Raw genomic sequence first — 111,671 nt, 5'->3', positions numbered from 1 at the left:
CCCCCCCCAAAAAAAAAAAAAAAAAATCACCAGGCCTGCAAAGAATCATGTGGTCAATCCCTAATACATCTAAGATAATAACTCTGTAAAGCAGAATGAGAACACTGGTTACGTAAATCAGTAAGGACACAAAAGCAATGAGTCTGCAGCCCCCGAGGCAAATTCTGCCACCTTGATTATTCCACCAAGGGCCTACACTAGTCATCATGCCACGTTGTCAAGTTCATCTGTCCATCAATCCCCTACTGAGCCCCTCCCATGAGATGGGCACTAAGTATTGGGTCAGTTTGCTGCAGGGGGCTATGCTCCTGGAAAACATTCACGGCAGCAGCCACTTAGAAGATAGGCAGAATTTTAAAATTCCCACTGACTCTTCCTCCTCACATTTAATTTGTTTGGAGTTTTCTTGGGCATTGCCTCGAGTCTAGAAAAGCTGAGGCATTCAGGACCTTGTGTGAAAAACCCGAGCTTTCCACACAGTTTTGCTTGCATGGCCGAGCGTTTGCTTGCTTTGGACTGATGAATCCAGCTTGCCTTTAGAGAAGGTAGAGGGTGGCTAAGGCCACACAGTGGCTCTGAATAGCGTAACTAGCCTGTGCTTCACGAAAACCTACCCTGCAGAACTTGATCAATCAAAGACCGAGGCATCTGAAGCCCTAACTGTTTCCCCCTGGAGTAGAGCACAAAAGCTGATGTCACTGCACGTGCCTGCTCTCTCTTAAAGCAAGTAGTTATTTCACTTCTGCTAAGTGGAGAGAGGTAGAGGGAGGGAGAGAGGGGGAGAAAGGAAGCAGCAGAGGGGAGAGAGAGAAGCTAATGAATGTATGACAGGTACGAGGAGTCAGACTCAGCCTTGAAAAGAATAATGGGGTACCTCTCAGAAAAAGAGACCACGTAGCTTTTTTGAATTCAGATATTAATGAGACTAACTGAAATGGAGAATGAGGGAGAAAGCAAGATGGAGAAAAGATTCCTCAGAACCTAGAAGGATACTATTGTTGAGAGGAAGTTTCATTCTATGAATCATACATGTTAAGTAAATAAATCAATAAACCTTTCTCCCTTTTACTTTTCAGGGATATTTCTTCCACTAAACTGCAGGCCCTGCCCAGCTATGGGCTGGAGTCCATTCAGACGCTAATTGCCACATCATCCTATTCTCTGAAAAGACTGCCCTCAAGAGAAACACTTACCAACCTCCTGGACGCCACGCTGACCTACCCCAGCCACTGCTGTGCTTTTAGAAACATGCCAACAAAAGAGTGAGTAAAAAACAAATGGTAAAGCCTGCCAAGCTGTGGCAGAAACTCAGATTCGAAAATAGTCAGCGGGTCGATGGCCCCCTGCCCCTTCACTCCCTGCCTTCTAGACCAGCTCCATAGTCATGGGGTCACTTTCAGACAGACCAGAAGAAAATGAACTGTCCTATTTCCTCCTGAAAACTGACTCCAAATAGTCGATTCAGCCTGCAGCTAGAAGACCCTCATAGCTTATTCTTAGCTAATTCAAAACTCTAGCCTTAAATCAGACGATAACTGCAGTTGCAAAATGGAGTACAAAACTGGTATCTCAAAGATCAACTAGCCCTAATCCTTATCAGAGAGCATCATTTCTAAAGAAGTGGAGGAAGTAGGCTCAGTAGGGTGAATTTTACCTAATGACTTAATCCTTAGTTAAAAAAAAAAGAAAAGAAAACACTATAGAAGGTTTCCAGTGTTTGGTTTTTTTCTTGTTTTCTCAAGCTATTTCTCTCCCAACAGAAGACTATCTTCCATTACAGAACAGATTCCTAGCCCCCTAAGGATTAGCTTAGTGTGGGGACAGAAAAGGCACAAGCTCCTGGCTGGTTTGCGATCAGTGGGGGACATCTTACTGATTCAACTAATTCATTTCAATCCAGAATGGAATGGCAGGGTGTGAAGGATTTCATTCTTTCCTTAAAGCACTGTTCTCCGGACTTTTTTTCTTTCTCACTGAAATGCATACTAAGAAATACTGTTTTTACATTGCAACCCAGTAAACACGACACATGTAACTGAAATAAAACAAAGCACTACTTAACTGTTTTACATGTGATCCACTGATATTCTCTTGTCTATTTTATTTCATGTTTTCTGCTTTTGATGCTAGTCTTGATTTACTTATTGTTTTCATGACCCACTAATGGGTCACAACTCACAGTTGGAAAAACGTCACCCTAAAAGGATATTATACAGCCTAAGCAGATATTCTCAATCAATTAATTAGATGAGGCACTAAGAGAGGGACACTAGAATGTCACTGTCTTAGAATCAACCTATTTATAATTAATCAACCAGCACGTGTTATCATCATACACCTACTTTGTGCCTTGCATAGGTAGGTGCAGTTCTACCTGAAGCTTTTGAGGTAACCAAGAAGACAGATCACTCACTGTGCTCAGAGAGCTATGCGCTATTAACTGCGCTTCAAAGAATATTAACTGAGTACTCGCCGTGTTCCAAACGCTATGCAAAAGTCTGAAGATACAAAGATGAGTAAGAGCTCATCCCAACCATCAGAGTCATAGGCAGCTGTCTGGGGACAACACACATGACAGCCAATATTTAATCCAAGAAAACAAATGTTATGATAGAGCTGAGAACAGAACAGAGTACTCTGGGAGAACAGAGGGAGAATTTCTAAATGGCAGCAGGGCTTATGGAAGGCTTCCTGAGGAAGTGACTTCTGCTGAGCCCTGAAGAACAGACAGGAGTTAGCTAGACACGTGTGGGGAAAAGCATACCAAGAAGATGGAATAGCTTGTGTGAAGGCACAAAGGCAAGAGACAGTGGGATGAAAGTCATTCAGAAAAACTGAAACAAGAAGACTTATGGTTACATGGAGGAGGATGAGTGAGGAGAGGAGACCAGGGAGAAGCGGGCTATGATGGGCTCTGAGTACCAGGCCAAGTTGTTTAGAGGACGGGGAACCACTGAAGAATTCAAAACAGAATTACTCAGATTTGCTTTTGTAAAGTATCACTCTGGTAGCAAGGTGGAGGATGGGCTGGAAGTGAGCAAGGCTGGTGAGAGAACAACTAAAACAAAGGATACAGATGCCGGTTTATGATAAAGCTGATTCTGGTCACCTCCACTTTTGTGGCAAAGAGGTCACATCACTTCTGAAATTACTGACATGTTAAAACTTTAGTTCAGGGTTTTTTTATTTCAGTAGATGAAAGAGACTACAACCTCCGGGTTAAGAAAACAAACAAACAGCATTATGCAATTGTGGGCCAGTATCAAAGTGAGATGGGAATGCAGTCACACAGAGGTTCTCTTGATTGGAATTACAAGCTTCAACTGACTCCCTCTCTATCTCTAAAGCTAGAAACCTTGGATGTTAGTGAGGATGGAGAGCCTGAAGCTGGGTCAGTGGACTGTTTGTGCAAACTCTGGGTCACCCCTCTGCCCTGCAGCTGCTGTGTGGATAACGCACACAGCTGCCTAGGCAGATGGCCCCCAAACTCTCCTTGGTATCTATGATAAATATTTCAAAAAAGATACAGTAGACAGAACCCAGTGCTATTATCTGAAGGCCAAGAACAACCACATTTCCTGTTAACTGTAGATTGGTTCACACAGTGTCTCTAAGTATCAGATACAGAGCCAGCATCGAACACACACACAATCTCTCTCTCTCACTCCCTCTATCTCTCATGCAAAGTAACAAGCTGATTAATTTTTGAAAGTGAGTCCAGAAGCTCAGATAGTTCTTATATATTCTCCACCTTCCTGCTTTTACACAAAGGAACTGTCTTGTTCATCCTGGAGAAGAATAATACACAGAAATATGCATTCTGGATTGCCTCATTTCTCCTTCCTCCTCAGGAAAGGCTGAGGTTCGCACAGCCTGCTCTCCTTCCCGCTATTTCTTCACCCAGTTTTCCTTTGTTCCTCCCTTTGGTTTCATCTTAGGAATAATAGAAGTACAGCCTTCTTTTAATTTCTTGACATTTGCCCCTTTCCATAGGCTAAATTTCTTAGAGGGAAACATGAATGAATAGGGAGCACCCACATTATATTTCTGCACATAATCCAAAAAAGCAGAAAATTCACATCATAATGTCAGGTCCAGAATCTTCAAATCTTTACAAAAGAGATTCCCAGTTGTAATTCAAAGCCATGAATTTTGAATGGTTATTTGTTCGTCGAGGCCGGTGCGGTGAGGAGAGCAGTGAGGAGCAAACCTTAATACACCACGAAGATAGCTTTAAATGAGCATTGAAAAATCCATGATTCAATGTGATACATTTAAGTTTTTTTCATCTCCAGAGCCCACACAAAAAACTTAGCATTCAAAAGCACCTTATCTAAGCTGGAAGCACGATAATGATAATTCAGAAGCCTTTACTCTCTCCCAGGAAGCGTTTCAGATAGGACAATGGTGCAGAACACGAGGCTGATGTAATAAGTAGAGAATTTGGATGAACAAAGCATAAATAGACATGATCAGGTTTAGTTTAAAAACCAAAAGCTCAACTGTGGTTGTTTGTTTTTACCTCTTTCAGGCAGAATTTTTCATTTTCCATTTTTAAAAACTTTTCCAAACAATGTGAAAGCACAGCAAGGAGACCAAATAATGAAACACTGTAAGTATTTGCATGCAAAGAAACTCGGGGAGCCATGTCTCATTCTGCGTGCATCTTATTATTATCAGTGCCAAAGATTTCTTTTTTATATATAACATCTTTATTGGGGTATAATTGCTTTACAATGGAGTGTTAGTTTCTGCTGTATAACAAAGTGAATCAGCTATACGTATACATATATCTCCATATCCTCGCCCTCTTACATCTCCCTCCCACCCTCCCTATCCCACCCCTCTAGGTGGTCACAAAACACCGAGCTGATCTCTCTGTGCTATGTGACTGCTTCCCACTAGCTATCTATTTTACATTTGGTAGTGTATATAGGTCCATGCCACTCTCTCACTTCGACCCAGCTTACCCTTCCCCCTCCCCGTGTCCTCAAGTCCATTCTCTACCTCTGTGTCTCTATTCCTGTCCTGCCCCTATGTTCTTCAAAACATTTTTTTTTTAGATTCCATATATATATGTTAGCATACGGTATTCGTTTTTCTCTTTCCAACTTACTTCACTCCGTATGACAGTCTCTAGGTCCATCCACCTCAATACAAATAACTCAGTTTCGTTTCCCTTTATGGCGGAGTAATATTCCAGTGTACATAAGTGCCACATCTTCTTTATCCATTCATCTGTCGATGGACACTTAGGGTGTTTCCATGTCCTGGCTATTGTAAATAGAGCTACAATGAACATTGTGGTACATGACTCTTTTTGAACTATGATTTTCTCAGGGTATATTCCCAGTAGTGGGATGGCGGGGTCATATGATAGTCCTATTTTTAGTTTTTAAAGGAACCTCCATACTGTTCTGCATAGTGGCTGTATCAATTTACATTCCCACCAACAGTGCAAGAGGGTTCCCTTTTCTCCACACCCTCTCCAGTATTTATCGTTTGTAGACTTTTTGATAATGGCCACTCTGACTGGTATGAGGTGATACCTCATTGTAGTTTTGACTTTCATTTCTCTAATGATTAGTGATGTTGAGCATCCTTTCATGTGTTTGTTGGCAATCTGTATGTCTTTGTTGGAGAAATGTCGATTTAGGTCTCCGGCTCATTTTTGGATTGGGTAGTTTGTTTTTTTGATATTGAGCTGCATGAGCTGCTTGTATATCTTGGAGATTAATCCTTTGTCAGTTGCTTTGTTTGCAAATATTTTCTCCCATTCTGAGGGTTGCCTTTTTGTCTTGTTTATGGTTTCCCTTGCTGTACAAAAGCTTTTAAGTTTCATTAGGTCCCATTTGTTTATTTTTGTTTTTATTTCCATTTCTCTAGGAGGTGGGTCAAAAGGATCTTGCTGTGATTTATGACATAGAGTGCTGTACCTATGTTTTCCTCTAAGAGTTTTATAGTGTCTGTCCATACATTTAGGTCTTTAATCAACTTTGAGTTTATTTTTGTGTATGGTGTTAGGAAGTATTCTAATTTCATTCTTTTACATGTACCTGTCCAGTTTTCCCAGCACCACTTATCGAAGAGGCTGTCTTTTCTCCATTGTATATTCTTGCCTCCTTTATCAAAGATAAGGTGACCATATGTGCATGATTTTATCTCTGGGCTTTCTATCCTGTTCCATTGATCTCTATTTCTGTTTTTGTGCCAGTACCATATGGTCTTGATTACTATAGCTTTGTAGTATAGTCTGAAATCAGGGAGCCTGATTCCTCCAGCTCCATTTCTCTTTCTCAAGATTGCTTTGGCTATTCGTGGTCTTTTGTGTTTCCATACAAATTGTAAAATTTTTTGTTCTACTTCTGTGAAAAATGTCATTCATAGTTTGATAGGTTTATTGCTAGGTATTTTATTCTTTTTGTTGCAGTGGTAATTGGCAGTGGAATGCAAGAGATTTCTGTGCATTAATTTTGTATCATGATACGTTACCAAATTCATTGATTAGCTCTAGTAGTTTTCTGGTAGCATCTTCAGGATTCTCTATGTATAGTATCATGTCATCTGCAATGACAGTTTTACTTCTTTTCCTATTTGGAAAAGTTTTATTTCTTCTTTTCCTATTTGTCTTGTATATTATTTGTTGTTTTTCCCTTGCTGCTTTTAATATTGTTTCTTTGTATTTAACTTTTGATAGTTTGATTAATATGTGTCTTGGTGTGTTTCTCCTTGGATTTACCCTGCCTGTGACTCTCTTGCTTCCTGGACTTGACTGTTTCCTTTCCCATATTAGAGAAGTTTTCAATTATAATCTCTTCAAATATTTTCTCTGTCTCTTTCTTTTTGTCTTCTTCTTCTGGGACCCCTATAATATGAATGTTGGTGTATTTAATGTTGTCCCAGAGGTCTCTAAGACTGTCCTCAATTCTTTTCTTTCTTTTTTCTTTATTCTGCTCTGTGGTAGTTATTTCCACTATTTTATCTTCCCAGTCACTTATCCATTTTTCTGCCTCAGTTATTCTGCAATTGACTCATTCTAGAGAATTTTAAATTTCATTTATTGTATTGTTCATCATTGTTTGTTTGCTCTTTAGTTCTTCTAGGTCCTTGTTAAACATTTCTTGTATTTTCTCTATTCTATTTCCAAGATTTTCCCATCATCTTTACTATCATTACTCTGAATTCTTTTTCAGGTGGACTGCCTATTTCCTCTTCGTTTGGTCTGATGGGTTTTTACCTTGCTTCTTCATCTGCTGTATATTTCTCTGTCTTCCTATTTTGCTTAACTTACTGTGTTTGGGGTCTCCTTTTCGCAGGCTGCAGGTTTGCAGTTCCCGTTGTTTTTGGTGTCTGCCCCCAGTGGGTTAGTTTGGTTCTGTAGGTTGTGTAGGCTTTCTGGTGGAGGAGACTGGTGCCTGTGTTCTGGTGGATAAGGCTGGATCTTGTCTTTCTGGTGGGCAAGACAGTGTCCGGTGGTGTGTTTTGGGGCTTCTGTGAACTTAGTATGATTGTAGGCAGCCTCTCTGCTAATGGGTGGGGTTGTGTCCCTGTCTTGCTAGTTGTTTGGCATAGGATGTCCAGCACTAGAGCTTGCTGGTCGTTAAGTGGGGCTGGGTCTTAGCATTGATACAGAGATCTCTGGGAGTGCTCTCCCGGATTGATATTACGTGGGGCCGGGAGGTCTCTGGTGGACCAATGTCCCGAACTCGGCTCTCCCACCTCAGAGGCTCAGGCCTGACAACCAGCCGGAGCCCCAAGATCCTGTCAGCCACACGCCTCAGATAAAAGGGAGAAAAAAAAGAAAGAAAGAAAGAAAAAGAAAAAATAAAGTTATTAAAATTAAAAAATATTATTAAAATAAAAAAGTAATAAAAAGAAAGAAAAGAAAGAAGAGAGAAACCTTGATTGTAGGCAGCCTCTCTGCTAATGGGTGGGGTTGTGTCCCTGTCTTGCTAGTTGTTTGGCATAGGATGTCCAGCACTAGAGCTTGCTGGTCGTTAAGTGGGGCTGGGTCTTAGCATTGATACAGAGATCTCTGGGAGTGCTCTCCCGGATTGATATTACGTGGGGCCGGGAGGTCTCTGGTGGACCAATGTCCCGAACTCGGCTCTCCCACCTCAGAGGCTCAGGCCTGACAACCAGCCGGAGCCCCAAGATCCTGTCAGCCACACGCCTCAGATAAAAGGGAGAAAAAAAAGAAAGAAAGAAAGAAAAAGTAGGATCCCACATGCCATGGAGCGGCTAGGCCCATGAGCCATGGCTGCTAAGCCTGAGCGTCCGGAGCCTGTGCTCCGCAGCAGGAGAGGCCACAACAGTGACAGACCCACATACCACAAAAAAAAAAAACAAAAAACAAAGATGGAACACTAGGACAAATGGTAAAAGCAAACCTACACAGACAAAATCACACAAAGAAGCATACATATAAACACTCACAAAAAGAGAAAAAGGAGGAAAAAATATATATATATACATATAAAAAAGTAAAGGAAGAGAGCAACCAAATCCATAAACAAATCTTCAATGATAATAAGCTCTAAATACCAGACTGAGATAAACATAAAACCAGAAACAAATTAGATGCAGAAAGCAAACCCCAAGTCTTCAGTTGATCCCAAAGTCCACTGGCTCAATTTTGGGATGATTCATTGCCTATTCAGGTATTCCAGAGATGCAGGGTACATCAAGTTGATTGTGGAGATTTAATCCGCTGCTCCTGAGGCTGCTGGGAGAGATTTCCCTTTCTCTTCTTTGTTCGCACAGCTCTTGGGGTTCAGCTTTGGATTTTGCCCCGCCTCTGCATGTAGGTCACCCTCTGGTGTCTGTTCTTCGTCCAGACAGGAGGGGGTTAAAGGAACACTGACTAGGAGGCTCTGGCTCACTCAGGCCAGGGGGAGGGAGGGGTATGGAATGCGGGGTGAGCCTGTGGTGGCAGAGGCCGACGTGATGTTGCAACAGCCTGAGGTGCGCTGTGTGTTCTCCCGGGGAAGTCATTTCTGGATCACGGGACCCTGGCTGTGGTGGGCTGCACAGGCTCCCAGAAGCGGTGGTGTGGATAGTGACCTGTGTTTGCACACAGGCTTCTTGGTGGCTGCAGAAGCAGCCTTAGCGTCTCATGCCTGTCTCTGATGTCCACGCTGATAGCCGCGGCTCGTGCCCGTCTCTGGAGCTCCTTTAGGTGGTACTCCGAATCCGCTCTCCTTGCGCACCCCGAAACAATGGTCTCTTGTCTCTTAGGCAGTTCCAGGCTTTTTCCTGGACTCCCTCCCGGCTAGCTGTGGCATGCTAGTCCCCTTCAGGCTGTGTTCACACAGCCAACCCCAGTCCTCTCCCTGGGATCTGACCTCGGAAGCCCGAGCCTCAGCTCCCAGCCCACACCCACCCCAGCAGGTGAGCAGACAAGTCTCTCAGGCTGGTGAGTGCTGGTCGGCACCGATCCTCTGTGTGGGAATCTCTCTGCTTTGCCCTCTGCACCCCTGTTGCTATGCATTCCTCCGTGGCTCTGAAGCTTCCCCCCTCCGCCACCACCCCGTCTCCGCCCACGAAGGGGCTTCCTAGTGTGTGGAAACTTTTCCTCCTTCACAGCTCCCTCCCAGAGGTGCAGGTCCCATCCCTATTCTTTGTCTCTGTTTTTTCTTTTTTCTTTTGCCCTACCCAGGTACGTGGGGGAGTTTCTTGCCTTTTGGGAAGCCTGAGGTCTTCTGCCAGCATTCAATAGGTGTTCTGTAGGAGTTTTTCCACATGTAGATGTATTTCTGACGTATTTGTGGGGAGGAAGGTGATCTCCATGTCTTACCCCTCTGCCATCTTGAAGGTCTCCCCCCAAGGATTTTCTTTTGATAAAAGTCTTGGTTGGGGGCATGTTTGCAAAGCATTTTTTATAGTTTTAAAATGGGGATTCTTTTGTGTGTTTTTTTGCAAGTGGCATCCAGTTGATCAATTATCTCTTTCAACTGGTTAAAAATAAATACTTTAAAAAAATATACCTAGGGCTTCCCTGGTGGCGCAGTGGTTGAGAGTCTGCCTGCCGGTGCAGGGGACACGGGTTCGTGCCCTGGTCCGGGAGGATCCCACAGGCCGCGGAGCGGCTGGGCCTGTGAGCCATGGCCGCTGAGCCTGCACGTCTGGAGCCTGTGCTCCCCAACGGGAGAGGCCACAACAGTGAGAGGCCCGCGTACAGCAAAAAAAACAAAAAAACCAAAACATATTCATGCTACAGTTACATTAAATTTTCTTCAGGAATTAAAATTTTATTTGCAGGTATTTTGATGTCACTAAGAGCTTTTTTAATGATAGCCTCATTTGTAAGGATTTTCACTAGTCATGTGGTCAGCATTCCACAAAGATTAACTGATTGCAGGCACAGCTTCTACAAGTAGCCGCTTCCCTTCAAGGAGACTTGGGCCACCTTGATCATTATGCTCTGGAGCTTAGAATTATTCAGACTTAATGCTATCACTGACACACACTAGACAGGAGTTCCACTTCTATTCTACTAACTGATTTTTTTCAACATTTTTCAGCTGCTTTGGCACTTCACATACCTTAAAATGTAAAAGAGCATGCCTCAAAAGATAATCCCAGTGTCCCTATGCCACATTTACTGCAATTTAGAAGTTTTATTATTTCCCTTCCATTCCCATCCCCTCCCCCATGTCCTTCAGGCTACAAAACCAGATGCCCTTCTAAGATACCTTGCCAATCTCCATTCCCTCCTCTACATCTTTTTCTTTTCTTTTCTCTTTTTTCCTATCAATCTGCAAGATATATAGAGTCAGCAGGGTAATATGATAGGAGGATCCTGGGCTTCAGAGCTCCTCAGAGTTGGATATGAATTCTTTTTTTTTTAAGATTTTTTTTTTTTGATGTGGACCATTTTTAAAGTCTTTATTGAATTTGTTTCAATATTGCTTCTGTTTTATGTTTTGATTTTTGGCCACGAGGCATGTGGGATCTTAGCTCCTCGACCAGGGATCAACCCCATACCCCCTGCATTGGAAGGCAAAGTCTTAACCATTGGACCACCAGGGAAGTCCCATGGATATGAATTGTTGGCATTAATGTTCCTATAACACTAGGTATCCCTGGGCAGTACTTATCTTTTTTGAGACTTTTTTCCTTAACTGTAAGGGACAGCAGAAATATCATTTGGCTTTCAGAACCATGAGAGCGAAGGGAGTTTTTAAAGATTGTGACAGCATCGAGGGTACCTTATATTATAGCCTGTATTCTTCTTTTCTTTTTTCCTTCATTTAGGTCTGACACCAACTATCCTCGAGCGTTCCTTTTCCTCACCATTCCTACTTTTCTCTCAATACACTCTCCATCATCACCTTCCACATAACTCTTTTGCAACCATATGGCTTTTTTTTTTTTTCTCATTAATAGGAAACCACTTCTGGGTAGAGTCAATGGTACCATCAAGGGGTGTTATGGGGGAAGGGGAGACTTACTTCAGTCTCAGTAACCATCAGCCCCTACCACTCCATGCCATTCAAACTGAGCATCCAACCTTGAGTTTACTATGCTAACACTGTTTTAAAACAAGTCCTCTAATCTTCAGCATCCCCAAAACTACCTGAAATTAACACATAATCTAAGTAAAAAGAGCGTGTTCCCTGTGAAAGCATCTTGTGTGATAAGTCCCCTTCCTTCCCTTCCCACCAGATTGCTATTCCCGAGTCCCTGGAGTTTAGAAATTCTAGAGCCAGCCTCTAAATCTTATCTGCTCTCCCCAAGGTATTACGGTGCCCTTACTGCTATGGTTGGCCCCACTGTCCTCCTAAAATCCCTGTCTTTTCTCCTGCCTGTTGATTGTAACTGGAGCAATGGTGCTACTGCTTCTCCTTCCTCTGATTCAATATTGCTAAGCCCATCCAAGTCCATTCACACTCCCTGCACAGCCTTCAGTACTAAAGACAGCTCCATGCTGGGTTTTGTCAACAGTCATGTTGTTGCCCTCAGGAGCCATCCCAGGACACATGTTAAGTAGCAGCAGGTAGGTTTTTGGTCTGAAGACAAATCACCAAGGAGAAGAATTGCTAGACGTGTGCCCAGTAGGGCAAAACAAGAAAGAGCAAGGGACCAGGGGAATGGGAAAGGGAACTTTTTTTTTTTAATTTATTTATCTATTTTTGGCTGTGTTGGGTCTTCGTTGCTGCGCACAGGCTTTCTCTAGTTGCAGCGAGCGGGGGCTACTCTTCATCGCGGTGCGCGGGCTTCTCATTGTGGTGGCTTCTCTTGTCGCGGAGCGCGGGCTCTAGGCGCGCAGGTGTCAGTAGTTGTGGCATGCGGGCTCAGTAGTTGTGGCTCACAGGCTCTAGAGTGCAGGCTCGGTAGTTGTGGCCCACAGGCTTAGTTGCTCTGCAGCATGTGGGATCTTCCCAGACCGGGGCTCAAAGCCGCGTCCCCTGCATTGGCAGGCGGATTCTTAACCACTGCGCCACCAGGGAAATCCAAGGGAACATGTTTGACCTCTCAGTGATACAAGTTTATTCAGAAATCATGGCAGAATTTTTAGTGGCTTTGAATTAGTGCTTCTAATAGCAGCTGAAGTAGTTCTAACAAGGGGAAAGTAGTAAGGGAAACTAAAGCGGCAATAGTTGGGAAGTTTTCATCTGATTAAATATAAAGGCTATTATTTTGTAGGAATCATCTGGGGAACTTGCTTAAAATGCAGATTCCTGGGCTCTGTCCCTGGAGAGTTAGATTCAGGGTCTGAAGTAAAGCCAGGAATCTTCATTGTAACAAAGACTCTGGTGATTCTGATGCAGGTGGTCCAAGGACCACACCTTGAAAAATACTGACTGAGAGATAGTGAAGTAGAAGAAAGGCCCCTGGACTATGCATAGGAAGACCTAGCATTGCCACTAGTGCCTAGTGCTGAGGGACCTGAGGCAAGTCACTTACCTCCTTTAATCTTGGTCTCCTTACCAATAAAATGAAGGGTTCAATGAGCTGGTCTTTAAGGACCTTGCCAATGGTAAGAAAAAACCTATTTTCTCCCATCATTCTTATAACCACCATATCTCTTTAAAGATTTAAAAATTAGGTAATTATGCTGATGTGAATGAGGACAAACTGTGCTACTTACATTTAATAATAAAACAAGTGAGGTTCCTATGCGGTCTCCTGTGTGTGGCAGCAGTACTTCTCCAGTTCCAGTGTGGTTTCTATGATATGCTAGCACGTTTTTGGAGTCCCCAGTCATAGATTTCTTTTCCATTTTTTTTTAATGTGTTTCTTCCCTTAGGTAATTGTATTGCTCAAATATATCATTTTATCCACTCACTGTATTAGGTACACACTTCCTTCTACAGAAAATGAGAAGCTAAGTTTTAAGACTAGAGAAAAATGCTCTTTTAATGTGTGAGGAACTCTAAGGTGAAATACATATTTGTAATGGCCCTGACAGAAAAATTATGCCCCTTTCTCCACCTCCCAAGATTGTATTAGCCGACTGTGGGCAAAGAGAAAATTTGTTAAGCCTACATGCATCATACTGTATCATTCATTGTCTCTGTATCCTCTCAATTCCTTTCCAAGCCAGCATCACCCTGGTTTATTCATTCCACAAACATTTATTGAATGGATAGCTCAACATTTATTGAGCTAAAACTATGTGAGGCACTGAGATTTTAGACATAAATAAGACCTAATCCCCTGACTTCAAGGCTATTAAAGAATAGCCTCACAGACTATGAAAGAAGACATGCATCATCACATAATGGCAATCTAGTTTGAGAATTACAATAGTACTTAAGTGCAGTCATGGCTGAGAGAAGGGGTGATAAACTCCTTAGAGGTGTAGAGGAAAGGCTTCATAGAGATGCTTATCTTTAAAGATCAGGAGGAATTCTCCAGAGAAATGAGGAAAGAAAGGGAAGAAGAAACAGCACACTCAAATACAAAGGGATGAAACAGTAGAACTTATTCTGAGAGCCACATGTCGTTTCATGTGGTTGCACAGGGGATTTGCAAGAGATAATTATGAGAATCTCTAACAGTCACTGAGCACTTGATAGGTGTCAGGCATTATCCTGAACAATCTACATGTGTTAATACATTTAATCCTTAGCACAACCCTAATGAGGGAGGTATGATTATTATCCCTACTTGGCAAATGAAGAATCTGAGGTACAGAGATGTTAAAATAACTCTCCCAGGTTTACACAGCCAGTAAAAGCTGGAACCCAGGCAGTCTTGCTTTAGAGCCCATGTCCTGCACTGTGCAGCACGACTGCTTCTTAGAGATGAGACTGGAGAAGGAGAAAGGACGAAGATCAAGGAGAGACTTAGAGGTCATCACAAGGAGTCTGGAGTTTATCCCCTAGCCAATGAGAATCTAGGAAATGTTTGAATTAATATATTTGTGCGTAAGAAAGGCCATACAGAAGGAATATACAGATGCACTAGAAGAGGGCTAAAACTAGAGGAAGGATGCCAGGAAGAAAACTAATGTAATTGTCCCTTAAGAGAAAATGAAAATCTGAACTCAAGCAGTAGCCAGTGTGGTTGGGAGTAAGGGAGTGGCGGAGGTGGGACTATTCCTTCTCTAGGGACAGAGCCCCTCTTCAATCCACTCTCTGAATTTGACTCATACTGTAAGAAATATCTATTTAAAACTATTTCTTCCTATTGTTCATGACTCTATTCTTCCTCTGCTCCTAAATTTCTATCGAGCAACCTACCCTTGGTTTCTATTTCTCAACTGGCCTATCTGACTAGCCAGGGACTTAAGTGCAAGCGTGTCCTTCAGTAGCTGGTGATCTTTAATGATGTGAGCCTTCCAATCCCATTTGTGTTCTACTACAGACAGACAGCTTGGTAACAGTTTGGTTGACAACTAAAGGAGATAAATAGTTAATAAAATGTCAAGAAAGGGTTCTTTTACATTGAGCAAGCAAGATTATGTCTCTAGATTTGTTTTCCAAAGAAAATCATCCTCTGCAAACAGCTTCATTAAGTCTTTGCATCATTGTGTAAAATCTACATATTAAAAAAAAAGTCTAAATGGCTTTTCATTCCCTTCTTAAGGAAATCCTACATCAATTCCGAGTTCTCAGATAAATAAATGTAAGACTAAGGCTGTTGTGACTTTGTTTGCTTTTTGTTTATTTCCCTTAAAAAAACACTACGGATGATTGCTGAATATTTTCAATACCCAGAATCATAAAAAGTCTAAGTTTACATTGAGCCAAACTATTCTTCTTACAGTTATTCTGCCATCTTTGCTGAGAGCGAACTGAGTGGCTGGGATTATGACTATGGTTTCTGCTTACCCAAGACACTCCAATGTGCTCCTGAACCAGATGCTTTTAATCCCTGTGAAGATATTATGGGCTATGACTTCCTTAGAGTACTGATTTGGCTGATTAATATTTTAGCCATCACGGGAAATGTGACTGTCCTCTTTGTTCTCCTGACCAGTCGTTATAAACTGACAGTGCCCCGCTTTCTCATGTGCAACCTCTCCTTTGCAGACTTCTGCATGGGGCTCTACCTGCTACTCATTGCCTCAGTTGATGCCCAAACCAAAGGCCAGTATTATAACCATGCCATAGATTGGCAGACAGGGAGTGGATGTAGCGCTGCTGGCTTCTTCACTGTATTTGCGAGTGAACTTTCCGTCTACACCCTCACAGTCATCACACTAGAAAGATGGCACACCATCACCTATGCTATTCAGCTGGACCAAAAGCTGCGATTAAAACATGCTATTCCGATTATGCTTGGAGGATGGCTCTTTTCTACTCTAATCGCCATGTTGCCTCTTGTGGGTGTCAGCAGTTACATGAAGGTCAGCATTTGCCTCCCCATGGATGTGGAAACCACTCTCTCACAGGTCTACATATTAACCATGCTGATGTTCAATGTGGTGGCCTTCATCATCATCTGTGCTTGCTACATTAAAATTTATTTTGCAGTTCAAAATCCGGACCTGATGGCTACTAACAAAGATACAAAGATTGCTAAGAAAATGGCAGTCCTCATCTTCACCGATTTCACCTGCATGGCACCAATCTCTTTCTTTGCCATCTCAGCTGCCTTCAAAGTGCCCCTTATTACAGTAACCAACTCTAAGGTTTTACTGGTTCTTTTTTATCCTGTCAATTCGTGTGCCAATCCGTTTCTGTACGCAATTTTCACAAAGGCATTCCGAAGGGATTTCTTTCTGTTGCTGAGCAAATTTGGCTGCTGTAAATATCGAGCTGAACTTTATAGGAGGAAGGATTTTTCAGCTTATACCTCCAACTGCAAAAATGGCTTCACTGGATCAAATAAGCCTTCCCAGTCTACCCTGAAAGTGACCACATTACAATGTCAATATTCAGCGGTCCTGGACAAGACTTGCTGTAAGGAGTGTTAACTGTTATATCAGTAACCACATTACTGAATTATACTTAAATATGTTAAAAAATTATCTGTACCAGTAATTTTAACAAAGAGCTGATTTCAGGAAATTATGTTAGGCACCTTAGGCAAAAAAAGACCTCTTCCTAGCTCAAAGTGTGGTCTATGACCATTGCCAGTCTAAAAACTATGCGTCACTGGCACATAACCATACAGAAGTTGAGAGTGTTTAGAAACTTTTACAGCAATTTTGGCAGAGTAATTTTATGTCGGTTGAATCTAATATTTTTAAAATGAGGTGATATTTTGCATGTCTTTAATTTTTTCTCATTTTGTCATTGCAATAATTTTTATTGCATTTTATAAAAATGTTAGTCCATAACATTTGAAGTTTAAAATAACTTGTTCTTTTCATCAGATAGCTTGAGAAATACACTCTAGAGATGCACTGTTCAATCTGGTACCCACCAGACACATGTAGCTAAATTAAAATGAAATTAAAAATGTAGTTTCTCAGTTGCACTAGCCCCATTTCAAATGCTCAATAGCCACACATGATCAGTGGTTACCCTATTAGACAGCACATACACAGAACAGTTTCATCATCACAGAAAGTTCTATTGGATAGTGCTGTCCTAAAGATGTTTATCTATCCCATCTAGGTTCTACTATTTAAAGTAAAGTGAGCATCTGAAGGCACATTTCAGCCTGTTGGTTTGGTGTTTAGTCTCTAAAGAGCAATGAAGCATTAAACAGTATACTGTAAACTCCTTGTGGGTAGGAACCCTGTTCTCAATTTTGTTTCCGTCTCCTAGCTCAGGATCTCGGCAATAGTATCCAACAAATGTGCTGAATTACACTGAAGTTATAAAATCAATAAGGGAAAAAAATTTTTTTTTTCTTTCTAGGGCCCTATCTTTTATGGAAGTAAAAGAAAATATTTAAATATTTTTAAATGCTTAACTTTCCTCATTTCTATCTTTGAGGGTATAGAAAAATACATCCAATATTTGCTAGAGGTATTTTTATTTATCAGAATTGACTCTTATAGTACAATGAAATTATGGTTTTAATTGCAGTGTTTTTTTGTAAGTTCTTCTGACACTTTAAAGTAACTTACTGAAAGTTTATTATATGCCAAACATGTTGATAAGTATTTTATATAATTTAACCCATTTAATCTTCATAAAACTCTATGATGAAGATATTATTCACATTTTATAATAGAGGAAAACCTATTACAATTTTCCCAAGTTCTCAAAACTAATAAAAGATTCAACTAATGGGATTCAAACTCAAAGTTCTGATTCAGGACCCCAGCCTCTTAACCACTGTGTTCTACTGCCTCCCATACTGGTAAATCATAGTCATCTAAAGGTTTAATATGTGTTCAAAGTTCTTTCAATTTCCCCCAACATCTTCCAACACAAGAAAAGCTGAAATAATTGTGTGTGCACAGCTGAACACTTAGATTCAACATTTTACTATGTTGGTTTCATAACATACCTATATAACTATCTACCAGTATTTATCCATCCATTTCTGATGCATTTTAAGTTGCAGACCTCAGTAATTGTCAGCCTTTAAACGCTTCAGCATGCTTATCATTAACCAAAGTTTAGTATGTGTCTACATTTTTAAGGTAAAATTTACATACGGTGAAATGGACAAATCGTAAGCATACCATCTAATGCATTTTGAGAAATGTAGACACCCAAAACCTCCATGAAGATATAGAACACTCACCCCAGAAAGTTTCCTCATGCCCCTTCTTAATTAACCCCTCACCCCTACCCTACAGGGGTAATAATGGTTATGATTTTTTCCCCCATAGATTAATTCTTGTCTGCTCTAGAACTTCATATAAATAGAATCATACAGTTTATACTCTTCTGTGTAAGGCTCTTTGACTCAATACGTTTTTGCTATTCATCACTGCTGCTGCTTGAATTAGTAGTTCATTCCTTTTTCATTGATGAATAGTATCCCACTGTATGAATATAACACTGTTCTCCATTTTCTTATCAGTGGATATCCGGTCTATTTCCAGTTTTTAGCTCTGCTTTGGCATTTATTAAATAAATGTGTAGGCATAACTAGACTCTCCAAACATTGAGTCTGCTTTCAATCATTATGCCATTTTGTAAAATAATTCAAAATAGATAAAAAAGTATAAACTTTATAAAATCTCTTCTCTGTAATGTGTTTTTTATATTTCTGACTTTTCTACTCCACAACTAGTTACTTGTCTTTACTCAAATGCAGTCCTCTCTCTTGTAAGCCAGCGTTCTAGAATTTGTCTCAATGATATGAGAGAACGCTAATTAGTCATGTTGCTGTATACACACACAATAAACTTTTTGATTCACAATCAATCACAGAACCAAAACAACTAAGCAAGGAAAACAGAACGTAAAACAAAAGAAAAAATAAAATATAACCTTGTGGAGAAACTTTAAATTATGAACTCTTAATTATTGTTTGAGCCTAAGGTACTTGTACCCATACTCTGAAAACAACTTTTACAGCCTTTTCCACAAATACTGATCTTTATTTTCTACATTATAATTTAAGTTTTAACATATAGAGTCATAGTGTACTGTCTTCCTCATTCTCACATCCTTTCATTCACTAATTATTCCTTTCAATTGTCTTCCACATCAGTTCTTTATTTTGCTTCCCTACCACCATGCCCACATCTCAGGCCATTTCCCCTTACCTCTGGAGTATTACTACACCTCCCTCATTTTTATTCATATCCAACCTTTCCCATGTCCATGCTCGCATCCCCACCGCCACTGATTAATCATCCTAAAGTGCTATCTCATCTTATTACACACCTGCCAAAAATTCTGAGCAGCTCACCGTTACCTATAAATTTTAGCTCCTAGCCTAACATTCAAAGAGCTCCAGAATCCACCCTCAAGTTTGCTCACTTTATCTCCTGTTTTTTTACATGAAACAAGTTGTTCCAATTACTTTTCCCTAGCTATGCATCTCCATGCTGGTGCCTGTGCCACTCTTACCATCTGGCACACCTTCTTCCTTACCTGTCCTCCTCCTGCATTCTTTAAGACCTTAGCTACAGGTTTATCTTATCAAATTCTTCTTAATCCACTCCCTCCCTAATCCACTATAGTCAAGACACTGCCTTTACTTCAAATAAAGCAGGGCATAAATAATAAATATGTAACCCACAATGGTTTATCTCTTTAGACTTCTTTAGTACCTGTCATCTGTATCACATATTTTTTGTTCTACACTGCTGGTATTATCTTTACATGTATATCTCTTATTTCACCTACCTTATAAATTCCTTTAGTGATATACTCATCTCCTACTTCTTCATTTCTCCTACTATATCTATCCTAGTCTTGCACATGAGGTGATTAATATTTTTAGCTGATTCACTTTTATAACTGAAATATAAAACAATCCTTGTTAAGAAGCATTTTCCTTATGAGATGGTCTCACAGAAAGTGTGTATGTTCCTAATCTGTATAATCTCTCATACATAAATCATAAAAACATCAAATGCTCAAGAAATTCATATTTCTATCATGTATTTTTTTTTTTTTACCACGTTTGACGTTATCACTTGTAGGTTGCAAAATGACTAAAAAGAGTTAATTTGGAGTAGCTCATCTAAACTTACAAAATATTTTTAAAAGGCATTTTGTCCAAATGTTGTAACATTTGCTATAAAGGGCCTGGTTTCAGTTTCCTCAAAAATGTATTAATAAGCCCACGTGTAAATTAAGAATCTTTATGTCACTAAGATTTCAATAAATGTGTTCACAATTGGAAAGAATCTTTTCTTCAAAATGTGCAATATTTTTATTAATATCAAGTCACTTCCTAAGAGTTATCACCACGAGCTACCAATTTATAATTTAGCTTTCTAGTTACAAATAGTAAAATTTCCACCTAGCTCAGAGTATATTTACGTGAAAAACAGCACGGCATTAACCTACTAACAAGAGTCAAAAGAAATTCCCCCACTGAATTCCCCTGCTCGCCACCCAATTAACCTTTGCTATTCATTCTAAGTTATTAGTTTGGCTACACAACTTAAATGACTTCAACTGAGTGCCTCAGCCAGAACTGGAATCTCATTGCCCTCTGAAGTCTGAGCTGTAACAGATAATCTTTTACACATATTATAGCACACTGAATAAAATAGGTAAAGAAGGTAATCCAGGCAAGGTCAGTTGGTCAGTCCCTAAGAGGCTGTGCAAACTCAAGACCTTCTTAGCCTACAGGGAGAGGTGGAAAGTATGTTAAAAAAGCACTGCAGGATGCATGCATGAGAAAAAGTTTGCGTTAGGAAATTACTATACATGATACTTACATAAATTTCATTTAACACAACAAACTAACTTCTTTCACAGAGACATTCACCACCTATAACATGATGTAGGATGACCTTTGCCAAGTTATTGTATTTATAAGAACATATAACTTACTTTACGATATTTTGTTAAAATATGCAACAAGAAATGTTAAGCTTGGACATGATAAAGAGGTTCCTGAAAGTAAAAGTAGTATCACATTAAAGCCAAGTCTCAGGTAAACTCCACCAACCTGCAGGACTTAAAGTACAATCTACTCTTTCAAAATGGATTAAGATTTGTCTCACTTTATCTTTGGCACATGGGCTAAAATATTTTTAACTGTGAGTCATGACCCATCAGTAGGTAGTGAAATCAACTTAGTGGGCCAATACCATCAAAAAGTTTTCTGTAATGTAACAGAATAGAATCAAATATAGGAGGGACACACAAATAGGACAGTGACTTTTTTTCTCTGATAAAATGTACCACATAAATAAAGATGGCAATATAGTAGTATTTGTGATATAATTTTTTTTTAATCACTAAAGCAAAGTGAGAATTTAAAATTCACAGTGGAGAGGAGGAAAGGAATTTTAGAAACTATTATTGCCTCTCCCAAACACTTAAACCAGCACATTAAACCCCAATTTCCAAGTGAATGCATCTTGTCAACAAATTCAGCAGTTAACACAAGGTGACCCGGTGAGCCTGGGAAAAAAAAAGCAGGAAGAAGAATAGAAAGTGTACCCCCTCCTCAACACTGGAGGGGGTACATTTCAGCAATGACACAAAGAATAAGTGCCCTCATTTGCCTCCCATGTAGAAAAGATGAACATTTCATGGTAGGCAACATCCATGAGGGAACCCATAGTTCCTGGGAGTTCTCAAGAGACGGAAAAGGATTTGGAATAGCAGTGGTGGTGGTGGACAGTCACTCTGAGGATGAAGAAGGCATAGCTGGAGAATCTGGAGAGGGGACCAGCTCACTCACTAGTACTAACTGAATCCTCATGCAGTTGCCAACTTTAGGCCAAAGACAGTGTCCCACTCATGTTGTCCATGACCCAGATAAGATTTATCCAGATTTTGAGAAGACCTAACAGTAGCTGAGTCCCTTGGGTAGAACAGAACAAGTGTTGGAATAAATTAAACCCTCCAAGTGGGGTTGCCTCTGAAAAAGAAATGGGGAATTCACCCTGTGACCAGCCAGATCCAGGTACCTAACCCTCAAGGAGCTTTCACAGACCATAACCCACTCAATCCCAGAACTGCTTTTTGTGAGAGAATTACTACTCTGGCGAACACCATTCAGGGCCAAAACAGGGATCCTAGACTTGGATACCATGTGTACTCCACCCACTAAAAGAAGCAGAATGATGGAGAAAACGTTCCTTTGAGGAATTTGAGTCTACCAAGGAAAAGAGTATTACAGAATAGGTTACTAATATGCTTTATTTTCATTGGTGTAGGAAAACGGTGCTATTTGCATTTTACATTTTGTTTTCTCTCCCTGGTTTTAAGAGTTATCCAGGTCTTCTCTTTTCAAATGAGATTGTCTTGCCTAAGCAGAAGGTTCCTAAACAGAACGTCTCTTCTTGACTTTTGTTTTAGAAAACCTAAACTCAATGAGGGAATTCCCTGTTAGGAAAAAAGAAGAGAGACAGTATCTTTGAGGGGTAAAGACTCTGCAAAGGGGTCTTCAATGGTAAGAAAAATAGAAAAAAAAAATAGGGAAAGAGGGAAGAGGACAGAAGTATGAAGTAACAAGAATTAGAATGGGAACCCAACCCACTCCCTACAGTTCCCCAGGGAAATAGCAGGTACAAAGAAGAATGCCTGGCCACATGATAGACCCAGAAAGGCTCATCCTTGGCTCTAGGGATCCTGGCCTCGGCAACTATTTTCATGTTTAGTATGAGCTCAACTGAGGCATCTGCCTCCAAGGAACCACCTGGGCTTGCACAATCAGCATACTGCTGGTGATAAGCGTAGACCGAAGATCCAGAGAAGCCTTCTTAAAATCCTGCTACTTATAAGACTCTCCGGGATCCTTTTTTTTTTTTCAAATATGGTTATTTTTTAATTGGAGTATAGCTGCTTTACAATATTGTGTTAGTCTCCAGGGTCTTTTGTAACACGGTTTGGTGAGAGGTGGGAAGAACACCAGCCCCAATCTAATAATTGATACTGACTTCACCATGAAGGGGAACTGGAGTCTGATTTAAATTTTACTTCAAAATTAAAGAAATATGACATTTTTTCATGCTACATCACACCCGATACATCTATGCTTTGTAATGGTATAGACAATGGGGGTTAAAAAATAAAAACCTGTTAAAACAGTTTGAAATGTAAAATGAAAGAAATGTAAAACTGTATATTTGTATTTGCATCTGAATTATAATTTTATTAAATTCCATGCAGTGAACAACATGTGATATAGTCCCACTGATCTTAATGATGTACTGAGCTCATCAGTTTTACCACTCTGCATCACCAACGGCTTTTGCAAATACATAGTCTCTCCCTCCAAAACACATAATACCATCTTTCAAATAGAATTTCCATTTGTTCTTGCTTCGATGAATCTGGAGGGAGAAAAACAGCCTAAATTAATTAAATTTAGAAGTTAAAGGATCATTTACATTTCTTTGCATATCCCATGGGATTATTCTGACCCTAAATGGGAGTTCTTTATAAATAAGACCCTCCTCAAGATAGTTTATTCATTCATTCAGTTCCTATGTGTCAGGTATCGTTTTAGGCACTGGAGATCTATATTAGCTTTTTAAAAAGGAAAATATAGATATAATTTTTTAGAACAGGAAAAAAATTCCTGTCTTTGAAGAGGTTACATTTTAGTAAGGATGAGAGAAACAAACTTAATAAACACGTGAACTATACAGAATATTAAAAGGTGGTTAAGTGTTATGAAAAATAGATCTGGAAAAGGAATATCACAAACACAGAGGTGGGGTTAGAATTTTAAATAGAAGAGTCAGGGTGGGCCTGACTTGTGAAGTAACATTTGAGCAAAGACTTAAAAAGAAGATATTGACTAGAGAGCATTCCAGACAAAGGGAACAGAAGTCCTAAGGAGGGGCATGCCTGGATTGCTCAAGAAAAGCAAAAAGTTCACTATGTCTGCAAAGGAATAAACAAGAGAGGATGTAGTTAATATTATCCGGAATGGAAAAATAGTGGTGTTTCATTTCTAAGAAGAAAGTCACAATAACGCACTGAGCAAGGTCTGAAAATACAACTTATAATCTATCAGATTCTATTAGCTATTCTTTGGATTCAGTAAATCAGCCTGATACAAAATTAAAACCAGAAAATCCTACTACCTTAAGAGGTAAGAAATCATACAATCATTGTTACTTCTGGGTAGACCACAAGTGACTATTTTAAAAATGTAGAAATATATGATCTGAAATCAAGGGTAAAAATTAAACCTAGGTGTTGACTGCAAATAGTCAAATCAAGGAAGAAAAGCCTGTGACTAGTATTTGGATGCATTTTGTGAAGCATAAGAAAATACAAAGGATAAACCCTCTATTTGTGTGTGGGGGAAATGGCCTGGCGACAGAAAATTTCTTTTCTGAGTTTGACTTCCAAATTTCCACTTGCACTTATCTTAAGTCTCGGGGAACACAACAGTGACAACAGAATCCTTAACAAAGATGATAAAATCTGGCCCGAATTAGGAAAAGAACAATGGTAGAAGCAGCGGCAACAACTCATCCCAGTAGCTTTATCTAGTGACTACATTATTCTAGAAATGCAACAATGGTTCAAAATTAGGAATTTACTAGTACAAACACTATATTACTAGACCTAAGGAGACAAATAATATAATCATCTTCAGTGATGTTGAAAAGCTTTTGATAAAACTCATGCATTATAGATTTTTTCTTTTAAACTAAAATAAGAAAGACTATGCCCTACAAACATACACACACACACATACCCCTACCTCAACCCAAAAGCCGTGACTTACTGCTTAGTGCGGAAACCCTAAAAGTACTCCCGCTCAAGTCAGGACATAGACAAGAATACCCACTCTTAACCAACTTTTCACTCTAGAGGTACTAGCCAATACAATTAGACGAGAAGAAAGAACTACAGAGATAAATATTGGAAGAGATGAAATAAATTTGCAGATGCAATGACTGGATGTCTGAAAAACCTAAGATAATCAATTTAAAATGACTAAATAAGAATTCAGTATTGATACAAAACTAATAAACTGAAATTCATTGCCTTCAAATACTGATATATAAGCAACAGAAGATATAAAGAGCCCATTTACCACAGCAACAAAAGAGATAACATAATAAGGAAAAAATTTTTTAAATACTTGATCTACTGGCACCATTCAATATATCCTCTTTGAAATATTTTCCTTACTTGGCTTCTAGAACATTCCTGGCTTTCCGCATGACCCTTTGGCCACTCCTTTGATTCCTCCTTCTCTCTCTTACCTCTCAATTTTAGAGTGTACCAGGACTCTTCTTTCTGTTGATATTCACTCTCTTGGTGATCTTATCTAATCTCATGGCTTTAAACATCATCTATATGCTGATGACTCTCCAAAATTATATCTCTAGCTCACACCTCTCCCTTAAACTCCAGATTCTCATTCAACTGCTTCAGCACCTCTTCATAAATGTCCAATAAACATCTCAAGCAAGTTTAAAACAAGGACACTATTATACTCTCCCCCAAACCTCACAGTCTTCCGCATCTCAGTGAGGAATGGCCACTCATTCTTCTCATTCAGGCCAGAAATCTTGGACACAATCCTTACACCTCCTACTCATACCTCATATCCAGATCCATCAGTAAATGTTAGTTCTACCTACAAAGCATATTCCAACCACTTCTACCACCTCCACTACTATTACTCTTGTCTAAGCCACCATCCTCTCTCACCTGGATTAGTATGTCTCATGACTAGTTTCCCTATTTTCACCCTTGTCTTCCTCTTAGTCTACTCTAAACATGGTAGCCAGTCTACTTTTACTATGGCCCTACTAAAAACATAAACCAGATATCATTTCTATGCTCAAAACTCTCCAATGACTTTTCATCCAAAAAATAAAGTCCTTAAAATGGACTGTAAGATCCTGCTCTTCCCCTCACTTACTGCTCTGCTCTCCTCATTGTTCCCTGAACACACAGGTATTCATCTACCTCAGGACTTATGTATTATTTACTGTTCCCTCTGTCTGAAATGATTACATCCAAATATCCTCATGGTTCATTCTCTTACCTCCATTTTTTTTTTTTTTTTTTTTTTTTTTTTTTTTTTGTGGTACGCGGGCCTCTCACTGTTGTGGCCTCTCCCGTTGCGGAGCAACAGGCTCCGGACGCGCAGGCTCAGTGGCCATGGCTCACGGGCCCAGCCGCTCCGCGGCATGTGGGATCCTCCCACACCAGGGCACGAACCCGTGTCCCCTGCATCGGCAGGCGGACTCTCAACCACTGCGCCACCAGGGAAGCCCTTACCTCCATTTTTTAAAAAAATTTTTTTAATTTATTTGGTTGCACCAGGTCTTAGTTGTGGCAGGCGGGCTCATTAGTTGCACCTTGCCAGCTCCTTAGTTGTGGCATGTGAACTCTTAGTTGCGGCATGCATGTGGGATCTAGTTCCCTGACCAGGGATCAAACCCAGGCCCCTGCACTGGGAGCACGGAGTCTTAACCACTGCGCCACCAAGGAAGTCCCCTCTCTTACCTCCTTTTGATCTTTACCCAATCACATTCTCAGTAAGGCCTCCCCTGGACATCACATCCAAAACTGCAACCTACCTCTCCTTAACATCACTAAAATACTAAATTCTATTAATTCAATGTTAATTAATTACAAGCTATTGCCCACAATGCAGTACCACAAAGAATACTATATCCATAATAGTCTAGAAAATTATTTGTGACTCTAAGAAATGCATATATAATCTAGTGTCTATACAGCAAAATACACTGTTTATAGAACACAATACACTGTTTATAAGAATCTAAAAGAACTTTCAAACCAAGACCAGTCCCTTTTCTATTACCTATTCCTTCTTATGCTTATGTTTACCAGCATCTAAATTGCCATTTTCTATCTATAAAAAATGTTATAGGAGAGAAAATTATCTTATTTTTAGAGAAAAGGATTCATTTTTTACAGCAATTCAAAGTACCATCCTCCATCTCCCCTGAGTATATTGAAATTGTTACTGAAAACAAGTCAAAGATGTAAATATGCATTAGTCATCAGGGAAATGCGAATCAAAACCACGAGATACCACTTCACACCCATCAGGATGGCTAGAATCAAAAAGTCAGATAACAAGTGTTAGTGAGAATGTAAAGCAATCTAAACCATCATACACTGCTGATGGGAATGAAAAATGGTACAGCCACCTTGGAAAACAGTCTGGTAGTGCCTCAAATTATTACCATATGACCCAGGAATTCCACTCCTAGGTATTTACCAAGAGAAATGAAAATATATATTCACAAAAAACTTGTACATGAATATTTATAGCAGAATTCTTCATAATAGCCAAAAGGTGGAAACAACTCAAATATCACTCAACAGATGAATGGATAAACAAAATGCGGTATATCCATTCAATGGACTAGTATTCATCAATAAAAAGGAATGAAGAACTGTTACAAGCTATAATATGGATGAATCTTGAAACACGGTGTGAAATAAATGAAACCAGTCATAAAAGACCACATATTATATGATTCCTTTCATATGAAACTCCAGAATAGGGAAATCTACAATGATGGAAAGTACATTAGTAGTTCCTTACTACTGGGGATGGGAGAAAGGGGGCAATATGGGAGTAAGAACTAAAGGGTATGGGCTTTCTTTCTGAGGTGATAAAAATTTTCTAAAATTGACTGTGTTAATGGTTACACATATCCATAAATATACTAAAACCACTGAATTGTACACTTTAAATAGGTGAAGTGTATAGTATGTGAATTATATCTCAAAGCTGCTAAAAAATGTAAATATGAATAAGTTAAGAACACAAAACTGACTACATAATCACAGTTATAGTGTTTAAAAACAAATTTAAGCTGTATTATATTTTAGTTGCTAAAGTTCAATTGCTACTAACCTAATTTTTAGGCTTGAAACCTGATAGACACCTTTAACTCTCCCTTGTCAATCATTCTCTCATGACCAACTAATCACCAAGTACCAATGATACTTTTTTAATTTTATTGAAGTACAGTTGATTTACAATGTTGTGTTCATTTCTTCTGTACAGCAAAGTGACTCAGTTATACACACACACACACACACACACACACACATTCTTTTTCATATTCTTTTCCATTATGGTTTGTCACAGGATATTGAATATGGTTCCCTGTGCTATACAATAGGATCCTGTTGTATAATATTATATTATTATAATATATATATTATATTATATATATAACTGCAAACTCCCAATCCTTCCCTCCCCTACTCTCCCTCCCCCTTGTCAACCACAAGTCTGCTCTCTGTAACTATGAGTCTATTTTCGTTTCATAGATATAGTGATTTGTGTCATATTTTAGATTCCATATATAAGTGATATCATATGGTATTTCTTTCTCTTTCTGACTTACTTCACTTAGTATGATAGTCTCTAGGTCCATCCATGTTGCTGCAAACGGCATTATTTCATTCTTTTTTTATGGCTCAGTAATATTCCACTGTATATATATACCACATCTCCATTCATCTGTCGATGGACATTTAGGTTGTTTCCATGTCTTGGCAATGGTAAATAGTGCTGCTATGAACATGGGGAGGGGGTGCATGTATCTTTTTGAATTAGTTTTGTTTGGGTATATGCCCAGGAGCGGGATTACTGGATCATATGGCAACTTTATTTGTAGTTTTTTGAGGAACTTCCATACTGTTTTCCATAGTGGCTGCACCAATTTACATTCCCACCAACAGTGTAGGAGGGTTCCCTTTTCTCCACACCTTCTCCAGCATTTGTTATTTGTAGACTTTTTAATGATGGCTATTCTGATTGGTGTGAGGTGGTACCTCACTGTAGTTTTAATTTGCATTTCTCTAATAATTAGCAATGTTGAGCATCTTTTCACATGTCTATTGGCCATCTGCATATCTTCTTTGGAGAAGTGTCTATTTAGGTCTTCTGCCCACTTTTGGATTGGCTTGTTTTTTTGTTGTTGAGTTGTATGAACTGTTTGTATATTTTGGAAATTAAGCCCTCGTCAGTCACATCATTTGCAAGTATCTTCTCCCAGTCTGTAGGTTGTCTTTTCGTTTATTTTTTTTACTTAATTTTATTTTTTTTTATTGAAGTATAGTTGACTTACAATGTTGTGCCAATCTCTGCTGTACAGCAAAGTGACTCAGTTATACACATATAGACATTCTTTTTTTTAAAAATTCTTTTCCATTATGGTTTATCACAGGATATTGAATATAGTTCGCTGTGCTATACAGTAGGACCTTTTTGTTTATCTTTTCATTTTATTTATGGTTTCCTTTGCTGTGCAAAAGCTCGTAAGTTTGATTAGGTCCCACCTGTTTATTTTTGCTTTTATGTCTATTGCCTTGGGAGACTGGCCTAAGAAAACATTGGTACAATTTATGTCAGAGAATGTTTTGCCTATGTTCTCTTCTAGGAGTTTTATGGTGTCTTGTCTTATATTTAGGCCTTTGAGCCATTTTGAGTTTATTTTTTGTGTATGGTGTGAGGGTGTGTTCTAACTTCATTGACTTACATGTGGCTGTCCAACTTTCCCAACGCCACCTGCTGAAGAGACTGTCTTTTCCTCAGTGTATATTCTACCAAACATACAAAGAAGAACTTATACCAATCCTTCTCAAACTCTTCCAAAAGATTAAAGAGGAAGGAACTCTCCCAAAAATATTTCATGAAGCCACCATCACCCTGATACCAAAACCAGACAAAGACAACTACCAAAAAAGAAAATTACAGTCCAATATCTTTGATGAATATAGATGCAAAAATTCTCAACAAAATATTAGCAAACTGAATCCAACAACACATAAAAAAGGTCACATACCATGACCAAGCTGGATTCATGCCAGGGTCACAAGGATGGTTCAACATTCACAAATCAATCAATGTGATACACCCCATCAACAACAAAAAAGGACAAAAACCACATGATCACCTCAACAGATGCAGAAAAAGCATCTGGTAAAATTCAACACCCATTCATGATAAAAAACCCTTAGGAAAGTGGTATAGAGGGAACATATCTCAACATACTAAAAGCAATTTATGACAAACCCACAGCCAATATAATACTCAAAGGTGAAAAGCTAAAAGCCTTCCCACTAAAATCTGGAACAAGACAAGAATGCCCACTCTCACCACTTCTCTTCAACACAGTATTGGAAGTCCAATGATTCTTCCACCATAATCTCTAACTCTTCCATGTTCTATGCTGCCATCCTTAGTCTGGGCTCTGTTACTTTATGTACTATCCCTGTTCTTCTTACTATTTGCCTCTTCCAAATTAGCAAACAATGCCAGTTTTTAAACCCAATTACAATTTTCTCAATATCACCCTCATAAGGTTAATGTCCATCAAATCAAGTTTGAACTTCCCCTACCAGGATTCTGGATTTTCCAATCTGCTCCCACCTCTATCCACCACCCAGCCTCATTTCCTAACACATTCAAAAGGAAAACACCTCATTCAAGGCAGAGCTGTCTCTTCACTGTCCCTTATAAATTCTACATGCATTCATTTCTCCGCCTTTTATCAGGCTACTCTACTCTGAATGCCTACTCTCCACACTTATCTGTATCCTACAAATCATTCAAGATCTATTTCAAAGCCCCACATCACCCATGAAGGATTTGTGGAGAACTCCAACTACAAACGATTTCTTGCATTTCCTAGCCCCTTTTAGGACTAACTGTCTGTGCCACTTATCATAGCATTTGATTTACATGCCACTCATCTAACATTTGATTTATATGCCATGTATTTTAGTATTTGATCTACCTGTCACATATTTTAGCTTTTGATTTACCTACTATCTTATTGTATGCCATTCTATTATTCCATACAGAAACACCTTTCTTCAATAAGACTATCACCTCCATAAGACAAGGCCTATCACTTTTTTGGTATCACCAAGACCACACAGCACAGTGTTAGACCCAAAATACCCTCCCAAATTTATAGAATTACTTAGCTATTTTGAGATTAATTTAACTAAACAGTAACTGATCATCACATTTCCCATTATTTTGCTTATTTTCTACTATAAATGCAATTAATAAACCTAAAGTCTAAAAGGTGAATACAGTACCTTTTCATACTGACAGACAATTACATTATCTGTGTCAAACAGGTCCGGCACATCCTGCTCACTAACATCATCCCCAGAATTTAAAGGGTCCTAAAGATGAAAGATACTCACATTAATGAATGTCATGACGCTTTGAATTTTTTAAAGACAGAGGGACATATTCTCTCCCTCCAAGGACACAGAATAGTACTGTATTTAAAAGTCAAACAGCCTGAGTTTGAATCCCAACTTAGTCACTCAATAACCACAAGACTGACCTTTGGCAAGCTACTAAAACTCCTTGTATCTCAGTTTTCTCATCTGCAAAATGAGGACAGTAATAAGACTCATAAAACCCATAAGGCAGTGGTAATATTAAATAACAAAAGGCAGTAAGATTTAGTATGGTACCTGGCACATATGTACGGCACCATAAATGATAGTTAATACATACCACTTACATGCTTCTTAATTATCACATTCCACAAACATTTCACGGCATTCATTAGGATTAGAGCAGATATGATATGCTTTTACCCTAGCTGCCCTCTTTACCTCCACTCCCATCCCTTAAACCTCTCACTACCTCTAGTTAAGACCAACAAATATAGTAGCTGATTCCTAAATACTTAATACTGAGTTAAATTACAGTTTAAGAAAGTTTAAATACTAGATACAAATAAGTCTCATTTTAAAGACAAAAGACAGGATTAACCTTAATTGTTATTCCTCTTGGTTCCAAAGTATATTAAAGTACAAATGCTATAAATTTTTAAAAGTTTCAGCTCAAAAATAATCCTTACCTCTTCCACAAGGTCTACTTGAGGGTCTTCATTATCACTACTGTTGGCCATTGAATCTTCATTTGATATACTGCTGGCTTCTTCAAGTACCTTCAGGTCTCCTGCATCAGTAATCCCTAGAAATTTGTTCTCATCTACATCTCTTGTACTTCCTATTTCATCATTGGAAGCTGTATCTCCAGTTCCATCTATTTGAATTATCTCATTAATATCATCATCAGTTACCTGAAGGCTTAAATCCATCTGAGAATTAGAATCCTAAAAAGAGAAATAAATGCAATAAAGTTTTTTCCTGTCAAACAAGGTATATAAAACATTGGATCACACAAAATATAAAATTACTTAAACAGTTCACAAGTGGCCTCTGAAAACATACTTCTTCCCTGTCAGATGATATTCCCTAATTTTGAATTTTAGAACACCCCTAGCATTTCTACATAAGATGGGAATAACTTTTAAGTTGTAAATAAAGTAAACCCACTTACAGTCATACATAGACAGAAAATCAGTTGACTGTTTTCAGATAATATTTACCAGTTTTTATAAATACTATCTTAAATTTATATACCTCTTAGGTTTTAACTATTTTATTTTAAACAATAATTCAATGAAGTAGAAAGGACAAGTGACATCATGCTCAATGGATAAATAAAAAATATAAAGGATTGTACTAACTAGAATAAGCCAAATACAAAAGGACAAATATAAATCAAAACTGACAGAACTGAAAAGATTAACAGACAAATTCACAAACATAGTTGGAGAATTCAACATTCTTCTTACTAATCAATAAAAAAAGCAGACTGAAATTCAGTAAGAATGTAGAAGAACTGAACAACACAATCAACCAGCATAATCTAATTGGCATTTATAGAATACTCCACCCCAAAATAGCCAAATGCACATTCTTTTCAAGAGCACACAGAATGTTTACCAAGATGGACCATATTCTGGATCATAAAACAAATCTTGGCAAATTTCACACATACAAAGTATGTTCTCTTAGCACAAAGGAATTAAACCAGAAATCAGTAACAGAAAAATCTGGAAAATCCTCAAATATTTACAAATTAAACAACACATTTTTAAATACGCATGGGTCAAAGAAGAAGTCACAAGGGAAATTAAAACATAATTTTAATTGAATGCAAACAAAAACATTACATTTCAAAACCTGAGATGTAGCTAAAGCAGTGCCTAGAGGGAATTTATAGCATTGCATGACTATATAAGAAAAGAAGCAAGTCTCAATCAGTGGCCTAAAATTCTACCTTAAGAAACTAAAAAAGAGAAGACCAAATTAAGCTCATAGCAAATAAGGAAATAAAGATAAAAAGAAAAATACATGAAACTGAGAACAGAAAAAGTCAATTAGACCAAAAGTTCATTCCTTGAAAAGATGAATAAAAATGAAAAAACGTAGCCAGACTAACAAAAAGAGAAAAGAAACGATATTACTAATTAAGGATAGGGTGTCACCATAGATCCCCAAAACATTAAAAGGATAAGGAAACTGTTTTAGACCATTGGGCTGCTATAACAAAATACCATAAACTAGGTAGCTTATTAACAATGGAAATTTATTTTTCACAATTCTGGAGGCTGAGAAGCCTGAGATCAAGGCACCAGCAGATATGGTATCTGGTAGAGCCCACTTTCTGGTTCACAGACGATGGCTTCTCACTGTGTCCTCATATGGCAGAGGGGCTAGGGAGCCCTGTGGGGGTCTCTTATAAGGTAACTAATCCCATTAATTGAAGACTCCATCCTCATGACTTAATCGCCTCCCAAAGGCCCCACCTCCTAATTACCATCACCTTTTGGGGGTTAGGATTTCAACATATTAATTTGGGGGTTACATAAACATTCAGACTGATGTAAGGCAATTTACAAAAATTGTATGGCTGTATAGTAGCAATAAACAATTGGAAACTGAAATTAAATAACAGCACTATTTAAAGCAGCAAGAGAAAAGCAACTCATCACATACAAGGGATCCTCGGTAAGATAACAAGCAGATTTCTCACCAGAAACTTTGAAAACAAAAAGGCAGTGGTATGACATATATTTAAAGTGCTGAGGGACTTCCTTGGTGGTCCAGTGGTTAAGATTCCACGCTTCCAATGCAGGGGGCATGGGTTCGATCCCTGGTCAGGGAACTAGGATCTCACGTGCCATGTGGTGTGGCCAAAGAAAAAGAAAAAATAATGAAGTGCTGAAAGAAAAGACTAAACTAGGAATTCTATATCTGGGAAACTGTCCTGCAAATAAGGCACTTCCAGATAAAAGCTGAAGGAGTTTATTACTACTAGGTCTACCCTACAATAAATACTAAAGGGAGTCCTTTAAATCGGCATGAAAGGAAGCTAGACAGTAATCTGAAGCCACACAAAAATATAAAGTTCTCTGGTAAAGATAAATACAATGACAAATATAAAAACCAGTATTATCATAATTTTGGTTTGTTAACTGTACTTTTTAGTCCCCTATGAGATTTAAGAGATAAGAGCATTAAGAAACTATAATTATAAATCTATATCGAGTACACAATATATAAAGACATAATTTGGGACATCAGTAATATAAAGTGGGGGAGGGTAGAGCTGAAAAGAAGCAGAGTTTTTATATGAAATTAAAGGTGAGTTGGTATCAGTTCAAAATAGATTATTACAACTGTAAGATGCTATAAGTAATCTCCATGATAACCACAAAGAAAATACCTATAGAGAACACACAAAAGGAAATGAGAAAACAATCAAAATATGTCATTACAAAAAAACTACACACAAAAGAATGTAATAAGGGAGGAAATAAGGGAGAAAATAAGGGACAAGAAAGCTAAAAGACACACAGAAAACAAAATAGCAAGAGTAACCTCTCCCCTATTAGTAATTACTTTAAACGTAAATGGATTAAACTCCCCAACCAAAAGCAACAGACTGGCAAAATGGATAAACAGTATCCAGTTACAAGCTGTCTACCAGAGACTCACCTTAGGTCTAAGGACACACAAGGTTGAAAGTAAAATGACGGAAAAAGATATTCCATGCAAATAGTAACCACAAGAGTTGGGGAAACTATGCTAATAACAGACAAAATAGACTTTAATTCAAACACTGTTACAAGAAACAAAAAAAAAATTACATAATGATAAAAGAATTAATTCACCAAGAAGATATAACAATTACAAATATATATGCACCAAACATCACAGCTCCTAAATATATGCAACAAAAAGGGAGAAACAACTCTGCAGTAATAGTAGGAAACTTTAATACTCCACTTTCAATAATGAATAGAACCACCAGACACAATATCAATAAGGAAATAAAGAACTTGAGCATGACAGACTAACTGTACCTAACAAACATATACAAAACATGCAAAATAGCAGGATACACATTTTTCTCAAGTACACACAGAACGTTCTCCAGGATAGGCCATAAATTAGGCCACAAAACAAATCTTAGTATTTAAAAGGACTGAAATCATACAAAGTATCTTTTCTGATCACAATGGAATGAAACCAGAAATTAACAGCAGAAGGAAAACTGGAAAATCCACAAGATGTAGAAGTTAAACAACAGTCTCAAAAAAAAAAAAATCAATGGGTCAAAGAAGAAACAACAACAAAAAATCTTTTGTCAAAAGATAAAAAAAAATCTCAAGACAAATGAAAACACAGCATACCAAAACATATGGGATTCTGCAAACGAAGTGCTAAGAGAGAAATTTATAGCTGTAAATGCTCATATTAAAAAAGGAGAAAGATCTCAAATTAACAACCTTAAGGAACTAGAAGAAGAACAAATAAAGCCAAAGCTAGTAGAAGGAAGGAAATAATAGCAATTAGGGCAGAGATAAAGTAAAGAATAGAAAAACAGTAGAGAAACTAAACAAAACCAAAAGAGATCAATAAAATTTATAATCCTTTGGCTAGATTGATGAAGAAAAAAAGAGAGAAGACTCAAATAACTAAAATCAGAAATAAAGGAACTTTACTAGTGATTTTACAGGAATAAAAAGAATTATAAGACTAACTGTATGTCAACAAATTGGATAACCTAGATGAAATGAACTAATTCCTAAAAACACAAAACCTACCAAGACTGAATCATGAAGAAAGAGAAAATATTAATAGACTTATAACCAGTAATGAGAATCAATTAGTCATCAAAAACCTCTCAACAAAGAAATGCCCAGGACCAGATGGCTTCACTAAAGAATTCTACCAAACACTCAAAGAAGAATTAACACCAATCCTCAAAAATCTTCAACAAGGGAATTATCTGGCAGTCCAGTGGCTAAGACTTTGCACTCTCACTGTGAGGGCCCAGGTTCAGTCCCTGGTCAGGGAACTAAGATCCCACAAGCCACACAACATGGCCAAAAAAAAAAAAAAAATCCTCAACAAAATACTAACAGAATTCAACAGCACATTAAAAGGATCATACACCATGGCCAAATGAGATTTATTCCTGAAATGCAAAAGTGGGTCAACATATGAAAAATCAATGTAATACAAGTACATTAACACACTGAAGAGGGGAAAAAACGACAGTCACCTAAACTAATGCAAAAAAAGCATTTGACAAAATTCAACACCCTTTCATGATTTAAAAATAAAAACAAACACTCAAACTAGGAATAGAAAGAAATTACCTCAACATAATAAAATTGACCTATGGGAAACTCTCAGCTAACAGCATATTCAATGGTGAAAACTGAAAGCTTTTCCTCTAAAATCAGGAACAAGGCATGGATGCCCACTCTTGCCACTTCTATTCAACATAGTACTAGATGTCCTAGCTAGGGCAATTAAGCAAGATAAAGAAATAAAAGGCATCCGAATTAAAAAGGAAGTAGTAAAACTGGCTCTGTTTGCAGATGACATAATGTTCTATGTACAAAACCCCCAAAATTCCACACACACACAAAAATGTTAGAACTAATGAATTCAGCAAAATGTACAAAATACAAAACAACATACAAAAATCAGTTGCATTTCTATACACTAACAATTAACAACCTGAAAACAAAGTTAAGAAAGCAATTCCATTTACAAAACCACCAAATAGAATACTTAGGAGTAAACATAACCAAGGAGGAAAAAGACTTGTTCACTAAAAACTACAAAACTTTGCCAAAAGGAGTTAAAAATGATACAAATAAATGGGAAGACATTCCATGTTTATGGATTAGAAGAGTTAATATTATTAAAATGTTGATACTACCCAAAGACAACTAAGATTCACTGCAATCCCTACCAAAATCCAAATGACATTTTTGGTGCGAATGGAATAGTAAAGCATCTTGAATTTCAGATGGAATCTCAAGGGACCCTGAATAACCAAAACAATCTTGAAAAAGAAAACACAAGTTGGAGGTCCCATTCATCCTGATTTCAAAGCTTGCTACAAAACTACAGTAGTCAAAACAGTGTATTTGCATAAAGACAGACAAAAGACCAATAGAACAGAGAGACCAGAAATAAACTCTCACATATATGGTCAAATGATCTTCTACAAAAGTGACAAGATCATTCAACAGGGAAAGGACAATCTTTTCAACAAATGCTAAGAAAACTAGATATCCACATGCAAAAGAATGAAGTTGGTCCCCTACCTTACACCATATACAAAAATTAACTCAAAATGGATTAAAAAGTTGAACGTAAGAGCTAAAACTACAAAACTCTTAGGAAAAAAATCATAGAGGAGAATCTTCATGACACTGAATTTGGGAATAATTTCTTAGATATGATACCAAAAGCATAGGCAAAAAAAAAAAAAAGATAAAATGGACTTCATCAAAATTAAAACCTTTGTGCATCAAAGGACACTATCAACAAAGTGAAAAGGTAACCCACAAAATGGGAGAAAATATTTGCAAATCATATATCTGATGAGTTAATATCCAGAATATATTTTAAAACGCCTACACTCAACAACAAAACAAAAAACTTGATTTAAAAATGCGCAAAGAACTTAGACATTTCTCCAAAGAAAATATACAAATGGCAATAAGCACATGAAAAGATGTTCAGTATCACTAATCATTAGGGAAATGCAAATCCAAACCACAATAAGATACCACCTCATACCCATTAGGATGGCTATTATCAAAGAAAAAAAACAAACAGAAAATAAGTGTTGGTGAGAATGTGGAGAAATTGTGCACTGCTGGTGGGAATGTAAAATGGTGAAGCTGCTATGGAACACTACAGTAGTTCCTTAAAAAATTATAAACAGAATTGTCATATGACCCAGCACCATATCTGGCTATATATTTGAAAGCAGGGAATCAAGGAGACATTTGTATACCCAAGTTTATAGTAGCATTAGATACAACTGTCAAAAGGTATAAGCAATCCAAGTGTTCATGGATGGATGAATGAGTTAACAAAATACGGTATGTACACACAATGGAATGTTATTTAAGCATAAAAAGGAAGAAAATTCTAATATATGCTACAACATGGATGAACACGAGACATTATGCTAAGTGAAAAGGGACACAAAAGGACAAATACTATTTGACCTCCTGCTTTGAGATACCTATAGTCAAATTCATAGAGACAGAAAGTAGAATGGTAGCTGCCAGGGACTGGGGGAAGATACAAATGGGGAGTTATTGTTCAATGGGTACAGAATTTCAATTTGGGAAAATAAAAAATGTTCCAGAGATGGATGGTGAGGACTGTTGCACAAGAATGTGACTGCACCTAATGCCACTGAACTGTACAGTAAAAAATGGTTAAAAGGTAAATTTTTACAATAGACAAAATCAATGGTGTAAACTGTCAAGTATGTGGTAAAACTGATAAAGAGTGCTGGTGGCAGGAAAAATTGCACAACCTCTTGAAACTATTGTGGCAATGTACTTGAAGAACCACGGAAATTTTTAGCTTTTTTCCTCAATAATCCTATCTTTGAAAATAATATTTTTAAAATTAATGCAAATGAAGCTTAAAATATAAATAACGTTGTGCTTTATGGTGTGTATTATTATTTATGACAGCACCCAAAACCATGAGACACTTAGATAAAAATAGAATATGTGCAATATATGTATGTTGAGAACTATAAAACTTTAAGTCAAAGACCTAAATAAAAAATGTAGCAATAAATTGGAAAACTCATTGTGAAGATGTCAATTCTCCCCTTGTTGATCTATAGATCCAACAAAACCCATATCAGAATCCCAGCAGCTTTTTTTGTAAAAAATGACAAGCTCATTCTAACATTTATATGGAAAAGCAAAGAATTAGAATAACCAAAATAACTTTGAAAAAGAATAAAGTTAAGAAACTCGGGGCTTCCCTGGTGGCGCAGTGGTTGAGAATCTGCCCGCCAATGCAGGGGACACGGGTTCGAGCCCTGGTCTGGGAGGATCCCACATGCCGCAGAGCAACTAGGCCCGTGAGCCACAACTACTGAGCCTGCGCAACTGGAGCCTGTGCTCCGCGACGAGAGAGGCCACAACAGTGAGAGGCCCGCGCACCACGATGAAGAGTGGCCCCCACTTGCCACAACTAGAGAAAGCCCTCGCACAGAAACGAAGACCCAACACAGCAAAAATTAATTAATTAATAAACTCCTACTCCCAACATCTTCTTTAAAAAACAAACAAACAAGAAACTCATACTCTCTGATGTCCAGACTTACTACAAAGCTGACATAATCAAGACAGTGTGGTGCTAGTGAAAAGATAGACACATGAATTAATGAAACAGAGTGGAAGTCCAGATATAAACCAACATACATTATGATAACTGATTTTCATTAAAGGTGAACGTGCTTTAAACACTCAATGTGATTTAGGCAACTCAATGGAGACAGGGTAGTCTTTTTAACAAATAATGCTAAAACAACTGAATATCCATATGCAAAAAAAAAAAAAAAAACCTAAACCCTAACCTTGCACCATACACAAAAATTAACTCAAAAACGGATCACAGTCCTAAATGTAAAATCCATAAAGTTTTTAGAAGCATTCAATGATCTTCACAACCTTTGGTTAGATAAGACACATTAGCAGAAATCAAAAGGAAAAAAGAATAAATTAGACTTCATCAAAATCACAAACTTCTCCTCTCCTAAAGAAGCAAGGACATGAAGCAACTACAACTCTTACCCATTGGTAGCAGAAATTTGCATTCCACCATACACTGCTGCTGGGAATACAGCCACTTTGGAAATGAGTTTGGCAGTTTCTTATAAGCATACAGGTATCATATGACCTAGAAATCCCACTCCTAGGTATTTACTCAAAAGTAAAGAAAACCTAAGTCCACACCAAAAAGGAGGTGAGGGAGCGAGAGAGAAAGGAAGGGAGGAAACCCACAAACCCACACATGAATGTTTTTAGGGGATTCATTCACAAATGCACAAACTGGAAACATCCAAATGTCCAAATGGTGAATGGATAAACAAATTGTGGCACAATGGAATATACTAATATATGCAAAAACATGAATGAATTGTGAATATATCATATTAAAGTTACATAATGCATGATTCCATTTGTTTGACATTCTGAAAAAGGCAAGCCTATACCAAAAGAAAACACATCAGTGAGTGCCAGGGACCAGATGTGAAGGGAGGGTATTGGCTACACAGGGGCCTAAGGGACCTCTTTGGGGTGATGGAAATGTTCTGTATCTCAACTGTGATACTGGTTATATAACTCCAAGTGTTTTGTCAAAATTCATATGTACATCTAAAAACTGTATACCTAAATAAAGGTGAACTTTACTGTATGTAGATACTACCCCAATAAATCTGATTGTGTGAAAAGTAAATTATGATAAGGTTAGTCCTGGGCCTAAATCACACGTTGGAATTGGCTTTTCATGTTAATAGCAACAAGTACTGAAAACCTTAAACCACAAGATCTTTTGTTACAAAATGAATCAGCGCTCCCATGGTACTTTACCAGATTAGTATAAGCTTATTAAGGAATATTAAAGATTCCAGGACTCTTGTAATTGAATTCACGTAGCATCATCTTATTTTACCTATATCAGTGAGGTCCTCTTTATTCTGGGAAAGGAGTAAGATTACAAATCCAAATTTAATATCAATAACTGCAAAAGAGTTTCGTCACTTTCAACTTCTTTCTTCAGAAGCACTTCCACCAAGCATGAGAAAGTTCATATGATTATCTGACTCCAATCTCCTTTTCCAAGGTGGTAGTTTAACCAAAATAGCAGGCAGTTTTGCAGCAACATCCATAATTGATACCGCAGGCCCATGAATAGAAAGATTTAAGCCTTTCATATGGCAAACATCCACTACATAGATCAATGAACTCCTCCAAGTCAAATTGTTATTAGGAGGTCTCCACTGTCTCTCAATAGTTAATGTCTCCCCAAGGATCAATTAAGGGCTTCAAGTACTGTCCCTTGAAAAGCCATAAAAAATTTGCATTAAAAAGAATAGAACATTTTCCCCACACTTTTTGACAAATGTCTTGGAAAAGATAATGACTGGAAATTAAATTGGAAATCATTAAATCAATTTAAATCATTAAATTGGAAAATCTAATAATTCAATTAAATTCTAATGCATTTGAGTGTCACGGCAGCCGACAAAACTTCTTTTAGAATTATTGGCTGGGTCTCAGCACTAAGGTATGCCATGTGCTGAAAAAGACATTGAAATGCTCTCTCCACTGAAGCAGCAAAACCACGTGTTGCCAAGCATCTCAGGGGCTCCATCAGTACAGAGTACCAAACTCTGTTAATCTATAAAAACTTCATTATTACAAAGATGTCAGTTTCCAGTTTCAAAAAAAGGTCTCACAACACAGGAATTTTTTACTGTGCCAATGTGCAAATATGATTAAAATCAGATGTCGGCTGCCCTGAGAAGTACTGGTATTTTTATCCCGCTGAATGTTAAAGAAAAGTCACTGCTGATTCTTCTATGAGTTCTGGCTGAACGTGAAGAAATGTCAACAGTTCTAGTGCAGATGACGTCATCTGACAGAAGCACTGCTTTAGTTTTATTTCTCTGCTCTAAACAAACCAGCTCAATGATTTCCAAGATTCTCAGCTTCACCCAAGGTCTTCTCAATTGCATACAGCTTCTGTGGCTGGGCAGTACAATGAGCAAATGCATAGGACGCTTCAAGATAAAGCTTTATTTGCCAAATACAGCTTCCAACCTTTTCAACTTAAGCTTTCCCCTAATGAAAGGACAATATTTTTCTAATGGTTGGTAAGGACTGATACAACTTCATATGCATATGTGGGAATAAAGATAAAACAGGAGAAGCCTAAGCTATAACATATTTTCTCTTCACATTTTCAAACTAAACTATGTGAAATTCAGTTGCCTATAATCATAATGGAAGGGTACATCTTTAATTCTTAACAGAAACTTAATCCAGCTATCTCCCACAACATAATGGCAATAATGATTATATATTACCTAACCATGTACAGTAGCATCCCACGCCACTCTACTCTTATTTGGGATGAAATATACCTCAACATATTCTGACAAATACAAAAAAAAAGTATCTTGTTAAATTGGCTTTTTTCCTCTAAAGAAATAAAAATGTCATGTATCTTGTTAAATTGGTTTTTTTCCTCTAAAGAAATAGAACTGTCACATACCTGGTTTAAAAATCTGATTTAGAGATATTCATTTAGAAGTAGCATACAGTGACTCAAAAACATATGTGCTCAATTAACGGAATCATGAATTCAAATAACTATTGGTATGATATTTTATCTTTTAGAAGAGTATCAGAATGGATTGGAAAATAAAAGCTCTTAAAGTTATATATTCTCTAATCCCCTCACTCCATCCATTTTTCATTCATAAATTGATATTTAGCTAGATCAGTCATTCTTAATCTTAACTATGTATTACAATCACCTCAGAAAACTCCAACAATAGTAAGTGGACCCCACTCCAGACCAATTAGATCCATATCCCTTGGGGCAGACTTGAACATTTTTTTAATGCCCCAATAATTCTAATATTTAGCCAGAGTTGAGAACTATTGAGCCAAGTAAACTAGTCATAGATCCTCTTCTTTTAAAGAGAATATATATATGAATATATGTGTGTGTGTGTGTGTGTATGTGTGTGTGTATTCTTAGGTGTTAGGTACACAAAGATTAATAAAATGTACCTCTCAATGCACACAGGACATTTTAATGCCTCTCTTAACTACATTATGACAGATACATACATAAGGTGCTATGATAACACAGAAGAGATACATCCAACCTAATAATGAAAGGGGAGAGGGCAGATAGAAAGGTATTAAGTAAGATTTCTGGAGGAAGTAATAAATGGGTAAGTAGGAATTAACTTTGTTGTTTCCTGCCTCTCTTTGCTTTTGTTATCCCCTCTGCTTTGTGCCTGGTTTTTCTGCCGCCATCCTTTCTTGCGGTTAACACAGATCATTGCTCACAGTTTGTTGTTACCAATAAAGTAGTAGGCATGAAATAAAGAGCAAATAAGAAACTCTGGCCAAAAAAGAACATGGAGGTCCTCATATGCCACATTAAGAATACTGACCTAAAAAAAACAGACTGCCAGATATTTCTCAGGCAAAGACAGGTTTATTCAGGATCAGCAGAAATGTGGGGTGTGCAACCATGGCGAGCCACCTGCAAGTCCCCTCGAAGGAAGAAAGCTTATATAGAGAAGAAGAGGAAGTTGGGAGGGCTACAGTAAACAGAGTCCACAGCTCTTCATTGGTTAAGTTGTTGTCAGGATAGAAGCAGAGTCTTCTAGTTGGGCTCTGCTATTGTCACAGGACGTGAGAGTGCCCTCCTCAGGTCTCCCAACTCTATTTAATTGAGATTTCTGTTTATTAATTTTTTTTTCAAGGAGCTTAAATTTTATCCTGTAGCTGATAGGCGGTCAGCAACATGTTAAGCAGGCTGCACGCTGAGTAAATCTATGGTAGCCATGAGGAGCAGAGGTCATAGCTAATACTGAGCTCTTACCATCTGCTAGCCAGTATACTGCTGGTCACTCCACACTGATTATCTCACATAATCCTCCCACCACCACAATTCTATGGTAGCTACTATTATCTTTATTTTACAAACGAGGAAATAGTAGCTTGCCCAAGTCATGCAGTTATTAAGGGATAGAGAAGGAATTCAAAACATTTCTGATCCCTGAAGCCTTTAACCTCTAGGATGGATGGATTGGAAGGAGTGGAGTAAGAACCAGCAGAGACTACAGGCTAATAAATTAGTTAGAAACTATATTGTCCCAATTGAGAGACAATTAGGGCAATGGCAGTAGGGATGGAGAAGAGGAAAAAGATTCCAGAAATATTTGGTTTTAAAAGTTGTCAAAAGTTATATGATTCAGCCTTTAAAAGGAATGAAATTCCCATATATGCTACATGAATGACCCTTGAAAATGTGCTAAGCAAACTAAGGCAGTCACAAAGGTACAAATATTGTATGATACCACTGACGAGGTACCTAGTAGTAGTCAAATTTATAGAAACAAAAAGTAGAAGTTACCAGGAGCTGAATGGAGGGGATAATGGGGAGTTATTGTTTAATGGGTACAGAATTTCAGTTTGGGATGATTAGAAAGTTCTAGAGATGGATAGTAGTGATGGTTGCACAATAATGTGAACATGCTTAATGCCACTGAACTGTACACCTAAAAATGGTTAAAATGGTAAATTTTATGTTATACCGAGGTCCCTTGAACAACATGGGTTTGAAATGCGCAGGTCCATTTATACGTGGATTGTTTTCAATAAATACATACTACAAGGTCTGTGACTGGTTGAATCCGTGGATGTGGAGTCACGGATACAGAGGGTTAACTATAAAGTCAGACGCAGATTTTTGACTGCGTGGAGCTCAGTGTCCCTAACCCTTGCACTGCTCAAGGGTCCACTGTATATACTTTACAAATTTTTTTTTCAATTTTTAAAATAATTTTTAAAGGACTTCCCTGGCAGTCCAGTGGTTAAGACTCTGCACTCCCAGTGTAGGGGGCACAGGTTCGATCCCTGGTTGGGGAACTGGGATCCCACATGCCACGTGGCGTGGCCTAAAATAAATAAATAAAAATAATTCTCGGGCTTCCCTAGTGGCGCAGTGGTTGAGAGTCCGCCTGCCAATGCAGGGGACACGGGTTCGTGCCCCGGTCCGGGAAAGTCCCACATGCCGCGGAGCACCTGGGCCCGTGAGCCATGGCCGCTGAGCCTGCGTGCCTGGAGCCTGTGCTCCACAACGGGAGAGGCCACGAGAGTGAGAGGCCCGCGTACCGCAAAAAAACTAATAATAATTAAAATAATAATAATAATTCTCAAAAGCACATGACATAAGGAGGATGAGGGGGAAAGGGGGCCAAAAAGTCATTGTAGTCCTTAGCTTGGGAGACCAGGTGGGCAGTGGTACTATGCAGTATCTCTGATGAGGAAACAACGACTTATTATAACATTCAGGGAGAGCTGTCTAGAAAGGAAACAGACATGAGAATGAAGCTCAAGGGAATAACTAGGCTGAAAATGCAGTCATCAACAAGCAGGTCATAGTTAAAAACCACGATAATGCATGAGATTGCCCAGGGAAACCATAAAGTAAGAAGAGAAATGGGCTGAGGATAGAACCTTAGGAAACAGCAAGGTCAGATAAAGAGGAGCTCACAAAGGAGATAAGAGGAAGCAGTCAGAAAGGTAAATAATTAAAAGAGAAGGTAGCAGAAATGATAATATTTGGGAGAGAGGGCAATGAAGATGGCAGGGAGAGCCAGCAAGAAATAAAAAGGAGCTGGAGAAGATACACCACCATACCCATTTCTCTCCTTCTGCTCCTACTTTTTGCAGTTCCAATGAAGACCTGAGTTTCTAATTTTCTATAGCATTATAAGATTAGCAAACAAAATTCCTACACTGAAGAAAAACTTAACATAGTAATATGCACTTTAAAACAGGAACACGTCAAAAATTGTCAGGAATATATTTTATGAAACAGTAATAATGCTAAACCTACATAAAAACTTAAGATCTCTGGCAGTCTATACAGGCAAAGTAAATAAGTAGGGCTAATTGTAACTTGCTTTAAGCAATAAGAATTTCTGAAAAGCTACTTATAGAGAGCTATTTATAAAATTTTCTGAAAATTAAATCAGCATAAACTTTACCAGATTACTATTTTAAGTTAACCTACAGTAAGTTTTTTAAAGTGTTATAAATTAAATTCTTTTGACTGTTTGGATGTTTGTGTTTTAAACATAGATTTTAAAACCAAGCAACAAGTTATATGAAAAGTTATCTAATATATCACATGCCCATAATGCATAATAGCACTAATCTAAAGCTTATTATGGTGACAGAGCTATTAAAAACTCTATATACATCTCTGATAATTCTAAACATTATGAGCTTGGTTTTATGCCCAGTTTACAGACTTATGACTGAATTTCAGAGAGCAACATTACCTAGCTTGCTTGTAAGTGGTAAATCTAGAATTTGAACCTATTGTGGCTTTAAAACTTAAACTCTTAACCACTAGCCCCTAAACAATCCTTAATCTCCCTTAACTAATCTACTTCCCCATATCAGAACAAAGTACAATGTGACATCTAATACGTAAGTAGAATAAGTCCTTGAATCATCACACCAGAAAGTTCATACAGAGTGCAGGAGAAAAATGCCTCTAAAAGTTATATTCCAAGTGATAAAAACAAACGCTTATTTTACAGTTATTTTCCCTCAAAACCAAATGTTTCATAATTATGAGTTTATCCTCCATTTCTTAATTTTATATATTATGTGAAAAATATAATGAACACTCAATAAACATTTTAAACTTAATACATTATACCAAACTAAACCAAAAACAGACTTGCTAAAAGATTTTGAACAGGCTTCATCAAACATCTGAAATATTCTAAAACAAGTCAAATGGTTTCTGATAGACATATTCTTTGTTCATTATCCTTCACTGTACCCTGTACCTTCCCCTTCTATCTAGAAAAATGTTAAGGTGACACTTAACTACTACATTGCTACAGATTTGTACAGCGGTTCTAAAGGACCACTAAACCATTAGCTAGAGACACAAACCTTTATTTGTCATATGTCACTAAATTGTATAAATGGAGTTAGCTGTAAGACATAATTTTACATTTGTAAAAAGATAATGCAAGATTTTTAAATTTTACCATGTGAAATTCTCCATGAATCTTTCTGCCATCACTATGAATTCCTTGGAAATTAATAATGTAAACCTATTTTTAATATGGAAGGCCAATTAGGAGCTATTTTTTAGTGGTTTGAATTCCAAAAGAAATTAAGTTAACTAGTATTTTAGCAAACGGAGAAACAAAGTATTTACTAGCAAGATAATTCCTCATGTAGAGAAAACTTTCATATGGGAGTTTAAGAAAATTAGGTAGAACAAGAAAAAAAATACTTTGAACCTCTTTTGTATATTAAGTATGACAATGAATTACCTCAAAACACTCATTTAATTACTAGAACGCATTTCTGAATCTTAAATTTTATCTGCAGACACAATGTAAGCGAGAGGTAAATGGATTACCTTAAAACAAATGCATTTTCTTTAAAGAAATATTCTAATTCATTAATTGAAACTAAAAGTTTAGAAATGCTGAGCATTTAGTTATACTAAAAATAATAAAGAAAGAATCTTCTAAAGGGAAAAACAAAACATGCTTTTGAGTAACCTTACAGTTTAAAAAAAAACAAACACTCAGGACATCTAATCACTGGCTACTGTTTATCTCCTAATTTCATTAAATTGAACATAGAACTACCTTCTTTGAGACAGGTAGGCTGCTGGGCTCCTCTGTATTTCTTGGCTGCTTTACAGAATCACATCCACACATCCTATTTTTAAGAACACGAAGCTGAACATCAGGCGTGTGCTGGTGCTGAGCCCCCTGAGGGCCTGTGGACAGGGGCCCACCATGCAGATTTTGAGTCATGCTAGCTGAAACACTGAGCACTGGCTCCACATTAGAATCCATTTGAGAGAGCTGTGGAGGAAATACAACACCTGAAAGGCTGATATACTGAGAGTTTTCTGGCTGACTCAGTAAAGCTTCAGACATGATTTTATGCTGATTTCCAGGATGTAAAAGAGTATCACCAGTAGCATTTTCTAAACGTTTCCTATCCACTGTCCCAGAACGAAGAACTACAGGTTGTTGGAGCACAGTTTCCATTCTCTGTGATTTTTCAGTAGTTGCTTGAAGACACCATGGGTTTAATTGTGGAATACTGGTCTGTATTATTGAAGGCTGCCCAAGCTGCTGAAATACTTGCTGAAATGGATGCTGAAGAATACTTGCTCTTCCAGAAGTCTGTGTCACCATAATTGGTACATTAACTTTATAAAGGTAACCTTAAAAAGAAGAAAACAAAACTGTAAGTATAACAGAATCCTAATTTCCTTTAAATTCCTAAAAAAAAAAATCTCATGCACAGGAGGCTAGGAGGAAATATGTCAATATGTTAATAGTGGTTACCTCTAGGAGTTTTCCTTTTATTTTTCAGATTTTTTGTGTTTTCTATAATAAATATATATTACTCTTATTTTTTAAAATTAAATATATCTTGCTTTAACTCTAGCCATTTCCCACTATTGCTTATATGGCACATTTTGAGACACATACAGGCTACCAGTATTTATTCCATGAACCTCTCCCATTGTTTAATAAATTACAGTGTTAACGACCCAAACTGGGATTTTAAGAAACCTAACCATGGAGAATGTATTTCATATAGTTAAGATGTAAGATACCATATAACAACTATAAGACAAGGATATCCAAAAAGGGTTTAATAATTTCAAAAGTTATCAAATTTCCCCCCTCTTTCCTTTAAAATAATACTAATCAGAAGAAAGAAGAAATTTATTTTTTGAGCATTGAGTCAGGTGCTTGCTTAAACTCTGTAAAAACCCAAAAAATAGATATGATTCTCTTTCAAATCAAGAAACAGTTCTTTGAAAAGCAGAGGTTAATCTCCAAATTTTTCAAATATTCTTATACAATCTCCAATAAGAAAGGAGGCAAAGGTTGATAAATCTAATCTTTAGCTTTTCTTGATTAAAGCTAGCCAGGACACATGTGTGTCAAAATTCAGGTAACTGACTTGAATTAGAGAAAACCTATATAAAGCATCTTACACAATGTTGGGATGAGAACTGGAAGTGAAATATAGGACAAGCTTAGTACCTGCCTTAGTAGACAGGCTTAGTGTATTTCGTGGTAGACTGCTTCCATAACAATAAAAACTACCATCTATTATTTTTAAATAAGTTTTATTAAAAGTTCCTATAACTTCAATAACTTGTGGTATACAGTTTATTTAAAATCATGAAAGTTAAGACCCAGAAGTTAGTACCAAAGCTAAAAACAAAATATTTTTAAACTATACTCTTACCAGATGCCATCTGTAATGTCACACCTGCTGGTACATGAACAGGATAACCAGGAAAAGTAAAGTTTGCACTGGAGTTTGAGGTGCCCTAGATATGAAAATTTCATATTAGAAAGTTAGAAAAAGGTTTTACTTGAAGCTTTTTTTCCTGATCTTACGGAGGATAAAAAAAATCTGATTAAGGTCAACAGGACAATAGTAGCACTTAACATTAGGGCTGAGTTCTCTGAATAAAACAACTTTTTAATATTTGATTTAGATCATCTCATTAAAAATAAAAGGAATTCTGGGCTTCCCTGGTGGCGCAGTGGTTGAGAGTCTGCCTGCCGATGCAGGGGACATGGGTTCATGCCCCGGTCCGGGAGGATCCCACATGTTGCGGAGCGGCTGGGGCCGTGAGCCATGGCCGCTGAGCCTGTGCGTCCAGAGCCTGTGCTCCGTGTACCGCAAAAAAATAAAAAATAAATAAAATAAAATAAAAGGAATTCTGTTCTATGGCTATTAGCAATGAAGTCAGTAAGGCTTCATAAATAACATGAACACTGACTCATAAAACTTGCCCACAACACAGCTTTGCGTGGGCCACTGATACCCAGATATCAAATATAAGAACCACAGCTGTTTATAGGAGTCCTCTAGTCTGTAAGTTGATCACTAATGTTATTTTAAAACAGATAACACAACAGTGTATAATTTTTATTTTGGAATAATTAAACCGTAGGGTTTTACATTTTTAATACTAAATGAAAAGACAAAAAAAGTTTTTGCCCACTAGACCTGCAAAAATTTAAAAGACTGATTAATAATAGCCAATGTTGGTAAGGATGTGATAAAAATCAGTTCTCTCAGACCACTGCTTATGAGTGTATATGGTACAATCCTTTCAGAGGCCAATTTTGTAACATATACCAAAACTGAAAACATGTATAATCTTTGACCCAGAAATTCTACTTCTAGGAATTTATCCTGATTACCTGATTATCACACAAATACACCAAGACATATCTACAAGTGTAATCACTGGAATGCTATATTAGAAAAACACTAGCAAGAATTTAAATGTCCATAAACAAAAGACTGGTTAATTAAACTTGATACATCCACTAAGGCTAATCAGTATTTAACTGGCACTGAAAACAGTCCATCTATATTACTAAGTTTAAAAAAAAAATTACGGAAACGGTACAGAGAATGATCCTGCTTTTACCCTGAAAATTAAGGTTAACTTTCTTTAATGAAAGAAGTCTAAATGGATATACATCATACAGTTAAAACATTTATCTTTGGGTTATAATACTACAGGGCTCTATCACTTTTTACTTTATAAATTTGTTTGGTTTTACTCTTTAGAAGTATATTATTTCTTTAATGAGGAGAAAAGGTATTTCCAAGAATTTCAAAGGCAGAGATATTTCTTCACTGGTTTCATATCAAAACCAGCACCATTCTTCCCAAAAATCCTAGAAAGGGCTATGCTTTTTGTTTGTTCTTAATGAAGAAATAGAAATAAATGGCCTACTAAAATCCTGTACCCTAGAAAGGAAGCTCATGGGCTGAAAGAAAATGAAAAACTTATATATCACATTTTACCTTCAAAGAAAGGTAACAGAGAAAAAGTTCTATTTTGCCCCACCTGAAAAGTACTCAATTTTCTATATATAAGTTTTAATTTTATCTTCTGCCCCCAAATCCCGGGCGGGGGGGAGGAAATCTAACCTCTAGTATACAATGGTAAAAAAATAACCAAAATATTCCACTTAAATAAAAGGAAGAATTATGATGTGCCTCAACCCTAGGGGAAAAAAAATCAGAAAAACATTCGTATCAAAATCATCTATTTAGGATCCACCAAGTATGTAACATTATACAGTGTATTAAAACTCCATACAATGTAAGTTAAGAAATTTCCTAACCTTGTAGGTACAGTCTTGCCAGATGCTAAAAACTATTCTGGAAGACAGGAAAAGTTGGTAAGAAAATATTAATTCTGGAACTCCTGAATTTTTGCAACACCTATGTTATAGGAGCTATTTCTATCTCCTCATCCCTTACCACATCTTTTCTCATTCAACAGGAAGATCACAAATTACATCTCTGCCCAGTCTTCTGTCACCATTCACTAAAACTGGGGCATCTCTGTTAAAATATATCTTAGATATTGGTTCAAGATGGCGGAATAGAAGGACGTGCTCTCAGTCCCCCTTGCAACAACACCAGAAACACAACTAACTGCTGAACAATCACCAACAGGAAGACACTGGAACTCACCAAAAAAGATACCCCACACCCAAAGACAAAGGAGAAGCCACAATGAGACGTCAGGAGGGGCGCAATCACAGTAAAATCAAATCCCATAACTGCTGGGTGGGTGATTCACAAACTGGAGAACACTTAGACCACAGAAGTCCACCCACTGGAGTGACGGTTCTGAGCCCCACATCAGGCTTCCCAATCTGGGGGTCCGGCAATGGGAGAATCACACTTGGAAGGCTAGCAGGAATTGATTGCAGGACTTTGACAGGACTGGGGGAAACAGAGACTCCACACTTGGAGGGCAAACACAAAGCAGTGTGCGTGTTGGGACCCAGGGGAAGGAGCAGTGACCCCATATGAGACTGAACCAGACCTACCTGTCAGTGTTGGAGGGTCTCCTGCAGAGACAGGTGGTGGCTGTGGCTCACCATGGGGACAAGGACACTGGTAGCAGAGGTTCTGGGAAGTACTCCTTGGCGTGAGCCCTCCCAGAGTCCGCCATTATCCCCACCAAAGAGCCCAGGAAGTCTCCAAAGTTGGGTTGCCTCAGGCCAAACAACCAAGAGGGAGGGAACACAACCCCACCCATCAGCAGAGAAGTGGATTAAAGTTTTACTGAGCTCTGCACACCAGAGCAACACCCAGCTCTACCCACCACCAGTCCTTCCCTTCAGGAAGCTTGCACAAGCCTCTTAGATAGCCTCATCCACCAGAGGGCAGACAGCAGAATCAAGAAGAACTATAATCCTGCAGCCTATGGAACAATAACCACATTCACAGAAAGACAGACAAGATAAAAAGGCAGAGGGATAGGTACCAGATGAAGGAACAAGATAAAACCCCAGAAAAACAACTAAATGAAGTGGAGACAGGCAACCTTCCAGAAAAAGAATTCAGAATAATGATAGTGAAGATGATCCAGGACCTCAGAAAAAGAATGGAGGCAAAGATCGAAAAGATGCAAGAAATGTTTAACAAAGATCTAGAAGAATTAAAGAGTAAACAAACAGAGATGAACAACACAATAACTGAAATGAAAAATACACTAAAAGGAATCAATAGCAGAAAAACTGAGGCAGAAGAACGGGTAAGTGACCTGGAAGACAGAATGGTGGAATTCACTGCCTCAGAACAGAATAAAGAAAAAAGAATGAAAAGAAATGAAGACAGCCTAAGAGACAACATTAAACGCAACAACATTCGCATAACAGGGGTCCAAGAAGGAGAACAGAGAGAGAGAAAGGACCCGAGAAAATATCTGAAGAGACTACAGTCGAAAACTTCCCTAACATGGGAAAGGAAATAGCCACCCAAGTCCAGTAAGTGCAGAGAGTCCCATACAGGAGAAACGCAAGGAGAAACACACCGAGACACACAGTAATCAAATTGGCAAAAATTAAAGACAAAGAAAAATTACTGAAAGCAGCAAGGGAAAAACAACATACAAGGGAACTCCCACAAGGTTAACATCTGATTTCTCAGTACAAACTCTACAACCCAGAAGGGAGTGGCATGATATACTTAAAGTGATGAAAGGGAAAACTTACAACCAAGATTACTCTACCTGGCAAGGATCTCATTCAGATTTGACGGAGAAATCAAAAGCTTTACAGACAAGCAAAAGCTAAGAGAATTCAGCACCACCAAACGAGCTCTAAAACAAATGCTAAAGGAACTTCTCTAAGTGGGAAACACAAGAGAAGAAAAGGACCTACAAAAACAAACCCAAAACAATTAAGAAAATAGTAATAGGAACATACATATCGGTAATTAAACATGAATGGATTAAATGCTCCACCCAAAAGACACAGCCTTGCTGAATGGATACAAAAATGAGACAAATATATACGCTGTCTACAAGAGACCCACTTCAGACCTTAGGGACACATAACAGACTGAAAGTGAGGGGATGGAAAAATATTCCACGCAAATGGAAATAAAAAGAAAGCTGGAGTAGCTACACTCACAGCAGATAAAATAGACTTTAAAATAAAGAATGTTATAAGACACAAGGAAGGACACTACATAATGATCAAGGGATCAATCCAAGGAGAAGATATAACAATTATAAACATATATGTGTAAGGTCAGATCTTAACGAACGGCACCACAAAACAGAGGAAAGCTTCAAGTGAGCTTTATTAGGGAGCGCTTCCGGGTGAGGTTCACTGGTCCGAGAGAAAGGGGCCAGAGGAGTCGCACCCGGGCGAGGGTTGAGCAAGATTTTATAGGGGAAGAAGGGAAAGGGGTGTGGTGAATCTGGGAGGGCACAGGGTATTCCGTATTTGGTGGTCTTTTTGGGTATCCTGGGGGACCGTTAGTCCCGCCCCTCAAAAGGCAGGAAGGCTGGGCTGGGTTCAAAGTCCCCAGGTCAGTTCCTGGAACTGGGTGGTCCGGAATGTCTCCAGGGCAGTTTCTGGAACTGGGTGGTCCGGAGAATTTCGTTCTGATGCAACCTGTGAATCTGATTGTGTTCCCCTGCCTCCGGCCAGTTGGCCTTACAATATGCACCCAACATAGGAGCACCTCAATACATAAGGCCACTGCTAACAGCTCTAAAAGAGGAAATCGACAGTAACACAATAATAGTGGGGACTTTAACACCTCACTTACAACAATGGACAGATCATCCAAACAGAAAATTAATATGGAAACACAAGCTTTAAATGACACAACAGACCTGATAGATTTAATTGATATTTATAGGACATTCCATCCAAAAATGACAGATTACACTTTCCTCTCAAGTGCAGACGGAACATTCTCCAGGACAGATCACATCTTGGGTCACAAATCAAGCCTCAGTAAATTTAAGAAAACTGAAATCATATCAAGCATCTTTTCTGACCACAACGCTATGAGATGAGAAATCAATTACAGGGAAAAAAAACATTAAAACACAAACACATGGAGGCTAAACAATACATTACTAAATAAACAAGAGATCACTGAAGAAATCAAAGAGGAAATCAAAAAATAACTAGAGACAAATGATAATGAAAACACGACGATCCAAAACCTATGGGATGCAGAAAAAGCAGTTCTAAGAGGGAAGTTTATGCTATACAAGCCTACCTCAAAAAAAAGAAAACTCTCAAATAAACAATCTAACCTTACAACTAAAGGAACTAGAGAAAGAAGAACAAACAAAACCCAAAGTTAGCAGAAGGAAAGAAATCATCAAGATCAGAGCAGAAATAAATGAAATAGAAACAAAGAAAACAATAGCAAAGATCAATAAAACTAAAAGCTGGTTCTTTGAGAAGATAAACAAAATTGATAAACCACTGGCCAGACTCATCAGGAAAAAGAGGGAGGGTTTCCCTGGTGGCGCAGCAGTTGAGAGTCCGCCTGCCAATGCAGGGGACGCGGGTTCGTGCCTCGGTCTGGGAAGATCCCACATGCCACGGGGCGGCTGGGCCCGTGAGCCATGGCTGCTGAGCCTGCGCGTCCGGAGCCTGTGCTCCGCCATGGGAGAGGCCACAACAGTGAGAGGCCCGCATACTGCTAAAAAAAAAAAAACGAAAAAGAGGGAGAGGACTCATATCACTAAAATTAGAAATGAACAAGGAGAAGATACAACAGACACCACAGAAATACAAAGCATCCTAAGAGACGACAAGCAACTCTATGCCAATAAAATGAACAACCTGGAAAAAATGGACAAATTCTTAGAAAGGTATAACCTTCCAAGACTGAACCAGGTAGAAATAGAAAATATGAACAGACCAATCACAAGTAATGGAACTGTGATTAAAAATCTTCCAACAAACAAAAGTCCAGAACCAGATGGCTTCACAGATGAATTCTATCAAACATTCAGAGAAGAGCTAACATCCATTCTTCTCAAACTCTCCCAAAAAACTGCAGAGGAAGGAACACTCCCAAACTCATTCTATGAGGCTGCCATCACCCTGATACCAAAACCAGACAAAGATACTACAATAAAAGAAAACTATAGACCAATATCACTGATGAATATAGATGCAAAAATCCTCAACAAAATACTAGCACAGAATACAACAACATATTAAAAGGATCATACACAATGATCAAGTGGGATTTATACCAGGGATGCAAGGATTCTTCAATATATGCAAATCAATCAATGCAATACACCATATTAACAAAGAATAAAAACCATATGATCATCTCAACAGATGCAGAAAAGGCTTTTGACAAAATTCAACACCCATTTATGATAAAAACCCTCCAGAAAGTAGGCAGAGAGGGAACTTACCTGAACATAATAAAGGCCATATATGACAAACCCACAGCCAACATTGTTCTCAATGGTGAAAAAATGAAACCATTTCCTTTAAGATCAGGAACAAGACAAGGTTGTCCACTCTCACCATTATTATTCAACATAGTTTTAGAAGTTTTAGCCACAGCAATCAGGGAAGAAAAAGAAATAAAAGAAATCCAAATCAGAAAAGAAGAAGTAAAGCTGTCACTGTTTGCAGATGACATGATAGTAAACATAAAGAATCCTAAGGATGCTACCAGAAAACTACTAGAGTTAATCAATGAATTTGGTAAAGTAGCAGGATACAAAATTAATGCACAGAAATCTCTTGCATTCCTAGACACTAATGATGAAAAATCTGAAAGAGAAATAACGAAACACTCCAATTTACCACTGCAACAAAAAGAATCAAATACCTAGGAATAAACCTACCTAAGGAGACAAAAGACCTGTATGCAGAATACTTTAAGACAGTTATGAAAGAAATTTAAGATGAAGCAGATGGAGAGATATACCATGTTCTTGGATTGGAAGAATCAACATTGTGAAAATGACTATACTACCCAAAACAATCTACAGATCAATGAAATCCTTGTCAAATTACCAACGGCATTTTTTACAGAACTAGAATAAAAAATCTTAATATTTGTATGGACACATGAAAGACCCCGAATAGCCAAAGCAGTATTGAGGGAAAAAAACGGAGCTGGAGGAATCAGATTCCCTGACTTCACACTATACTACAAAGCTACAGTAATCCAGACAATATGGTACTGGCATAAAAACAGAAACAAAGATCAATGGAACAAGATAGAAAGCCCAGAGATAAACCCACACACCTATGGTCAACTAATCTATGACAAAGGAGACAAGGATATACAATGGAGAAAAGACAGTCTCTTCAATAAGTGGTGCTGGGAAAACTGGAGAGCTACATGTAAAAGAATGAAATTAGAACACTCCCTAACACCATACACAAAAATAAACTCAAAATGGATTCGAGACCTAAAATGTAAGACCAGACAGTATAAAACTCTTAGAGTAGAACATAGGAAGAACACTCTTTAACAAAAATTAAAGCAAGATTCTTTATGATCCACCTCCTAGAGTAATGGAAATAAAAACAAACAAATGGGACCTAGTGAAACATCAAAGCTTTTGCAAAGCAAACTACAAACAAGACAGAAAGACAACCCTCAGAATGGGAAAAAATATTTGCAAATGAATCAATGGACAAAGGATTAATCTCCAAAATATATAAACGGCTCATGCAGTTCAATATTAAAAAAACAAACAACCCAATCAAAAAATGGGCAGAAGTCCTAAATAGACATTTCTCCAAAGAGGACATACAGATGCCCACGAAGCACATGAAAAGCCGCTTAACGTCATTAATTATTAGAGAAATGCAAATCAAAACTACACCTCACACCAGTTAGAACTGGCATCATCAGAAAACCTACAAACGGGCTTCCCTGGTGGCGCGGTGGTTGAGAGTCCGCCTGCCAATGCAGGGGATGCGGGTTCATGCCCCGGTCCGGGAGAATCCCACGTGCCACGGAGCGGCTGGGTCCATGAGCCATGGCCACTGAGTATGCACGTCCGGAGCCTGTGCTCCACAATGGGAGAGGCCACAGCAGTGAGAGACCCACGTACTGCAAAAAAAAAAAAAGAAAGAAAACCTACCAACAACAAATGCTGGAGAGGGTGTGGAGAAAAGGGAACCCTCTTGCACTGTTGGTGGGAATGTAAACTGATACAGCCACTATGGAGAACAGTATGGAGGTTCCTTAATAAACTAAAAATAGTATTACCATATGACCCAGCAAACCCACTACTGGGCATATGCCCAGAGAAAACCATAATTCAAAAAGACACATGCACCCCAGTGTTCATTGCAGCACTATTTACAATAGCCAGGTCATGGAAGCAACCTAAATGCCCATCGACAGACGAGTGGATAAAGAAGATGTGGTACATATATACACTGGAATATTACTCAGCCATAAAAAGGAACGAAATTGGGTCATTTATAGAGACGTGGATGAATCTAGAGACTGTGAGACAGAGTGAAGTAAGTCAGAAAGAGAAAAAAAAATATCGTATATTAACGCATATATGTGTAACCTAGAAAAATGGTACAGATGAACTGGTCTTCAGGGCAGAAACTGACACACAGATGTAGAGAACAAATGTATGGACACCAAGGGGGAAAGCGGTAGGGGGTGTGGGGGGTGTGATGAATTGGGAGATTGGGATTGACATGTATACACTGATGTGCATAAAATGGATGACTAATAAGAACGTGCTGTATAAAAAAAATAAATAAAATAAAACTCAAAAAAAAGAAAAGAATAGATTTTCAAATGCACATAATATCACAAAGTTGGTAGGGACAGAAATGACGTAACACAATTAATGCCATACCATACTGAAAATGCTATTTAATACTATATACTCTCTGATTATATTTTGTCCTTATTCAGGCTCTGCATTGTACAATGACAAACTGTTTTAAAGCTGAAAAGAAAAATTAAAAAAAAAAAAAAAATATATATATATCTTAAATAAGATACATACCAGTTCTGCTGTGGTAAAAGTGGGAAGAGTTTTACCAGCAGGAATAAGTAACGATGCTGTATAGGAAACAAAACAAAAATTACACATTCGTTAGAGTTTACCAACTGACTAAAATTGCTAAGCATACCTTATTTTTAAAAAATGTTTTCCATCACTAACATATTCAAGCATGATGCATTCTAAACTTTCTGAGTCCACGTGAGGTAAAAGTATTTAATTACATCTTTTCCCAACAATTTTAGGTAAAGTATAGGTTAGTTGTAAGTCTTTAAGTAGAGGTTATAGATTATAGTATAGATTTCCAAAATGAAATCTCATTGTAATCAAGTATACTGTAATATAGAAATCCATAACAAAATACCTAAAAGGTTGTCTTTAGGAAGCCAGTGTACCACTAAACCTCCATTACAACTTTTTAGACGGGAGAAAAAGTAGTATTTGTTAAAGTGGCATGTTTCCAACCAACTATTCTTTGAGCAAAAAAATGTAACCCAACATAAACCATTCCAAATCGTATAAGTTCAAAAAAAATTTCAATTCATCAATTCAACCTGCAATAAACCTACAATTTCATATATCTTTCCTTTATTATCACCAATTCTCTATGCTAACTATCCCTTCATTTATCATACATCTAAAAGACTGACGTGAGAGAAACCAAGATGGTGGAGTAGAAGGATGTGCCCTCACTCCCTCTAGCGAGAACACCAGAATCACAACTAGCTGCTGGACAATCATCGACAAGAAGAGACTGGAACTCACCAAAAAAGACACCCCATATCCACAGACAAAGAAGAAGCCACCATGAGATGGTAGGAGGGGCGCAATCACAGTAAAATCAAATCCCATAACTGCTGGGTGGGTGACTCACAGACTGCAGAACACCTATAGCACAGAAGTCCACCCACCGGAGTGAAGGTTCTGAGCCCCACGTCAGGCTTCCCAACCTGGGGGTCTGGCAATGAGAGGTGGAATTCCTAGAGAATCAGACTTTGAAGCCTAGTGGGAATTGATTGCAGGACTTCGACAGGACTGGGGGAAACAGAGACCCCACTCTTGCAGGGCACACACCAAGTAGGGTGCACATCAGGACCCAGAGGAAGGAGCAGTGACCCCAGGGAAGACTGAACCAGACCTACCTGCTAATGTTGGAGGGTCTGCTGCAGAGGAGGGGGGTGGCTGTGGCTCACCGTGGGGACAAGGACACTGGTAGCAGACGTTCTGGGAAGTACTCCTTGGTGAGGGCTCTCCAAGAGTCTGTCATTAGCCCCACCAAAGAGCCCAGGTAGGCTCCACTGTTGGGTTGCCTCAAGCCAAACAACCAACAGGGAGGGAACCCAGCCCCACTCATCAACAGTCAACAAGATTAAACTTTTACTGAGCTTTGCCCACCAGAGCAACAGTCAGCTCTACCCCACAACTAGTCCCTCCCATCAAGAAACTTACACAAGCCTCTTAGATAGCCTCATCCATCAGAGGGCAGACAGCAGAAGCAAGAAGAACTACAACCCTGCAGCCTATGGAACAAAAACCACATTCAAAGAAAGACAGACAGGGCTTCCCTGGTGGCACAGTGGTTGAGAGTCTGCCTGCCGATGCAGGGGAAACAGGTTCGTATAAGAAATGTTTAACAAAGACCTAGAAGAATTAAAGAACAAACACACAGAGATGAACAATACAATAACTAAAATGAAAGCTACACAAGAAGGAATCAACAGCAGAATATCTGGGGCAGAAGAACAGATAAGTTCAGACAAGCAAAAGCTAAGAAAATTCAGCACCACCAAACCAGCTCTACAACAAATGCTAAAGGAACTTCTCTAAGTGGGAAACACAAGAGAACAAAAGAACCTGAACAAAAGGACATGAATTCTATGAAACATTTAGAGAACAGCTAACACCCATCCTTCTCAAACTCTTCCAAAAAATCGCAGAGGAAGGAACACTCCCAAACTCATTCTGTAATGCCACCATCACTCTGATACCAAAACCAGACAAAGATACTACAAAAAAAGAAAATTACAGACGAATATCATCTGCAGCACTATTTACAATAGCCAAGTCACGGAAGCAACCTAAATGCCCATCGACAGATGCATGGATAAAGAAGATGTGGTACATATAACAATGGAATATTACTCAGCCCTAAAAAGGAACAAAATTGGGTCATTTGTAGTGACGGGGATGGATCTAGAGACTGTCATACAGACTGAAGTAAGTCAGAAAGAGAAAAACAAATATCGTATATGAACACATGTATGTGGAACCTAGAAAAATGGTACAGATGAACTGGTATGCAGGGCAGAAGTTGAGACACAGATGTAGAGAACAAACGTATGGACACCAAGGGGGGAAAGCCGTGGGGGGGTGGGGATGGTGGTGTGCTGAATTGGGTGATTGGGATTGACATGTATACACTGATGTTTATAAAACTGATGACTAATAAGAACCTGCTATATAACAAAATAAATAAAATTCAAAAATTAAAAAAAATAGGGCTTCCCTGGTGGCGCAGTGGTTGAGAATCCGCCTGCTGATGCAGGGGACACGGGTTCGTGCCCCAGTCCGGGAAGATCCCACATGCCGCAGAGGGGCTGGGCCCGTGAGCCATGGCCGCTGAGCCTGCGCGTCCGGAACCTGTGCTCCGCAATGGGAGAGGCCACAACAGTGAGAGGCCCACGTACAGGAAAAAAATAATAATAATAAGTCTTAATACTACTCAGCCATAAAAAAGAACAAAATAATGTCATTTTCAGCAACATGGATGAACCTGGAGATTGTCATACTGAGTGAAGTAAGTCAGACAGAGAAAGACAAACATATGATATCACTTGTATGTGGAATCCAAAAAAATGGTACAAATGAACTTATTTACAAAACAGAAACAGAGTCACAGATGTACAAAATAAACTTACGGTTACCAGGCGGGGAAAGGGGGAGGGATAAATTGAGAGATTGGGATTGATATATACACACTACTATATATAAAATAGGTAACTAATAGGGACCTACTGCATAGCACAGGGAACTCTTCTCAACACTCTGTAATGACCTGTATGGGAAAAGAATCTAAAAAAGAGTGGATAGATGTATATGTATAACTGATTCACTTTGCAGTACAGCTAAAACACAGTATTTTAAATCAACTATACTCCAATAACATTTTTTTAAAATAAGTCTAAAGAACAAATAGTTACTAGAAGGATCTCAGTTGACCAATGTAACCTTAAACCTTACCTCAAGGTTCATTTTACCTACTTGAACCTGACAGAAGACCATTTTGCCTTTTCTTTAATAGAAACAAAAACATTTTAGCATGTTTATGCAGCACGTATATACTGTATGTAATGTTTTTTATGGTATTTTTTCACATACTGTATTAAGAAAAACTGTCCTAAAGATCCATTTCTGACAATAGAATGGCTCCATGATATACCACAAACAGCTCAGAAGAGCAAATTTTCTTTAACAATTCTTCTCACATTAAGACAACAGAAGTGAAGCTACAAAGATTGATGGTTAATGAAGTACAAAATTATTTTTATCCTCTGTCATCTATAGCTTTACTTCTTAACCAGCATTCTTTTTGGAAAGGCTAAATTAGAACTGGAGTGGCAGGAACACAATGGTATTAGTCTTAATTAGCTGAAGTGAGAAAAGCTTAGGCTGGTACAGCATAAGCCATAGCCTGAGAGGAAACAAAAATCTGTTAACATACTGTCTGAAGCAATTAAATGAATTTCTTGAGGAAAAATAGCAACAATTCTCCCCTGTTAAATACTCGGCAATAAATCCCAAAGGATAATTCTCTCTACTCATACAAATCAAACAGAGCTAAAAGAGTTTTAAGAGTTTCTTTAGAGCCATCAAAAAAATTGAACTAACAAAATTTTAGAGTAAAGTTTCATGTAGCTTCTACTTAATTTTGATACTAAATTCACAAGTTACATTCATCATTCATATACATTCACTAATTATGTACACCATTATATGTGCCTGAAACATACTTTTTAAAATACTCAAGATACTGTCAATAACCAATTAAGTTTTAACTGAATACATGTTTTTACTTAAAGTGTCAGAATTTTGGTCTTCAAGTATATATTCTAGAAATAGTAAATTTCACAAACAATAAGCTTTAGAAAAAAGGAAGAATTTAATCCAACAAATATAATTTAAGGAGTTTTGCAAAAAAAAATAGTATAGCACAACAACATTCACATTTATAAGTGTATTTTCCCCTACACACCAAAAAGTCTTTGATACATTAAGGCAGCTAATCATTTAACAATATTTGGTCCCTCTTTGAACCATACCAAATTTTAATATCCAAGTCACATTATTCAAGAGGTGCAAAAACTGGTAAATTTCTTTTTTGTGACTACTCTTTAGTATATGACTGTCTCCTGATGACCAAACTGAATATTCTAACTCAAACCACCTCAAAAAACAACAACATTGCTGAAAATTTTAACAGATCCAAATTCAAGAACAACAGGACATACAGTTTGTACCTGAAGTTTAAGAGTTTTAATGCTCAAAGATGAAAGCTAACAAATCTCTCAATGTTCCTGGTTCTTCCCTGACTTCCTCCCACAATGACTGATGGCTTCATCAAAAAGACTATGTGACATGAAGACCAAATAGCAGAAGATGATTTGAATTGCCCTAGAAATAAGGCAATTATAGACAAAGTGACTACCTGTCCCAGTGTGCTCAGGACAGTCCTAGTTTACACCTCTTATTCTGAGGTTATTATTATTATTACTATTTATTTATTTATTTATGACTGCCTTGGGTCTTCGTTGTTGCGCGCGGGCTTCCTCTAGTTGCGGCAAGTGGGGGGTACTCTTCGTTGCAGTGTGCGGGCTTCTCACTGCAGTGACTTCTCTTGTTGCGGAGCTCAGGCTCTAGGCACATGGGCTTCGGTAGTTGTGGCATGCGGGCTCTAGAGTGCAGGCTCAGTAGTTGTGGCGCACGGGCTTAGTTGCTCCACTGCACGTGGGATCTTCTCAGACCAAGGATCAAACCCGTGTCCCATGCATTGGCAGACAGATTCTCAACCGCTGCACCACCAGGGAAATCCTGAGGTTATTATTAACAGAATCCCATTTCTCTCTCAAAAGTGGATTATAGGGCTTCCCTGGTGGTGCAGCAGTTGGGAGTCCGCCTGCCGATGCAAGGGACGCGGGTTCGTGCCCCGGTCCGGGAGGATCCCACATGCCACGGGGTGGCTGGGCCTGTGGGCCATGGCTGCTGGACCTGCGCGTCCGGAGCTTGTGCTCCGCAGCAGGAGGGGCCACAGTGGTGAGAGGCCTGCGTCCCGCAAAAAATAAATAAATAAATAAATAAAAGTGATTATAAGCAAAAGACCCAGAACAGCCAATATGATATTCAAGGAGAAAATGATGAACTACTATCACTATCCAACTTCAAGACTTACTGTAAAGCTACAGTAATCAAGACAGTGTACACAAATAGATGGCAAAAAAATAGACAAATACATCAGTGGAACAGAACAGACAGCCCAGAAATAGATCCCCATAAATATAATCAACTGATCTTTGACAAAGGAGCATAAGCTATACGATGGAGCAAAGATAGTCTCTTCAACAAATAGTGCTGGAACAACTGAACATCCAGTGCAAAAAAAAAATGAACCTAGATACAGACCTTACACGCTTCACAAAAGTTAACTCAAAATGGATCACAGAGCTAAATGTAAAATGCAAAACTATAAAACTCCTGGAAAATAACATATGAGAAAATCTACATGACTTGAGTATAGCAATGACTTTTTTAATACAACACTGAAGGAACAATCCATGAAAGACATAACTGATAAGCTGGACTTCATTAAAATTAAAAACTGCTTTGCAAAAGACAATGTGAGGAGAATGAGGAGACAAGCCACAGTTTGGGAGAAAATATTTGCAAAAGACGTACCTGATAAGGGACTGTTATCCAAAATAAACAAAGAGACGGAGGACCTTCAAGGTGGTGGAGGACTAAGACATGGAGATCACTTTCCTCCCCACAAATACATCAAAAATACATCTACAGCCTACCGCCATACCATCCTGAACACGCCTGATCTCGTTCAATCTCAGAAAAATACATCTACATGTAGGACAAATACTACAAAATACCTACTGAATGCTGGCAGAAGACCTCAGACTTCCCAAAAGAGCCATGTGGCTCACAGGGTCTTGGTGCTCTGGCCAGGGGTCAGGCCTGAGTCTCTGAAGTGAAAGAGCCGAGTTCAGGACACTGGACCACCACAGATATCCCGGCAAGATATCAATATAATATCAATCGTTAAGAGCTCTCCCAGAGACCTCTGTCTCAATGCTTACACCCAGCTCCACTCAACGACCAGCAAGCTCCAGTACTAGACATCCCACGCCAAACAACTAGCAAGACAGGAACACAACCCCACCCATTAGAATAGAGGCTGCCTAAAATCATATTGAGTTCACAAACATCCCAAGAACACACACCAGACGTGGTCCTGACCACCAGAAAGACAAGATCCAGCCTCATCCACCAGAACACAGGCACCAGTTCCCTCCACCAGGAAGCCGAAACAACCCACTGAACCAACCTTACCCACTGGAGGCAGACACCAAAAACAATGGGAACTACGAACCTGCAGGCTGGAGATCCCAAACACACTAAGTTAGGCAAGACAGGAAGACAGAGAAATATACAGCAGATGAAGGAGCAAGGTAAAAACCCACCAGACCAAACAAATGAAGAGGAAATAGGCAGTCTACCTGAAAAAGAATTCAGAGTAATGATAGTAAAGATGATCCAAAATCTTGGAAACAGAATGGAGAAAATATAAGAAACATTTAACAAGGACCTAGAAGAACTAAAGAGCAAACAAACAATAATGAACAACACAATAAATGAAATTTAAAATTCTCTAGAAGGAATCAATAGCAGAATAACTGAGGCAGAAGAATGGACAAGCAACCTGGAAGATCAAATAGTGGAAATAATTACCTCAGAGCAGAATAAAGAAAAAAGAATGAACAGAATTGAGAACAGTCTCAGAGACATCTGGGACAACATTAAACACATCAACATTTAAATTATAGGTGTCCCAGAAGAAGAAGAGAAAAAGAAAGGGACTGAGAAAATATTTCAAGAGAATACAGTTGAAAACTTCCCTAATATGGGAAAGGAAATAGTCAATCAAGTCCAGGAAGCACAGAGAGTTCCAAGCAGGATAAATCCAAGGAGAAACACGCCAAGACACATATTAATCGAACTATCAAAAGTTAAATACAAAGAAAAAATATTAAAAGCAGCAAGGGAAGAACAACAAATAACATACAAGAGAATCCCCATAAGGTTAACAGCTGATCTTTCAGCAGAAACTGCAAGCCAGTAGGGAGTGGCAGGACATATTTAAGTGATGAAAGGGAAAAACCTACAACCAAGATTACTCTACCCAGCAAGGATCTCATTCAAATTTGATGGAGAAATTAAAATCTTTACAGAGAAGCAAAAGCTAACAGAATCCAGCACCACCAAGCCACCTTTACAACAAATGCTAAAGGAACTTCTCTAGGCAGGAAACACAAGAGGAGGAAAAGACTTAAAATAACAAACCCCAAAAAACTAAGAAAATGGTAATAGGAACATACATATCGGGAGTTACCTTAAATGTAAATGGATTAAATGCTCCAACCAAAAGACACAGACTGGCTGAATGGATACTACATAAGGCAACTGCTAACAGCTCTAAAAGAGGAAATCGACAGTAACACAATAATAGTGGGGGACTTTAACATCTCACTTACACCAATGGACAGATCATCCAAAATGAAAATAAATAATGAAAGAGAAACTTTAAATGACATATTAAACAAGATGGACTTAACTGATAATTATAGGAGATTCCATCCAAAAACGACAGAACACACTTTCTTCTCAAGTGCTCATGGAACATTCTCCAGGATAGATCATATCTTGGGTCACAAATCAAGCCTTGGTAAATTTAAGAAAACCAAAATCATATCAAGTATCTTTTCGAACCACAACACTATGAGACTAGATATCAATTACAGGGAAAAAAATCTGTAAAAAATACGAACACATGGAGGCTAAACAATACACTACTAAATAACCAAGAGATCACTGAAGAAATCAAAGAGGAAATCAAAAAATACCTAGAAACAAATGACAATGAAAACATGACGACCCAAAGCCTATGGGATGCTGCAAAACCAGTTCTAAGAGGGAAGTTTATAGCAATATATTCTTACCTCAAGAAACAAGAAAAATCTCAAATAAACAACCTAACCTTACACCTAAAGCAAATAGAGAAAAAGGAACCAAAAAAACCCCCAAAGTTAGCAGAAGGAAAGAAATCATAATGATCAGATCAGATAATAAATGAAAAAGAAATGAAGGAAACAATAGCAAAGATCAATAAAACTAAAACCTGGTTCTTTGAAAAGATAAACAAAATTGATAAACCATTAGCCACACTCATCAAGAAAAAGAGGGAGAGTACTCAAATCAATAAAATCAGAAATGAACAAGAAATTACAACAGACACTGCAGAAATATAAAGGATCATGAGAGATTACTACAATCAACTGTATGCCAATAAATGATGCTCAACATCATTAATCATTAGAGAAATACAAATCAAAACTACAATGAGGTATCACCTCACACTGGTCCGAATGGCCATCATCAAAAAATCTACAAACAAGAATTGCTGGAGAAGGTGTGGAGAAAAGGGAACCCTCTTGCACTGTTGGTGGGAATGTAAATTGATACAGCCACTATGGAGAACAGTATGGAGGTTCCTTAAAACCTAAAAATAGAACTACCATGTGACCCTGCAATCCCACTACTGGGCATATACCCTGAGAGAACCATAATTCAAAAAGAGTCATGTACCACAATGTTCATTGCAGCACTATTTACAATGTCCAGCACATGAAAGCAACCTACGTGTCCATCGACAGATGAATGGATGAAGAAGATGTGGCACATATATACAATGGAATGTTACTCAGCCATCAAAAGAAATTAAACAGTTATTTGTTGTGAGGTGGATGGACACAGAGTCTGTCACACAGAGTGAAGTAAGTCAGAAAGAGAAAAACAAATACCATATGCTAACACATATATATGGAATCTAAAAAAAAATGGTTCTGAAGAACCTAGGGGCAGGACAGGAATAAAGATGCAGACGTAGAGAATGGACTTGAAGACACGGGGAGGGGGTAGGGTAAGCTGGGACGAAGTGAGAGAGTGGCATGGACATATATACAGTACCAGATATAAAACAGATAGCTAGTGGGAAGCAGCCACATAGCACAGGGGGATCAGCTCAGTGCTTTGTGTCCACCTAGAGGAGTGGGATAGGGAGACTCAAGAGGGAGGGTATATGGGGATATATGTGTTCGAATAGCTGATTCACTTTGTTCTACAGCAGAGACTAACACACCATTGTAAAGCAATTATACTCCAATAAAGATGTGAAAAAAAAAGTTAAAAAAAAGATAAATAAAAGGCAAATTTACTAAAAAAAAAAAAACACAAAGAACTCTCAAAACTTAACAATAAGCAAACAAACCAATTAAAAAATGGGCCAAAGACCTAAATAGACACTTCACCAAAGAAGATATATATATGGCAAATAAGCATATGAAAAATATAAAAGATGCTCCATATCATATGTCATTGGGGAAATGTAAATTAAAACAACGAGATACCACTACACCCCTATTGGAATGGACAAAATTCAGAACACTGATAACAGCAATATGCTGGCAAGTATGCGGAGCAACAAACTCTCATTCATTGCTGGGGAATGTAAAATGGTTCGGCCACTTTGGAAGACAGTTTGACAGTTTCTTACCAAGCTAAACATACTCTTACCATATGATCCAGCAATCACACTTCTTGGTATTTGCCCAAAGGAGCTGAAAAGTTATTTCTTCACAAAAACCTGCACACAAATGTTTACAGCACTTTTATTCATAATTGTCAAAACCTGGCAGCAACCAAGATGTCATCCCTCAGTAGGTGAATGGATATATAAACTGTGGTACCTCCGGACAATGGAGTATTATTCAGTGCTGAAAAGAAAGGAGCCATCAAGCCATGAAAAGACATGGAAGAAACTTAAAAATCATATCACTGAACTTCCCTGGTGGCACAATGGTTAAGAATCCATCTGCCAATGCAGGGGACACGAGTTCAAGCCATGGTCCGGGAGGATCCCACATGCCACGGAGCAACTGGGCCCGTGCGCCAGAACTACTGAGTCTGTGCTCTGGAGCCCACAAGCCACAATTGCTGAGCCCACCATGCCACAACTGCTGAAGCCTGTGTGCCTAGAGCCTGTGCTCTGAAGCAGGAGAAGCCACCGCAACGAGAAGCCCGTGCACCGCAACAAAGAGTAGCTCCCGCTCACCGCAACTAGAGAAAACCCGGGCGCAGCAACGAAGATCCAACGCAGCCAAATATAAATAAAAAAAAAAAAAAAAAAAAAAAATCATATTACTAACTGAAAGAAGCCAACCTGAAAAGGCTGTATACTATAGCATCACAACTACATGACATTCTAGAAAAGGCAAAACTATGGAGACAGTAAAAAGATCAGTGGTTGCCAGGGATTGGTGTGAGGGGAACGGATGCAGAGGAGAACAGAAGATATTTGGGGCAATGGAAATACTCTGCATGAAACTATTACAATGGAGTCAAGTCATTATAAACTTGCCCAACCCCACATAATGTACAACACATTGGGTGTTTACAATGGACGTTGGGTGTTTAGGATGTGTCAATGCAGGTTCATCAGCTGTAACGAATGTACCACTCTGGTGGGGTATGTTGATAACTGGAGAGGCTATGCATGAGTGGGAGCAAGGAGTATATGGGAAATATCTGTACCCTCTCTCAAATTTGCTGTGAACCTAAAGATGTTCTAAAAAATTAAGTTTTTTTTAAATTTATTTATTTTATTTAATTTTTGGCTGTACTGGGTCTTTGTTGCTGCATGCGGACTTTTCTCTAGTTGTGGCAGCAGGGGCTACTTATTCATTGCGATGCACAGGCTTCTCATTGTGCACCATGGGTTCTAGGCACGTGGCCTTCAATATTTGTGGCACGCAGCCTCAGTAGTTGTGGCATGTGGGCTCTAGAGTGCAGGCTCTAGAGCGCAGGCTCAGCGGCTGTGGCACATGGGCCCAGTTGCTCTGTGGCATGTGGGATCTTCCCAGACCAGGGCTCGAACCCGTGTCCCCTGCATTGGCAGGCGGATTCCTAACCACTGCGCCACCAAGGAAGCCCCATGTATTTTTTAAAAGTGGATTATAAATTATATATAATAGAATATAAGAATAGAACAGCAGTTCTCAAAGTTTAGTGTACAAACCCCTGGGGGTCCATAAGATACTTTCAGGGTGTTCATAAGGTCAAAACTATTTTTATAATATCAAAACAATATATGCCTTTTTAATTTTTCACTAAATATTTTAAGGTGGGGGATGGTGCTGACATTTGCACTGACAGCACAAAGCCGTGATAAATAAAACTGAAGGCACCTTCACATGAATTAAGTCTGTAAGCACCAAACCTTACTAGTGCTCATTGTATTTACTCTCCATTGCTATCTACTCACAGTTTAAAAATAAACAAATAAAACCAGCAACAACAAAACTGTCTCACTTAAGAAATTCCTTAATGTAACCATAAAGAATTATTTTTACTAAATTTCAACCCTCAAGTATACTTGCTTTTAATATTCTGTGTGAGGAAATAGGAAAAACATATAAAGCATTTCTGTAGCATCCAGAAGTACAGGGAAGTATGAGGAAATCCAATGGTGCTATTGTTTAAGTTGGGAGCTGACCTAGCTAATTTCTTTTTTCAAGAAACACTATTTTACCTGAAAGAAAAACTGACAGAAACTATGGTTCATCAGACTTGGGTATTTGGCAATCTTTTGAAAATGAACTAAGTGTGCCCATCACCTCAAGGAAAACAAACTGACAGTATTTGTTTGGCAATGATAAAATTCAAGCTTTCAAGCAAAAATTAGAATTTTGAAAACTATATCCACTACAGTAAGCTTCATCGCTTTCCAATACTTAAACACTTTCCTGTGAGATATGTGGAGATATTAATATGATTTTTTATCCTGTACAATGAACCATGTGTCAAATGTATAACTCAGTGAACCAATATTTTCCACGTCACCCACGTATGTTACAAAATTACACAGGGGTTAGACAGTCATTCAAAATGCAAGATATACCAGTGAACTTTAACATCACAAAAAGTCCATTGATATGGTTTCAGATTACACTTTGCAGCTAACCTCTCAGAAACTACCACGTGTTGAGTTTTAGCATAGTACCAAATTACCTGAAAAAGCTATTAAAACACTCTTCCTTTTCCAATTATCTATCTGTGGAAGATTAGATTTTCTCCTGCCAAAACTACATATCACAACAGATTAAATTTAGAAATAGATATGAGAATCCAGCTGTCTTGTATTAAGCCAGACATTAACAAGAATTGCAGAAAAGTAAAACAATACCAGTCTTCTCACTAAATATTTTTTTGTTCTGGAAAAGAGTTATTTTTAACAAATATATATTAACATACAATCATTTCTTTAATTAATAAATCAACATTTTAAAAATTTCTCAGCTTTAATTTCTAATATGGTAAATAGATACTAACAACCCACATAAAAGGAAGCACTTTGAGGTTCTCAATTTTTAAGTGTAAAGAGGTCCTGAGACCAAAAAAAAAAAAAAGTTGACAACTGAAGATATGGCAAATGACTAAACAAATGGATAATAGAGTCAAAGAAAATACAACAGGGCAAACAAATTTTAACAGTGGAGAAGACAAAGGCAAAGGACTTATTCCACTGTAGATTTAATTTGAACTTGTTATCAAGAGATAAAAAGGTTGTAGCATACGTTTAGGCTATCTTAATCAGGCTTTTAGAAGCATACAACAAGATGATATAATTAAAAAGTACTTCAATTTTATGAGGCTGTTTACTTCAAGAATATTATTGCAGGGTACCTCGAAATGAAGAGGGACAGGGAAAAGGCCTATAATGCAGTTTTACAGGATACATGTGCTTCCTCTTCACTTCATCATGAATGATGTAGAAAAGAATAAGAAGAAAAACTGTCTTGTTTAAATGTAATTATTTCTATTATTCTAACCTCTAAGACAGAATTAGAAAGAAAGAAGTGCTGAGTGAAAGTCAGCTGGATACGTTGCAAGACTATTTTGTGATTTAAATCACTGGTAATATTACCATCTTGAGGCAAAATCAAGTATTACAATAGTGTTCCAGCTAGTCTTTTCTTAAGAACCATGCTTTTCATAAAAGACGATCAAATATTTTACTACTCCACATTCACCACCCTCCAAGCCACTCCTAAGGAAAAAATCTTTAAAGTTCTTTAATGAAGAAAAAATTTAAAAGAATGTTATTTAAATAGAGAAATAAAAGGGATGCCCTAATAAAACAGTAAAGTTAAAAATGAAAGCATAGCCAAAAACTGAACAATTGATGTAATTCAATGTGTCAACTTAATAATTAAAACAGCCATGGCTAACTCTTAAAGAGCAACGTTACACATTTTAAGCACAGCATTATGTAAGTTGTGTTTGGTAACTCAACACTCATTGTTATTTTCATTTTTATACGTTATAATTGCTGTCACACTTAAATTCTCTCATTTTGTAATAGACGAGGTAGTAGCCTCCTTACTATCGATATTTTCCCCTCACCTTGACCCACAAGATTTTCATGTGAATTTTCCCAAGTATGCCATGAACAAGTTTTTACTGACAATCTAATCCAAAATCTACCCTTACCTCTTGCAGACATTCATCTATTGAATTTCGGCTAAATCCAATAAAACCTACTTGTGTGTGTCTGTCTGTATCCGCACACGTCTATATCTGGGTGTGTACCCTGAGTCTGGATATGTCTGCTGGTGTGTGCCTCTGTGTCTGTCAGTGCATCCCTATGTGCCTGCGTCTCTGTACATCAACATGTAGATGTATATACACACACACATCAGGATAGCATAAGGATTATAAGAATCAGAGGAGAAAAAAAGAAATAAAGTCTAGAAAGATATAATAGTATTGTTTTATCTTTTAGCAGTTAGTCTTTTCCAGTTTAAATTGATAGACATAATATGGACAAATATTTCCCTTAAAAGCAGAGGTCTAGATTTAAGTCCAAGATGAAAGACAATACGCATATGGTCCATTTCTAGCCATCATTTTATATCCAAAACTGTGAAGTAGCCTGAATAACCTCCATATTCCTGTTTATACTCCATTTTGCTTCCATTTCAATTACAGATTTACAATACATACAGATAGCAAGAGAAAGAGAAAGAATGCACAAGCTTGCAAGCACCCATCTTTCCCTCTGCTTCTTCACCAAGTGGCTGGATTACTCCTTTACTAGAGCCAATCAAATCCTCTGAGATAAACAAAGGGTATTTCCAATAGCCCACAAACTATATAATTTTTTCCTATGAAGTAAGGCTTTGTCACCTTTGTAGACTATAATAGTTTTAAAAATAGTTTAAATAACCTAATTTTTTTGTCAATAATTACATGGCAGTGATGACTTATCCTGTGTTCTTTTAATAGCAATGATTGTGAAGTCCAAGCCCTCTCCCCTTAAGAACATTACCCTAATTCCAAACCACCACCAAATGAGAATTTGTTCTGCATATAGTATTAATTTACTAACTATATCCAACCTGTTGATGACTGCAATGTTTGGTGCAAACTGTGTGGCAACTGAAGGGTGAACAAAGGCAAATGGACACCATTTCTGAAGAAGTCTTCTGTTGCTTTAGACTGCAAAACCTTTGTTTCCCAGAGCTGCAGAGAAAAACAAAATGTTTGCTCTAAAAAAAAAAAAATTAGGGTATTTCCTCCTAGATTTTTTACTTTTAAATTGTCAGCTGAAGGCACAATAAGTGGGTAAGTATTAAACTATAATTAAGGGGTTTGAATTTAATTTATCCATTTTTTTTAAGCTGAAAAAACGAGAAACTTCTACTGTCTACAAACCTGCTTCAGGTCTTTTAAGACTTGTTCCTCTATACCTTCTTCAGCAAATAGATCCCGCACTCCTTCAATTACATCTTCAATTACAGATCTGTAGAGTTTAGACTACATAAAAGCAATTGTTAAAGTTTTACATTCTCAAGTTTGAGTGTATCCAGCCTTAAAAAGCATGCAGTATACACTCTCTAATCTTATATTTGAAGAAAAGCCACCATAAGGATTTTCACTCTGTACATCCTATTCCCAATACAGTCTTAGCTTTGCATAAATTGGTTAACTTCAGACCCATAGTCTCAGCTTATCTATAGGGCTGAATCACAATACTACAAGAAAATAAGAGATAATAATCTCATCAAGATGTATGGTTACTTTTAGGATCCTTGGCTTTTGTGTCAGTATTTAACCTCCACACTCCTTTTTAAAAAGGAAATTAATTTAAGACAGGTGGAAATGAACCTTTTGTTTTCAATTTACCTTTTTCTCAGAGGGACCCAGAGAGCTTTTTTAGAGTTTACTATATTACTTCCATAAATGTAAATAAATTCCAAGCCATAAATTTGGGGCAAGCAACTACAATAGAGTCACCAAAGTCTGTCCCGCTTCCAACATACAAAGTCCAAAAAGATATTCTGAACCATGGTCAAGTAAAAGTACAACTGCACCGAAAAGGATTTCCTAAGAGAAACTAAGGACATGAACCTTACCCTTCCACAATCTGCATACTGCAGAGACTACGTAACATCCTAAAAGCAGATCTTTACCAGATTAAAAACTGGTCAATATCAATAGAAAAACAGCCCTGTGAAATAAACTCAGTCCTTCAAATCTATGTAAACTGTGCTCCACTCCCACCCTAGTCCAAAATGGCAATGCTAGGAAATTCCCTGGCAGTCCAGTGGTTAGGACTCGGCGCTTTCACTGCCTGGGTTCAATGCCTGGTGTGGGGACTATGATCCCACAAGCCATGCGGCACCACCAAAAAAGATCAAATGAAAATAAATAAAATTAAAAATTAAAAAATGCAAAAAAAGAATGGCAATGCTAAGTGTACTGACAATACTGACCTAGTGGAAGTTCTACTGATAAGAAATAACAAAATAGGAATTTAGTTGAATTGCTCTTATTTCAAATTGCTTAATCAGGCCAAATTGAAAATTCTGTCATTCTAGGACTACTTTTTCATACTACTCAGTAAATATTCTAAGTACTCCTATTCATGCGAAGAGTAGTTAGGTATTAAACTTATTCCTTCTAAAGACCCAGAGTGAGCCTACGAAAAAGCCAATCAGTAATATTTAAATAATACGTTATTCACAAGCATAGTCAATAAGATTAAGTGCCCTAGATTAGTTCCTTCTTCTAAAACAGTCTACCCTGATAAAGCTGTGCTTAACTGATGTGTCAGTGTCAGGCCCAGCTAGTGTGATCACACTTAAAGCTAGAGGTAAAAACTCCTAGGGATAAAAACATCTTTTAAGATCTACCCTCAGAATGTAACAGCAGCCATCAAAAATAACCCATTAGAACATAATTTTTCAAAAGCAAAGTAGGAATTGAACATACTTTCTCTTCTAGGACTACAGCTAGACTTTATATTCTTTCCCTGTTATCTTCATTAGTATATGTATAGTCCACTATGCATAGCCCAGGAAATCCATCTTAACCTCTTCCCTATGTAAAAGAAAACACACACACATTCCTTGGAGTTTCACCATCAAATAAAATGGTATACATGGTAAGCTTACATTCAAGCATAATTATTTCACATATATTAAAATACATTATCAGAAAAAGGATACACATTAAAAGAATAACTTGTCTTCAGAAATGAACCATTTTATCCTTCTTATGTACAGATGGAACCCATAAAACAACACAGATCTGGACAAGCACACTGCCTTTCACCAAATGTGAAGTCTGTTGAAATGATCTGAAAATAAACGTGATTTCTTGACTTTCTTTCTTTAAATCAATTTTTAGGATTGATAGAGGGTCTCACAAGACCATTTAGCCTGTCAGTTCTCATGCGAGGTTTACGTACTCCTTAACGGTAACAAAGCAACGTCTGGGTTTATCAATTCCAACTGTACACTTAAACATTAAGATGCTTAAGGATGGGGAAATGGAGGGGTGCGGGAGAACTCTAAAAATATGTGGTGGGGTAACCTAAAGTATCACATTACCTGTTATTTCGGGTAAATAATACAGCTTAGACTCAACAGTGGTCATACTAAAATTAAACTACAATTAGAGTACAACTGAACTCAGTAATTCTAAACACACTAAAATGGAAGGCTTAAGGTGCGTTCCATCTCTAACCACCTTCTCAAATCCTCACTCTAGAGGACCTCAGCTCCATGAGGAGTAAGAAGGAGAAGAAGAGGGGCACTTGCTGTTCTGGCGGGGGGCCAGGTCCAACTTCCGGCTGAGCTACTGGCCCTCATCCACTTCCTCTAACACGGAGGAGAAGAACAGAGGAGCCCCTAAGGGAGAGGGCTCCTGAAAGTCTGTAAAGAGCCAGGAGGGGGAAAAAAAAAAGGGTGTGCGGAGCTCCACTGCCATGAGCCCAGGACCGCGCTCCCTCTGCACGGAGCACAGGCCGAGAGGCCAGGCTGGTGGTCCTTACCACCGGGTTGACGGACTCCATGACCGCTGCTCCAGCGCCTTGCCGCTTGCGCCTGCGCAGCACGCGATGCGCCTCCGAGGACCATTCTTTGCGTGCTTTGAACGTAGGTGCACGTTGTCCACGCAACGACGTCAGGACGCTGGGGGCGGGGCAGGGGAGGAGAGAAAGGTTAATGATGAGGGCTAAGTGGAGTCGCGCTGCAGAGGCAGTTAAGAGGTTGACCTGAAAGTGCAAAGAGACCAGATAAAACGGGGTGGTTAACTCTGGTGTAACCAACTTTGGGCCGTTCACATGACCCTTGAAGAGCCTTTATTTTCTCAATCTATAAAATAAAGGCTAAGAAAATAGGGGATGAGCAATGCAGCGGTAGATCCCAGTTCACTTTACCTTTGAGAAGAGGGGAGCTAGTGGTATCTGTCCTCTCCTTCTGCCAATTTTCATTCCTCCCCTTACGCCCCAGTCACAGCTGAACTCCAGTATATAATAAGAGTCAAACTCTTCTAAGATTGGTTCTCAAAGTGTACAACAGCAACATCAGCTTCATCTGGAAACCTGTTAAAAATGCAAATTATTGGGTCCCTCCCCAGACCTACTGAATCAGAAACTCTGAGGCTGGGACCTAGCCTTCTGTAACTTTAACATGCTCTCCAGGTGATTCTGATGGGCACTTCAGTGAGACTCTTTGTCCCAAAGCAAAGATTTTCAGCTTTGGCTGCACACTGAAATCACCTGGGGAGCTTAATAAAGGTTTGGCACCTGAGTCTCACCCCAGAGACTCTGATTCTATTATGCAGCCAAGTTGGAGAACCACTGATAAAATAAAGTCAGCACCCCAATACCACCCAGGCTCCTTTTCCTCCTCAGGCAGAAATGACACTCTTGACCTGTAATAATTCCCTCCTTCCCCTGAAGGGTAGAGCATCTAGGGGCATACCTTGCCTAGGGCTGAGGGTAGATGTAAGCACAGATAACCTGGAGGGTTAGATAAGGGAACAAGTCATTTATTGCCACTGCTCTGCCTTTTAAAACAGCCTTTCTAGCCTGCAGATAGATCCTGACCTAACCAGATGGCTAAGTTACTGAATGATTAAAAATCCTATCAGGTTTAAAATTGGCTGTTTATTTATTTATTTGTGCATGTAAGTTCAGTAAAGCTATTTATATCTGACCATTCTGTATTTGCTTTGCCTGGGCCAGGTACCTTATAGTTTGTGAGTTTCAAGAAGCTAATTTATATGAAGCCCTTTAGAAGACTTTCCTAAATTGAAAACTATCTGAAATTTCTTTTACAGAAAGCCAAGAATGTTACATAGTACTTTTTAATGATTGTATCTCTACCTGGCAATTTACTACCAGAAGTATTCAAAGTGACTTAACTTACACCCAAAACAGAAAGCTAAAAGCAGTCATTGATTCCTACTGATATCATAAAAATTCAATTATTCAGCTTATTGCCAAAAAATCTCATTTTTCATCTTTTTCATAGCCAAGTTTTAAAACTTTATTCCTAAATGCATAGGATTAGTAATCACCTAACTTTTTGGGACAGCATACTGTTTTATATTACTTCATTATAGATTTTATCCTTCTCAGGGCTATACTATAGATCATACATACTTTTGAAATTAAATTTGGACCTTGGTACCCATAAAAAGTGTGACTGAGTTGAACTGTTGTTTCTTAGTATACCTAGTAGATTCAGGTTGCCAAGAGGTTATGTAACTGGCAGAGAAATGTCAGTAACTTTCCATTTGCCCCTGGTGGTCTGTCTGCATGGTCACTAGTAGACTAAGATATAGTTTCTTCCCAGTAATAGACAATGGCTTTTAGAGGAGGTATACTTTAACCTACATTCCAGGTGAATCCAAGTTGCAAATCTGCTCTCGACCTGAGATAGCCAGCTTCCAAGATGGCCCCCAAAGATCCTTACCTCCTAGTATTCGCAACCTTGTGTTCTCCCCTCCCACACTGTAGCATGGTTTGTCTGGGTGACCAACAGAAAAGCAGAAGTAATGATGTATCACTTCTAAGATTAGGTTATAAATGACTGTGGCTTCCTTCCTTGGGATTCCTTCAGATCACTCACTTGGGAGAAGACAGCTGTCATGTTGTGAGGACAGTCAAGCACTCTGCCTATGGAGAGGCCCAGGTGGCAAGGAACGAAGACTCCAGCCCATAGCCAACAGGGATCCCTGTTGGAAATTGATGCCTCCCCATTTGGGCTGTCAGATGATTGCAGCCCTGACTGGTCTGCATCCCTTTGAGAGACTCTGAACCGGAAACTGTGTGAGATAATAAATATTTGTCATTTTAAGCAGTTAAGTTTGGGGATAATTTGTTACACAAAATGGGATAACTAATACAGGACCCATTCTCTGATCGGACTGTGCCTAGTGAAGGCTTGGTTTTTCCTCATTGTAATCTCAGCATTTAAGCTTTCCTGAGTACCCTCATCAGTCACAAGAGCATTTGAAAAGTATGTAAAGGAATCTTTATAGGCTGATATTTGATAGTGTTGACCCCAGGTTATCATCAAACAAGCAGACTGTTGTAGTCATGTAATGATCACATTTCTTTTGTCAGTTTTTCAAACTCAGAGGGGAAGTGTGTTGCATACACGAAAGACTTTTTTTTTTTTTTTTTTTTTTTGGGGTATGCGGGCTTCTCACTGTTGTGGCCTCTCCTGCTGCGGAGCACAGGCTCCGGACGCGCAGGCTCAGCGGCCATGGCTCACGGGCCCAGCCGCTCCGCGGCATGTGGGATCTTCCCGGACCGGGGCACGAACCCGTGTCCCCTGCATCGGCAGGTGGACTCTCAACCACTGCGCCACCGGGGAAGCCCCACAAAAGACTTTTGATGCTAAAATTGAAATTTCAAGATCCCAAAGCCTCAGTGAGGCAATTTTACAGTAACTTTTTTTTTTTACGTTAGTAATTAGAGAATAAGAAAGGAATGCTGAGCTTTGGTCTGTCTTTGAGTACACAGTTTTTGAAATTACACCTGTGGCAAAATATAAAGCTCTTCCCCAATTGCCCATCACAGTTCAGAGCATCAGATTTTCATTTTCTCCTGTTTTGTTTAGAGGCTATAATATCTATTTAACATACCATTTGTAATCAACACTAGTTTTGTAACATTTAAGCAAATCTTAATAATCAGATTAATTTCTCTGCATTTTGTAAGTTCATATTACTTTTGCCTAGAGGTTTCAGTGATATTATAAAAGTAAAGAAAAAAAACTTCTCTTTGTTTATTGTGAGAAAAGGCCATATCTATGAAGTCCTTCCTCTGAATAAGAATGCTTTTTAAAATGTATTTTAGAGACAGCCCATTATCTTTTACGTATTAAATTTTACAGTCAAATGCAGAGCATTTCAGTAACTCTAGACTCTAAATAATATATTTATCAGTAATGAAAAATACAAGTTAGGCTATGAGCATATGCCTTAAGGCAGCAAATATTCACAATTAGTTTCTGAACATTTTTCACCCAATGCACTAAACCCAGCAGTACTGTGTTTCTCTGCCTCTGTTTCATCCTTCACATCATTCAGGAAATGAAAATCCACATAATCTCTACCTCACCTTGTAACTTTGAAATGGCTGCAATGTTAGTAGTTCTGATTTGTTTATACTCTGCACTTTTATAACATTTTCCATTTTCTAATACAACTCTAAAATCAACTTACATTATTTGAACATCAGATACAATTCCACCACGATGAATCCTTCCCCGCTCCCCCAATAGGATTTCAGTTAAAATGACCATGTGACACAGTGCGATGGCCAACTGGTGACCTTATCACACAGTGGAACACTGTTAATGTTCACATTACTACCTATTTTCAAATGTTTTAATATTAAAGAGATGCATACATTGTGTGCATATGAAAATGAGTGACTATAATTAACTCAAGGAAAGTGTGAAGGATGACTTCAAACACAGTTTTCCCTATGGCTACTTTTCAACATTCTCATGGGGTCTTGATAAGAATTCAGTAATTTCCAAGCTAACAAATTATTCCATTTTCATTTCTTTAATCACAATGTGTATAATCAAATGTGAACATGAAATATTAGCAAGAATAATGTCTGTTGTCTCCAGTGAATTTTCCAACCTAAATTTCTACTTAGAGAAGATGGAGGTAAAGACCAATAAATTGAACTTAAGGCTATGACCTGGAAAGAACCAACCAGCTTTGTTCCCACAGTAAGTGTACTTATCTTCTTTCCTAATTGGTCTCATTTTGTAAGATGTAAAGGTAGCATCTTGAATATTCTATATTATTCTAGATGCTTCAAATATCAGGAGAGGCAGGGACAACATGGAGTAGACACGCTCCTTCCTATTCCTTTTGCTAAGCACAGCTAAAAAAATCTCTGGATATTATACATAAAACAAAGATAAGAAGACTCTGAAAGGTGGAGAGAAGAGCATAGACAGTTAGGGACCTCACAACCCAAAGAAAGACACAGCAGTAAATCCCCTTGTTTTCTTTTTGCCTCACCTATACCAGCCTGGGTACTGGTGAAGCTTGCAAACCCGGAAACATCAAAGGTCACAGACCAAAAAGAACAAAAGCCTTTTTTCTCAAGCTAAGGACCAGAAAAGGGGCAGCAAGACAGGAAACTTTTAGACAATATCTGCTCTACTTCAAACGCCACAGAAAAAAAGCAGCCCCACCCCAGAGCCGTCAGCAAAGGCAGAGTAGGGAGTTTAAACTTCCACGCTTGCCCAGCTGTAACGAGGTGCAGCCATCCCCACAATGTCACTGGAAGCCACCTGGGATGCCTGGACTCGTCCCCCCAGCCCAGCTATGATGAGGCATCCCCACCAGCCACTAGGGTTGTGTCAGAGAAGACCAAGACCTTCATTCCTGCTGGGTGATATTGAGACCTCCCCCTGCAGTGTCCGTGGGGGCCATGTGAGAAGGAGTTACAAGGTCCCCTTCCCTGCGTCAACCAGCGCGATGTCAGTGGAAGCCGGGTGGGGGGCCTGAACCCCTACCCTACCCAACTGTCACGAGGAGACCCTCCTCCCCTGGGCTGTCAACAGAGGCTGAGCCAGAAATAAGGCCTGGAAACCTTGGCGGTAGCAAGTGGGTACTTTCACTTTCCCCTACTGGACCTGTGTCAGAGGAGACCTACTAAAATAGAAGATTTAAACAAGATCCAGAGTCTCCTAATAACCAAAATGTCCAGGATGCAATTGAAAATCATTTGTTACACCAAGAACCAGGAAAATCTCTACTTGAATGAGAAAAGACAACTGACACCAACACAGAGATGACTAAGAGGTTGGAATTATCTGACAAGAATCTAGCCTTCATAAAACTACTTTAATGAGCAATTAAGCAAGCAATTTAACGGGCACTTTAAACAAATGAAGAAATAGAAAGTCTCAGCAAAGAAACAGAAGATATAAAGAAGAACCGAATGGATATTTTATAACTGAAAATACAATAACCAAAATAAAAAGTTCAATGGATAGGCTTGTTATGGATTGAATTATGTCCCCCCTAAAAAGGTATTTTGAAGTCCTAACTCCCAGCACTTCAGAATGTGACCTTATTTGGAAATAGAATCATTGCAGATATAATTAGTTAAGATGAGATCATACTGTAGTAGGATGGGCCCCTAATCCAATATGACTGATGTCCTTATAAGAAAAGGACAAAGATAGACAGAAAGACAGCCATGTGAGAACAGAGGCAGAGATTGGAGTGACGCATCTACAAGCCAAGGAACACCAAGGATTATTGGCAAACACCAGAAGCTAGAAGAGACAAGGAAGGAATTCTCCCCTACAAGTTTCAGAGGTAGTATGGCTCTATCAACACCTTGATTTCAAACTTCTAGCCAAACTTCAAACTTAGGACAATAAATTTCTGTTATTTTAAACTACCCAGTTTATGGTAGGTTGTTATGGCAGCCCTAGGACACTAGTGCAGGCCTCAACAGTAGAATGGAAATGAGAAAGGAAAGAATCAGTGAACTTGAAGATAGAACCATAGAAATAACCCAATTTGAACAACAGAGAGAAAACAGTCAATTCAGATGTAAGTGGATTTCTTGTCAGAAACCATGGAGGCCAGAAGGAAGAGGCCTGAAAGAAAAGTGCTAAAAGAAAAGAACCATCAACTCAGAATACCATACGCAGTGGTAATATTATTCAGGAAATAAAGGGAAAATCAAAACATTCTCAGATGAAAGAAAACTAAGATAACTTATCACCAGCAAACTACCCTAAAAGGATGGCTAAAGGAAGTTTTGAAATAGAAAGGAAATGATAAAAAGGAGGAATATCAGGAAGAAGAATGAAAAGTAAAAATATATGTAAATATAGTAGACTTTTCTTCTTTTGAGTTTGCTAGTGTGTATGACAGTTGAAGCAAAAATTGTAATACTGCCTCATGTGGTTCTCAAATTCTATTATCAGTGGGGGAGGATAAAGGAAAACACGGTTTCTTCAATTCACCGGAACTGGTAAAAATGTTGACTATGATAAGTTATGCATGTATAATGTAATACCTAGAGCAACCACTAAAAAAAATGCTACACAAAGAAATACACTCAAAAATACTATAGATAAATCAAAATGGCATTCTAAAAAAATGTATAAGTAACCAACAGGAAGGCAGAAAAAAAGAAAAAGAAAAGAGAAGTAAAGAACAGAGGGGACAAACAGAAACCAAAAAGGCACAAACCAGTGTTGGCAAGAATGTGAAGAAAGTGTAAAATGGTGCAGCTACTTTGGAAAACAATTTTGCAGTTTCTTGAAAAGGTAAGTATAAATTTACCATATGACCCAGCTATTCCACTCATACCCAAGAGAAATGAAAATATATGTTGACACAAATACCTGAACATGAATGTTTGTAGCAGAGCTATTGATGATAGTGAAAAGGTGGGGAAAACCCAAATGTCCACCAAGGGATGAATGGGTAAATAAAATGAGGTATAGGGACTTCCCTGGTGGCACAGTGGTTAAGAATCTGCCTGCCAATGCAGGGGACACGGGTTTGAGCCCTGGTCTGGGAAGATCCCACATGCCGCAGAGCAACTAAGCCCGTGTGCCACAGCTACTGAAGCCCATGCACCTAGAGCCCGTGCTCCGCAACAAGAGAAGCCACCGCAACGAGAAGCCCGCACACCCCAAGGAAGAGTAGCCCCCGCTCGCCACAACTAGAGAAAGCCCGCGCGCAGCAACGAAGACCCAATGCAGCCAAAAATAAATAAATAAATATTTTTAAAAATGTGATATAGCCATACAATGGAATACTATTTGACAATAAAAAGGAATGAAGTATTGATACATGCATGAACCTGGATGAGCAACATGGATGAACCTCATTGGCTCACGGGCCTAGTTGCTCTGCGGCATGTGGGATCCTCCCAGACCAGGGCTCGAACCCGTGTCCCCTGCATTAGCAGGCAGATTCTCAACCACTGCGCCACCAGGGAAGCCCTATACTATAAAATTCTATTTTTATGAAATATCCAGAAAAGGCAAATATACATAGACAGAAATTAGATTAGTGGTTTCCTGGGGCTGGGGTGAGAACGAGGAGTGACTGAAGATAGGCTTTTGGGGGAGATGGAAATGTTCTAAAATTGATCGTGGTGACGGTGGTACAATTCTGTGACTATACCAAAAACAATTAAACTGTACACTTAAAACAGGTGAATTTTATGATATATAAATTAACCCTCAACAAAGCTGTTGAAAGGTATCAGGGGAGGCTCTCTTCTTTAGGTTGGAACTAATTTCTTTTTAATTGTGGTAAAACACACATAACATAAAATTTGCCGTCTTAACATTTTTAAGTGTACAGTTCGGTGGCATTAAGTACACTCACATTGCTGTGCAGCCATCACCACCATCATCTCCAGAACTGTTTTCATCTTGCCAAAGTGAAACTCTGTACCCATAAAACAGTAACTCCCCATTTTAATTTAAGGTTACATTTTATCCTTATGTGGACAGGTCAAGGAAATTAAGTATCTGGTCTCGTTTCAAGTGCAGGAAGAAACCTTCTGCAGTTACAGAATGGTTCCAAAATACTTTTAACAAAAGACAGATACTCTCATTTCACAACCAGAAATAACACTTTATTGGATTTTGAGTATTAAATGAAAAAACTCGATCCCTAGCACACCGTAGGAGCTAAAAGCCTAAAGGTTCTTCTTCACTTTGAGCAGCTTTCACAAACAAATTTAAACCAAATTTTAAAATAGACATTTTAATCTTTTCAACCCCTTGAAGATGTATGTGTGTGTTTATTAAGAAAAAGTGTATTCGTTATTATAAGTGTGATAGATTTTAAATTTCTTGAGGACTGAGGCTATTATTCATCATTATATGCCCCCTGAGTTCCTAGCATAGTACCTCCAATATGGAAAGCATTCATTAAATGTTACTGATTTGGAAGGGTAAAACTGGGATGAAGAAAGAGAGTGGCATGGACTTATATACACTACCAAATGTAAAAGAGATAGCTAGTGGGAAGCAGCTGCATAGCACAGGGAGATCAGCTCGGTGCTTTGTGACCACCTAGAGGGGTGAGATAGGGAGGGAGGGAGGGAGGGAGGGAGACGCAAGAGGGAGGAGATATGGGGATATATGTATATGTATAGCTGATTCACTTTGTTATAAAGCAGAAACTAACACCACTGTAAAGCAATTATACTCCAATAAAGATGTTTAAAAAATGTTATTCATTTGAATATACTGTTAAACTATTGTAAAGTGGAATTTCTAGCCTGTTTGTTGGTGAAAACTAGGGACTAAATTGCAACTATGTTTAGGAGAAGTGGTGCATAGATCTAAATTCATCCTATCATTCATTCATTCAAAACTTTTTATCCAACATATCGATCATAAGCTCTAGCTAAGCTTATGATTAATGGACATTGATACCACCATCACCTACCACCACCCCTGTATTTGGGCCTCTTCCCCAAAAACAGGAAATAACTGTGGACAGATCCACCCCAATTGAAATCCTAGTTGGGGAGGAGGGGGAAGAGAAATACACAAGCATCTACAATATAATGGGATCAGTACTAAAAATTATTTATGAGGAGCAACTAACCTGAATGGGGGTAGTCAGGGAAGGCTTCCTGGAGTAGGATGCCTAAACTTCGATCTGTGGAATGAGTAAGGGACAAAGGAAGGGGGCAAGGAAGGGTGTTCCAGGAAGAGGGCACTGTACAAGCCAAAGCTTGGGGCGACTACACCTCTAGGGAACGCGGTGGGTTTGAGGAAATGACAGCAGTTTGGTTTGGCCAGAGGATAGAGAACAGGGAAATCTTGGCAAAGCTAAGGCTGGCTGGTAAGTAAGGGCCAGAGTGCATGTTCTCCACTGACTACAGTGTGGAGGTAGATTGGAGGATGACCACACAGGAAGCAGAGAAGCAGTTAGAAGTCTGTGGGGTAAGGAAGAATGAGCAGCTCTGTTGGAAAAGCTTGCAGCAGAAGCAATTTCCCCGGAGAAGAACAAGATCTAAGTTACCAATGTATAGCCTTTTCTGGCAGTCAGTCATATAAGGCAAAGAGGAAGAGAGGGGGAAGACTCCAAGAGACTTTAGGGGTAGGGGATGGAGCACCCACTGATGGGGGAAAAGGTAATAAAAGGTGACAAACATCATCTAGTTCACAATTTTACCCAAGGCCACTTCTGGTTCCAGTGTAAGTTTAATATAGAATTTGTCCTTTTCCACAATGAGTACTTAGCAAAGCCTTTGAAAAATATTTCAATGTCTCAAAATAATCCACTGGAGAGGCAGGCTCTTGGCATTTAACAACGCCACCGTTCAGAGATGCTCTTTCCTTGTCCTTTTCATGGCACTTGAGGACCTTTGGGTGGAATTCTCTCTGAGCAGTGTGAAAATATCAAAACAAAACCCTACAGAAAAGGACAAGTGCTGCAACTGGGTGCCATGTCCCACCCCCATGCAGCCACTCTCAGATCGGCAGCATCTTTCTCAGAGATGAGAAGCAGAAAGAGACTAAATTCTACACTGATCACAACTGGGTTTCCCCAATCAGAACATTTATTCTCTGTTAGAGGGAATTCATAGTCTCAGTTCCAAAAATCACAAAAATGTGCCTGTTGGGTCAGCATAGCTGATATTCAAGCATTAATACCAGTAAAGAGCAAATAAATTGAAGGACATGACCGAAGTACTCAAGAAAATAAAATCAAAGTTGGTCATAAAGGGTCCTTAAAGGAAATTCATAGACACCCACCCTCTATGGGAGGGTGGAAGGTCTCTGAATCCAATGCCATTTCTGTAAAAGAAACTAAGAAATAATACCTTGGATATACAGGCCCGCCTGCATCTGTACCCATAAACTCTGCCTTGCCTCCAACTGCAATGTGTGAACTGTTCACGCCCTTATCTAAATCAGCCCTCTGCTGGCTGATCTCATCCCCTCTGATCTACTCAGAGATAAGGTCCTAGCAATTTTCTCCCTCTCTGTCTTCTGCCATATCAGTTTTCCTTTCACAACTGATCACTGCTAGCCTGCAGAGATATCCACCACCTGATGCATACCAAGGAGTGGGGAGAGGGCAGTCAGTCCTGGATGCAGGCAATAATGGTACACACTGTCTGTAGAGAATTTAAATACATGAGGAAATTGACTAAAAGTCTCTCTCTCTTTTTTTTTTGACCATGCCACTTGCAGGATCTCAGTTCCCCAACAAGGGATTGAACCCATGCTCCCTGCAGTGGAAGTGCAGAGCCCTAACCACTGGACTGCCAGGGAATTCCCATAAAAATCTGCTTTCTATTATCACCATGTGCTGACAGTTCTAAGCAACGTCTGAGCTAAAATGCCCCCCTCCCCAACTTTTTTATTGGCATAGTGTTCTAAACAGTTGCTATAATTACTGTTGTTTTAATAATGCATATGTAAGCTTCAAATTGGCACATTTTTTTTTCATTGGCACATTTTAATTTCTTAACATTTAATAAACTCAACATTTAATAAACACTGTGTTCTACACAGAAGTTAATTTGGAAAACTCCCAGTTACACAGTTGGACCAGGACACATGTGGACTTAGATACACATATTTGTTGTGGGAATACATAATGGTCCAGAATTGTTCAAACTTGCTTCAGGCACAATTCTTGTCTCCATCCCCTTTGGTACTACGTATTCCTGGGTTTGAATCATAGATTCAAAATAAACAATGATCATAAATATGAAGAAATAGAACCTGAGTTACTTCAGTTTTGTCATTCTATGTGACCACTTGGAGTTGCTATTTGTGTCTTTAAAAGAGTGTAGCAGAGTATGAGTGGCAAGATGTAGTAGTTTTGTTTGGTTACTTTACACATGAAATACTGTATTTGAATAATAATATATTTAAAATGGACATTTATTCTTCTATTTTAATCATTAATTGTTTTAAAACTAAAGAAGGAATCAAGAAAATAAAACATTACATCAGCAGCTACTTAAATTGTACTTTTTCCAAATGTTTTAATTTCACTAAAGTTCATTTATTCGTTACATTGACATAGAGTATTATTATACCTGACTATAACAAAGAATCAAGGTACAAACTCTTAGGTAAATATAAAAACTACTAAATGAATAGTTGTGTATGGGACATCCCTGGTGGTCCAGTGGTAAAGAAACCACCTTCCAACGCACGGGACGCAGATTCAATCGCTCGTCGGGGAACTAAGATCCCACATGCCACGGGACAACTAAGCCCGTGCGCCACAACTACTGAGTCCCTGCTCCTCAACTAGAGAGCCTGCATGCTGCAAACTACAGAGCCCACGCAGCACAACTAGAGAGATGCCAGCACGTCGCAACCTAAGAACTCACGTGCCACAACAAAGGCCTGACGCAGCCAAAAACAAACAAAAAATAGTTATGTATATTTTGTCCTCTAGGAACTTGGAGGAATTTGCAGGTGTTCACCACATCAACATGAAATGACATTGACCAGTAGAATTCAATCAAGAAAATATTTAAAAGCAAAACAAGAGACAATTGAAGCAATGGCTGAATTTATATTGAAGTATATAATACCTTCAACACCACACATACAGTTAATGAAAACTGAAGAAATAGGCACATCTGAAGATATAAATGATACAAGATTCAGATGACATGGGATTGAAAGATGACAAGGAATCATTTTCTATAAGTGCTGACAGTGAGAAAGAAGAAATTTTTAGCAAGAGTCAACATCAGTAAGGTTAAAAAATAATAATAATGGAGAGACACTAGTAAAGACCAAAGCCAAGACTTAGGTCTCAAGGGTTGAAGGGATGTTAAAAAAGATCTCATCCTCACCAGCTACTGTCCCAAAGTTCATATTTGCAGCAAAGCTCCCCCCAAAAGCCATCTACTCACGGTCTCCACATGCACTTGAGCTGTCTGTCAAGTTCACCGATGTTCTCCATGTTGCTAAATTCAATGGTCAATTCTTAGTCCTCATCTTATCCTATAAGCAGAATTTGAAGCAGCTGATTACACTTACTCTAGTGAGCTACTCTTCCCAAGTCTCCTTTATGGGATCATCCTCACTTTCCTGACCTCTGAACTTTAGAGAATGCGAAGGGTCAGTTCTCAGACCACTTCCACTCTTTATATTCACTCCTAGGTGATCCCATCCAGTCTCACAGCTTTAAGTACTGATATCTCTAAAAGTCACATCCCTAGCGCAGACCTTTGTCCCTCCTTATACAGCCAGTGGTTACTTACTGTCTCCAACTGGATATCTAATAGGCATCCCAGAGTTACCACATCCAAACCTGAATTTCTGATCTCTCTCCTCAAACTTTCTCCTAACAGTCTTCCCCTTCTCCGTAAAAGACAGCTCCATTTTGTAGCTGCTCAGCCAAAACTCCGGGAGTCAGTTTTGGTTTCCTTCTTTCCCTCACTCTGGGAATCCAATCCAATCCATCAGCACACACTGTTAGTTCTGTATTTCAAACGTGTTCTGAGTCCAACCATTTTTCATCTCCCACCCTAGTCACCATCACCTCTCACCTGGGTTATTGCAGTAGCCTCCTAACTGCTCTCTCTGCTTCTCTCATTGCCCCACTTCTATGTCCATGGAACCATCTTAACATGTAATTCAGCTTATGTCACTCCTCCACACAAACCCTTCCAGTGGTTTGCGTCTCACACAAAGTCCTTCCCATAGCCCATTGAGGCCTACTGACCTGCTTCCCTCACCTACCCACAACCTCTCTGATTCCTCCCCCAACCATCCTCCTTGCTCACTCTGCCCTGGCCACCTTATAGCCACCTGCCTCCTTGGTGTTCCTCTGACAGGCTAAGCACACCTTGACTGCAGTGCCTTTGCACTAGAAGTTCCCTCTGCTGGACACACTCTTCTCATTTCTTTCAGGTCTCTGCTAGAGTGTCATCTCATCAGACAGGACCTTCCTGACCAACCTATCTAAAAGGGCATTCTCTGCCACTCTGTTGCTTTTTTTTTTTTTTCCCTACATAGCAATGATCACAGCCTGATACTAGTTTATTGTCTCACTTCCCCCACTATTACATATCCTTTACAAGAACAGGAACTTACTGTTTCTGTGATTGTTTATCCCCAGTGCCCAGAAAAATGCAGGTACTTAGTAGACATGCAGTAAACATTAGAATTAGCAAGACAATTAATTGGAGCAATGGTCACATAACATTTTGAGGTGATTCAAAGTCACCACTTAAGGCACCCGATGTCTTAAACAAGCCTTCTGTACTTCAGAGTGTGGAAGACAGCTTCAGGAAGGCCTCAAATGTTTAGGCACATTCATAGACTTACTCATGCTCTAAGGTTTTTGGAAACACGTCATTCTAACAGGCTTTATAAGGGAATGACATCATCTACCCAGAAAGATTTCTGAGAGAAAGACAGAGCCCATCTTGAAAAGACAATGCTCACTATTGATTTCAGAGAACTAAACAGGGTAAAGTCTTATCCCCGAGTCAAGGTGGCATGGAATATTCTCCAGAAAGCACATAGCTTGTTCTTACTTCAGAGCCTGAAAGTACAATCCTGGGCTGGAGCTCTTCAGAGACCACATCGATCTTGATATATGTACCTGGAAGCTCAGACGCTGAACGTGATAGATTCATTGTAATATGTTATACATCTTTCAAAGTAAGCAGATTTAGAGTTCATTAATTCTCATCAGAAAAAGTTTGTTTGAAATGTGTTCAGAAGAAAGGCACTATTTTTCTATCTCTTTAGTACTTACAAATGTTTAGAGATAAGTATGGTATTTAAATCTTCGGGATGTGTAAAATTGTATTTAACAGCCTTTTTAGACAAGGCATTAGGAATACTTTAGAGTGTTTGCCTATTGCATTAATTTTAATTATACTCCACTGGATTCACAATGCTTTGAAAATGCTTTACAAAATGCCCCCAAGATCTTTTATTAATCGCAATACAAGCACCATCAAATTCAAACGCTGTTTCTCATTCTGGGTAGCAGCAGCTTGCCTGCGAGCGCCCTCTTCTGTTTCAAGATAATACCGCAAATTGTATTACAGGGAATTCACAGCAATTCTGGATAGTACAAAAATGGGCTTTTCAGGAAAATGTCAACACACACAATCATATTATTTAAATATGCTATCCTCCCACCTGAGGTTTGTACGGCTTTTCTGGAGCAGATAGATGAGGCGAAGATGAGGGAAATGTTGCAGTCCCCGAAGTATAGTGGTGATTTGCATTTCTTCTCTAGGCAGTCTCATAGAAATGAAGTTTAATCTTTAAAAAAAAAAAGGGGCAACTCGTCTAATCTGTTCTCCTACAGACAGGACATGATTTTAAGGCATAAAATCACCTGGAGCTTTTATCTAAGGTAGTTTTTGTAACTCACCTATTTGCTTTCTGGCTAGCAATTCTGTCTTGCTTTAAAAATTGACAAATTCGTGTTTAGATGCCAGGTCTAAGCAGGATCTTATTAACAATTATAGCAAAAATCTTTTGTTTCCGTATAAACTGGGTAAATATGCAGGCAATCAGTTTGAGCGCCATGAAATTGCCATCAAGAATGGTTAAATACTGTCAGTTTCACATGGTTCAATTAAATACCTTGTCCGTCTTGTCAATTTAATAGCCTTGTCCCTTAGGACCCTGGGTAAGAGCACAAAAGGTCCTGGGAGTAGAGTAGCTGCTGAGAATGGGGAGGGGCTGGAAGAGACCCAGCAAAATGTAGTGAAATCACCTTGTGTCTACACAAAGAGTTGGGGGGCGAGTCTAGGTGAAGTTGAGACAAAACAGGAAAGAAATGATTGATGGAATTTGAGAAATTTTGTTATAAATAGGATTGGTTTATGTTACTTAATCTTTTTGTTGTTCCTGCCCAATGAGAATCAAGCCCTGTTAATTTCAGTAGTGGCTAAAACAGTTCCAAATGATCTGGCCTCTATGAAGTTTCATTTCCTGATGCAGTTTTGAAATTTAACTTTACTATAGCTAGATAAGAATTGAATTCCAACACATGGCAGCTTCCTCATGAAAGGGCGGTGGAGAGGTTGTTAGGTTGGTTTTTATTAGAGCTGATTTATCTTCATATCTTTAATGCCCCCCCAAAACACACACACTTTATCTGAAATAGATTCTGTAAAATTGCAAAAAAATAATTTTCTAAACTTAAAAAATTTTCTTTACATGCACATCATTTCCAGTTGCCAAAGTTTGAAAGTTCCTTAGAATTCTCCTGGTGATAAAGTTCATCCCGTTGGGAAGAATTGTGAAAGACTAACTAGTTCATTTATCCAGGTTATCAACACCTTCATTGTCTTTGAGTTATTTTACAACTCTGTAAATTTTAGAAAACTGATAATAACATACATGATCTTTGTCCATACAAATGCAAATTAATTAGGGGAAATTGATTATTGATATTGGCCTATGGATAGATCCATTTTGCATCTATTTGTAAATTCTTTTCAGATTTTCCTGTACATGTCTCTGCTCTTTGAATTCTCCTTAGAACCACTTGTAGCGTCTTACCAGTTCCCGTGTTAGTTAATGAGTTAAGTAAGATCTTGGGCATCTACTCATATCATTTATGAGAGTAATGATTATATCCTCTTTTAAAAATCATCCTTTAACATCACCAATTGTAGTCTGATTGTGTTATTTTTCCAGGATGTGCCAAGACGCCATGTACACTGAGTCCTTAATAGTGAAGCAGGTATACATTTGCCTGACAGAGTCAATTGGTTAAGGTTATTGAAATTGATTTCATACCTTAAAAAAAATCGCCCCAGACCTTGCAAAAGAAGATATAAGTCCATTGCACAGCAAGAATCATTTGAAATACATCTTTAATTTTTAAAAATCTATATGCAATCTACAAAATACTTCGTTACATGATTATTAAGGCTCAATCTGTTTTATATCTGTATTGATGACATAAAATCATATTTTGAATAAGATATAATAATACTTAGTCATTATTAAGGAAGGCCTTCTGACATAATTTATAAGAGAAGAAGGGCTATATCGAAAGCACAGACCCAGAATGAAGGGAACTAAAGCCCTAGAACTGTTTAATATATAAATCAGGTCAAAAAATGCCAGCCTTTATTTATGCTAGGAAGGGTTTTTTCCCATACTTTTTTTAATGGATAAACTATTTCTATCCCCATAAAAAAAGGAAATGTCCTTAAATTCAGATCTGTAAACTGATCAGGTAACCATCAAGCCATGAATTCATTTACTCAGCTAATACGATCGTTTGACTGGTAAGGCAACCAGGCCAAACCAATTAGAGCAGAACAATTCATCCCAAACTGGCCAACTCCTTGGAAGTCTGCCATTGTGTCAGTTAAACAAATGACCCCAAGGGGGTCAAACTTATAAAGCATTGATCTAAATTACCTAAATTAAAATGCTAGAAAGGAGTAGTTCCTCCTTCATTCACTTCCTTCCTCCATTCCCTACCTTAAAAGCAGGAGTTTTTATTGTTGTTGTTTTGAAGATCATCATTTACTTTCTGGCAAAGAAGATTCTACTTCTTAATTGGTAAGTCTAAGTGGACCCTACCTGATTTTTCACTTAGAGCATCGGGATCACATTTGACCTTCTGCCATTTTTGAGGTCAGAAGAATTGTATTAAGAAGCCTCTCCACCGGACACGGTATGTTAATTTAACGTTAAGTAATGAATATTTAAGGATCCTAATAGATGTGCAAATGAACAGTTAAGCTGCAGCACCCCGCTGTTCCTGCCATCAACCTTTGCATTGCTGCAGAAACTCACTTGGGCTGCAGTCAGCCTTTTGTTACCTTTCCAGCACTGAATCTTGAGACGTTCCTGAAGGCTGAAGGGCTGGTGAATAAATGACCCCAGCAGTGAGGTCCCCACACATACTGGCAACCTGTGAAGCCTAAGGAGTGATTAATTGAACCCTGTGCTGAAATTACTTTGAGGTGTAAATATTCATCAAGTTCATCTGAATCAGACTCTGAGTTCTTTATAGGCAGGACGCCATAAAACAGATCTGCAAGGACCCGCAGCAATTAACCCAGCTATCGCCCCTGGTATCATGGAGCAGCATCAGGTTCGGCCCGCCTCCATATTTGTTCTGAGCAGATTGAAGTCACTCCAGAATGTGCCACACCAGATGATGAGGCCGGATGGTGGAATTCTTTTTAAATGACGCGCACATAGATTTGCCCTCCTATACGTCAACAGTGAGTCTCAAGCATATGATATTATGAGCAATACATCAGCTGAAGTTAAAAAGAGCAATACCAATTCATTTCAACAGTCAACTTCTGCATTCTTTGCCTTTACAGTAAAATAATGAAAAGCATTAAATCTGCTGATTGATACAGATCATAAATGTTTGTTTTATAAAATCTGCATTTTTTAACAGATTAAAATGAATGTAATGTAACATTAAATAAAATGTATGAGACAAACTCTGTGGGCCAGCAAATAATGTTGTTTGGAAGAACGCTATTATATCAGTTTTGACTCAAAACAAATCTAGTAAATAAAGAAAAATACCCACTAATCATATTTAAGGATCAACATAAATTGAAGGTACATTAATACCACATGTTTTTTCCACATGTTTTTCTGACTGAAAAGAATACCTAGAATATAGATTTCCTAAATTTAAAAGTCTGACCTTTCACTATAAACACTGAAAGGAAATTATAAACAGAATTATAACTGCTAATGCCATTGGCTTTTCATTAAAAAACAAACATTTACCTGGCTTTGAAGAAGAGAAAGATCACTTCTTAGAAACGTAGATAAAATAATCTAGTGTCTTTCACTTCACTCACCTTTTAAAGAAAATTACCCTAAATTAAGCAGAATTAGCATAAACAGCACGATAGCAGAGCTAACATAAAATAATCATAATATGATTTAGACTTCTACTCAAGAGAAGCTTGTGTTAATTACAAAAAAAAATACTTTATCAAAATACATTCTTAGAGTCTGCACTTCTGGGAAACAATATTCATGAACTTTAAAAATTCATTTTTAACATACATAAATATTTTAACTAGTGTCCAATACTGGGATTCCATTTTGAAAGGAATCTCTCCAAGCAAAGGGCAATATGTCTTAGTGATTTGTACTGAAATATGTATATCAACAGAACTAGCTTCTTTGCAGCACACACCAGAATACAAATGTATTTTGAAAATAATGATACCGTGGGTGAAAGATAGGTACCGAATACAGCTGATGGTTACTCACCAGTGTGGTAATAGGACAGGAAGATAAATAATTCCGAGTCAGAGATAGTCCCACATCTCCATGTTAGCCTGTGGTTTCAACATCATCCTACAACTAACCACGTTTCAGACAAGAGCAAGAGGGAAAATTAAGTACTTCGGTTTACGTCTCCTTTGATTGCCTCGTCCTCTAGTACTAGTGCTAGCGCAATAAGAAGAGGTAGGGGCTGGAGGATAATAACTATGGCCCTAGGTAACCCAGAGGGCCAAACAATCAGCCACCAAGTAATCAAAAATCAAAAATGCTTCGGCCAAGTGGCTGTCAGGTCACAATAATAGCGCCTTTGAGTTACACTAGGAAACAAAAACATCATGAAAATTATAGACACATTTTAGATCACACCCCCAGGGCACAAACATATCAAAAGCATAAAGTACAGACGGTTCGGTTGCAGGTCTAAACTTCTCTAAACGTAACCACTGGACCTGTCATTTCCACTCTACAGTAGCAGAACTTTGTGTGGTTTCTGTGAATTACGTATTTGGAAAGTGGGTCGTCATCACTGACTCTTGCTACTCCTACTGAGTTACGCAGTCACCAGCTTTATCTGGGTCTTCTCCATCGATTTTAATCCACTTCTTTTCTATTTCAACCTGTCATGCAAAAGCAAAACAGGGGCAGCATTAACAAATGCAACAGAGCACAACATCTCTTCAGTCCTCATTTGTAAATGAGGCAAGGACTCTAGCCACCTCATCCTTTGGACACAAACACAGCCCCTCTACCCTGTCGTGCCCGTTCCCAAGTGAAGCACACTGCTCTCTTTTGGGACAACAGAGTCTCCCAAATCCTTCCCTTCTAGGGTCAGATCTGGAAGAGGACAAACTTTCTTCCAAGTCAGACACAGGTTTTATAAAATGTATACAGACTACATATACTGATAAGACATTTACAAATCTGGCTAGACATGCGATCAAAGATGCCCCCGAGTATCATATATCCAGCCTCTGGCCCACCTGAGATTTAGAGCACACCCAAAATCATCTCTCTAACTGAAACTAGTTTACAACAGTAAACAGCTGGGCCAAACCATCTGCCTGCCCCTCTTCTTTTTCATCTCACCTCAAACGGCACTTCCTCACAGAGGCCCTCCAGGACCACTCTAGATAAGGAAGCCCTCCATCCCTCTCTATCCTGTGACCCTCTTTTACTCTCTTCTTAGAATTTGTCACTACTTAAAATTATGTTATTTGCTCTTTTACTAATTATTTTTTGTTCCGCCACTAGAAGGTAGGCTTTATGAGAACAGGGGGTTGTCTTTTGTTCACCTTTGTGTTCCCAGCATCTACGGCAGCAGCTGGCGCTTTGAAATTGCTCAATAAATACTTATTAAATGGAAGATAACATTTTGAAACTGACTGCCACCAATACTATTAAAGCTAGAGAGACTTTGGTATATAATTGTGAGCGGTCCTCTACAACTATGTGAAACTGGCACATCCCACGAACAGCACATAGTATAAATGACATCTCCATGAGCACCTGACACACATTTCAGTCACACGTAATACTTAGATGCCTAGTGTTACAGGTCAGGTTCCCCAAGAAGCAGATGCTGAGATGGAGACTGATGTGCAGAAAGTTTACTGGGGAGGGCTGCCGGGGAGGACACCTGACAAGGAGGGGAGGGAAGGGAGCAGAACAGGAAGAGGCAGAAGTCGGGCCGCAAAGCAGTCACAGTAAAGGCTTCAGCCGATCCCCAGGGAGGGCTGAAACTACGAAGGCCCTGCAGGGTTATTCCAACTTGAGGTAAAAGGGTCTTTAGACCCCTGATCCACCAGTTACTGGACACAGGCTGCTCCAGGAAGGGGGCGTGACCTGGAGCATGGCATCCTTCTTCATCCAGGGCAATTCCCAGCTGCCGAGGGAATAAGTCCTTCAGTCCTGAAGGGGCTGCACAGAACAGCACCCATTCATCATTCATTTTACCAATAGAATAAAAATCACTGGACCCAAACATACAGGCTTCTGAACAGATAGTCCAAAATAAAGAAAAATCCAGACTTGGTTACTATATTATAGAACCACCAGTTGGTGCTAATGATGTCTTATATAATCATACCATTTCAAGATACTATGGGGGACTTCCCTTGGGGCGCAGTCGTTAAGAATCTGCCTGCCCATGCAGGGGACATGGGTTTGAGCCCTGGTCCGGGAAGATCCCACATGCCACGGAGCAACTAAGCCCGTGCGCCACAACTACTGAGGCTGCGCTCTAGAGCCCGCGAGCCATAACTACTGAGCCCGCGGGCCTAGAGGCCATGCTCCGCAACAAGAGAAGCCACCACAGTGAGAAGCCTGCACACTGCAACGAAGAGTAGCCCCTGCTCGACGCAACTCGGGAAAGCCAGCGCACAGCAACGAAGACCCAACACAGCCAAAATTAAATTAATTAATTAAAAAAAAAGACACTATTGGAAATGTGTGGCAGAGGTTATCTCTATATGTAAGTCTGAAGATAAGAAGGAAAAGCAAGTTTAGGAACAAACTTGTACAAGTGTATGTCACTCTTTAACTCATCTGGCGCAAGAATGCAGATGAGCTGATGGTGAACATTTAAAATTGTGGTGATAGAGTAACTCAGTATTTCCCAAAGAGTGCTCCACAGAATACTATTCCAGAAGATATTGATAGGTGTTTTACAGGAGACAAGATTCCATAATTGATGAGTTGGGAGAAACTGAGTTAAGTTTAACAAGTTTCCTTATTGCAGAACTTCTCAGAGCCTTTGTTCAACATTAATTTAGTGTACGATGTTCCCCAACTTATTTTTTTCTTGGGTCATTATATGGGACATATGTTCCATAGAACACACCTTGGGAAATGCTGTTCTAACAAAACCTTTATTATAAATATGCTTCTGAAATGTGAACTTATTTTTAATGCCCCATTTTTCATTGAGAGCTAAGTACACAGCACTGTGTCCTCAGGCTTCCAATATTCTCTAGAACTGAGGGGAAGAACTAGGCTCACTGCTGACCATCCCTCTTTTCTAGGTCAAATACACACATACACACACACAGTCACTTAACAGGGCAAAGCAAATATCTAAAGCCAAATCAGGTCAAAGCTTCGGAAGCCCCAACTTGAACTCAAGGGCTTCGGGATGTACCTGGATGTTGTAGCAGGCTCGCTGATGAACATGTTTCTGTGGCTGGACATCACTCTCCACCCCCAGAGACCTGACCTCTGTCCTTGAGGCACAGGTGTCAAGAATCCCAAACTGAACAGTAGCAAATGGATACCAATCAGAGGGAATTTCTTGGTCTGATCCAAGTTCTAGTTTGTATGACAAACAATGGGGATGATCAGGACCTTGAAGAAAAAAATCAAATGGTCAGCCAAAGTATTTCAACGGCCATTGAACATTTCTCTTGAGCATAAGAGGCGTGTATCCCTCTCTTTAATAAGCATTTCCATTAGCACTATGGTTGTGTGAATTCCACGAAACGACATACAATCAAAATTCACAATTTTGCACTAACTGGAGGGAAGTCTACCTGCATTTTTAAAGTACTAGCTTTGAAGTAAGTACAACTTTATCATTATATAGTTATATATGTTAACTCCCAAAATGTTTTCAATGAGAAGTATGCTGTTTCTTTTTTTAAAAAGAAAGTTTAATATTTCATTTAATTATTCAAATAAAACAATGACCAACAATACAGCGATCAGAAAAATTTAGAATTATATCAAGTTCATATGTGAGTGCCTTATATTGGGTGATTCTAATTCAGAATAATAAAAGTATGCTAAGTTTTTTAAATGAAAAGGTGAGTAATATTTATATTAAGCATCATTATTTGGCTATAATGTGCATAAGATCTGTAAAGAGAGAAAACTTTCTCTTAAGTAGACTGAATAAGATCTTACAGTAATTCTTAATTTATTCATTTTCTTACCACTCTATTTATTGATAGATAATGCAAAGGTAAATTTCAGCCTAAATTAGGTCACATTATAAAGAATTATGATTTTTTTAAAAAGTTAAACTTAATGAAGTTTTTTACATTTCAGAAAATATTCTAGGCCAAGAATTCTTTTTTTAGTAGAATGGATTATTTTTCAGTACACTAATTCCCACTCACCCTCCTTAAAGCTTTGACTGGAACAAATGTACCGTGTAAATATGGGCATACTGACTTTCAGTGTTTCAATGCAATATCTCTTTTCACTTCACTTTGCCATATATTGAGCATCTACTCTATGCCAAGCCAGGCCCTGTGCCAGCCTAGGGATATCAGATATACACAAAAGCTTTAAGATGGGTCAGGTACTGTGTGTGTGTGTTTATGTGTGTGTGTTACAATGGAGTAAAAAATATTTTCAACGTAATCACTATAGTAACCCTATAAATGTTCCATGATTCTGTTGCTTTAGCCCACAGCATCTACATATCCCATGCAGCTATCTTTACTTAAATTAAATGTATGAGATGACAATAATTTCAAAAGCCAGATTAAATTACTATACCACTGACACGACTCAAGAAAGAACATTTCCATCAGAATATAGCTTTAGGCACAAAAACAAGAGTTTAAAGGATTTCACTTAATTCTTAAAAGATAAATTGCCTTTCATTCCTTACAACCTGTTTCTTGTAGAGAGACTAATAGAATTCTAAGGCTGTAAAAGGCCTCGAGAACTCATCCATCAATTAACCAACAGATGCTCATTAGCATTTCCTCACACTTGTAGGGGAGGACAACAGCGGCCTCAGAGGTGCTCTAAGCTACCCAGATCACTGCAGGCAAGTGATAACTTTGTTCACACACACACAAAGCCAGGGGAGAGTCCACAGTCCATTAGCCTTTCTGGCCTTCTGTCTGCAGGATACATAAGTTTATTTAAACTTAATTCAGGCAGTCTTCAGTCCTTTATGGCATAGTGGTTAAGCACATAAACACTGGACTCAGATGGCCCGGGGTCAGATCCCAGCTCTGCTACTTAAAAGGTGGGGGACCCTTGGCAAGTTATTTGATCGCTCTGAGCCTCAGTTTCCCCATCTGAAAATGGGGGTGATGATGATGATAACAACACAAACCTTATGGGATTGCTGTGAGGATTAAACAAGCTAGTTGGCACACATAAGAGCTCTAGGGACGTGGTATACTAGAGTGGTATAGTTAGAAGTGCACAGTGCTATTCTATTATAAATTCAGTATTGTTATTTAATTACCATAATTTTGCTAATGAAAGCACCATGAATTCTACCCCCGTAGAGCTGAAAATGATATTGGAGATGATCTAATTGATATTAGATGTGAATATTGATATTCACATTTTAAAGAGAAACTCTTTTGGAACTTTTGCAATGAAAATCACCCAAGCTGAAGACCTAGTACTCCAAAAATAGGTTTAGAAACAAAACCTTTCTACCCCCTTTTCTAAAAAACTGGTAAAAGGAGAACGTTTTTCCTTTCAAGTTTTCTGGCATATTTTTCCTGGCTTTTAAAACTCTAAATACTCTACAGTGTTTAATAACTCACACTCCCTTTGGACTTTGATATCCATTAAGAGAAGTATCATGTCCGTCCTTAGCACAAGCCTGGCACATTAGGGGCTCAAAGGATATTTGTGGAATTTACAAGTGAATGAACAAAAGATAGAGGAAAATCATGTTATCTCAGTACTGACCACCAGGGGGCACTCTCGGGCTTCGGTAATTAGTCCCTCATCACTTTCTAAGGACCAAGAATGCAAATCACGAAATCTATTTAGGTCTAGTAGATACCGGGTCCCTCTTGAACCAAAATATTTCACACGTGAAACTGAATTGGTGAGAGCTGGCGGGAATGAATGGTAGAAGGATGACACAAGTAGTGGAGGAGGAGAGAACAACCAATGTGCTGAAGAGAAAGCAAAGAAAAAAGTAAAGGCGAGTCATATTTAAAAATTGGTAAAACTGGGAAAGTGGAGACAGATACATTTGTTAACTGACCCTCCACCATGCTCACTTCTCTTTCTAATTCTACGCTACCATATGTACCCTCTATGACTAATCGGTGTTTTCAAATGTCCTCATTTTCTTCTCCCTCTCCTTCCTCCCTTTTCCTCTCTCTCCCTCCCCCTCTTTTTCCACCACCTTCTCTTCCTCCTTCTCCCCCCATCTCCTCCTCTTTCCCACCCCCAGCAAAATCTGTGCACAAGAAACTGTCCTCTGTTGCCATTCACACCTTAGCCTGAATGAACTATCTGGGGCCAACCTTTCTTGTAAAACGAAAGGCTCACCCACCGTTAAAGGAATATTAAGCATTGATGTGCTGGTAGAAGAGACATTTAAGGAGCCAGCATCCCTTCCCACCTCCCCTGATATCACATGTAAGTTATTTCACCAATAGGAAAATTCAATTCCGATCTCAAAAATCCCCAGGAAAGGGGCATAAAAATTTTTTTAATTAGTACATATACTTCATACATTTTTTTAGTTTCCTTTCTAAAAAAATTTTTTCTAACAGGTTTTTCAGAAACTAGCTTGAAAGGGTAACGTTTTAAAGACCCTCTTTTAAAATCCTCTGTTCTCTAAACGCCCAAGTGATTTTAAAATCATATAGAAACATCGAGATACTCTAAGTCCTTGCTCCTCTACGTGAGGTCCGTGGCCAGCCGCGCTGGCATCACTGGAGCACGTGTGGGTGACACAGTATTGGGGAGCCCCACCTGCTGATTCTGAGTCCACATTTTTACAAGGTGATTCATATGCACACAAAAGTTTGAGAAGCACTGCCTTCGGATAAAGATTTCCTCTCTGCCCCAACCTTACTCTTCCTATGCTTCTTCTCAAGAAGCAAAATGCCAGGCAGCCTCTTACTCTTTGCCTTATCCTCCCCCAACCCCTATCGTGGAGAAGCCTCGGCGACAGGGCCACGTGATCCCAGAAGTGTCTGGACCCCAGCCTGGCCCAGAGCTGCCCCCTGCCCCCTCCCCCAGACTCCACCAGACACAGCCTCACTGCCTTTTCCCGGGCCTCCTCTTGGTGCACAGACCTGATTTGAACAAAGCAGCTTTATCCCAAAGAATTTGGTCAGTGAATTCTCACCACGTAATTGTCTGGAATGCTCACATTCTATGTGAGCCTGGTGCTATGACAGTCTTCCACAAATATTCCCAAAGGCCAAGACCAAGTCCAGCCAGCCTCTCTGGGAATGCACACTCTTCGAATTGTTCTCAGTGAGCTCAACTGCTGGTAAATATGGATGGGAGGGCAATAACAGGGAGACACAGGGATACACAGCAGGGAGGAGTGATGCCTAGGAGGCCATGACAGGTCTCCCAGGAGAGGTACGAGGCCAGCTGCATGGGAGAGCCTCTTACAAGCACCAATAGCTGGGCCTCACCCTGGGAGTCTGATTGGTAGGGATGAGGCCTAAATATGGGTATTTTAAATATTAAAGCTCTAATGATTTTAAGGACTCTTAACATGCAGCCAGGGCTGGGAAACAGATTTTAAAAGGAGGAGAGGCTATCTCAGCTAATGGCACCACCCGGACCTCTTCCCAGCCCCTCCCTTCCCCCCAGGCCCACAGACCGTTGTCACTGTCTCGAGGTCACCTCTTCTGAATTCGCTCACCTCTGTCTCAGTGCTCCCACTGCCCTCCACCTTGGTCAACCTCTCTCCCCTCCTACCAGCCTCCCTGCACTATAATCTGCTCCTGAATCTTTCCTCTGCAACGTATGCCTGACTTTCTAAAACAAGGTAGGATTCTGTCACAGTCATGCCTGAAAACATTCCTGAGGCCCTGCTGACAAACTCCACACCTCACAGCCTGGCTCACGACCCTCTTGGCAAGCTGGTTTCTTCTCCAACTATCCCCTCGGCCCCATAACTCAGGTAAGATCCCCCACCGACACGCCTGTGTTTCTGCTGTTTCTATCCTTGATGGAGTCCCACTGATTCTCACAGGCCAAGCTGAAGCATCGCCTCCCCAGCAGAGCCTTCCCTACTGCCCCCTGCAGTTGATGACTCCTTCCTCTGGGATCCCTATTAGATAACGTCTGTACATGTTCCAGAAGAGAAGAGAGCAGATTTCCACAGCTCATTTGGATAGCTGCTTCCGCGTCTGCCTCGCCTACTAGACTTATGTTTCCAGACAGCAGGGATCATGTTTGCATCTGTATCCCCCAAGCACCCAGCACGGAGCCTGTACCTAGAGGAAATTCAGTGGTGTTTGTGGAATGGACGTGTGAATGAGTGAGCCCTCTTACTAAATTCTTGTTGACTGAATCAATTAACTCCACCATTAATTCTGAGAAAACGCACTGTTCTGAACAGGATCATTTTCACAAGAAGCTTTGTATGTTGTTCTCCTTCCAAAATTAGAAAAGAATGATTGGTACAGGTTCTCAGTTTGAAAACAAAAGCGTGGTTGCCCCGGAGGATCTAGCTGGAGTGCCTGCTCCGAGGTAGAGCAGCTGGAGTGGGCTCATTGCGAACCTGTCCCCCTGGCCCTCTGACCCCAGCTGGACAAGCCAGCAGGCTGAACCCTCTGTGCTCCTCTCTCAGAGGCAGGAGCATTGCTGCAAATCCATGCAAAAGGTGCCCCTGACCTTTTGTTCTGGGCCCAGTGACCATCCCTAGGACCAAAGGAGAACAGGAGTCAGGTTATCACCCAGACCTCAGGGGACATCTGTGGACCGAGGAGGTTCCAGTTCGCGTTCCAGCCTACCTCCCCCTTTCCCTTTGTGTTCAGCAAAATAAAAGGCAACGATATTCTGATTTTTATAACGTCCCTCACCTAAAAGGCAGCACAAATAACTTTGAGAACAGATCCCCTGGAACCACACACTCAAAACCTCAAAATCTGTTTCCCTGGGGGGAAGATAATCTGAGAATGCTTTGAACTTGCTCCTCCAGCAACGTTATCAAGAAGGCAGGAAGCATTACCGCTGTGGATGATATCCTGGAAGATATTCCCATCATGCTGGAGTTGACCAAGAGGTACCGTTAGAGGCCACGCCTGTGACCACGCTATCCTATCACTGCCTCTCCCCGCCCTGGGCCTGGGCTCTCCTGGCTGCTCCTTGGGACTAGAAGGTAACCACCAACTACTGTGAGTCAGGAGGACACTGTGGAGGGGAATTTGGCATGAATGGAGAAAAGCAGGGAGTGTCAGGAAAGGCTACTGAATGGGGGCTTTCCTTCAGCACAGGGGCCTAGGGCTCCTCAGCAGCCAGCTGTGTCTCTCACCTGCTGGGCCCTGTCTGTAGCTCAAGATACAATCAGTCGACAGATGTTAAGCCAGAAAACTGCAGGGCACAGACAAGGTGGCATGCTGCCCCTTAGGTCCACTGTAGTCTGGGGCTAGCTCTTCCGGCCCCAAAACAACACGAGACCTGCAGAGCAGTTTCCCTCAACCTGGGTCATACATTAGGTTCACCTGGGGCGCTCTCAAAACATATGGGTGCCTGGGGCCCTCCCCCAGAGGTTCTGATTTAATTGGCATAGAGTAGAGCTTAAACATCAAGGTTACTTAAAAGCTCTCAGGCTATTCTGACAGCCAGTTTTGAGAAACACTGCTGTAGGTCCACCCTGAACAAAAATGCTTCCTCTGCAGTCCATAGCGTGGAGGGCCCTAGGATGTAATTAAATTCCCCTGAAGGATTAGACCAGATGTGAGCTATTTGGAAACAGGGATCAATCTTACTTCTTTTTAGCCCCAGCACCTGATGTGGCACTTGGAATACAGTAAGTGCTCAATAAAGGTTTGCCTAAATGATGAATGCATCAACTCAGATGCCCCAAATCTGCCCCCAACTTAGCTCCATAGCCCAGCGTTCTGCCAGAAGTAACTGAACTAAAACAGGCAGCAGCCCTAATTTCAAATTTTGCTTTTTTGCTTTATTATGTTACACCCACTACTAACTTACTACTTTAAAATAAATGCAGTACTAGGGCTGTCTCTTCAAAGTTCTAAGCTTCTAGATTCATTGTTTGCCTTATAAAATAAAAAAAAGTAACTGAATTTTAATGCTTAATTAAAATTAAAACAACTTGTCAAGATGGTCAAATTGGTCAATTCAGCAAAAGAAATTAACTTGGGTAAAAATGAAAGGTAGTCTTATTTCAACAAGCAGGGAACAAAACCTAAGGAGGAAGTGGTACTGGCTGAGAATACAAAAAAGTTCAGCTATGTTCAAGGATGACAGATCTTAAAAGGTCAGTTAGGGAATCTAAGCTATATGAACAATCATTTTAATATCTGAGGCTGACGGTTGATGTCAAGAAGTCCAACTAGAAATGTTCCCTCGGTACCACCATCCATAATAAAATCCTAGCCTCGGATGGTGTTTCTTATGATACCTTAAAAAAATGTTAGGCTAAACTTATCTGGTAGAAATAGGCATATGGGGACAAAATAAACCAGCTGTTTGACTAAATGTTCCATCTCCCACCCAGCGCTGTAAGCATGGCCTCAGCTGAATGACGTTACCCCATCTGCCTCAGCCTGGTTTCAACCCAAGGAGGAGGGGGAAAACATTTAAGTGATTTCACATGAAAATCAGCTTGGAGTGTTGAATATTTACTTGAATTTTTATCAGGAAGCCGGTCTATCTTCCATACGACGGCCCGGTAGGCACTCTCATATTTTGCTGACCCCACAGTGACCTGTATGACAGGTTCAGATTCAGGTTCATGTAAACTCCCCAGACACGCCCGGCGGTTCATTTTGGCTTTCAGGGACTTCTGCCTCTGGAGGTTCATGGTCCAGAGGGCCTTGATCCACTGCGATGGCACAGGAAAGTGTATCATTATGTTGTCACAGGACCTCAAGGATGGTCTCTGGACCAACGGGGCCATGCTGACAAAGGCCTGAAGCTCCACATACGCCCCCTGGACAACCACTACAGACTTCAGGGAAAAGGGAAGGTCTTCGCCGCTATACAAAGTCTTGAAACGCATCAGCTCAAACCGGCAGGCATCCAGAGGTACGAACTTAATGATTCTTGATTGCTCAAATTCTTGTGCGTTCACACACTTATGGAAATGATAGTCAAGAATATCAATCCCCTTCTTTTCTGGGTCTTTTTCAAAATAGCATTCATTTCGCTTCTGCAGCTCAAGGTCATTCAAGGTTAAAAAGCATTCCGTGTTCCCATTCACAAAGCAGAGGCACCAGATTTGAGTTATCACAGCACTTTCAACCAATTTTCCTTCTTCTTTAGTGATTTTACCCCAAAAGTTGTCCACAATTTCAAGGAAAACTTCTTGTTCCTCATAGTTCTTCTTTGGTTTTGAAACGGCTGGCAGCTTCGTCAGCTCCTCCTCCACACTGGTCAGAAAGTCAAGGAAGTCATGGTACTCTGTGGATCCCAACTTCAGCATTTGTTCTATGTCTGGCTCGTGAACTACTTCTGTCTTAGAATGGTATTTCCTTTTTTCTGTGTAAGACACATGTTCGATCTTCACAGTATGGATTTTTCCTGTCACACTAAAGTTCTCAACTTTGGGTTCAGAAAGCCTGCAGTATGGATTGAGCTGTAACTCTTTAAATGGTTTTTCTAACCCCTTCTCATAATACATTTGCAAAATTCCTCCAGGTAGGACTTTTAGAAAAATTGGCCCCCACTGACGGGAAGACATCACGTTCTTCTTCTCAGGGATTCTCAACATGAAAGACCATCCGGCTTCTGGCTGACTCCTGAAGAGCATGTGGGGCACAAAGGAAGATGCAGCATCTTCAGCACACAGACGCTGCGTAGACAAATTTCCAAACGAGTCTTGGTTCTCAGCTGATTGGAGATGTTCAAGCTTCTCACAGATGTAGTTGAGTGAACATTGATTTAAGCCTTTTTGATCAATAGGCATCTCTTTGTCTCTTGATGGGACCATCTTTCTGATTCCTGGAGGGTCAAAGGTGAGCTGGGAAGCACTGCCTTCATCTTTCCAAAATGGACTTGAAAAGGCACAGTCCTCCTGAAAATACTGAAACCGGGGAGTATCACTTTGGAACCCTAGGCTTTCAGCCTGGTGAGGGCTCGTTTCATCTGGAAGACCCACTTTGGGAGCTGGATATATACATGAGTGGTCACTGAGTAAGGAAGCATGGGATAAACAGGTTGGTTTAGTAGGCAATATGGAAGAACCTGCTCCAGGTATAAGTGGACTGTTTGAAGATGATTCTGGAATAGGATAAAGCACATGAGTCCCTGCTTTGGGGACGCCAGGAAAACCTGGGAAGTCTTTGGTAGGTGTAGAAAGAGGAGAGTTACTTGGAGGTCCTGGACTGAAATAAAAGTCTATGATGGGAGAGGAGAGAGGGGTACTGCTGGTGGAGGAATATCCACTGGGAAATTCCTTAGTACCAGAAAGGTTCAGTTTAAGTCCATTTGGCCTACAAATGCCTTGATTCTCCAGAGGGAAATTCTTTGACTTTTGAGAAGACTGAAAAGCAGGGTCATCATCAAATGTGACCCAACTGCCTGGGTTTGTGGAGCACATCTTTGGGATCAGATTGTGGTCTTGCCAATGAATCAGATATGTTGTCTCTGTTAAAGGAGAAAGAGAAAATAAGAACATAAAATGAGGGGGAAAAATTCAAGTTACTAGAGGTCATTTGTTCTGAGAAACACTTGGATTTAAAAGTATCCAGATTTATAAATTAACTGAGTTTAAAGAAATGCTTAAAAACTGTAACACTTTTAGGGCTTCCCTGGTGGTGCAGTGGTTGGGGGTCTGCCTGCCGATGCAGGGGGTGTGGGTTCGTGCCCCGGTCCGGGAGAATCCCGCGTGCCGCGGGGCAGCTGGGCCCGTGGGCCATGGCCGCTGGGCCTACGCATCCAGAGCGGCAGGAGAGGCCGCAGCAGTGAGAGGCCCGCGTACCGCAAAAAAAAAGACAAAAAAAAAAACAACTGTAACACTTTTGATGGCTGAATGAATTAAAAAAACAAGATCTAACCATACACTGTTTATAAGAGACCCATTTTAGATTTAAGGACACACATAGACTGAAAGTGAAAAGATGGAAAAAATGTTCTATAAAAATAGAAACCAAAAGAGAGGAGGGGTAGCCATGCTAATACAGAACAAAATAGACTTTAAGTCAAAAACTGTCAAAAGAGACAAAAAAGGGCATTATATAATGAAAAAAGGGTCAACTCACCAGGAAGATATAACAATTAGGAGAATCAGAGCACCCAAATATATGAAGCAAACATTAAAAAACTGAAGGGAGAAAAAGATACCAACAGAGTAGTAGTAGGAGATTTCAACACAGCAATTTCAGTAATGGATAGGACATCCAGATAGAAGATCAATAAGGAAACAGAGGACTTGAACAACAGTATAGCTCAAATGAACCTACCAGACATATACAAAATATTCCACACAACAGCATCAGAATACATTCTTCTCAAGCACATGCATAACATTCTTCAGGATGGATCACATGTTAGTTTACAAAAAATGTTTCAAAAATTTAAGAAGACTGAAATCATATCAAGTATCTTTTCCAACCACAATAGAATGAAACTGAAAATCAACAGCAGAAAAAACCTGAAAAATTTACAAGCATGTGGAGATTAAGCACTACACTCTTCAATAACCAATGGGTCAAAGAAGAAATCGAAAAGGAAATTAGAAAATATCTTAAGACAGAAAGGGCAGACAGCAGAAGCAAGAAGAACTACAATACTGCAGCCTGTGGAACAAAAACCACATTCACAGAAAGATAGACAAGATGAAAAGGCAGAGGACTATGTACCAAATGAAGGAACAAGATAAAACCCGAGAAAAGCAATTAAATGAAGTGGAGATAGGCAACCTTCCAGAAAAAGAATTCAGAATAATGATAGTGAAGATGATCCAGGACCTCAGAAAAAGAATGGAGGCAAAGATCAAGAAGATGCAAGAAATGTTTAACAAAGACCTACAAGAATTAAAGAACAAGCACCTAGAAGAATTAAAGAACAAAAAAACAGAGATGAACAATACAATAACTGAAATGAAAAATACACTAGAAGCAATCAGTAGCATAATAACTGAGGCAGAAGAATGGATAAGTGACCTGGAAGACAGAATGGTGGAATCCACTGATGTGGAACAGAATAAAGAAAAAACAATGAAAAGAAATGAAGATAGCCTAAGAGACTTCTGGGACAACAGTAAATGCACCAATATTCACATTATAGGGGTCCCAGAAGGAGAAGAGAGAGAGAAAGGGCCCAAGAAAATATTTGAAGAGATTATAGTCAAAAACTTCCCTAACATGAGAAAGGAAATAGCCACCCAAGTCCCGGAAGCGTGGACAATCCCAGGCAGGATAAACCCAAGGAGAAACATGCTGAGACACATAGTAATCAAAGTGACAAAAATTAAAGACAAAGAAAATTTATTAAAAGCAACAAGGGAAAAATGACAAATAACATAAAAGGGAACTCCCAAAAGGTTAACAGCTGATTCTCAGCAGAAACTCTACAAGCCAGAATGGAGTGGCACGATATATTTAAAGTGATGAAAGGGAAGAACTTACAATAAGATTACTCTACCCAGAAAGGATCTCATTCAGACTTGATGGAGAAATCAAAAGTTTTACAGACAAGCAAAAGCTAAGAGAATTCAGCACCACCAAACCAGCTCTACAACAAATGCTAAAGAAACTTCTCTAAGTGGGAAACACAAGAGAAGAAAAGGACCTACAAAAACAAATCCAAAACAATTAAGACGACGGTAATCGGAACATACATATTGATAATTACTGTAAATGTGAATGCATTAAATGCTCCAAACAAAAGACACAGTCTTGCTGAAGGGATACAAAAACAAGACCCATATATATGCTGTCTACAAGAGGCTCACTTCAAACCTAGAGACACATACAGACTGAAAGTGAGGGGATGTAAAAAGATTTTCCATGCAAATGAAAATCGAAAGATGGAATAGCAATATTCATGTCAGATGAAATAGACTTTAAAATAAAGAATGTTACAAGAGACAAAGAAGGACACTATATAATGATCAAGGGATCAATCCAAGAAGAAGATATAACAATTATAAATATATGTGTACCAAACATAGGAGCACCTCAATACATGAGGCAAATGCTAACAGCTATAAAAGAGGAAATCTTTTATAAAAATAGTGCGGGACTTTAACACCTCACTTACACCAATGGACAGATCATCCAGACATAAAATTAATAAGGAAACACAATAGACCAGATAGATTTAATTGATATTTACAGGACATTCCATCCGAAAACAGTAGATTACACTTTCTTTTCAAGTGCACAAAGAACATTCTCCAGGATAGATCACATCTTGGGTCACAAATCAAGCCTCAGTAAATTTAAGAAAATTGAAATCATATCAAGCATCTTTTCGGACCACAATGCTATGAGATTAGAAATCAATTACAGGGAAAAAAACGTAAAAAAACACAAACACATGGAGGCTAAACAATACGTTACTAAATAACCAAGAGATCACTGAAGAAATCAAAGAGGAAATCAAAAAATACCTAGAGACAAAGGGCAATGAAAACAGAATGATCCAAAACCTATGGGATGCAGCAAAAGCAATTCTAAGAGGGAAGTTTATAGCAATAAATCCTACCTCAAGACACTAGAAAAATCTCAAATAAACAATCTAACCTTACACCTAAAGGAACTAGAGAAAGAAGAACAAACAAAACCCAAAGTTAGTAGAAGGAAAGAAATCATCAAGATCAGAGCAGAAATAAATGAAATAGAAACAAAGAAAAGAGTAGCAAAGATCAATAAAACTAAAAGCAGGTTCTTTGAGTAGATAAACAAAGTTGATAAACCTTTAGCCAGCCTCATCAAGAAAAAGAGGGAGAGGACTCAAATCAAAAAATTAGAAATGAAAAAGGAGAAGTTACAACAGACACTGCAGAAATACAAAGCATCCTTAGAGACTACTACAAGCAACTCTATGCCAATCAAATGACAACCTGGAAGAAATGGACAAATTCTTAGAAAGGTATAACCATCCAAGACTGAACCAGGAAGAAATAGAAAATATGAAAAGACCAATCACAAGAACTGAAATTGAGACTGCGATTGAAAATCTTGCAACAAACAAAAGCCCAGAACCAAATGGCTTCACAGGCAAATTCTACCAAACATTTAGAGAAGAGCTAACAACCATCCTTCTCAAAGACTTCCAAAATATAGCAGATGGGGGAACACTCCCAAAGTCATTCTACGAGGCCACCATCACCCTGATACCAAAACCAGACACAGATGTCACAAACAAAGAAAACTACAGGCCAATATCACTGATGAACATAGATGCAAAAATCCTCAACAAAATACTAGCAAACAGAATCCAACAGCACATTAAAAGGATCATACACCATGATCAAGTGGGGTTTATCCCAGGAATGCAAAGATTCTTCAATATACGGAAATCAATCAATGTGATACACCATATTAACAAACTGAAGGAGAAAAACCATATGATCATCTCAATAGATGCAGAAAAAGCTTTCGAGGAAGTTCAACACCCATTTATGATAAAAACCCTCCAGAAAGTAGGCATAGAGGGAACTTACCTCAACATAATAAAGCCCATATATGACAAACCCACAGCCAACATCATTCTCAATGGTGAAAAACTGAAACCATTTCCTCGAAGATCAGGAACAAGACAAGGTTGCCCACTCTCACCACTATTATTCAACATAGTTTTCGAAGTTTTAGCCACAGCAATCAGAGAAGAAAAAGAAATAAAAAGAATCCAAATCGGAAAAGAAGAAGTAAAGCTGTCACTGTTTGCAGATGACATGATACATCGAGAAACCTAAAGATGCTACCAGAAAACTACTAGAGCTAATCAATGAATTTGGTAAAGTAGCAGGATACAAAATTAATGCACAGAAATCTCTTGCATTCCTATACACTAGTGATGAAAAATCTGAAAG

General features: G+C 38.9%; 3 protein-coding genes across 4 annotated transcripts in view; 1 reads left to right on the top strand and 2 right to left on the bottom strand.

Moving 5' to 3' along the window:
* Window positions 1–16,550, top strand: part of LHCGR (luteinizing hormone/choriogonadotropin receptor) — a 61,307-nt gene extending 44,757 nt beyond the window's left edge. Inside the window, exons 9-11 of the mRNA XM_024753501.1 lie at window positions 1,077–1,262; window positions 4,532–4,612; window positions 15,217–16,550. Of these exons, the coding sequence (XP_024609269.1) occupies window positions 1,077–1,262; window positions 4,532–4,612; window positions 15,217–16,369 (1,420 nt within the window). The 3' untranslated portion in view covers window positions 16,370–16,550. The remainder of the gene's footprint in view (window positions 1–1,076; window positions 1,263–4,531; window positions 4,613–15,216) is intronic.
* A 6,568-nt stretch (window positions 16,551–23,118) lies between these two features.
* Window positions 23,119–76,501, bottom strand: GTF2A1L (general transcription factor IIA subunit 1 like). The gene is made up of 10 exons (XM_024753597.1): window positions 76,420–76,501; window positions 76,033–76,171; window positions 73,410–73,511; window positions 73,094–73,217; window positions 58,302–58,357; window positions 49,223–49,307; window positions 47,590–48,179; window positions 31,805–32,062; window positions 31,023–31,112; window positions 23,119–23,275 (listed from the first exon to the last, which is right to left on the bottom strand). Exons 2-10 carry the CDS (start codon window positions 76,051–76,053, stop codon window positions 23,168–23,170), a joined length of 1,434 nt encoding a protein of 477 aa, XP_024609365.1. The 5' UTR covers window positions 76,054–76,171; window positions 76,420–76,501; the 3' UTR covers window positions 23,119–23,167.
* Window positions 76,502–92,335: 15,834 nt separating this feature from the next.
* Window positions 92,336–107,247, bottom strand: STON1 (stonin 1). 2 transcript variants are annotated; one of them, XM_024753596.1, is made up of 4 exons: window positions 105,317–107,247; window positions 97,905–98,107; window positions 95,300–95,385; window positions 94,785–94,846 (listed from the first exon to the last, which is right to left on the bottom strand). In XM_024753596.1, the coding sequence occupies exons 1-3, from the start codon at window positions 107,229–107,231 to the stop codon at window positions 95,311–95,313; spliced, it is 2,193 nt and encodes a 730-aa protein (XP_024609364.1). In that variant the 5' UTR covers window positions 107,232–107,247; the 3' UTR covers window positions 94,785–94,846; window positions 95,300–95,310. The 2 variants fall into 2 exon arrangements, with proteins under 2 accessions (XP_024609363.1, XP_024609364.1); XM_024753595.1 differs by having other exon boundaries at window positions 92,336–95,385.
* Between the last annotated feature and the right edge of the window lie 4,424 nt (window positions 107,248–111,671).

Source organism: Neophocaena asiaeorientalis, unplaced genomic scaffold (genome assembly GCF_003031525.2).
Source record: "Neophocaena asiaeorientalis asiaeorientalis breed wild unplaced genomic scaffold, Neophocaena_asiaeorientalis_V1.1 scaffold171, whole genome shotgun sequence".
Lineage (NCBI taxonomy): Eukaryota > Metazoa > Chordata > Mammalia > Artiodactyla > Phocoenidae > Neophocaena > Neophocaena asiaeorientalis.
The sequence above is the reverse complement of the archived record's forward strand: the minus strand, read 5'-3'. Positions and strand labels throughout refer to the sequence as shown.

Excerpts from the sequence above, each read along its gene's own strand:
- GTF2A1L (XM_024753597.1), bottom strand. The coding sequence starts at position 76,053 with ATGGAGTCCGTCAACCCGGTG. Across the intron at positions 73,218-73,409 it reads TCTTAAAAGACCTGAAGCAG|CTCTGGGAAACAAAGGTTTT; the intron begins GTTTGTAGACAG and ends TTTTCTCTGCAG. Across the intron at positions 58,358-73,093 it reads AACATTGCAGTCATCAACAG|CATCGTTACTTATTCCTGCT; the intron begins GTTGGATATAGT and ends TTTCCTATACAG.
- STON1 (XM_024753595.1), bottom strand. The coding sequence starts at position 107,231 with ATGTGCTCCACAAACCCAGGCAGTTGGGTCACATTTGATGATGACCCT. Across the intron at positions 98,108-105,316 it reads GCTTCCTGATAAAAATTCAA|GTCCTGATCATCCCCATTGT; the intron begins GTAAATATTCAA and ends TTTTTCTTCAAG. Across the intron at positions 95,386-97,904 it reads GAGCCTGCTACAACATCCAG|GTTGAAATAGAAAAGAAGTG; the intron begins GTACATCCCGAA and ends TTTGCATGACAG.